Source organism: Brachyistius frenatus, unplaced genomic scaffold, assembly GCF_029030835.1.
Source record: "Brachyistius frenatus isolate BFR_SWC_R1_liver_20210118 unplaced genomic scaffold, ASM2903083v1 Contig_9, whole genome shotgun sequence".
Classification (NCBI taxonomy): Eukaryota; Metazoa; Chordata; class Actinopteri; family Embiotocidae; genus Brachyistius; species Brachyistius frenatus.
Genome location: NW_027210608.1, coordinates 2,284,088 through 2,428,266, shown reverse-complemented (window position 1 = coordinate 2,428,266; position 144,179 = coordinate 2,284,088). Strand labels below are relative to the sequence as shown.

Genomic DNA, 144,179 nt, shown 5'->3' with positions numbered 1-144,179 from the left:
GCACCGCACAAAGCGAGTTGTCAAATCCTTTTTGTATGCTGCTTTATCAGTCAAAATTTTATTTTTCCAATGTGAAATACTTGCAAAACCAAAGTCTTTTCTGATCTGCACTTTTTCATGCTAATGTAACTCGCTAACATGCTAAATTATTGCAGGCTTATGCAACCGACAGTAACATTTTTCTAATGTTTTGTAACATGTCCAATATCATATCTCCTAAACGTCAAAATATTAACTGTAAGAATGTGTTAGTGGTCTGAACTCTGATGTCGGTAGTTCTCCATGAAGACTGGATCTGTGGGCTAAAACACAATGAATGGAGCTACATATAGGATGAACGTCACTCCTTAACCCTCCCGTTGTCCTCGGGTCAAAATGACCCGCAGCTGTGTTCAACCAAGTTCTATTTTATTTTCATATGTTTTGGGATCATTGGTGACAAGGAGGCTGTGAGGGTTTCTTTAAAGAATGATGACCAATGATCCCAAAAAATATAAAAATATAGAAATAAAATAGAACTTGGTTGAACACAGCTGCGGGTCATTTTGACCCGAGGACAACACGAGGGTTAAATATGATATTATGGCCATTTTGTGCCTGAATACATGTTTTATAGGTGAAAATATGGCCTTGTGAGGACATACTATCTCGACCAAGTCACTCATTTGAATGCGACCTCAGAAGGGGTTTGAGTTTGGTGTTTATATATATATGTTCTTTTTTGTTATTTATTTAATTAGGCAGTCTCATTGACATTAAGATCTCTTTTCCAAGAAAAATGTGAGAACAAAACACATTCAAAAGAACACAATCAGCCAAAGAGACGAGACACAACACAACAACATGATAAACAAGGAATGAATAAAAAAACAATTACAGGAATCATAAAAAACAAATGATAATATGGCTTTTAAATCCCTGAGGGGAATGTAGCAGCTCTGCCAACATGAGTGAGTACATGAGGGATATCTCAGGTTAAGTAGTTACTGGATCATGTATTTGACAGACTTAACTGAGAAGACATGTGAGGTAGTTTGGAAGCTTCTCCTACAACAAAGAGGCTGGTATGTGTGTTCATCCTCTTACTTTATTTTGTTCTACACATCAGTCTGGGCAGCAAACTCCCTGCATTAACAGGTAAAGAAACACACTGACACGACCTGAGTTAAGAAATGCATACAATCATGTAAATTTCTTTAAAGTTAGGAGGTTTTGTATCATTAAGAGAGCGAAGAGTCTCCTCACTGTAGGTTGAAACTATCCTCTTCTGATTCCTTCTTCTTATTCTCACTCCAACCTTGAACCTGACAGCAGCGTCCTCCACCTTTGTTTTAATATCCTCCACTCTACATCCCACCCGTACTCACCTGCACGATCATTTTATAGACACAAGTCAGACGTGAGCTGCGGTCCTTTTCTTTCTTTCGCTCGATCACACAGGTGAAGATGATCATGCTGCTGGTCCTGTTTAATGTGTTTCTGGGTAAAAACAAAAATTGTATGTCCTGAGTGGCTGAAATGTAAATGTAAATATAATGAGGTTTAATGAAGCCTAATGAACCTGTATTATCCATTTAGAGCAGAGGTGTGATGGTTTCACACTGATGAGAACTGATGAGTCTGAAGGCGTCACTTCACACCTCAGCTGTGAGAACCAGGATCGCTAGAGAACACAGTCAGTGCTCACCTCTCTGTGTCCCCATGTCCCCTCTGTGTTCCCCAGAAAGGAATCGGTTTTAAAGAAGAAGAAAGAACAGAACGAGTGATGTCATTTTCAGATTGAGTCATTTGTTGCTTTACAGCATGATTTTAAACCTATTAGGATACTTAAACTTGAACATATTGAACACCGATGTTCTTCTGTTTTTCATTTTTTGATTTTAACAGAACTTGAATTTTAAATAGTCGTTGTAAAATAAGTAACTTAAATGTACATACAAATGCCATGTTTTAGCTGCTTTACTTTTCATTTCCTGTTAGCAAGTCAAATTAAAACACCTTAGAGGAGGATTATTTAGCATTTTAGTGAAAAAAAACCCAACTTTTAAACTTTGCCTTCTCGACTTAAAAATGCATTTTTTAATAACTGAAAACCATTTCCAAATGCTTCCAGGCTTTGCAGGTGTTCAGTTCTTGGTTGAAAAATCGACATGTTCACTGAGTCGGTGCTTTTCACTGTGTTTTCCCCACTCGGTCTGATTGCTTGCAGCTCCTTTTCTGAGCTGTGAGGCAATTTGTCTTTCCTGTTAGTTATCATGTTTGGTTTGTCTTTGTTGGACTCTATGAAATCATCTATTAAACATGTGGTTGATTCTATGTTTTCGAGCTGGCTTTATTCTAATACAAATAATTAAATAAATACTCCATAAAACAAACAGAAGATAGACATAACTGGCTAAAATGCAGGTTTGTCTGGTGTTGATACAGTGTGTCGTTTAGCTCAGGGCCTATTTGAGTTCTTTTGACTACAAAGCAGAAGCTCCAGAGGCCCTAAACTAGGCAAATAGGATGAACAGTGAGAGGTGGTGACTTATATATTTATTTATATATGATAAATATGACTCACTACACGACACAGACTGATGGAGAGGTGTGCGTGCTGTGTCAGGCTGAGGGCAGGCTGAACTGGGGTTGAACCTGCAGCCCGACCCGGCCAGTCACCCAGACCGAGGTGAGGATGTGAGAGCCTGGCTGGGAGTTTGGCACCTCTGGGTGGACGCCCACCCACTGCCGGCCCAGAGGCTGGGCTGCCTGCCACCTGTCTGGGCCTCGCGAGTCCATCAACCCCGCCGCGACCTCCGGTGTGCTCCCTCTGTTTGATTAGATTGGACGTCATTTAAAACATCCATGTGATGAATAAAAGAAAGATTATAAATAAGATATGCAATAATTGACCATGAAGTAAGAAGGAAAGTGGAATCAATGTGATGTATGTGAATATGAGAAAATAATTGTAATAAAACAATGTGTTTATAATTATTTATATCTTTGGATATCTTGGATCACTTTAGATTCTCTATTAAGAACTCATTTCAGCATCAACAGTTCGAGAAAAAAACCTTGTACGCAACACTTCAGTGAGGCTGCTTGAGAAGAATCAAGTGCTCCCGTATGATTTTGAAATTTTTTTATGGCTTTATGAAATTTTGTCCTCGTCTAGATGAACTCAAGTTCAACACATGGTGTTCACAAATTCCATATCTTTGTGAAGCTACCAACTATTTTGGTGGCAGAAAAAAAATAATTGTTCTCTTAAATGAAGTTTTGTTTTGGATTTCCCTCAAAGTCATCAGCTTGATGACAAAATGAACTGTTCCACAATCTATCACTGGATGCTTATAAGATTGTTGGATTCACAAAGGAGAGTTATAAAAAAAAATATTTTTTTACTCCACACATTCCTCTTCTGTCTCACAACTTGGTGACTACATTACCCACAATGCAGTGCAACCACAGACAGATTATCAGCCATAATGAAAAAAAAAAAGACAGATTGCAACGGGGGGAGAGTATCCAGGCAGCCGTAGGAGTTAAAAAAGCCCCCACAAAACGTAGTTGTAGGAACGAAAAGGTTCTAAATTCCCGGTGCATATACACACACAAAAGGGGAAACCCCGCCCACCGTTCTAGATGAAATAGTCTCTCTGGTCTGAAAGCGCCTTAACAAGACCTCATTGGAACTAAAATGAAGGTAAAATAGTTTATAACAGTCTGTTGCAAAACAGAGGTAGTATAATAAAAACCTAAAGTGGCAATTATTTGTTAAAAACAGATACCCTGAGTTTTGAAACAGAAAACCCTGCTGTCATGCTCAAAATGATAATTAATACAGAGTAACAATAAGTCATAATTCAGTCTGAGTTTTTAAACCGTTCTGATGCATCTAAGTTTAGTTGCTTCAGTAAAACAGAGGTACACATTGTAACAAAGAAAAATGGTTTATTCTCAATTGATGTTTGATAAAACACCTTCAGGAGCTCAGCTTGTGTGACACCTTCAGCAATATGAGAAGATGACGATGACGACTTTGAAGGAATTTTTCCATTAAATCTGATTCTGATTGAATACAAAGTTGTTACCATGACAGTAGACACGTCTTCATATATGTATGTTGCTGCAAACATGGATGCTTCACACACATCTTAAACCCAGCAGCACAGAAAGATCAATACAATCAGAAAAGTTTCAAGGTGAACACCCAAGATTAGTGTCAGCAATTCAATATCTGACCAAATGGGGAATTGTCACAATCTCCTGTTCTGTTCCTGAGTTATTGTGTTGGATAACAACCCGAAAAGTGTTTTTGTTGAACATTTTAATGTCACAGTAAAGTTAACCGTTTAGATATAAAATGTCATCACTTCATGATTTTATCCGATTGGACATTTGTGTTTTTTGAGGTCACAGTGACCTTCGACCTTTGACCACCAAAATGTAAAGAATTCATCCTTGAGTCTTTGCCAAATGTGAAGAAACTCTTCTTGATATCACAGTCATGAGTATGAGACAGAAGGACGTACAGACAGACAGACAACCTGAGACCACAACTGTCACCGATGTAGGGATAATAAAAGCAGATAAAAAAAACATTGATTCCAGGTTTTCTGAAAGTCTTTCCCATGTTCGGGCTTTGGTCCGAACAATATGACAACCCTGACTTTCAAACCTGTAGTCTTTAGCTCCAACTCACACTGACTCGATTCAGTGTGTTAGACTTCATGTAGCTCCCCGTGGAGCCACAAAATGCTGCTTCACCTCTGCTGCAGTGCGCCCTGTAAAGTCCTTCACACAGACTCTGGTGTGTAAAACTGGTGGAGTTGGAACCTTTTGAAATTATTATTTTATCCATCCAGGAAGACCTCATGTCTGTTGAGTGTCCATGAAGTTCTGACAGTGAAAGACCTGAAAAAAAAAAATCACCTTGATTTCACTGAGGATGAGAAAAACCCTCACAGAGACGAACACAGAACTACACAGTAATATGTTGGAATATGTTGCTTTGGTTCATATTCTGGTCTGACTTCAAGACCTGCCGCCCCTTCTAGTTATTATGTTGAGACTAAAGAGCTGACGGGTCAACTAAGAGGTCACATTATTAGAGGGGTGTCATTGATAACCAACAAGAGTGCAGAGTAAGCACTTAAGTTGGTTATTGTTGTTGCCAGATTTTAGTCTCAGTCAGTCTTGCACTTCTTTTCAAGCAACCACAGTCTCGGTCGAATAAATCTAAAACACAATAAAAAGTTGTGAAATGCAGAATCACTCCAGTCTTATTTACCTCAGATGTGTGTGGTAATATTAACTGCTGTCAGCTGCAGTGTGTGTGTATGTGTGTGTGTGTGTGTGTGTGTGTGTGAGTTTGTGGGTGAGGTGGTGAGTGAGGGGGACACATTCTGCACCTTAGGTGTGAAACATCGCTGGATGTGGAGAGGTCAGCCAGAGGTGGACAGTAAATTTCATCTAATTGTTAAGAGAGTGACGTTCACAGAACATCAGAGTTCAACTAAACAACAGAACAAGCAACAAATTGGACCTTTACTGTTTTCTCAAAGCAGGAAACTGTTGATGGTTGAACTGATGGGAATACGGACAAATTTGTTATTGTTGTGGCCCCTGTTTGAAAAGCTCTCCGACATGAATGTGAGCAACAGTGATCGGCCAAATCTCACTGAGATTTAAGTCAAATTTTAAAAATAGTTCCAGAGAAAACATTTCACTGCAGCCATCAGACATCCTGATCAACCTGGTGGACAGATCACCGGAGACCCTTTCACACCTCAGCCAGAGTAAACACAAACTCCTACTACCGGCACTTGCTCACACTTGTGTGCTGCCATGTTTTTACAAGCCCCACCCCCCCCTCCCCCACTACCACCACCACCGTCACACAGCTGCCCCTGACATGGGAACAGTTATGTTCAGCTCCCACGGACTATTGTCACGCCTGAGAGGGGACGTGATGTTTTTAGAAAACAGCTTGAGCTCACAACTGAAATATAATTGCATTTTATTTAAATTTTTACATCGCAGAACAAATACAAAATCTCAAGGTTCTCCTGTCTCTGTGTCAGAAATGATTGTCCTAAAGTACATTTTCTCTGTCCACTAATTCAACATATCTGAAACATTTCCTGCCAGTATTAATTACTCCATCACAGTAAATATTCCCAGTGCACCTTCCTCTTCATCTGTTGAGTCAGATGTTTTCTGCTTAATCGGCCCTGACATCTTTATATATCATGAGGACCACCGTAAAAATTCACGATATCCTCACTGATTTTATTTCATATATTACGGTAATCTGATAAATTGTCAGATCACACAAAAGTTCAACATTTTTGGAAAATGCGTTCATCGCTCTCTCGCCAAGAACAAGATGAGACTGATACCACATAAGCCAAGAAATAGTCCGGCACATAACACCCCTGTGATTATTACACCACATTTGTGGCACGGATTAATGTAATGAGATGTAACATTGGAGTTGAAGTACTTGGACCGGCATGAAACCCGAAATTAATTGAGCCATTGAATTGTGGCTAATTTAGCATCTGTCTATGGTACACAATGGTTGTAAACTGGCTGTTTAGCGTGATGCTGATTAATGTGCAATGTCCCGAAATAAATGGATAAATAAATGATTAACAGCTGAATCAGAGGATATCTAGAGGTGCAAACTGGAATACATTACAACACTACAACTCCCAAGATGCATTTATGCAAGAAACATCTGATTCCTGAGCTTAGAGTTGAGAGCAGAAGATGCCAGTGTCATTGTAGATTTAAAGCTCGGGGAGTTTTACATACCAATGAACATCTGTTATATTCAAAACCCTGCCAAACAAATTCCCACAGTGCTGATTAAGCCTTTCACTAACAGGTAAATCTATCCACAGTATGTTGAGTTTTAAACTCTGGTGTCTGGTGAGCCATTCCCGCTCTGGATAAATGAATACTGAGCATGGTTTATGGGCACAGCATGCACACGAGGGACATACGCTGGGCGAGCTGGCTAACTTCCAGTTCATAACCCTATGCTAACTTGAATGAGGATCAAATTATTCAATTATGTTGCTTTTCTAGACTTTCTAAATGTTGTCGGACAGGATGAAGTGAATTCTGATGGTCATTCGAGTCATTTTTTGAGTGTCGTGACACTCAAAACAATTTATCCACCAATTTACAGCTGCAACAGCGACCGAGTCTACAATGGAGCCTGTGAGGACGTTGGTTGTTGACAGTGTTTCTGTAATTACTCTCGCTGGCAGAAGGGGGAGACAAATTCTGTGGTGCCACATGTAGCCTGGCTCCGCTCACCCACGGCTTAAGTCTTCGCTGTGATTAAAGTCTGGAAACCCTGTTCGCGTTAAAGTCTGTTTAGTCACTGTGAAGGGCGGACGAATCAGTGAGCAGTACGGTGGTGATGATTGTGAGGTAGTTCCAACAACGGTGGTAAAGTTTCGGTGTTCAACGTATGATATAAGATGGTCACCGCTGATTGGTTAAAGGCTGCTTTGAAAGTTTGAAAGTTAACACGAGGTCTACATCCATCATGATGCAATGACTGGAAACAATAAATCTGGCTCTAGTAACACCAGGCTACCACATTTCAGCAACAACAACAATGAATTGATTTACCTAGTGTCCTGTGTCGCACCTCTAATTGGCTTCCTCCCAATGGTGACATTGTCCAAAGCTCATGGGTAGTATTGTAGTATTTAGACCTGTCTGCCATGCCAAAATGACAAACAAAACATGATTTCTCTTACCCTTTATGATTATAACATTATGTTAAGTAACACTGAGGATATCTTTCAAGAAGAAACTAAAATGAGAGAAGAGACAGGAGACAAAAACACTGTAGGATGCAGGTGTCCCTCCCACTTCCAACTTTGCTAACTTTGTACACAGGTGCTATCGGGCTGCGAGTTATATATCTGTACTTAATTTACAGACAATAACAATGGTATTCATTTCCCAAAATGCTTATGTAACTTGTTTCATTTGTTCATTTCACATTCTGCATCTTTAATCAAGAAACTGGATCACGATCGCTCAGCTTTATTCAAGTCATGATGCAGCTAATATGTTACAACTAATATACACAGGTCTATATGTACAACAACAAATACAGTATTGGTAGTCAGACTGTTGTGTCTCAGTAAATTCACAGATGTGTGGATAACAGCCACTCACACACACACACACAGCTCAGTCATGCCAAAAAAAGTAACATGCTCCTTAGAAATCTTGACACATGTTGTCAGAAATGCAGCAAGCAGTTCTTCATCAGAACGTTAAAATGAGAACATCATATCAAAACATCTAATCTCACAGTTTCTTATCATTCTCTCTTTTTAGAAAAAGACGAAAAAACAAATTCAACAACAGTTCCTTACACTTTTGTCATGGCAAGATGTGACAGATAAAACTCTACGTTATCACCACCTACAACACACAGCTCTACAGTTGAAGGACAGACACGACGACCCGCAGTCGAGGACAAGACGACAAACAGTGAGGAGAATCCAGTCGGGTTGGATTTGGATCAGCTGGGAGAAATGAACAAGAGTGGATTCAATAAAAAATATCTCCTATATTTAATGAAATGGTCAGGCCGGGTTTATATCTAGAGAGAAGAAATCGAGCAACGACTACAGAAGACTACGGACACCACAGGACAGTGCAGAATAAATAAAGACTGGGTGAACGAAAGAGGTGTTCCTCCGAATAACAACACCAGCAGTGATATTGCTGCTGAGCCTCGGCGGTGAATACAACAGGACTCCAACCCCGTTCAAGTTATCATTAGAAGTCCTCGCTCTTTCTTTCTCCAAGAGGGAATGAAATCAAAGCACAACATGGTAACATGAACTACATCACCGTTCAAGTACAGACACAGTTTCATCTCACATTAAATCTTTACACAAACCTCAAACAAAACAAAATGTTGCTACGCTGTGTGTGAGCGGAGGACGGGGCGACACAGGATGACAAAGACTACTTTCATATGATGTGACAGGAATGCAGGGCAGCCTGAGGAGCTGATAGGGCGGAAACAGAAAGCTGCCGCAGGTTCGTGTAGGCAACCAGACAGGTTTTCAACATTTTTAATCATAACAATGACAGACTCATAAACACAATGCTAGCACAACGTGGCCTTTCTTCCCTGTCTTCCATATTTCAGTTTAGGCTGAATCTTTCCCCCGAAGCTACGCTGTGCCTGGGGCCCGGAGGCTGCAGGAGTTTGGCTTTTCAAGAGAGGATTTTCTCCCGGGTTTCGGGCAGCTTGAGAGCCACCAGCCCTCCGCAGACGAGGGCGGCAAAGGCCAGGAAGATGGGGATGATCTTGGTGATGCCGATGAAGGCTGCGAAGATGAAGCTGGCGATGATGGCCGCAAACTTACAGATCCCGTTCAGGATCCCAAACGCTGTCCCTCTGCAGAGTCAGAAAGACAGACAAGCATTAGATGCATAATTTGACTGAATGATGAACTGGATATGTGCTGAACTGTGAGTATACTATTGTGGTGCAAGAAAGCTGAGTTAGACCGTGACTTAAATGGCAGAGTTTAAATTGGCATGTAGCTTTTAATAGAAGTGGTAGCTGACCATTCACTGAATCCCCCCCCCCCGTTGCTATGCTTGTCAGGCTTTCCATTGTGGCTTCTGTTTACAATTTCAACGTTTATCAGTAACTTTTATAAGAGCAATTGTTTCTCCCTGATGGTGGATGCTTTCGTCCCGAATGTAACCAACAAAACAACATATGGCTGAAGAAATACAGGGCTCGGCTGGGCATGCTAAGGCCAGCGGCGGACATAGATAAACACAGTGTCATTCCTTATTCACATTTTGCTTGTTTTTGTTTTAAAAAACCTTTTAAATGAAGTGAATGTGTAAGTTCAATAAGACAGATCTGTTCCCTCACGTTACACATTCATTCCTCTTTGGGTGAACATTTGATTTTCCTGCAGCTCTGTTCTCTTTGTCACTTCCACTTTCCCACAATGTCAAATCACTCATTCGTATAATCATGTCGTCACTATAATTGCCGGGCCTGTTGTGCCTAGTTACACTCGTGTAAGATATGTCTGGACCTTTGCTGTTTGGGTGAGGGCTTTAGTGAATGGCATGTTGAACCAAACCTTTTCAGAGAGGAGTTGAACTAAGTATGGAGCTCACACTGCACCTACTAATGGGCTGGAGTTGGCGTGTACCTTTTCGAGGAGGGGTAGAGCTCCACAGAAATGACCTCGAGTCCGTTCCACGCTGCCACGCTGACGGCATAGAAGAGACACTGCCAACATATTACAGCACCTTGACTGAAACTTAACAGCAGCAGGAAAGTGCAGGCCGACGACGCCAGCAAGGAACCACCTACAACGAAGGGCAAACAGATGATGACACACTGAAATATGTTAGGCAAGATTTACACACACACACACACACACACACACACACACACACACACACACACACACACACACACACACACACACACACACACACACACACACACACACACACACACACACACACACACACACACACACACAAAACATCTGTCGTGGGTGACGACACTGATCTCACCTATTATTCGGATTCTTCCTATCTTGTCCATGAACAAAGCTGAGATTATGTTGCCAGGCAACACAGCCAAACTGCCCAGGAAGCTGACCATATAGATCACGATGTCGTTCTCCTCCTGGAAGTTCAGATGGCAGCCTTTCTTAGGATGGAGGAAGGTGGTGTTCTCCATTCGACACTCTTTGAACTTCTCATGCCAGAGGTCTGGTGAGAGAGGGCAAAAGGGTTGTAAGAGGAGGTGAGGCTCGCAGATTTGGGTGAAATATGTTATTTTTAGCAGCAAAAAAAAAGCAGCCTGGCATTACAGTACCTGTGTTGTAGAAGATGGTGTTTTTGAGGGTGCAATTCTCAAAGAAGGTGTTGGTTGATTTGACGTCTTCGAAGTAGCAGTTCTCAAACAGGGAATCCTCAAATTTGACAGACTTAATCTCAATGTTTGCGAACCTGAAAGAAAGGAAAGAAATGACATGAAGCAGTAGCACAAACAAACACACAGTAACCGAGGAGCGGTGCTGAGGAAACCCACTTGTCATGGATGTACTCTCCCTCGCGGTGGATCTGGTTGACCAGAGAGAAGTTAAAGTGGAAGCGCTCCACACGTTCCCGGTGGAAGATTCGGACCTTGGACTCGTACTCCTCGTACTGCATGTACTTGATCATATCAGGGAACCACACTCCCAGCCCGTGGTAGCTGATGCACACAGAAACACACAAAACCTGAGCACATGAAAACCAAATCTCAACGCGCATCTGGAGGCAAAATGTCATGGCGCTACCTGAAGGCCAAGCAGAACCAGATAATAACCAGGAAGAGGCCTTGTAGTCGGAGCTCTGGAGCGGACAGAGACATTATGTTGGCCATCACCTGAAGGAAGGAGGGACAGACAGACAGAGGACGCTTGACGTGTAACGACTGCAGGAAGAGCAAAGTCAAACTTTCTACTCTACACATTTGGATGTATTTCATTCTCGTGGAAGAGGGATTGTCGGACCTGCTGCAGCATGGTCGTGTGTCGGACAGTCCAGCGCTGGAAGGCCGTTCCAGTGTCACTCTGGATCTCTATGAACTCGTCCTCCTGAGTTTGTGGAGTCTTGATGTTGGTCACCTACACGGAGAGAGAGCAGTATTCAATATCACCACCTTCATCTTCACATTTATCTTCATTATTATTGTTTCTCATCGAGTGAATTCCCTTATCATATAATTTCTTTATTAATTTTTTATTTGTTTTAACTTCGTACATAAATACAGATGAATAAATGAATCCAATTTTTTTTAGCAGTTCAAAGGGAACACCCTGCTACCCCAACAATTATTTACATCTTGTTAGCTAGTATACTGTACCCTTTGATATTTAACCAGTTTTGCTTTGGATATTATTTATCTTGGCAATCATATTTGCAAAGGCAGTAGCCTATATGATGAGTTGAAGCCACTCTTTACACTCTTGTCAACGTGGGCTCTTCCAGTTACACAGAACAGAGGTTCCCACACTTTTCAAACCACCACTACCCAACTGTGGGCTCCTCTTCATCACTGAAAGGTTCATCTGTCCTGTCAGGTCCAGAGTTCTCATTTGCCTCGAGACTGATGACTCGGACCTTGTAGCCATTTAAATGTACTCTTATTCTACTTGCTTTAGACCGGAGAGTCCAAATCCGACTGTCCTCAGCTGATATGAACATTACGCTAACACTGTCTGACTTCATGTGACGTCACCCTACTTGGCTGAGCACAGGAAACATTTAAATGATTCTGATATCTTACGTCCCTGCACTTTGATGTGTACAATAACTGTTGTCTGTCATAGAATTAAATGAAATGACACTTCTTTTTTTTTTTTTTTTACATGCAGTGCAGTTGTTACCCTTTCAGCAAGGCTCTTACACACCACCAGGGGGAGCCTCGCCTCCCGCCAGTGATACATGCGCCACAGTTTGAGAATCACTGAAATTGAATAAGCCTGGCTGAGACACTAAAACCTGTATCTGCATGTCCACACCCTACTTTATGAAGCACTGCTGCACACACACTGAGATGATTGTGATGATTCTGCTGGAGGTTATTTTATTCGGACAAGCAGTTCAAACTGCACTCTATCTTTATCAGGACATGTGAGTAACATTTGTACCAGTATTTAAACAGCCTGTCGCTGTTTGGTCTGTTTGGTGTACAATGTATATTGTATAGATAATATCTGTAAGTTTTATGACATAACCTCTGGTATTATGCTTTCTAATTTAAGTTTTAGGGTTGGCTAAAATGTTGTGCTTCCTCATTTTAAGCCCCTTCTCACTCAGTTTATTTCACTTCATGAGTTCTGTCTCTTTAAGTGCAATGAAAGAGCTTTTCAAATCATTTACACAAACTATAAAGTGCATACAATTTGCTATTCTTAACACTTAAAGGCGCGAATAAATCACCTGCACAAAAAGCTAACAATCAGATCTGACAGCCTGTGGCTACTTTTATTTTGTTAATAACCTGATAAATTAGAAGTTAAGCAACGTTGTTGTGAATGAAGACTCACCGTGAAGACTCTCTCGGGCTCGCCTTTGGCTTTCCAGTTGGTGTCATGAACCCGCCGCAGGATCATCCACGCCTCATCGTGTCGGGCATTCTGAAAAAAACACACATATACACACATATTAATGCATATTTATGTAACCAAGCGTGCTCTGTGAGAACTCTCAGGGTTTTTTGGTGTGTCTTGTTAAAATTACACAGTGAACAGTGTAGTGCGCTATGTATAGAAGCGACTCTTTTAATTATGGGTTTGACCACTGAAGGTTTCCCACATACACTGCAGCCACACACGCAGCTGAGGGACGACGTTCCCATTAGGTCTGCCTCTTATCAGCAGGGGTGATGTGTGATAAGGTGGGGGAGTGCTGCAGCAGTAACATACAAACACAATACCACATGTGGTTAAAGCTCTGACAATGTCCTGGATGAGAAACAGGGGTGGGTGGTGTCCTGCTGATGCCTTAGCAGCCCTTCGCTACCTTTGCACAGCAGTGGGATGTTGCTGTGGTGGCCGATGACTCGGCATTCTCAGCCAATCACAGCTTAATGTTTAATACCGTGAACTGACAATGAATATTAGGATACTGCACTTATTGGTCCGGGGTTTCAAACTGGCTCCACTGACCTCCAGCAGGAAACGTGGGCTCTCCGGCATGAAGACGACTCCGACGAGTGCAGCCAGCACGGGGAAGAGGCACACCAGAATAAACAGCCTCCAACTTTGCATCTGGAACTCGGTACCGATGGCGAAGCCCCAGCCTGGAAACCACCCAGTAAAAAACATGTTTATAAGTGCAACAAAATGCATCTTTACGCAAAACATCTTTTGGCACGAGTTATCTGCATTGAAATCATTAAAAATTCAATCACATGCAGGCAACTGTTGGACTGTTTTTCAAACCTGATGCTGGAAAAATGTTTGGTTGTTTTAATGTTAATTATTAATCAATTTAGACTATAACTGCTGTGATTACTTTCCAATATGACTCATAAGCATCAAGATGAGCTATTAAAGTCATTTAGCCCAATCTTGCAGACTGAGAGGGAAACGGCCCAGTTATTTGTTGTTTGTGAAACAAACAACAATTAACTGTACAATTTTTTTTTTACCATAGTGAGGAATGATCCCCCAGGCAGTGAACGAGGCATACAGGCCTCCCAGCATCCAGAACATGCAGAGCCAGCTCAGATGTTCTCCACGTTTATCCATCTGCAGGAACTCGGTAAAGTAGGTGTACACAATCGGGATGGAGCCGCCGATTCTGGAGCAGGAAGCACAAAACACATCAACCTGTTTCCTCACCAAACACAACTATTTGGAGACATCTATCTCTGTCGCCGCTGGAATTTCAGCTTTACTGACTTTATCTACCTCTGGAGAAGCAATTGAAAACCCAAGCAAGTTGATACCCAGATTTTGGAAAATCAAACACAAAATTCCATATACAGATTTATTTCAGAGGTAGAAAACTTAGACTTAAATGTATTTTGATATGGAATGACGAGAACATTTTTGATGGCTAGTGAAGTATTTAATGGATTGTGTTAAGTGCTCAGTGTTCAGTGTGATGCCGTCTGACCAGACCAGAGAGTTAAGTCTAGGATTTGGTTCAAATTTGCAGGAAGTGACTGAGAAGTGATTCATATGATGAGAGTGATTGATTTACAGCTGCAGCCTGGTGCTTGGGAAGTTTCAACCCTGGTAATGATCATGAACTACAGCATAACGACACCATCACTGGCAATATTTCACCTTTTATGTTGATGCTACGTCCTTTTCGCAAATATTTTACATAATTCTTGTGACATTTTACTTTTTAAATGGTTTAAATGGTGGAGAAAAAAAAACTACTGCACATACAGCTGATAAACATCACATCAGTATGTTTAACATCAGCACAGGCACGACTGGCATTTCAGAAGATTTCTCTCTTTTTCATGATGACGACAAATCTTCCCATATAGGCCCGCGTGTGCAGTCTGTCTGCTCTTTGCATTCTGTGAAGCCAGCAAAATGTGTTCACTTCCTCTCTGCAGATGTGAGCGTTGATGACTAACATGAGGCGCGTTATCAGCGTGAATCAGCAACAACCCACCGTTTTATTTTGGTGACCTTGCATTTTCTTTGGCTTAGCAAAAAGCTCAAACATCGATATTGCAGGTCTGGCTACAGTCAGGCTGCAAGCATTATCAAAAGAACTGTGTTTTGGAAGGATGCAAAATCAATCAGTGCACAGCAATAGCCGCACTGCAAGGTGCTGGCGACAGCAGGAAGCCAGCAATAAAACTGGAATGAAAAACAAGCAAAGAGCATTGTTCACTTGTTTTAATTAGTGTAATAAAGAAATGCTCGGTTGAAGTAAATAAACGGGGATCTCCTTGTGTGCAGCGTGCAGTTAGAGTGTCTTTGAGGTGGTATTAACAGTGTGGTGCCAGCATGCTGCAGACAGTGGTTCAGTGGGTCTAACAAAACTTTTTTTTAGCATTTTCTCATGAAACTGAAGCTCATGGATCAGCTTTAGTTTGACAGCTTAATGGTAGAGAACGTGCTGTCAAACATGATCACAGTAAGAGACACAAATGATGAGCTTGTTTTTTCGAATTGGATAAAGCCCAGCAGTGAGGTTGCAGGTTGCAACCAGCTGAACACACCTCACCTCGCCCTCCTCTTTCAAGTTTGTAAGAAAATCTATGGTAACCATGATGAACGTGAAAGGCCCTCTCTGGAGCCAATGTTTTGGTTTGTCCCTTTTGGGCTACTGTAGAAACTCGGCTGTGCAACATGGTGCACTCGATGGAAGAAGACTCGCTCCCTCTGTACAGATGAGGTTCTCAATTTAAAGTAACGAAAACTCATTGATTCTCAGTTTTTGGTATTATATATTCAATTCCTGCCAGTAGATCTAACTAAATTCTACACACTGAAACTTTAAAGCTAACAGTAGCTATAAAACTGAAGATAAGCCCTTAGTTACTGTCTATGTGTGTACCAATATAGGGAATATAACCCCCTTTGTAGTGTACTAATCATCTGTCTGGGATCAGTCTTATTTTAAGATGATTGCGAATACTGCACCCTTAAGAATGAAAAGACTGTAAAATGTATATGTGCAATATTAATAAGGAAAACAAACAAACAATATAGTTTCTTCACACTATCCTCCAGACTGATCCTGCTAAAAGACCACAGTTTATTTTAATGGAAGTGCTGCCCGTTACTTATCTTATTTAAATGTCAGGTCTTATTTTGAATCCTGCTTCCACCAAATTGGATTATTTATGAAAAAGATCAGTCATAAAAAAAAGCAAAAAAAAAAAGCCTTTGTTGAAGCATTGCAAGTGCAAATGGGAATAAAAGTGCGTCTCACCCAAAGCCGGAGCAGAACCTGAAGAAGAGGAAGAAGCCGTAGCCCTGAGCGAAGCAGGACAGGAAGGAGAAGACCAGGTCGATGGTCAGGACGTAGATCAGACACTTCCTCCTCCCCATTTTATCACACAGACCGCCCCACACCAGCGCACCTGCCATCATGGCCACGTACACCAGCAGACCTGCAAACACACACAGTGACTCACTACTTGACCTGCTAAACCGACAATGAAATCTTTACAGATCTCTGCATACAAATACATGCACACAATTAGTTGATGGTCTTCATCCACAAGGGGGCTCTCTTCACCCTCGTATGAACACAGCAGAACAGGTCTTCAGCACGCTTTCTACTGTTTCAGTGTGATGCAGCTCCGATCGACTGATCAGAAAGAAAATTCACCTGAACTGATAATAGCTGTCCCTGCAAGCTGTCAGAAAAATAAAGGTCACAACAATTTGGAGGCATCCGCAGCGGATAGCTTTGCTTCCACCACACTCCCTTAAAACCTGCTTTCAGCTTTGTTCATGTATTAAGTGTGGCTCCAGTTGTCTTTGCTGTTATCTGTGACATTTTATTGTTACATTGAGCACATGCTTTATCAATGCGGATTTCACCCTGAATCACAGCGGTGTGGAGTCTGTGCAGGTGGTCCGGTCTGCCATTTCTTCTGGCTGTTAGCTAACTCTCTGGGGAGAGTGATAGGCTCTCCTGTGTTGTCTGTGTCCGGGCTCCAACCTACAACCTCAGCCGTCCTCTCCATCTTGTTGTTTAAACCTTTCAACGAGTACTCTTCTGCCTGCTCTGTGTTTTTACTACACAGCCCTAATTACAGAAGGACTAAGCAGCTTAACGGCACGTGCAGCCATAGTGTGCACCTTCCCCGTGGATTACGAGACCGTCCAAATGCTCTGGCGCTCTACACACCAAGTTGCACATCCCATTCAACAAGTGACCGCTCGGGGCAACGGGAGACGAAGCGACCATGTTACCTAATATCTCGGCCACAATTTTGCTCGAGGCGATGTGTAGGTCTTAGATATGTGCACGGGCAAGCTGAAAGGATGGCCTCGTGATCAGAAGGCCTGTCCTTCAGGTAAAGTCCCAGGATCCTTTGCCGCAGCAACAAGCCTGCAAAAGCGTCCTTGAGCACAATGAAGACACAGAATCCCTCAATGGGATGGCAGATTTGATCTTTTGCTTGCTGTATTACAAGTGAAAGCACTGTAATGCATCGCATTTGGGAGAAGAGTGAAGGCATCTACTAAAAACTGCAACAGCAAAGCAAGCCAAATATACAATATGCAGTATACTGACTGAACAAATGCTAACCATGTTTACAAAACTAGAACAGATCTCAGGATTTTCAGTATGAAAAGTTTTATGTCACTTCCATGTCATTGAGTTCATTTACAGATATAAGAAAATAAGCTTGTTTAAACAGCGGGTCATATTTTAGAAAACATATGTTGCATGAATTTGAATCACCGGATAAAATGGTTTGATAGCAGGAAAAAAACCTTTAAGTAAGGATCAGCCACATTTCCCTCCAGTTTCAGCTCCTTTAGAAAGACTGAAACAGAAATAACTGACTTTGTAGCCAGTGGATGAAACTTGCTTCAGTTGCTGGTATGGAGCCGGTTGTAACAACTGGTCTTAAGTTCAAACTTAGCTCCATCACGACAGAAGAGTTTACTCTGTCGAAATCTAATGCATCACTAAATTATTACAAAATCACCATAATTAGTTCTCGTGAAATTGTTAATCCTATTAAAGGCGTAACTCTTGTATAGCTAAATGAACAAATGACAAAACTCATGTAGGCTTGCTAATATGTGGTTTCTTTATATTTAAGAACCTATCATTTGACAAAAAAAAATCTGTTAGGTAATGATGTAAGTTGTAATATTTTAAATTACATTCTTATAAAATAGCAAAATATACGTCAAATGACGACAATTAGGCAAAAAAGCTAATATTTGCCACAAAACTACATGAATGCTATAACTCTGAAACAGTATATTTCAATGTATGTACCTGTAAATACAATAAAGGCATTAATTAAGTTTGGTTACTTTTGGAACAATTTTTAATGCCACAGCTGCATCTTGTTAGCATAGCTGTTTGCTTTTGTTTGAAAAGTGCTACACATTATTTCTATCACCCGATTTACACATTACTAATGTCTTACTAACAAAATATGTATTAACTAAAACTTTGCTTAAGTTTTAATGGTGCAACCTGATTTAGAAAAAGTTAGGAGGAGTTACTTGTCATGCCACAGTGTTGGAAGTAAATATAAAAAAAACACTGGATAATTTGCATGGACATTGGTGCTGCTATTTCTTAACAGACTGCAAACAAATCTCCAGAACCATGTAAAAAGTCAAATTCCACACATCTCAGATGTTTTTGAATGATTAACATGAGAGTTGCAAAACAAAAACACCAAAGCAATGAATGGAAAGCACCAAAAGCCATTCTGTATTTCCATTTTAATAGCAGGAGGCAGCATAAAAAAAACAAAAAACAACATCTCATAATTTATGCATGACCTTTTTAATTGTGATTCTGGTTTTATTCCAGAAATGTTTTAGCTGCAATGAAAGTTCAGCAGCGTGCTTTTCCTTGGGATGGTTGGAAGTTGAATCCCTGAAATCATATATAGTGTGGTATTGTGTCTCATATTAACCCCTTATATCCTAACTCTGAGGACTAAACAATATAACCAACATTAAAGATACGTGTGCAGAGTCTCTTTTCTTTAACTAAAGTTGGGAGTCTAGCTGCTATCCAAGAATTAAATACATTTCTGCTCCCATGTGTCTGGTGAACAGAGCATGAGCATGAATCAAATCGGATCATTCTGCAGATCTACTTCATATTCTCAGCCAATGATCAGGGCTCTCCTCCCGCTCTGCACAAACAGACGCTGTGATTTCATTTTCGCCAGGCCTTCCGCCTGCTACCACAGCCTGTCAGAGGCCTGAAGCGTATCTGACAGCTCTGCACCGGGCGCTGCGGGCCGCCGGGGTCTCTGACTGCTGCAACATGCTCCGTATTAGCCTGGGAACACACACCGAATACAATCACCACCAGGTTCCTCATCAATCTCTCACAATGCTCCATCCCAGGAGCCTGTTGGTAGGATGAAAGGAGCGATGTGCAGTCTGCCACATCGCCTGGCTACTTACGAGGTGTTGGAAATAAGGTGAGAGGCTTTAATTTGCAGTTTAGTTGTCTCCGCAGAAAGTGAGGAACAGACGTTTTCAAGGTACATTTCCCCGTAAACTGGCTCTGCGTCGCACACAAATTTCAGTTTTATTTCTTGGTGTTTACTTTAGTGGTAAATATTTGGGAACGAGTGAAGCTAACAGGCAACTGAAATAAAGAATACACAACCCTTATTGCACACTATTCAACAGACAAACTATATTTCTGTGTCTACTAAACATAATTAAACAATTGGGATGCATGGTGGCATCCTCAAGTCAACTTCCTGAAACATGTAGCGCCACTGCCAAGGCTCAGTGAAGCTAATCTGGTTGCTTATAATGGAGCTATACTCTGTTAGGACACACATTATGTTCTTCATTTTTGCATTTGCCTGGAAGGATCCAAGCCTTTTCTCCCTAATTTTTCCCAGTGGCTAAGGGATATTTGTGTCTGACGCAGTGATCTGCAGCCATGTGCCATCAAGAGCCAAACATATGCAGGGTTGTGTCCCAGCCAAGCACAACAGCAGATCATTTCACTGATGAGTTCCTCCTCTCTGGGTAAAGGCTGGAACTCTTCGACAGATGACTGTAATTAGTTAGTCTAGTCGGTTTCCAAAAGGCTTCATATCTGTTTGGGAGAAATGTGCTTGCTAAATCAATCAGTCTGTCGGTCAGTTCCAATATTTTGTCGAGAATGAAATATTTCAACAACCGTTTAGGAAATTATCATGAAATCTTGTACATGTATTCATGTTATGAAGATAATTAATTACAGTGACTTTGGTTGTCCTCTGACATTTCTTGTAGCATCATTACGACATTGAAATTTCTGGCTTTTCGTTAGATGTCTCAGCAATTATTGGATGGATTGCCATCAAATTGAATTTATAATTCATTTGGATGAATTATAATAATAATTATAATTATCCCCTGACCTCTTATTATCGGGTCAAAGTTTTAATTGGGCTGTAATTTATCTGCTAATTAGCAAATCCCAGCTAAGCTACATTTGTGAACATGGTAAACGTTATACTCGCTTAATATCAGCATATTAGCATTGCTATTTTAACATGCTGATGTTAGCTTTTAGTTCAAAGCACCAAGGTGCCAAAGTCCAGTTTCATGGAGCTGCGAGCATGACTTTAAACTCTCCGGGCTCAATCTTATAGCATCGAATTTTACCATTTAAAATTTGAATTTTACTGTTAGTTTACAGGTTAATTTTTGAGACAATATTATGCACCTACATCAGCGTGTGCACAATGTGCGTACACTATGTCTGAAGGTTCAAAATAAAAAGATTACAGTGAGACAGATAATTACTGTGTACGTTGGTCTGCTCAATCTGCGCACAAGTAGATCTGTTTCCTCTGAAGACAATCGTTCTTTCCTACGATTTGGAAAATCTGCCCCTCTCATAGCAATACGCCAAGGTGCACGTATAACTGGCTCTTGAAGGCAATGGGAGATGATAGCCTACTTTGATTGGTTTCATGTTACGCCCAAAACACACCCATGATTAATTAAGAAACCAAGCACAACCCCTTTGGATCATGCGTCTTATTGCGCGCTGAGATCATTTGCCATTAAACGAGCAAAAGTAGATTTGGCCACGCCCTAAATGCCCCTTGTCCCATGCATTTTAGACAGTGTGGTTAGATCATTAAAGTGTGGCCCTTCATCTTGTTCAACAATTTTTTCAGTATTTTATCCATATTCTCTTCTAGTGATAAGATGGTTATTTTGTTTTGGAATGAAAAGCAAAGTCTGTGGATGTTTTCAATAGAGACACTCAGCAGAAACCACTTAACACGGGTGACTTCAATTTTCCCACCTACTACGACTTTGCTGTCACTTACCCAGCAATCCTTTGTCGGAGTTGGATATGCACATGTCCTTCTCAGCACTGGGCAGGACGAAGCCCACCACGAAGCCGTCCACGCCGTCGGCCATCAGCGCCAGGCCCAGCACGAAGAAGAGCATCCATTGGAAGCGTCCGTGGCCGCAGTCCTCCATGATGGACTCGTACTGCTCTGGTAGGTTGTCCTCCTCCTCTTCCTGCTGGGCAGCCATACGGGCTTTCCTCTTAGCTTCAATCCGAGCTGCCCGTCGTGCCTCCTTGACTTCATCGGGGTGGGGGATGCCCTGATACTCCCCCTCATACATCTGTTCATCATCATCTGCCCCTTCAGTGGCGTCGCTGCGGGCATCCTCGTCTTGTGGAGGATAGTCTGTTTGGTACGGGTAGCCATCGTTACCTCCTCCCTCCTGGGTGTAGGTGTATTCCCCACCCTCCGTCACCTGCTGGTTCACATTGTTGTGATAGGGGTCAGACATGGTTCCTGCCGCGTGTAAGGGGAGCAGGACTGACTTTGCCTTGTCGCCGTTGTATGCCGAGGAAGCTCAAGTTGTCAGCTATAATGGCATAATCCTCTGAAGGAGCCTTGAGTTGCTCTCAGTGTCGCTGCAATCTCCTGGATCCCAAGTGTCAACAGAAAATCTGCAGGTCTTCTAAGACTCCACGTCTCAAGTTTAAGGCCTCAACAGCGTCTTCGATGTGCACAGTGCTGCATGCTGGACCTAAAACACAATTAACACCACACACCACAAATAGCCTGTCAGTTTAACAGCAAGGAACAGTGCACTTGTAGAGCAGAGACATTGCTAAGCGACGGTGCCCTTTGGGACAGCTTATGACCTGACAAGTTGAGTTACAATTACAGTCTCAAAGGGCTTCATGACAGTCCTTTTATAAAAACATTAACAGCACATCAAAGTCCGAGAAAAACTCTGAAAAATATACAAGTATGCAATTTTCCCACCATAGGTCATGTAATTATGTAAGGGCAGACTTCCCTTTATTATTTTTGATTTCACGCCCTCAGTTTATGCAAACTGTTGTCTCTCCCATCAGTTTAACCCATCTGGTGTTACTCATTACTATTTGTGAAATGTTTTCCCTTCTAAAATCAGATCTGGTTATTATTGTTGAAGGATGAAAAGTGTCTTTTGGCAGGAAAAGAGACGCTCGGGAATGCCTCTCTCCCATGTAGGCTGCTTGTCCTTCCACACAAGCAGATAATCTCATCGTCTCCCCGTTCAAATGCTCTGACGCCATTTTGATCCATCACATAGCACTGCTGCAAGGATACATTCAGATCTGTCCTGATTTGTACGGGGACCAGAGGCACCCAACGTAATGACACAAATTACATTGAATTTTCAGATTTTTGTTGCTGTATCGTTTATTGATTGAACAATCAAGCAGCTGTCAACCTGAGGCTGGATGCTCTGTCATTTAGAGATTGCAAATGATGACCTTTGGTAGAAATGTTTTGTGTCAGACAACCAAGCAGCTTAGTTGAATGCCAAATACAGCACACAGTGAATGGGAAGTTGAGTAATTATACAGTCACAGGGGTTAAACTGTAAAATAACCTTAATATAACCTTCATATGATTAATCTGGTCAAACGCTATGGTCAGATTACATTCACATTGCAGGACAAAACATCCCTCACTGTCTTACCTTGACATTGTTGAAGCACCTTGACAGTACTTTAAAGATACCTGCCTTTACGTCAGATGTTATAGCATAAAAGCTACAAATTGTTAGTTCTGAAAGTGGTCGCTGTAGCAGCAGTTCACATTCATAATGTGCTGTTACACAACAAAATCCCTCTAAACTCTTACTAGCATCAGATAACATTAGCCACTATGAGCTACTGGGCATGCCAGATGTTTTCTAATGACTAACATTTTGTTTAATTGCTTTAGAACAATTTTAGTTTTGGAAGGATGGAAATGTTATTTCTTCTTTCAAAAGTGACACTTTTGAAAAACACACATTTTTTCAGCCTGACAAACTGATAGCCACAATTTCAAAACACGGTTGTAAATATGTTGTAGGAGATTAATTATGCTGGCCTATCCGATTCCTTAAATTATTGGTAAATATCTAACATTTAACATCAATATTTCAACAAACACTATTTCATTTCTATCAATTCTTATGAATCTTAAAGTAAGAAGTCTGATTTAGTGATGACATTTATAGAAATAAACAAAGAGAATAAATTTAGAAAGATAGCCTTGCTTGTTAGCAGCTTCAGAGCACTTCTTTTTATTTGTGCCCACATTAATCAATTTCATGCAATTTTATTTGGACCTTTTTCATCAACATTTAATGTAAAAAAACAACAACTGTGTTAATGTTGCCTGTCAATAGCTTGAATTTCACAATAATATGAAGAAATGTTTTTCAGATTTTGTTTAATTCACATTCCCCTCCCGAATCTGATTATTTTAGGGGTGTCACTTTTGTCGGGGTATTATTACCCATTCGGCTACACGGGTGCTGCTTAGTCCAGAAACAGTTGCGGCTTTATTGTCCCACAATGCTCGATTTGGTTCGCTCTGTTCTGGTTTGGTGACAGGATGACGAACACTGTAATTTCATCCAGATTAAGACTGCAGATTTTTTTTTTTTTTTCATTTTGCCCTTGTTGCCTCGCATTATTGTTTCATCACGAAAGTCGTGGAGGTGACCGACAGCAGAGGTGGATTACGGAGTCTGGATTGAAAGCACTGAAATGGATTTGCTGCCCTCGGATGTGGACTTTTGAAAGTCCGTGTTAAAATGTGTGCACCAATCAGTGTTGTTGCTGAGAGTAATGAGAGGAGCTGCAGTACCCTGATGTGATCACAATCCTTTATATTTTCTTCTTCTTTCAGTTGTGTGAATAATACATGAACAATTCAGGGGAGAATGTGTGAGGATGGATGCTCAGTCTGGTTGAGGGAAGTGATATTGCTTTCATCATCCCGCTGCAGCTCCTTTACTCACACAGCTGGCGCTTACATAACAGTTAGCCTGCCTGTACTCAGTCTTCTCCCCTCCGTCTCCCTCCCTCTCCCTTCGCTTCCAACTTATTGATCTGTGTTTGCATTCACAGCCACAACACACACACACACACACACACACACACACACACACACACACACACACACACACACACACACACACACACACACACACACACACACACACACACACACACACACACACAAATTCAGATGTCAAATGGGCATCTATGCCTTTGCAGATTTTTGAATAGGTCACGATGTGTCTTCCTCTGAGAGTGTCCCGTCGTCGAAAAGTCAGAGAGCCCCTTTGAAATCATGGAAATCAATGTGAGTGTGAAGTTTAACAGGAAGCCGAGAGGTCACCGCGTAATTTACAGAAAGCTATTTCAATTTCACAAGTGACCTTTTACCATTTAGATAATTTACTAGTTTGAATGAGCCTAACTCTGTCGTCTCCACTTCATCAGTTTTTGTAGCTCGTTCTACAGAGAGCAATGGAAGCATAGACTCGTGTGGAGTTACATATTAATGCTGTGATAATGGACTTTGTAGGAATAGCTGTACACACACACACACACACAGGCAGTAGATAGACCATTAGAGCTGCCTAGTGGTCCACAGTTGACGATCTTTTCCAGCTACATTTCTCATATTTAATTCAAGCTATCAGTACAAGCATGGTGCTCTGCTGCTGGCCACAGAGCAGCTCCATACACCTCCTCTGAGGGCCTTGCTCAAGGGCTCCTTTTAGGGTTTATTGAAGCTTTTTTTTCACCCATATTTAAACACTCAACCAGTCTAACCTCCCCCTCTTGGATGTACGTTGTAACTACAGTTGGGAACTGTCGAAAAATTTACAAAATCATGAATCACCTCGCAGGTTATTTTATGAATTATCTCCCAGGGTCAGGCTTCCTTTAATTAATTTTACTCCCCTCAGATGCGTAAGTTGTTATTTTTGCATTTTACTATCTGTCTTTATTATTTTTTGGATGAGATGTTTTTATCAGCACCTCAGGGGGACTCCATACCGCCTGCAGCTTGTACCATTTGTCTCTTTATCTCAGTTTGCTTTCACCATGTTTAAATTTTTTTTTATTTTAGCAATCTGTGCACATTAACTAACGTTGGGACTCAAACAAGACAGCTGATTTCAAGAAAAAGGCCTCACTACAACAGCTGTTTGATCTGAACCTGACAGCTTATATGATTCACCATAGGAGAAATAGAAACGTGTTTTTTTTGCTTAAAAATGACCAAAAAAATGCAAAAGATGTCATTGGCATTACGCTGATTTAATCAAATATTTCTTGTCCAGATACAAAAATGGCTGACCTGCTCTACCAGTTTGCACACCCAGGATTCGACTAAACAACAAGGCGAGGGGTGTGATTGCAATTGAGAGGTAATACATAATTATGCACTGTTTCCTTTGGAAAAAAAATTAATTAATTGGACTGCATCTGCTGTGTGGGTGTCTAATGAATACTCCACTGTCAAAGCGGTGAGTTCATTTTAATCTCAGGTCTTCAGTGACCTCCAGAGGTCAAAGGACAAGCCTGCATGATTTCTGGGCAAGACCTGTCTGCTAACCTGTCAAATGCATAAATTAGTAACCAGATTCTGTGTCCTCTCCTAACACAGGATCCTCATGATGGAGAGATTCTTGTTACAGGTGATGGAAGACATTCAACCTGGTCTGTCAGTGTCCTCTGTCGTTTAAAAGTGAAAGAATTTGACAAATAGTAAAACGTGTGGCACAATATCTATCTTATATTTCTTTTTTTAAGAGGAGCTAGTTGACAAAATGAAAATGTATTCAAAGACTGGAGCTTATATATTGGGATTTTTGTAAATTATTATATATGAAATGATTGTTGGCTATAAAAACTGATGCTGTATTTCGATGTTGTTGGAACAAATACAATTTTTAAAACAAATTATAGTACCGCTGGTGTCTTCTCCATCTCAATTATCTCACTACATCACGATTTGATCTGACAAAATAACAAATTAAACAATGCAGCACACATTGTAAATAACAAAAGTTCTCTTACCAGAGTTGGCATTCCCGAAATATAAAAATGTCTTCTGAACAGCAAAAACATAAATAATAAAAAAAAAGCTAAAGTCCCCGCAGCATTTTCAAATGTCCAAAGCCTACATGTCAGTTTATCCTAAGGTCGTGCTGCAGACAAACCTGAGGGATTAGGATCCAAGCTCACGACCCCCCCTCCCCCCCCACACCACACCACACCACACACACACACACACACACACACACACACACACACACACACACACACACACACACACACACACACACACACACACACACCACCCCTCCTTCACCAGAGCTCAGCCCCACAGGAAACCTCCCGGAACTAGCCTCCCACCCCACCCAACCCCCCCCCGGCCTGGGACCTGATGGTACAGTCCTAAAGGTTTAAATTGCAACAGGCTGCACTGACACTGGCTGCATACTGTGTAGTCACTCTGCAGGATTTTTTTTTTTTTTTTGTAACCGTCTCTATAAACGATCGTCCACAAAGAAGTCAAAGGTTATTGTCAGCTGTCAGAGGAGCAGCCCTCAGATTCAGATTCTGCATTTTCTTTTCTTCTGTTTGGGGCTCAAGGACACTTCAGCAGGGCAGATGCTTGTTGTCATGGAAACCTGAATGTGGGCCTTCAGCAGTCTGCAATCACTGTGAAGAAAACTCCAAGAGTGTGCACATTTGAGATTCTATCTAAACACTACAGCAAGTGGGTTTCAGCACCAGTGTCATGTCTGGATAATAGCTGCCTATAGTTACCCTCTCCCATAAACTGAAGGGCGCATTGCATGAATAGCTGTGTGCCAAAGTGTCCTTGAGTGAGACATTGACTCGCTACAGTGGCTGCTCATCCATCCCGAGTTGCTCCGGATAAGCATATCAGCAAAAATTGGCTGAAACATTCCTCTTCCCTCGAAGCAGGACGGAAGGCGTTCTTCGGGTGTGGATGAGTGCGGAGGTGATTATGGATGCGTCTGAGTGGCACCTAGTGCGGGAGATGGATAATCATAGCTCTCCTGCACCACACATCATTCCTGTGGTTTACATACAGAAAATATACAGACGATGACAGAAGAAGTGTCTGAGGCTACAGCGAGAGTAGCCTTTATGGTTGGATGGCGTGGTGGATTGATGCCAGGCTTTCCTCAAATGACAGTATATTATATTATATAAAAAGCTTTTAATATACAGATGGATTACTCGGGCCTCAGGAGGCCTTCACCAGTTTGTGTCTGCAGTCTCTGTGGGTCACAACATCTTTATGGAGTTTGTTTTTACTGGCAGTGGATACACTGCCCTCTGACAACCCGGCGTCAACCACCAACCTCCCTCAGCCCTCAGACTTTAACACTTTTGGACTTTGTCACATAACCTACACCAAATAACCTCCTTCTTAGACCCTGGTCATACGTACGTGCACTTTTCCCACCAAAGCGAAGCAAAAACATAAACCTAACACGGTATCCTCTAGTGGACTGATGGGTCTATCACACACTTTGTGCTGCCTCTAATGTGAAAGCTAAAGACGTGATACCTCCAAATGTGGTTGAAAAAGACACTGAAACTCCAGAATTTCTGCTGCTACATTTCTTTCTGCTACATTTTGTCAAAAGGAGTTCTTGAGTGTACATTTTTAGAATTTAATGATAATATTAACTGACATTTAGGCCGTAGAATTTCAAAAAACTCAAGGAGCCACGTAGTGTTAGTTGTGTCTGACAAACAGTTCAAAACTGAAAGAAATTTGATTTGTTACAAAGACAAGCTATCTTCTGTCAATTAAATGACTGATAAGCAAAATATTTTTAGTCCTACATGAAACTACCAAATAATACTTGGTCTGTACACAGGTTAGCTAAAATTGGCTCCTCTGCATCAAGCTAAAATATGAATATCTTGCTTACAGTGCATCCGGAAAGTATTCACAGCGCTTCACTTTTTACACATTTTGTTATGTTACAGTCTTATTCCAAAATATATTAAATTCATTTTTTTCCTCAAAATTCTACACACAATATCCCATAATGACAAAGTGAAAAAAGTTTGTTTAAAATTTGTGCAAATCTATTAAAAATAAAGAACGAAAATATAACACGTTGCTCAATCTGTCGTTAAAGCACCTTTGGCAGAAATTACAGCCTCAAGTCTTTTTGAATATGATGCTACAACCTTGGCTCCTATTCTTGGGCAGTTTCTCCCGTTCTTCTTTGCAGGACCTCTCAAGCTCCATCAGGTTGGATGGGGAGCATCGCTGCACAGACATTTTCAGATCTCTCCAGAGATGTTCAATCAGGTTCAAGTCTGGGCTCTGCCTGGGCCTCTCAAGGACATTCACAGAGTTGTCCCGAAGACATTCCTTTGTTATCTTGGCTATGTGCTTCGGGTCGTTGTCCTGTTTTCATCAAGGATGTCTCTGTACATTGCTGCATTCATCTTTCCCTCCATCCCGACTAGTCTCCCAGTTCCTGCCACTGAAAAACATCCCCACAGCATGATGCTGCCACCACCATGCTTCACCGTAGAGATGGTATTGGCCAGGTGATGAGCGGTGCCTGGTTTCCTCCAAACATGACGCTTGGCATTCAGGCCAAAGAGTTCAATCTTTGTTTCATCAGACCAGAGAATTTAGTTTCTTCTGGTCTGAGAGTCCTTCAGGTGCCTTTTGGTAAACTCCAGGCGGGCTGTCATGAGCCTTTTACTGAGGAGTGTCTTCCGTCTGGCCACTCTACCATACAGGCCTGCTTGGTGGAGTGCTGCAGAGATGGTTGTCCTTCTGGAAGGTTCTCCTCTCTTCACAGAGCAACGTTGGATCTCTGTCAGAGTGACCATCGGGTTCTTGGTCACCTCCCTGACTAAGGCCCTTCTCCCCCGGTCGCTCAGTTTGGCCGGGCGGCCGACTCTAGGAAGAGTCCTGGTGGTTCAAACTTCTTCCATTTACGGATGATGGAGGCCACTGTGCTCATTGGGACCTTCAATGCTGCAGACATTTTTCTGTACCCTTCCCCAGATCTGTGCCTCGATAAAATCCTGTCTCAGAGGTCTACAGACAATTCTTTGGACTTCATGGCTTGGTTTGTGTTCTGACATGCACTGTCAAAAATGTTTTTCACGTTATCATTATGGGGTATCGTGTGTAGAACTTTGAGGGAAAAAAATGAATTTAATCCATTTTGGAATAAGGCTGTAACATAACAAAATGTGGAAAAAGTGAAGCGCTGTGAATACTTTCCGGATGCACTGTACATATGAATGCATCCTTAATATTACAATAATAGAATATATGACAGTATGATACTGACAGGAGCCTTCATGCTGCAGACTAAATACTTTTCTTTTAATTAACTCACATTTTTTATTTTGAAATACACTTTTCAGTGCAGAATGTTTTGCACTGTGGTCATTCCACCATGCAATACAATACATTGAATGCATAAAATTGCAGCATTGAAAATGCTTTTGACCTTCTGCATTCTCCTCTGTAAACCCGTGACCTGCTGCCACAGTTGCATGTTCACATATCTCCTGGTTAGGAGGTTTGATCATCTAGGCTAGTGTGGCACGTCTCAGCCAAAAATATGTGTGTTGAATCTGAAACACATTGTAAAGTGCTTTGGATGAAAATACTATAAATGCACTCTTTTACAAATCCTTTTCAGGGGTAAAATTAACCAGCAATTCAAATGAAAATAAGATTTGAGGAAAGTTTTACAAAATAAACATCATTTGATGTAATACAAGTGTTGATTTGTCGTTTCCCTAATCACCATGTGAGCCTTCAGACTCGTCTATCCAACGTGCTGTTAGACATCACTCTGTAAGACATACCTGCTTAGAATGCAAGAAAAGACATTAATATAAAGTGTTCTGTGAGTCAATACGTTGCATTTACAGCTGGTACCTTCACTTTCCAATGATGAATGTAAAAATTTCACTCAAAAAAATCTACAATTTATAGAAGATTATATAGTGTCATTGTTGTCCAAAGCCATAATGTGCACTACTTGTATGGCATGTGCAATTAGTAACATTTGAATTAATCACTAGTTAATATGTCACATTGTGGGATATTTTAAGCCTGACTTAAACAGCAAAATATGATAACTGTTATTAAATGGACAAAATTACACTCATGCGTCTGCATTATATTGCAAACAGTGAAACATTTGTACCACTCAAACGTTCTCCATTCATTCCAGCAGCCAGTCTGCCAACTCTCCCACCCCCACCAGAGGACATGGTACGGCCTGCTATGGGACATCATTATTGAGAGTAGATGTCTTGCATAGAGGCAAAGCTCTCTAATCCGAAGGCCAGATAATTCGAGTGCAAAGAGGATTAGCTCCACCCCAGCAGAGCCATTGGCTAAATTTAGCCCCCATCCTCTCTGTTTTCACCAGTCTACATTTAACCCCTCCTCCAAGCCCCGCCCCAAGCATGCGGGGACATTGTCCACCAATCACATGCTGTGGTCCATCATTATGCCATCGTGACATATTTTGACCCGTGCAGCCAAATAATCCAGAATCTCGGCTCAGTATTGCAGCCCTGCCTCCTGATGGTGTTAATGATAAAGGTTGCACGCCTCAATGGGAGGCCCCATTCTGCTGCAGTCATGTAGATGCAAGTTATCCTGAGAGGGAACATTAGTGTTTGGTTTCCCACTCTTCTTCATGATGTCTCTGTCCTCCATTTGCAGAGCTTTGTCCTCTGGTGAACACACTGGGATTACAGTTGATGGTGCCTGCTGTGGGCTAGCCTCAGGAGGAGGGGCGGTCCCTGCAATGCATCTCAGAGACGTCTCACGCACACATCCAGGAAATGAATAGCTTCCAGGGGAGGATTCTGGGAAAGAGTGATAAACCCACTCCCTGCGTCTCCTTTATTCTCAGTCTTACTTGAACCCACTGTCTACTGCTTCATTATCTTCCTCCTGTGTATTCAATGATGACTCCTGAGTCATACCACTATTTGTTTCCCCTGACCTTTGACCTCCTTGAAATTAGCTGCTTGCTGACGATCAGGGATTTAAGGCTTATTTTACAGATATTTTTCAGTGAAATGCTAACTAAATAGTATGATTTATTTTTGACTATACGCTGAAGGAAATTCATCACTTTATCTTGCTCTGTTGTCTAACATGAACGCTTGGCAACTTTTGCAGCTGTTTGTTTTCACTCATATTTATCTACAATATTGTTTATATAAGCCCCTCAGGGTTTCTTCATCACCCACTCATGTGTCAGTTCTTTTCACTTCTGCAGCTTCCTCTTGTTAAGTGCCTCATCTTCTATGCGTGGGCGCAAAATAACTTTAAGATAACAAGGCAATGAAGAATACAGCAAACATAAACCCTGCTGGTGCAATTACTGCTACAATAGCTTCATGCCGTTTTCCCGCCGCTGAATGGGTCAGTGTTAGGTGGCGAGGATGTTCCACATCATGGTGGATCTCAGGGTTACAGGAAGTCCATCCTTTTGTTGAGGCTCGTATTCCCTCGCTAATGTTTGTCATACAAAGATGAAAATCTCCTTTGGGAAATTAAATCTAATTCTGATTGTCTTCTCGTCTGTAGAAATGTTAATACACAAGTAAACCTTGCTTTAAGAAGAACACAACCATTTGACTGTCTTTACAGAGAAGTACTCTGATGAAATCTAAGTCAACTCCTCTATGTTTATTCCCCCATTTGTGCTTCTTCTGAATTGCCTTCACGCCTCCTGTTTGCTCCTAATTAAAGAGGAGAGGTCTGAGGGCGATAATCTGCAGGGCTTTAGTGAGTGGAGGTGGGATGTGGAGGTGGGATGTGGAGGGTGGGTGGGAGGCAGCGTGGTGTCCGACCTCCGCAAATCCCTCACATCTGATTGGAGGACGCCAGCTTGGCTTAAGTCACCTGATCTGCTCTCTGGCGTGCGTCCAGGACTGCATGTGTAGACACATATGAGGACTTGGACAAAGACAAACAGGATGGTAAACGCTGATATAAAGATGAGGCAAACAGTGTGCTGACAAAATTCATTCACAGTTTTACGGCACTGACAATTATTTAAACACTTCGATTGTCAGGTCTGCAAATGCAAATGTTATTTTTGCCACGTAGAATGACTGGTGGAAAACACACACACACACACACACACACACACACACACACACACACACACACACACACACACACACACACACACACACACACACACACACACACACACACACACACACACACACACACACACACACACACACACACACACACACACACACACACACACACAGAGTTTGTTGGACAGTGATTTGTACAGTGGTGTTTTTAGTCTCCATAAAGACAGTAAATCCCAGTTGATGGGATCAACTGGACTTACTGACCGCAGCACCGCGGACACTGACATCCTGTGGACACGCCGGGGACTGAAATTATTCGTAAAATGCTTTTAATTACAAAAACATTCTTGATTTGTGTCACCGAGATCTGGATTGTGACCTTTCACTGACCACGGCGGTAAAAAGCTTCATGTCAGGCTGCACTGGAAATACAATTTGTTGTCGATCTAGGTCTTTTCATGGCATTTATGCATCATCAAAAATAAATAACACCACCAGTTTTATCATTCAACAGGAGCACACACAAAGACAAAGGGATGACAGTGTTGCATGTCACCCAATCCAGTTAGCTGAATGACAGCAGCATGTCTGGTGCACTGCTGTCTGTGCAATTACGCCGTACTATCATGATAATTCTGAGGTATGTCGTGATGCTCCGAGCATTTTACACACTGAGATGAAGAAAATGAGGAGCTGATGGAAAAAAAATCCCACATCCGGAGTCAATTTAAAGTTGACAGCTACAGACAATTGCTTTGAAATATCCTGAGAATTGTTGTACCTGTACGGTTAGCATGTAAAAGGCTCTGCTATAACAAATGGTAGGTGGCAGCTGAGTGAACTGGGCTGCCAAGAAAACAGACAGCTTCAGGCCAGAGGAAGCTTTTAGAGATCTTTTTGATCTCTATAGTGTCTGAACTTTTTATGCTGAACATGACCTACTTTGCCATAGTAACAATGATCAGAAACTTCAAAGCACGACAGTCAGGGCTTCTTGTGATTTTTTTTTTGATTTTTTTTTTTTGATTTACACAGAGATTTTTTGTTTTAGCTCGTAGGTTTTCATTAAATTTGAAACTGCACAAATTAATACTTTATATTAACTGTGGATTAAACAACTTTAATGTGACAGGAATCAGAAATAATGTAATATGATGTGACGCTTTCCTCGGGTCAACAGAGTGTTTTACGGTCCATTAGCTAAGTTTTTTGGTTTCACGGGCTGCAACTTCACTCTTCAGTCCTTCCACTCACATCGACCATCAGCCAAAATGCTCTGCTAACCCACTGCATGCTACCTGCCCAGCATTAATATCAAACTGACAAAGTTAACTCAGTGCACCTTATTGCATTTAGAGGTTAAAGGGCCAGATATGTTCTTTAGCTGTTAGTGGTGTCAGCAAGTATTCCACTTGCTTTGTTCACGTTGTCCAGAAACACGACTCCAAATAAATGCTTACGTTGCAACCACAAAAAGCGTATAGATTTCAAAAGTTTGTGTCTTCAGCTTGTTGTGCTGCCCCTAAGTGGCTGAAAAATCAACCGCTGCTGCTTTAAAGCAAGCTGGTGTAAGGGGTCATATATACTGTCATATATACAGCACGATGTTACAATATCAGATGGTTATATTAAATGGGGCCAAAGTACTTCCTTTTTTCAGACTGCTCTGAACACTGTTCACAACAAGCTGACGTCATCTCGTCACAGATTTTTCTTATATGGTCATCTGCTCCGAACATAGCACGCCAACAAAGTACAGAGACAACGCAGGGAGATACTTGTCATTTGGTGACAGCAGAATAACATTTTACTCGCTGTCAACATGTACAAAGAAATATTTAGAAAAAAGTGTTACCTCAAAGAGACAGAAGCTAAAACAGCTTGTTTCAAACTCAAAATGAACTAAAGGGTCGCATAAAGGGCTTGTATAAAATAAATAATCATTTTTTGAACTATGAATCATGTACAGTTACTCTAATGGATCCCAGAATATTAAACAAGATCCATAAATGAGGATAATAGGTCACCTTTCACCAACATTTCTAAACCAAGGTGGTTGCAAAATCTCTAAAACGTTAAATGATAAATATTCAAAAGCCCCCATTCTGCTGTTTGATATGGTTTGAATTCCTCTACCAATCAAAGCTCAGGTGTATAATTCCCAATCAAACAGCAGTGTTTTAACCCTCTTGTTGTCCTTGGGTCAAAATGACCCGCAGCTGTGTTCAACCAAGTTCTATTTTATTTTTATATTTTTTGGGGGGATCTTTGGTGACAAGGAGGCTGTGAAGAAACCTCCACAGCCTCCTATAAAAATAAAAATAAAAAATGTGAAAACAAAATAAAATAGAACTTGGTTGAACACAGCTGCGGGTCATTTTGACCCTCGGACAACAGGAGGGCTAAGTAACAGCAGACCGGCCTAATTATTTTATACAGACAACTTAGCTTACTGACAAATCATACATAATTTTGGTATTGAAGTCTAAACACTTTTAAGCACACCCCCACCCCCCAATAGCTTTTTGGACAGCAGAAGTATCCCAGTGCAGGTTTACCTGAAGAAAACAACAAACGCCTGGCAGCCCGCTCTGAGTGAGAAGCCATGTGGACGGTGCTGCTGAGTGTGAGGAGCCTTCCACTGAACTGAGAGTGTATTCTGAAGGCACTTCAGCTAAATGATATGCCTCTCCCTCCTTCTCTCTCTCCCACCTCCTCCCTCCTCTTGCAACTAGTGTATTTTTGTCTCTGTCAAAAAAAAACCAACCAAAAAACAGCCAGAGTAAACACTTAAACAAAGTGTTTACTCTGGCTGTTTTTTTTCCAGCACTATCTCTTCCATCCTCTTCCGTTCAAGTCTTCCAACTTACAAAACCTCCTTTTATCAACACACAAAGGCAGCTATGTACTTCTTTGTGTCATGCTTGTTACTCCATCTCACTCATGTTTTAGCCCTGCTTCATTACACCCCCCCCCCCCCACACACACACACACACATCTCTCCACTCCTCCTCCAGACTGCAATAGTGTGTCTAAGTGCAGCTCAGCATGGCGGTGAATAGAGACCATTTTCAATACAACCTGTCTTTTATCTTAAATGGCAGCTTAGTACTGTGATTTATCAGTGATGCTTTTGTTACAGCGGCTAACCTGTGCTGAGGACAGAGTGAAACAGACTGCTGAGTAAGGAGCTCAAAGAAATATTTGTCTGACTCTGACAGGTCAGTCTCTCCTCAACAGGTGACCACCCATCAACCTCGACTCTCACTTCCTACTCGGCTCATAAAGTTACCAGAATAAAGTAAGTGGAATTTTATTAGGATGTGGCGTCATCAAAGATTCCCCACCCGAGGGACGACTGTGAAATTAATAACAGAGACTTCATCCGGAACTGTGGGCTCACATAGCAAGCCTCACTGAATATGTTTTTTTTCTTCATAACCACATAATAAAAGCTCTGTTCAATCCATGCCACTCAAACGATCCGGAGGAGAGGCTTGATTTTAAACATATCTTTATGTATTATCCCTTTGATGTTATTTACAAGCTATAAATGATATTTGTCGATGCCTTAAGGAAAAATAATGGAATGTATAAACAATGTACATTTATTTCGCCAGCTATAGCTAGGGAATGAAAGCTGCCCTGCTTTGCGCACACTCCCTTACATATTGAAAAATTATTTGATCAATTATTCCAAACAGTGCATTCTTTATAGGTGTATGTACAATAAAAACACAACGTTTTCCTGTTGGCACTTGAAGTAAAACAGTGTCCTACTTGTGCCTACTTTAAAAAAAATATTTTATGGGTCTGTATGATGACATTGTCAAACCACATCCATGTACCATTCAAAATACCTAAACATTTAGATTACATTGTGGCCTTTTGCACCAGCAGAGGGCAGTTTAATCCACACCTCGGTTTAGAATGTGTACGCAATCGTGATGAGACAGCAATGAAAGCATCTTTACGGGGCATCACTTACCTAATATTTCCACCCCTGGACACAACAAGTATCTGTGATTTACATTTTAAAGTCTCTACTTCTGATCACTTGGTCAGATCGGATGATAAAATACCAACATAGAAGAAGGAAGGCAAGAAAGACAGCTAATACAGATTTAATCAATGAGTCAGTTGTGATCAGTGTCCTTTGTTATACCGTATGGCATGAAACCAGGATAACATTAGGATATTCCTAATGATACAGTGTCCTGAAGAGGAGATTTAGGGACCGAGTGCACAAGTTCATGCAATTTATTACCTGTGTGTGTGTGATTTATGGTTGCTCTTTGACAATGGTCTGAAGCACTTATCAGTTACAGTGGTGCAGAAATGTGCAGAGTTTGTGGAAACTGTTCTGTGGCTGCACTAAAGTGATGCCAGAAAGAGTTTGGATTTGCAAGGAGTCTGGCCAGCACATAAAGATCACTGTAGTGCACTGGAGCTACAACTGAACAAAATGTGCAACAACTTTGAATTAAATGTTTGACCACTTCATTTAATCCTTATTATTACTGGAAAGTCACATATTTGTCAAAGTTACAGCAATGTGTAGCTAGATATTTGTGACTTTTAAATTTTGCCTTCAAAATAAAAGTGACGAACAATTTAAATGTGAGTTTAGCCAGTTGGTAGGAGATGTGGTTTGCTATAAATGAGTTGTACGCGCACACAAACGCACACACGAAGACACGCGTACACGTTACTTTGACACACGTTGTTGTCTTGGAGCAATTGTAGGACTTTACACAGCTATGATGCAAAAACAACACGATGACTAAATGGGGAAAACAAAAATAAGTTCAAAGAAAGTTAGAACAAAGTTGGTTTGAAAACATATTCATACACTGTTAAGAAATATTGTGTATCAATCAGCGTCATGATTTCTCTGCAAGTTATTTTAGGTTATTTAATTGTGAAAAGCACACGCAGGATGTTGATAAAGCCCTGTCGGCTTCTTCCTGACCCCGGGGAGCGACCGCCACACTTTGACGTGGTGCCGGACAGTCACAATTTCACCTCATGTCGCCCATAAAGATTTCTACAAAATCACTAAAGTTCCTTCGCCCTGCTTCATCACTGCGCATTTTTACTTCCTGCAGCGTGAAACCCAACTCCTAACAGTCCCGGCGCGGACTCCTCCCTCCGGTGTCCTGGGAAACACTAACAACTGGCAGAAAGTCGCTCCTGCTGCGCCTCAACGAGGACACTTTGGAAAGAAAACTCCGCGCCGCTCATCCGTCTCACTTCACAACTTGCAAACTTTTATAAAAGAGGACATTGCGGCCCAGCTCTCCAACACCGAAAGTTCAGGATTATTATGCGTCTGAAAGCCGCCACTTCTTCACGCTGAGCTTCAAACTGCTGGAGGTAAGTGGAGTCAATTGCAACGCAGCCCGTTATTAGCTGCGATATGAATGGAGCCCGGCGTCGCTTTGCGTCGCTCGCTGGTGTTTTCCGGTGAGGGGAGCTGTTGAATGGCTGCTGGGCGCTGAGGGGGGTTAACTTGTTGCTCGGGAGCCGTGCCATCCTCGTTCAGAGGGTCCCTCTCACGTTTCTGTGGGTTCCAAGACAAGCGAGGAAAGAAAACGTAAAGTGATGTTGTTCAAAAGAGGTCAGATGAGATAAAAGGGCACGTATTACTAATGTCAGCAGGCTAACACCACATATTGTTCTTTTAAATGTGATGTACAAAACAAATAAGTAAATATATGGTTAAATACTTATGATATGCAAAAAGGTCTAAACATATTTTAACATGTAGCAGTAATTAAGTCATTCTGGGAAAAATAGCGTCATAACAATTCACATGTGACATTAAACTACTTTTTACAACTGTAATGAGAAATGTAATAATGAACACTTGCTTTTCTCAGCCTCAGCTCTTGTTATCGGAATAATTGCATCTACTATACCCCAATTCAATTCAATTCAATTCAAAGAGATTCAAAATCTCGCATTGAATCCAATAAGATTATTATAAAGTCACTGTTTAGACTTCAAATCCCTTCAGGGCTTTTTTTTTTTTTTCCCATGAAGTAAATCCAGCTGCAAGAGTTGGTTCCACTTCCTGCTATATTTTGAATGCTAGTGGGAAGGTCCTGCACACATGTAAGCGAAAACAGTATCCCACTAATTAATTTACACCCGCTTGACCTCACCCACTCAAACATGTTCAGGGGACCAGGCGTATGAACATGGCGGCCCTTCTGGCTTCCCATGTTGTAACACACCCAGAGGGGTTTTCTCTGAAGTCGCACAACTTCTTCACTTTCCAGGGTCACTTGGACTTTATCCCACTCTGCCAGAGCCTGAGTACGAACCGCTGCAGTGGAGCTGATCAGTGGTCTCGTTCAAACCGAGTCAGCCGATGTCCTTAAGTAGAGGCACACACTAAACATTTTTACATATCTCCAGTGTCTTTCAGGATTATCCCCAGCCTTAAAAATCAACACTAATCTGACAAGTGATTCTACGCTTTCTTAATACCCGCACTAACACCCACAATAATAATACCGGATCCTTGGATCCCACGCTAATGTGTCATCTTAAATGATGTGGGGTTTAAGGTGTTTTTTTTATTACGTTTTTTTTTTGTAAATTTTTTTTTTAAAGAAAACAAACAGAAATAGCAGAAATTGGAAATGCATTTGGAAAGAAAATGTGACACAATTGTTGTTATCAGTTCTCCAATTTAGTGCCATGACCCTTCGTAATCACAGGGTTTTGCTCCTCAAATATTTTGTTACATCACCGCATAGTTTCCCCTGAGTCATCGTTGACTCAGTAGAACTTGCTCTGGTGTGTGTCAGGCAGCCCAGTCATACACCTCTTCTGTATCTGCATGTGGTCTCTTTTCACTGTGGGATTGGCCTGTAAATCTGAGTCGGTGCCTGTGAATGTAGGCCAAGTATTCACCATCCCCGTATCATATTCCACAGAGGAGGTGACAGTGTAAGAGAAGGAAATGGACCCTGTGGGACTCCCTTCAAGAAACGTTTTACACAGTAGGTGTGTCAAATTTATGGTATCACTTCAGATAGTTTGATGGCTACATTTGAACTTTTATATGTCAAAGGAAAGTTTGTCAAAGATGACTTTGTTCCAAATTGGTGGAGAGATGTGGGGTTTTAGTGCCTTGCTTATCAGCTTAGGTTTTACACAGACCCCGCCTGCTTACAGTTAGTACAGTAAATTCAGGGATTTTAACCAGCAACAACCCAGCTTGGGAAGATTCCTCTGCCACATTGTGATTCTACTTTTAGGGTACCTGCGTGTTTGAATCATTTCAACGACTGTGTTGAAAACATTGAAGTTACAGACTAAGAGAAGTTTTATGTGTGTTTGTACACACAGCTGTGAAAGTGTTGGCCAAAGAAGTTTTCATTCGTAGTAGTACGCAGTTTCAGTACATCTAAATACCCCATGTTTTGGTTATGAGGTTTTGGGAGGTAAAATGCACATGTGAAGCGTAAAAGGATTAGTTCCACATTTTTAGGACATGTGCATATTCACTTTTTTTGCCAAGGATTAAATGTAAAGATCTGCATTACTCCGACACATCATAGTGTACGTGTCCAGTAAATAAAAAGGCTGGGAGCCAGTCCGCTTAGGTTAACTGACAGCGAGGGAAACAGGCTCTGGTCAAGTTCGCAAGACAACCAGTGACTCCAAGAAATAGTCATTATCCACCATTAAATCACAGCTTGTTGTTTTTACATGTTGGGTTTTGAATGGATGAAGCATACAAGATATATTGTGTTAACTTTAAAGGTGCTGGTTTGGTTTACCTTTTGACAAAGGCTAGCCGGCTAACTTGTTTCCTCCTGCTCCCTTTTGTATGATAAGTGAAGCTAACTTCCTGGCAGAGGTTTTCAAATTCAAATCTTCCTCTGGACAATAAAGCAAATTCGTGTATTTTCGAAAAATGTTGAACAAGTCTGAGAGTTGAAATACTAAATATCAACTTTTAATATGTAATCCAGAATGTTCTGTTGATGGTTCAGTGTGTAGGATTTCAGGGGATGATGAAAGAAATGGAAAACTGAATTCATAAAACACTCTGTGCTGACTCTTGATCGTATATATCACATCCCTACATCAACGCTAACAACCCTGTCCTTTTAAGTAGGAGATGAAATGTGCACTCCTCCTGCTAACAGGCACTGCATGTAAAATATGTAGATAATAAAAAAACAAAAACAATGACCAAGTAGGAAATAACAACAACTCAATTAAAATAGACAAAAAAGGAACAACTTCTTTCCCACATTGGAAGCACACAAAAAAAAAAGACCAAATCAACAACATCAGAGAGGGAAAACGCTTCGCTTCTTAAAGGCTCCCGGTGGAGGATGAAGCCGTGCAGAGGAGGGAACCAAACGTGACGTTTGAGACTCGAGCCGGAGGGAATCCAGTCTTTACACACTTGGGTTGTGGTTTCTGTTCAATGCAATCTGCAGCCTCACTGCTTGATGCCCAGAATCCTCCACTGAGAGTAGGAGTCACTGGATATGCCATTCTTTTTCATCGCAGTCTTTTGATATGAATACCTCTGAAACATTGTATTCCATCCCAGAATGAGATATCGGTGCCTTCTCTCTGTTCAACTGATGCTGTGAACCAGAGGGACAGAACATTAATGCCACAGTAGACCGAGCTGCAGCTGAGTTGTTGCCAACACTCCATAAAAAAAAAAACAGTAAACAACCACCCGCAATTATGTTTTTATTCTCAGGACTGGAGCTATCAGGAGAGGACTACACTGTTTCCACGACACAAAAGCTTATTAGTGTTCTCTCCGTGTCTCTCCCAGCAACGTTTAGGCTCACTTGTGAGACCATCCAAGTCAGAAATATGTATTTAGCTCCAGTGTAAGAGACAAATGAAAGAGGAGATGGCCTCTCTTTTTGAGTACAGTAAATTTCCATGAGGATTCTGCTGGCTCCAAGTGGAACCCAGACAATTTCTCATCTTCACAAACCCCTTAATTTAATGATGATGGAGGATGCACGCAGTGTCGGCCTTGTAATTACGCTGTATTTCCTATAGAATGGAAGCATTAGAGGAGGTCTTTCAGGTACTAGTTCATCGTGTAGCGCTGGCTCAGGAATAGGTTTTCAGTACGCCTGGGAGGGCGACTGCTGAATTCCCCGCTGATTTTCACAATGAAGCCTTGACTTAGTTTTTGTTAAGACTGGAATCGCTGGAATCCTCTCAGCACGCTAAACAGCAGCCGCACTCATTGTTCCAAAACAGCAGCTCATCCAAACTTTGTGCCCTGCAGTCGTGTTGCTTTTCTCCTACAGACTGTTAATTGTTAATGTGCCTGTGGTGATGCAAAGATTTACCACCGTAGCCACGACCGGCTTTCCAGAAACATTGGACACGTTGCTTCCATGAAGTTTGGATTAAAATGAAGTACAATGCTGTGGTACCAGCATGTGCAGCAGGACTGGGGCATCTTGTAAACAGCAGCAGTTTCTGCATGTGCATGTATGCTGCACACATTATTATAATTTGTAGTGATTACATTTTACCCTCATAAATGGTCAGAATAGCATTTTCTTTCTGTTGCAACAGAATGTAAATACTAGGACTGTTCGTATGGACAGGAATAAACCTTTTTGTGCCGACCCATCAGGAACCAAACGCAAAACAAACAGAAGACAGGGGGAGGAGAGGAGAGGGGGCTCGGATACAACTATACAAATAGAAACGTGCAAAACTGGGTTGTCAAGATGGATGGGGTGCAAACCAGCAGGGGTGTTTACTGTTGGATTTACTTCCATCGGGTAGAAATCTTCTGTCCACATTTTCAGATCTGATTTCAGTATGCAGGTGGTGTTTGTGAGTCTTACCTGTGGCTGTGATTCAACCGCCCGCAACGTGGATGCAGGGTGCAAGTAATGCCAGGTATAAAGACGGCCGGTGAGCCTGAGACGCAGATGAAGGTTTTTTTTTCTGGACCAAAAAGTAGAAAGCTCAGGTGTCTCTGCTTTCGACTTGCTGCCTGGGCTGCATGTGTCACTTAAAACTTTGAATCTGTTTTGATGTGTTAACATAAATCCCATTTTCTGACTCGCCTAACGTCTCAATGCCGCTGCTGAGAAAAATGTGCACATTTAATTTTCTAAATGCTGTTTTGGAAACTTTATTCTTCCACAACTTAACAATCGCGGATAGATGAAATAAGAAAGAGATGCATCGAACGGACTCCAGATGAATTGAAAGCAGGCATGTTGCTATTCACAACCAGCATTTTAGATTGATTCCAGAAACTGATTAAATAAGTCAAACAACATTGTGGATAACAAGACGCCCCCCCTTGCATCTTCTTTTAAACTGTTACCATCTGGGCCACAAAACTGATTCAAATTTGACTTTGTTCCACAAGCCAATAAGTGTCCAAACAAATAATGCACATGAATTAAGCAGGATGTCCAGCTGGTCGGGCCATCCGCAGTAGTATATCTACTGGTATGTCTATTGCTGACTCTTTATAGGTATGTGTATGAGGATGATAAATAGGATGTTGTGATGAAATGTGATCATGGTTCAAACCAATTTTGCCACGTGCAAAAAATGTATTATCAATCTGTTTATGTCCGACAACCTGGAACTATTGAGGTTTTATTTACCCTTTTGTTTGAAAAAAATACTTAATTAATTGACATAATTAAACAATTATAAAAATCATAACCAATTCATTTTCTGTCAGTGAACTTACTGAGTAATAAACTCTTTGTTGAAGCTTTACTGATGATGCTGATGATGTAGAACTTGAATGAGAAATCTAAATGAAGGACTTTAATTTTTCAAGTATGGATTTTATTTTTTGTCCATCACTGGATTTAGCATACAATATCGTTTTTGTCCGGTACTATACCACAATGTATAGAAATCGTCCCACTTTTTCTCCCGCTGATTATTGTGCCTTGAGTGACTGATAAAGAAATAGGGAGTGCATACCTGCACACGCTCCACTTTACTGGCCTGCTCAGAGGATCATGTTGAGGAGAGTGGTAGTTACAGCAGACACCTGACCTGTGGCCTGCAGGCTCCGCCTCTCCCCTCTGACATCAGCGCTGTGATCAGCCTACTGTCTGTGTTAGCACAAAGCCATATTTAGCTCAGTGTAATCAGTGTGGCAGGAGCTCACACGCCTGCTGAGGATACCTGCCTAGTATAAACACACCTGCTCTCTGATGGACCTAAAATGAATTTAATGTGCACCTGAAGGGGTGTGCTCGCAGCCGTCGCCATCAGATACACCGTGGGTAAGGTTTCCATTGCTGCCTTCATGTGTGGCTTAGTTAGCTGAGACAAACACTTTTAATGTCGCTCCTTTGTCAGACGTAACAAAGTTGAAAGAGGAATTAAATGCACAATTTTCAGGTTGCAGGTGGTGATGTTGGCTAAACAAAAGCGTCATCAAGTATGACTGAATTTCCTTGTTTTTGTTTTGATGCTGTTCCTCTGGGAAAAGTCTGTCTGTGATTCACCTAGCAACATCCGCCTCAGTGATAACACTTACTGGTTTTAATAACAACACACGTGACGTCTCTGAAGTATAGCTTTAATTGGGCTCTCCTTATGCGAAATGACATGTTTTATCTCTGTGTACACACACACACACACACACACACACACACACACACACACACACACACACACACACGTCTTTGAAAGCTATTCGTTTGTTAAAGCTGTGAATTGATGCCTTTATTGCATACAAAACTACTGATTTGACTATTTTGAAGGATGCATTTCAGAAAGGATGGAATATGGAGGCTTAGGTGTTTTGATTCACAAATAATCTTTAATAACAAAAATGTTCATTCAAAATAATCAACAACAACACATTATTTTCATTCCTTTACGCTTTGTTCACAGTTTTTGAGGTGGTACATGTTTTTCTGTTTTTGGTCACATGGTGTGTATTAAGAGGCTGTGATTGGTCGCATTTTACAAATGTGCTTGATTGTAGGGAGAGCTGGGACTTGGAAGAAAGAGTTGGGAAATAATCAAAGCAGAGGCTTGAGATATACAGACTTTTGTTCACCAGTATGGGTGAAACTCCAAAAATGGGAAGTCCTACATGTCCCATTGTGAAACTCAACAGTCTCTTTCGTGGGTAAGGAATTAGTGGGGGAGGTTAGCGACTTGTGCACATCACTGGCAGCTCAGTTTCCAAAACAAACATGCGGTTTTAGTTTCTGTTCATTTCAGAAACATATCTGAAGAAACAGAGAGTGGGCAGACAGCTGTGTGTCACCTGCTTGCTGTTGAGCACATTTACGTGACCCAATAGAGGTCAGGAGTGCATCACTGGGTAAACACACACAAACAACATGCATATTTGTGGGCAATTAAGAGTTTCTGACTGACTAAAGTAGAAGGAGCTGATTCAAATCCAGAACCTTCCTACTATGCTGCTGCATCGTTGCTTCTTGAATGTTTTCAATTAGCTGTTGTTTGTTCGTTGAAATCAGTTTGTGCAACACTTTGTGCAACACCTACCAATGCACATCAGCCACTCTTGCACTGAGAGTAATATTAATCTGATCAGGCCTGCAGTGAAGCTGGTGCTGCTCAGGATTCTCTTAGCTGAACCTCTTACCTCATACATGGAATAGACAGATACTTCCCTTTTCTGATGTTCTGCTATCTTTCAGTGTCTTTTTTGTTGTTGCTGCTGCTCCTCACCCCCTATTCTGTGTTCTTTTCAATGTCAGCATGTTGGGGTGGCATCAAACCTGGGGAGGAGAGCTGATCAAGGCGGAGGCCCTGATTACAGGCTGGCCCCCAGTGTGCCTCACAATAAGATAATGCTATCTGGGCCCACAGGTATTTGGTTTCAGTGGAGAGGGTAATAACTGTCACCAAACACTGAGGAGACCTTTCATCCCCCGGCCTTGTGTTGTCAGCCAGCATTTGTGTGCAGCCTCCGCACAGAGGCAGCTTTTGTGTGGCGGGGTGAGGTCACGTCACCACGACGGCCTCATGTCTGTCCGTAGAGACAATAGGCAGGTTTGATTAAATCAAACAGCCGTGACTATCTAAATGGTAGTCAACATGGTGTGTCCCGGTTACTGTGGCGGCGTTGTTGAGGAGGTGACGTAGCCCGGACTAATTTAGCCGTGCCCCCAGAAGAGCGGAGCTGGTTGTCAACCGTAAAAAGAATCCGACGAGGTTTTAAACAAAGCGGACGCCCTTTGTCTCTCCAATTCTTTGTTGTTGGTGTTACGTGTGAGCGCATGAGAGGTCAAACAAACATCTGAGTTAAACTTCAAACCCAGTTGAGCCACACAAAAAGCCTTAATCCTCGCTCAGTGTGGCACGTTTGAAGGCTTTGATTGCAACTGTGACATATTTATTCAGGAAAGTAGCCTCTAATGTACCAATGAATTCTTAATGAATTTCAGTAATAAGACCATCTAGTTTTTAGATGTCTTGAGTTCTGAGTCAGACATTGTTTATGTTTGGAATTAATACAAATCTTTTATATGGAAGGCGAAGGCAAGTTACATGGAGTCGTTCAGCTTAAAAAGGTCCAGTTTCATTATGTCTTTATGTCTTTTCAAATGTAGAATTTGATTTAATATCCATTCCGACCTCCAGCACTAACAAAAAGTGATGAGAAGTGAGGATGAAAAACACTTTAAGCCTGTCTTTCACAGGGTTTTAAACCAGTCTGTGAAGCTCTCTCCCGGGCACCCTTATCTGCCATTTGGTAGAGGTTTTTATCCAAAGCTCCTTACTGTACCATGAGGCCTTGTGTCTAAAGCAAGAGTGCCCCAAGTGGGCTCTGAAAGCCTAAATCTAAGCGAGTGTTTGAAACTTCCTGGTGTCCTTGCTCACAGTTTGAAAAGCAGCAGAATCCCATGTGGATGAAAGTGATGTTTTCTACATTTACCATACACTATACTATATAAGGTTGAAATACAAAAAAGAGGCAGAAAGGACAAGGTATCCAGGCCAGGATGTCCTCGTCTCATTTATATTAGAGGGGTACTCCTGCGTAGGTGAAGCACACACTAAGTGCTGCCCGTCCCTGAGACTTGAGTCTTGTCTTTGCTGTCATCATGGAGCCCCGGTGTTGGATGTCACCTCAGGTCTATATTGGGCCTCCGTCCCTCTTTGCAGGTGTCTCCATGTCCTTGAGAGCAGCTCTCCGCACAGCTCAATTCAAAAAGCTTCATGAAGGAGCAGCCGCAGGTAACTGTTGTCCCCATAACACGGATCCACATTGACATTCTTCAAGTTAATTAATGGCCAATGGGAGGTTTTTGACCTAGAAACAGTGCAGGATGACGCTTTGAGGCTGCTAAACACTGATGTAAAGTTCTACATTGCCTGTTGTGTACATTGAGTTCAAATGATGTGATCTATTTTTGTATAATTTATCCAGAAAAAGGTTTGTCGTGTCCTGTAGTCTTTTCCAACAGCAGATGAAGATTCAAAGCTCGGAGTTGGCCAATACAATCACTTTATTTGTCTTGCTTCAATGGCAGTTGTTGAGATGAAGCTTATTTTGTGTACTTTATCTCTAGATAGATAGATAGACAGATAGATAAATAGATAGATAGATGGGTGGTTTTCATTGGCATGCTGCTCTTCTCCTGGCCTGATGGATAGCAACGTTGGTTTTAAAATGTCTTTTGATTTTTAAACCACATTGTGTCAGTGAGTTAACGCACACTCTATGGCAAAGATGAAGCATACTGACATGACTCGATCCGAGACAATACACTCAGCAGGTACCGTGACTGTACTTACTGTTGAACATGGTCATTGTGAAATTCACTTTGCAGTACTGATGCCAGTATGTGGATATGATCAGTAGACAACCATTCACAGAGCTAAAGTGTAATTATAACTCTGGGACAATGTTATTCAGTAAATTGGCACGTAGATCACGGCCATTGGATAGATTTAGGTATTCACCTTTGGATCATGCTTGAAACCACAATTTTTTTGTTTCCTGGAGTTTTTTACTTTTGAAATACTTTTAACTGGTTTCCTAGCAACTGCCAGAGCCTTGACTGGTTGTTTAAAATAAAATGGCTTTTGGACGGGAGGAAGTCTCTGAGTGAGTGACGGACAAGATTGTGTTAATGCCATCATAAGCTTTGACAGTCACGACTGATCTTCCACTGTTTACTGTTCCTACCACCAATTCAATGCTCACTTGCATGTTCTAATGCGACCAGATCTGTAGTGATCTGGAGGATTTTGATGAAAGTTAGCCTGTAAGATGATAACATGCAACACATGGAATAACTGGTTCATTTAGATTCTTACTTGAAGAAGAGGTGGAATTTAATTCGTAGAAATTAAAGGCAAGTTTGAAAAACAGTTCAATATTTCCATGAATTTGGATTGTAGTTTGATTTGTGTGGTTACGGTTTGTTATGTCAGGTTTTTGAGCATGAATGTTAAAAAGTCATCTCATCCCAATAAGTAGACACTGTAACTCTGTTTCTGTGTCTTATATTGAAACCAAACTAGTGTTGACTGGACATTAACCTTCTTTTAATGCTTTTCTACCACAGACTGTAGATAAACTTGGATGTAATCTTTGGATCTGAAAAGTAAAACCAATGCAGAAGTGCCTTTAAGTTTACTACCACTGAGTACTACTCGGGGCTGGCTCCAAAAAAAACTCCGGCTCCAATAGAGTCCCATTCAAAAAGCATCAACTTTTCTCATCAAATACAAAGTCAGTACTTTTTTTTTTCCAAGCCATTATGGTGTCATTTGCTAAATTCAATACTTCTGATCATTGTTCTGGTGGTCCCGCTTCATATTATTAGATATGAGGCCTCAAAGAGAGTATGGTTAAGGGCGTACCTGGTTTGATTGACACACTTGGGGTGCAATCAGCTTGCCAGTACACTGTAGGTGGGTGGGCAAAGTGTGTTTAGGTTCTCAGTAAGATCCACCCCTTTCTCATCCTCAGCTCATCCAAATAGGGTCACTTCTGGCTCCAAAAAAACAAGATGGCGATGGCCAAAATGCCAGACTTGAGGCTTTAAACCGGCAGTTCCAAACCAATGGGTGACATCACAGAGCATTATTATATTATTACCAAGAATGAGGATCTCTTTCCACAAACATAGAGAAAAGTAACGCATATGTAAGATAATTGTAAGCGAATGAGCACTCGTAGTGTGTCTCGTGCATATGCTTGTGTTGAGGAAATCCTCAGCTGATCATTGGGAAGGAAGTAGGAGACAGTCCGATTAATGAGTTGTGAAGCTAATCCTGTTCATCCTCCCATTCACGCTGCAGTCACATGGCTATAATGGCTTATTTTGATAGTCAGGGGACCTTTGGAAGCCATAACAGGTCCATTTACAGCCCTGACTTGGCATATCACCACTCCCATCCAAGCATCCAGGACTTTTGTCTCATGATTTATTGGTCCATTTGTGACGGCTGTGCACTTGAACATGGCTGATGTCCTGCTTCTGGAAGAAAATTCTGTTTTAGTAGCAGTTCAAAGACAGTTTCTGCCATAACGGAGACTCTTAAGGAGCTCAGCTGAAGGCTTGCTGCACCCGGTGTTTTAGGTGGAGTTAATGGGTTGTGTAATCTCTATAAGCAGGTGTTGGGTGGCCGTAGGTTGAGCTTAGGGGATGGCATTTCTCAAGGTTCTTCTGTTACCAGAGAATTGGGTTTGGACTCGATGTTCTCCATTTATTTCCTTTTCCTGAATATTTACCATTCTTTTATTTAAAAAAAAAAAAAAAATCAGATTGCAAAGATACAAATGCATGTCTGATGGTAGTATTTGGTGCTGTTTTATGGTCTGATAATGGATTTCAGTTTTTCTCAGGTCCATTTGTGTCTAAGGAAGCCAAAAATCTAATGTAATGTTCACTTCGGTTTAGTTTCACACAAGAGAAGGGTGTAATTGTATGTTTTTTGTGTTCTGTGAGAAAATACAGGCAGAAAGATTAGTTTCTAATGTTTCTCCAGCTTTAGCCTTGGAAAGACCATTACTTAACGTGGAAACTGTAATTTGATCCAGAAGTCCAGGTATTAACCACACCACAGAATATCTTGTTGCAGTAAATTGCCTGGAACTTGTTTACCCGTGAGCAGTACTACGTGTTACAGAAATCAATGTATTCAGTGTAAACCTTTTTGTAATTTCCTACAGCAGGGATTGGATTTAGAAAGGACCCACAGATGTAGCTATTTTAGAAATCCCCTGTGTGCTCACTGAATGATTGTTGCTGCCCAAGAGGAACCGCTAGAACAGATAAACTGTCACACCCTCTATACTGTATGCCCACGAGGTCAGCAGAAGAAAATAAGTCAATGGCGGCCTGGTAAACGGATATCAAACATGCATTCAGGGATATTTTTATATTGTATTGATATGATCAAGTGACTCCCTGTCTGCCCTGTGAAAGAGTCTCTTGTAGTCATGAACACACAGAAAATTGAAAAAAAATTATTTTAGTTTAATTAGATTTACTGTTATTTGCTGAATTCCTTTCATCAATAAAACAGCAGGCAGATAGTTTCAGCCAACAAAACCCAGACACATCAGATGTGTCCTCGAGGTGAAGCATTTAAAACAGCAAAATAATAGCCAAAATACGCTGGAAGCTGATCTCAGGAGTTTGTCGATGATAAACAGCTGCTCAAAGAGGCAACTTAACTCGAAGCAATTATTTGCTAGCATGTTAGTCTTAACTAGCCTGGTGTTTCCAGACCCAAATTCACTGCATGAATTTATGGGTCTGGCGACGCTCCATAAGGAATTGTTTCCTGTCGTTCCAACCTCGGGTTCATTTTAAAACCATCTGGGGCAGTCGTTAACCAATCGGCATTGAGCTCCATATGCACCGAAGAAATGCCATTACACCTAACCTCCGACACTGGTCATTGATTGGTCCAGCCTTCAGAATGACTGAGTACACATTAATGTCAACGGGGTTCCCAAGTATACTTGATTAGCCACATTATGTGGATTGGTCTGTTTCTGTGAGTTTGTGTTGGGAATCTTTCTGCCTCCTAGTTGTAAATAAAACTCATCATTATTGAAAGAGTACAAACAGCATGCCTGACCTGATGCATCAGTCGGTCCTCCCGTCTTTGATTCCACTAAAGACATAAAGACGAAGGCTGTATGTTTTTGTGCTTATATGAAGTATTTTGTCAAATGTCAACCAAGTGTTTCCTCCGCAAGCTGAAAAACCTCTGGAAAATATCCAACTTACATCACAATGAGACCCTTGCTTATATCTGTTAGCTTGATAACACAGGTGGCAGGACACATTTACTGCTTTAAATTGGTTAACTATCTTTGCTTGACAGTCACACCCAAGGGAAAGTTCTTGAGTTATGGTGTAATGTTACTGCCTCCTCCATGTACCCAAAGCAACCAGTGGAGTAAGTACATCCTGACATGATGCATTAAAACTGAGCCAACTTCCGTTTATGTGTAATATCAATTCTTGCATCATATCAAGAACAAAACTCAGAAAAAGAAGTAGCCAAAGTATGGAAGAAGGTGGACAGTCGCACGGTCACCCAGCGGTTAGAGTAGGTGGCTTGTTCTGAAAAGGTCAAAGGTCGTGTACGGTAATAGGTTTCTTGCTCTTTAACTTCGATACCTCATCTCCACCTGCACACTCAGTGTAAATCACACCTTCAACTGAATATTTGTCAGCTAAACTGTGAGCTGTTTTACTCACTCTCTGACCAGATGAACTGTCATACCACGCGTTCTCAATGCAGAGATAACACTGCAATTTTTAAACAATTTTGAAATTACATTTTACAGCACAAAACATGTTCATTCTGCTACCCACCACAATTTAAGCGATGCCACAGTAATATGCAAATTTAAATTGGTTTAAATGCACAAACAGAACATAAATTCTCCATTTTAAAACTTCTATCAGAACCTCTATCCAAATTTCAATCGGTTGCAGAGGGCCAGTTTAAACCTTTTCATTTCATAAACCGATCAAAAGAAAAGTTTGCACCATGTAAACGATGAAATGGATTACCTTCTCGCTGCAATCTTTCTGTGCAGGCACTCCATCTTGATGTAAATGTTCGTGGACGTCGGTGTCTCTTCCTCTTCTACAAATTGGCAACTTTCAAGCTGAACTAGACCCCAACTGAGAATTTATTTTTGACAAACTCTTATAGATCTGAACAATACTGGAGGCCGAGCAAGCATTGTTATCAAGCTGTTGCATGATTGAATTCAACACAGAAATGACAACTGGTGAAAAGATGATAGATAGCCATCTTTAGCAGTATCTTTTTCACTATGCCTCTGATTGGCTCTGATCCTGATATTCTTACCTCCTAACCATCCCACCAACCTAACAACAGAGGCAGCGAGTACAAGCAGTTCGGAGGTCCTGCAGAATGTGGGTGGGAAAAAGTAAACGTAATGTAATTATTGCTTTTGTCATGTCACACAATTTTTCCGATTAAATGCAATGGTGCATGTAAACAAAAGATTAGATACTCGATCACATCCAATGTAAACAGTTCACCCAAGATCTTTAATCAGAAAGAAATATAGTGTGCAACTAACTGCAGCTAGTGTCTCTTGAAATGGCATCAAATGTTATAATCCCCAAACTCGGTCTCAAGAATGAAACAACAATCAGTTGTGTGACTGATGAAACTGTAAGATGTCAGAAAAATGTAAAAGATAGATTACAAAAAAATCAACAAGCTTCTTTTCTGTTTTCTTAGTTTGTAAAATCAGCGTGTCACAAGAGCCTTTCCCGTCCCTTAACGACTGAAGAAGTGGCCATCTCAGCGGCAGACGAGGCTGTTATGTGCAGCTGCCAGGTGTGAATGTGACGAGAATGAGAAGCAGGACGGAGCTGATAAAGGGCACAGAAACCTTCCTTGGATCAATCAATGTTATCAATCTGTCCTCAACAGTGGGAAGTGTGAAAGTTGCACAGCACCCAATTTATACCAAATATTACCTTATTGTGCAATGTCTGAGGTAATCTACTGGTCACTAAGAAGTCAAATGACAAAGGCCCAGCAATTGCAGCTGTCGACAAAGCTGTCAGTCTGTTAAATCCTCTCTGAGTAAGACTCTGAGCCATTCCGTCTCATATAATGTGGAGCTTTCATAATAGTAGTGGCACTAGTAGATGAGAAATGTCCAAAATATCAGCGTATAAAAGAACCAGCGGGCCTGTAGCGGACATTATGTGAGAGTCTTATCAGTCAAAGTTGTGCTTGTGGTGAGGAAGCTGGTCTCTGGCCCAGGGCACTTAAGGCAAGAGGATTAGACTCTAGAGTATTATTAGAGCTACTGATTATCCCCTTACCTGATCCGCCTAATTCTAGCTCGACCCTATTTATTTAGCAGAAAAGTGGAAAAATGTTTGCATTGGGCCGTAGAAAGTGAATTGGCCTCGCTGCGCTTCAGCGCTCTGTCGAGTCCAACATTGACTCTTTTGGAGTTCTCTGCTGAACTCATTAAGGTCCTGGCCTTTTGTGGCCGCCTCCCCCGCTGTGGGGTTCATGTGATTAATGAACTGCTGACCACTGAGGCCAGCAGCAAGGACTTGTTTTAGTGCCAGGGAACAGCAAACAAAAGAAAATTGTCTCTGCAAATAACCGAGAGAATACAGGCTCTCAAAGCCGACCGTCCCTTGACTCAATGAAGAATGCCAGCGGGACAATATGTCTTCAAGAAAGTTCAACAGAAAGGTTTCCAATCCATTCGTCCTTAAGTCTATAGCTGTAATACATTTGTTTGGATGTAATTACACACCCACTGCTTCTGACCTTGTGGCCAAAAAACAGCTTTGAGTCCTGCATCCCAGACTGGGAGTGGGGAACCAAACGTGAACATGAGCCGGTAAATCCTGCCAACTGATCTTCCTGGCACATAAACCCATGTCAAAGAGACAGTGTTTTACTTTTTGTGGTTTACTTTACTTACTTTGTTTGCTTGGTCAAGAACTACTAGTTGATTGGAGGTGGCAGGAACCTTACAGCTCACAAAAAGCATGTCATCATTGCCTCTGCTGTCTGAGCAAACAAATACAAGTAGACAACTGCCAGCTTTGTTTGGATGATGAGTGTGTGTCTGTCCGTGTGTGTGTGTGTGTGTGTGTGTGTGTGTGTGTGTGTGTGTGTGTGTGTGTGTGTGTGTGTGTGTGTGTGTGTGTGTGTGTGTGTGTGTGTGTGTTCGTTCCCACGTGTGATTCAGTTTGTATCTGATCTGTACTCATGCACTATTAACTTCCCGCAGAGTGTTGGGGCTACTGCCAAGCTCAAGCTTAACTGCTACGTTGTTGACCACAATGTTCTGATGCTGTTAGAGCTGATACACAAACTTTTTGTGGTAAACGATACCTCTTGTCCAGAACAATATTTTTGTCACCTTTTATTTAAGCAAAAATCCACAGCAGCTTACTTCAGTTAGTCAACAACAGATGTTTTAGAGGACACAGCATTCACTGTGCCTCATAGATTACTGAGTGCTAATGGTTTATCCACAGTTTGAAGACATATAGATAGCAGTCCGTACGGTTTATTGATTCATCTGCTGATTATATTCTCAATGTATGCATTATTCATTTTGTTCATAAACAGTCAAAATTAGTGAAAATGTCTGACATTCTTGACAGCCCAATGAGGAAAACTTAATTTGAGAAACTGGAGCCAGTACATGTTTGGGAATTTTGCTTGAGGAGCAACTAAAACAATTATTGTATTATTTTAAACAAAATTTTTTCATGAATTGATTAAGTGATTAATTTACTGATCTTTGCTGCTCTGGTAGTAAGTGAAAATCAACAAACCTGATACACTAATTGATATTTGTGTTCACTTGTTGCTTGGAGTGTGCCATATTGTATTGTTTAAGATAATCGTTCATTATAAAAGGATGAAAAAAATAATCCTATCATTATAAGGGTAATATTGCAACTTGCTGACGTAATGATGTCATACTGTTTCGCTGTGTAATAATATAATGTACGTTGCATACATAACTTCCACACAGCAACAGCATGAATGGCTGAAAGCAGCTCTATTTTTCTCACTCTGGGTTACTGTTGAATTTTACAAACTAAAGAACTAAGAGATGATTTTTGTTTGGTTTTTAATGAATATTCGAAGGCAAACCGTTCCGTTTATGCTGACATGTGAAAAACTGTATGTTTTTTTAAAAATTTTAATAACATATTTTTCAGTATTTAGTTATATCAACAAAAATATAATTGTTACAGAAATAGCCTGAAATATTGTATTATTATTTTAGGGCCATATCACCCACTCCTACTTGGGGCAGTGCAACAAGCCTTAAAGACATTATGGCGCATTCATGAGCAACTAGGAAGTGGGAAAGTTCTGACCTCAGAGTAGCAAATTATACCTTGAATGCCTGTCCATCTCAGAATATCCCACAAAGGAAGTCGATGATCTTTGAGAGGTTTGACGTTACGAGACACGGCAGCGTTTGTGGTGGAAGGAAGAAATGTGCTTGCTTAGAAAATAAGGTGAAATAGTCAGACTTGGTGAGCCTAAACTTCCTAGTTTGCTATCTGTGTTAAATAGCCTTACATAAAGGTTTGAAAAAAATGTAGTGCACACGTAATATTGATCTCCTGAGCTCCATTTGGTCCCTGTGTTGGTTTTTCTGGATGATGATGAGGTTGTTCATCACTTTTCTGTATTGTGACAGCAGAAATGGAGCAGATTTCCTGAGTCTTGTGGGTTCCCAAATGGAAACTTTACAAATTCAAAGCTACCAAGGCTTCCTGAATGCACTCATTTTCTCAATTCATAAAACTGTAATGGCTAACGTGTTGGCAAACAATTGCTTACTTACACATCCAGTGAAGATGGAAGAATATTAACATTCACATGAAGTTGTATTTCTGGCAACCTGATGAATAATTATTAATATATTAATCTATCCACAGCAGAGGAAGACAGCTAAATGATCAACTATATGTCCTTAAGTTAACTGCTGTCTTTGTCTGGGCAGGTAGTGCACAGTTAGAGTTCCAGAGCATTTTTTTTTGTTTGGCTTAAACTGCTCTAAAATGGGACGGAAGTCGCTCATACTGATGGACGGACAGAGGTTATTACCAGCTGCAGCTATGGGCCATTTTCACTGAATTAGCTCTGATTTAGCTGACCAACCCTCCCTTAGATACCCAGCACCAAACAACAAACAAAGATAGCAACCAAAAGTAAACACACTGGAGCATTTAGTAGTTAAGGAGTCAGCTATAACTTTCAGGAGGTGGTGGAGAACAAAGCAGATCTAAAAGTAGAGTTAATATTAGACGTAGAGTAGATGTCAATAAAGTATAATGTTGCTCTGTTCATTCCATGTTTGCGTATATGTTAGCTGACAGGTGCTAATAGGTTATATTGTGTTTAGAGCTTGTTGCACTGCCCCAAGTGGCCAAAAAGTCTTAAATGCTGCTTTAAGATATTACATTGTTTTGCATAACGATATGCATTCACACACTGCAAAGCTATAACCTGTAATTTGTTCTTCTCTTTACAGTGTCCAGGGACATGAAACTCAATCCACAGCAAGCTCCGTTGTATGTAAGTACCACCAATCACAGTGGAACCTGTAGGGAAGCTGCTTCTACACGACACACCGTACGTTCATCCACACAGGTGTGACCACTTTTCTCTGGGTTGTGTAGGTGTGGTGCAGAGTGTGCCTGGATGTTGGTCTGTTGAACCTGTCGGGGCGGGACAACCTTGACCTTTATCAACATCATTAGTTTGATGACCTCATGTAATTCCTGGAACAGCTCTGCCTGACTTCAACCAGGGAACAAGTCTAAATGAACTCGAATAACTGAAAACAACTGTGTGGGTGTTTAGGACCAGATAGTGGAGAGCACAACTTCAGACTGCATGCTGTTTAATTTAATAAACATTTAGAAGAGTTTGCACTGTGCACTACTTACTGTCCTCTGTTGTGTATTTAGTAATCATGTTTTTCATGTTGACAGACTGGCAATAACAAAAATAGACCCACGTAATTGATTAGGAAATGACTATCATGGGACACAAGCAAGACTTCTCATAAGACAACATAAAAATGTTCCTCACTGCATTATTATTATTCATTACACTTCAGTGTGGCGTCTTCAGCCAGGGTAAAACCGATACCATTTTGGCAGTACCATAGCTTGGTGTTGTGGAGCTTCGGAGTCAATGCATGTAGCTACCATAGCTACCCCTCAATGCACAACCATAATGAGGATTGTATTTTTTGATCATTATTACCAAACAAAGCTAAAGATTTTGATTCAAAACCATCCATGTTTAACCACATGGATGGATTTCAGGGTTCTTGGATGTGTGGGCAACAGGGTGAGCGTGGCGTCCCTGAGATTCTTTGCCTGCTGACGTTTTTCATTTGTTGGGGGTCTCTCTTGTGTCTTATTTCAGGGTGTCTTCTCAACTGATGGTAATGCCTCCTGGGTGGGTGGTCCTCTCACCAGTGCAGCCACATGAGGTGGTTCAGGTGGAGGAGGTGCAGCTCATTGCTGAGGTCCTCTCAGATTGCTGAACTACCCACCGTGTCAACCGCAGAGGTTATCGCTGTAATTGTAATTCTCTGGCTGCATTCTTTATGACAAACCCAAAGCTTGTTACTCTGGGGTCAACTTGGAAATGGAAAGCTTTCCATTGTAGCTCGTATTCCTGATCGTCTGCACCCGTTGCCCCAAATGTGCATTCAGTTTCATGATCCTTTTACCTGTATTTTAATTCCCCCTTCAGTTGGAAAGCCATTTTTCTTCCACAAATACACCATGTCCCTTTCTTATAATGACCATATACAGCTCATTTATAACTCTGAGTTGCTGTTAGACCTCAAACCTCGCTGGGCTTTTTTCAGTCTAATATTTTGACGTTTGAATTGAAATATAATTTCACATTACTTAAAATGATCCTGAAATGTCGTCAGGGCTCTTCTATTATTTGATACATAGTTAGTGAGGTGTGTGTGTGTGTGTGTGTGTGTGTGTGTGTGTGTGTGTGTGTGTGTGTGTGTGTGTGTGTGTGTGTGTGTGTGTGTGTGTGTGTGTGTGTGTGTTTGGGGACGTTTCTGAGTGAGTGTCTTAGTGGTTGTACTGGTCCCCTACCACTAGCAGGTGTGGAAGGCACACAGGAAATGAGATAAGTCAGAGAAGTTCAAGTGTGTGTGTGTCTGTGTCTTAAGGCTGAACTGGCTCACACATTAACCACCCGGACAACCTTATCTGTGATTTACAGTCAGACTCCTCGGTGGAACCAGGCGGGCAGTCAGGCCTCATTAAACATCAGATTTTAGACACTTATCACAGCAGTTCACAGTGAGATAGCTCATCGGGGTTAAGTAGTCAGCCTATAATTGTATCTTTAAAAAAACAAAAACAGTTAATGGACACCATCCACAGCGAGTACAAATGGCAGCCCCAGTTTGTAAGTGTGAATTTTTTAATCAGTGACTGCAGAAACAACCAGTTTTAAGGAGGCCGAAGGTCAAGGCCTCAGTGTTCTTGCAATATCACTTTGGCCAAAGAAGGATTTTTAACAAGCAAGTGATTGGTAAAGACATTGAATGTATTTTCGAGGGCAATGGGAGAGGGTCATTTGATTTGTTGTGCAGAGGGTAACTTGTGGAAGCGCTTTACGAAATGAGTTTTCCTCCAATAACAGCAAGAGACTCTGTTGTTCTGGCTTCGAGTAAACATGCTATTTTCATTCTTGGCATTTAGCAGACAATGTTTTCCTGGGCGGCTTGCAATTCCATGAGCAGGTAGGGGCTCGGTCTGTAACACAGAACGCATGACTGTGGGCATGGCAACAGTTCAATAGCTGAACCTGTGAACACTCTGCTAGGTGATGGTCTCCAAGGATGCTCCACAGGTCAGCAGCCTTTGTAAATTGGGGATATGTGTAGCTTAATTTGCTCTGCCAATATTACATATTTGTGCAATGTCTGAACAAGAGCTCTTTTAAATATTGGGAACAAAAGCAGAAACATTACTGGGTAAGATGGGTAAAAGTTTGCAGTATTCTGCTTCTGACATTGACCTTGGCTTTACTCTTGAGGTAAAATATGTGAATGACAGCAGGGATGAATCACATTGTCAAGCATTGTCAAGTCTAGTCATGAACCTTTAACTTTATGTCAGGCCAGCTTCTGGCATGTTGTCTATAGGACAACATATATGATCATTTATTGTTATTATCACGATTTCCATGCAACAGGAATTTGGGGAGGAAGTTAAAGGTGGTTTGATGGACACCGGACTTTCACTGGAAAAGCTGATGTTTTAGGTTATGAGAGAGCAGTTTCTGACATAATGTAAAGTATTTAACTTACGTAACCTACCTCAAATAATTGACATGATCTACGTAACGTTACTTGCGTAAAATTATTTTGAACCTTTGACTGTATTTAAAAGTGGACGTAGCCTCGGGGCCTGATAAATGATGCAGAAGTGCCTCCGGCTCCCATTCATCTTCTCATCAAATTTTAAGACAATAAAAGTTTTCAACAATTTATTTCGGTTTTGCGAGCTAGAGTCGCTCCTTCTTAATATTTTTCTGGCGGTCCATCTGAAAATAATCCTGTGATTAACGTAGAAAATCGGCTTCCAAAAGCCATGTTTCTGGGAGGACTTGTCTGTTTGATTGACAGGCCTGTGATGCAATCAGGTTATGGCTATAAGTGGGTGGGACGTAGTATCGGCGGGTTTCCAATCAGACCGAGTCAGATCCACCGCTCGCTCCTCCCCAGCTCGTCCAAATTAGGTCACTTTGGCTACAAACCACTCTGAACTAGCAAGATGGCGCCGGACAAAATCCCAATTTGAGGCATCGTAACGGCCGTTCACAAACCAACGGGTGACGTCACTTTTGGTTGCTGCTTGATTTGAACCCAATGCATGATCTTTTCCTAACCCTAATCAAGTAGCGTTTAAGTTTAACCCTAACCACGTTACAAAAAAAGCGACACTGACACGGTATCCTCTAGTGGACGATGGTGTATTACATGCTTTGGTGTGATACGGGGTTGCAGAGGTTGGTGTGTTGCATCTAAGTAAAATATTATGAGAAAAGTCTAGAATTTAAGTGCCATGTGATGTCTTGGCAATTAGTTTGGGTGATGAAATGGAGCAAATCTGCAGCTTGTGTTTCCTATAGTAAGAAACCTAGCCAGGGGGGCTGGACAATAATGTAAAAGAAGTTCTGAAGTCATCATTAAAAGCAGCATTTCATAACAGTATGTGTGACTGCTTCAGACCAGCCGCTACCTTACCTGGGTGGATGAAACCAGTAACAGCAGCAGCATGTGTGGAAAAGGCTACACTGACACAAGCATGTTCAAAAAGAGGGGGTTGGCTTCATAGCCTCCTGCTGGGCTTTTGATGTTTCTTAAAAGCTGCCTGTTCCCCATTGAAGCTCCGTGATTAGCAGGTCAATACCTCAGCAGGTCACTTTGTTAAGTACTTAGAGCCAGCAGAGAGCACAGTCATATGGTGTGGCAGGAAGACAGCACATGTCGCACCGCTTTAAAACCGACACTTTGCTCGTCTGAATTAAGTTGGACACACGAGAACCTCTGAGACTTTTCTGCACTTGAGTTATTGTTGTTATTGAATTTAATGTCAGCAGTGTTCGTTGCCGTGTCTGTGCTTGTTTGCATGTTTTGCAGAGGTCGCTGTGTGCAGCTGTGTCTCCTGCGGTCTCCAGCACATGTTTCACATCTCTGTTTCTCTTCCCCTCCTGCCAACACACATTTGCCTCCAAAAGGACCGACAATGATCTTCTTCAGTTGATTTTCTATTCGACTCTAGATTCTTCTTCCCAAATTAGTTTCAATTCAAACACCCCTGTCATGTAGGGGTGTTTTTTATTTAATCTGTTTTCAGGTGTTTTTAAACATTTTTTTTTTTTAAGTCCAGTGTTTATAGATAGATATATGAACAAAATGACAAAACTGCTGGGTTCTTGCGAGAAATCTGAGCAGCTATTGTGTCACAATGAGGTGATTTGCCTTCAGCAAGCAGCGGAGAGAAAAAAAAACATTATTCCCTTTTGCTTCTCTTTTGTTCGTAGTTAAAATGTGGAATTTATTTCACACTAATACGTTTTCATTTTCACATGGAGCACAAACGCACAAATCCGCCGAGGTACCAACCCATTCAGCAGCACCAAACCCTAATTTCTAATCTGGGCTCGGGATGAGATGAGTTTTTAATGGAGAAAATGTCATGCCTGCTGGCTTCCACCCATCTACAACTCATTTACTTCAGTGGCTCTGCTGTGCTTGTTAAAGACGATACTCTCCGTGCATAGCAAAGCCTGCATCAGTCAATGTATTCAGTCCTCGCTCTCAGAGGCTTACTGCAGGCTGTTTCTCTGCCAGTGGCCTCTGGGCTATGTGGTTCCTCCCCCCTTCACATTGTTCTGCTGCAGCAGTGATTTGCCAAACAGAGACCTGCCGATCCCGAGGCTGCTGGTTAGCCTCGCTGATGTCTACCTGCTGATCTCCGCTGTGAGGAACAAGGCCCCGAGGCTACCACTTTATAAGAGAAGGAGGAAGCACCTTTAACCCTGTTAAGCTCCGGCAACCACGTCAGTCTGCTCGGGGTTGGACCAGGCCGGTGAAAGGATTGCCACACTGGTCAGATTAAGTGGGATGAAATGTCCCATTATCCCTCCTCTGTGTCAACAAGCTGCAGTCCCTCAGTGGAAAACAGCTAATTTTGAACAATATCCCTATTTTTTGTAGCCTCTCCTCCTCCTCCTCAGTCTGTCCTCAGATGACACCACATCACTCCCCACAATGCTCAGCCACAATTTAGCCAATTGTCACTTTAGAAATATAGCGGACTGCACATAATTGTATTTTGAGTGTTTGCACATTGGCAGGACACATATTTTCAAGTAAGCACTATATAGCAGACAAAATACACGAACAGTGGAGATTTTACAGCTGAAATCTCAAAGCCCCGTCGAGGTTACTGTTGCTCCACCTGCATGGTGTACAGTGATAACAGTGACATGTCCATATGTCAAAATCTGGATGCTAACTAAGACAACATGAGCTCAACCAGTTGAAAATGCTGCGATACCGTACTAAAGGCCCGAGGCAAAACGTCTGTATCCTCACCAGCTGATGATCCATGTAGAATATAACATATGTTTTTTTTTACTGCAGTCAGGATCTATTTTGTCCTCGCAATACAAGTGTATGAAAGGACGAGGCCGTTACTATGTTATAACATACAGTAACCCTGCTTGGTTACATATTTGTGTTTTGTGCCGACCTTTTGTCTCCCCCTTCTGCCAGTTAAAGTAATCACAAAGACCCTGTCAACACGTGCTTGTGTCATTTGCTCCGTTGTAGCCGTCTCCGTTGCTGCTTTTGCGGCTGTAAAACGATGAATTAATGGTACATTAATGAAATGAATGATTCCTCAAATCCAGTAAACTGTTCGACTGTGCTAAGAACTCTGGTAGCATCATGGTGTATGCAGTAGTTGTGGCCAGGTTGTTTTTTGTCGTGCACTATTGTAGAAGGTATGATAGCTAGCAAGCTAAGCTACAGATACAGACACAGCACATTATAGCAGACAAACACACCGTTTAATACATTAAAAAAAAAAAAAAAAAAAAAATTGTCTGTGATTGTGATTATTATTATTTCATTATTTTCATTTGACATGGATATCAAAGGTTTGGGTTTGTTGTTTTGTTTCATCGTTCTCTCCTCTGTGGTCGGACTCTGACTGAGCTCGCACACTGAGTCAGCAGAAAGTCCAGCTGCTCCTCTGTGTTTCATCATTGTCTGCTGCCTCCTTTCTTGTTTGTTAATGATGTGATGTGGAACTTGTATATTAATGCTTATATTATTTATATATATGTATTCACGTTTTATTTGCCGTAAACAACTGTGGTGCAGAGAAGACTGGCGGCCTCCACACACCATCGTTCACTGCTGAGATGTGTTTTCCAGTTTGTAACTAGATCCAGTTGTGAAGGAGGGTATTTGACACCCGGCATCTCAACCTGTCTTAAATGCACCTAACATGACCAACTGTGATCACTGTCTGGATAGCATTCGATTGTATCTGTGGCTAAACAGGTTCATTTACACATTTATACTGTTAGAGAAAATGTTGTTAAATTTGGTTTACTACTTTTTGCATTGTTTGTGGACTTCAGAAAGCTTATTTGTTAGAGATCAGGGTTTGTCATGCTGTACACACATTTTCTAGTCTGCATTTCTGTTTTGACAAGTATCTGTAGGTGAATGTATTTCTTGTTAAATCACACCTGAATGCAATCTAACCTATATAGTTAGAGCCAGCTACCAAATAAATAAATAAATAGTAATAAATAAATATGTATTTATGTAAAACAAAATAAATAGTAATATATATGACAAGCATCTGTGGATGGATGTATTTCTTGTTAAATCACACCTGCATGCAATTTAACCTATATAGTTAGAGCTAGCTACCAAATAAATAAATAGTAATATATATATACATATATATTTATTTATTTACTTTTAGAACAAAATGGTGTATTGCACCAGCCACTGTCGGGGAGTAACTAGTTACATGTATTTGAATTACAACATGAATATAATTGTAATCAGTGACAGTTACGTAGTACAAAGTTAGAGATGAATTACAGCTACTATTGAAAATGTTGGTGATTACAAAGGTGTTACTTCTGAATATTTTCTTTTCAGTAAAAAGCTTACGTAGAATATAATTTTTCCATCTTTTCTCTAATCAAGAATGTCTTCTGTTTACATCTATAGAGGCTCCATTCATTCAGCAGGATGCACTCAAATTGAGTCTTGTTTTTGATTGGTTCGCTTTGAATTCACACAGCGTGTCATCTGTCAATCAAAATCAGTGACCGAGCCCTGTTGATGGCTCTATCATCACTTAGCATGGAGTTGACCTGAATGTAGACTTGGTTTGAGGTTCTGGGAACATTTTCTTTTTGTTTTTTTTTACTGCAGTCACTTGTGTTCTACATACTTGTGATTTGTTTTCGTAGTTTGTGCTTTAAAATCAAAACTTTCTCACCTTCAATCAAGTTATACGGAAGAACTCTGAATAACAGTTTGACAGTGTTGAGTTCTGTCGGGAGGTTTACACTGACTAGTGTTCATTTATTTTTTAGGACTTTATCTCTAGCCAGTTTAAAACTTATGTTAGAAAAGTAATCAAAAGTATCCTTCCCAACACTGACCACAGCACACAAGTCAGATTTACTATAATCAGTCATTTCCTCCATTTGAATGTGATTCATTAATAGTAGATTCACATTCATTTTGGTACGATTCTAAATATCTGTTTTTTTCTCTTTGTTAATCTCACTTTCTATCTGTTCCTTTTTTTCTGCCCTCCTTCCCCCCTCTGTCCGCCCACCTCTGCAGGGTCTTTGTGTTATCACGGTGCAGCTCGCTGCAGAAGAGCTGGCTGCCGATGACGAGGGCGTGGACTACTTCCTGCTGTTTGCTGGCAGCACACAGAGGCACCTGACCAGCACCCTACGGAGCAGTCATGACACCTTGCAGGCGCTGTGTCCCGGTAAGACATCCCCACCCACAGTGCCTTGCAGCTTTCCTCTCACCTCAAATGAACCTGTGGGAGAGCAGCTCCACCTAAAGCATTTAAGATGTGTTCAATTTAATTGTGCTGTTGTGTTTGTCCATGATGACTGACGGTACAGTACTTGTTGCAGATATCTTTAAATAAAAGATTTTATATACTCAGTTGCCTCTTTAGCACCTCTACAATCTATTGTAATTCATTATATTGTTAGTATTTACTTACATGAGGGAGACCAAATATAAGAGACACCTCAATATAATGCGTTCCAATTACCCCACCGCTAACGATGACCACTAATGCTAAACCTTTATCATCATAAAGTAGACTTTATGTCTGTGTATGCTGCAGGTCAGTGAAATACTGGACAAGATAGAGTCAAAATACAGTCAATAAGTGCTCCAAAAGAAGTATACTTCTCTCGCTATTGTGTGCTGTAAGCAAAATTAATATGAAAATATGTTGACGCATGCCAGAATAGTTTGGACTTTTTCAAAACAATAATTGAATTTAAGAGGAGGGCGGTGTTGTTCCTCCCCAACATCACTCAGAAAGCATCGGGAGAAACTCACGAGTTTTAGTTCCTGTGGAAGAAAGTTAAAAGTAAAAAAAAAACTATTAATCATCCACTACCACTGTCCTCATTTTAAAACTATTTGTTGTGTTTTGCAGAGAGAGAAATCCCCTCACTTTAGCTTCTCTGGAGTCTGGCTCATTCATCACTGCTCCTGGAGCTTAGCCCACTTCTACTCGCAAAATTGAACATATTTAGCCGCCGCTGTTTCTCGGAGATACTTCCCTCTGAGGTGAATGAATGAGCAGCAACAGGCAGCGCCGAGATGAAGGGTCAAAGGTTACTGAGTATCAAACGTGGATGTTAGAAAAATGCAGGATATAATACCATCTTCAGAAACATATTGTAAACTCATTATTTTCCTCAAGTGTCTACCAGACAGGAAAAAACGGCAGAACATGATAAACTGTGTTACTTTGTTAAGCGCTCGACTGCATTGCAGTCGTCTGAGATGGGGTTGGGGTGGGGAGGTGGGATGAGGTGTTACTCTGCTAACAGATTAGCTCTGCTTCACTGCGTCCTCCATCAGCCCGCTCTGAGCTCCAAAGTACCGAGCTTGTGACTGACCAGAAGGTCAGACAGAATTCCCTGGTGTCCTGGGAAAATGGCTGCAGGCTCACTCCATCACTGCTTTGGCTCGGATCGAGACGCCCCCGAGCTCGGCATTGGAGCCATTTCTGGAGTTGCTCGGTGGCCGTCTGATTGCGTTTCTGGAGACATGCAAAACTGACACGCAGTTCCATGGCGGGAGGCTTGGTAAATGAATGGGTCTGACCCGATAGGAGTTTTGTCGCAGATGCGGAGGACGCCACGGGCGCTCAGCTCTGCTTGATTTCTGTGTGGAAAGAAGAATGAGTACACAACGTTTGACTCGGCATTTAGGAAGGAAGTAAATTAATGCAGAATGCCATGTAATGCCCATTAAATTAGAAGCAGAGCGTCTGTCAGCGCTGCGTGTGTTTACAAAGCGGCAGCCTTCAGTCCCCGCTCGGAGTAATTTGACACCGGCCATGTGTGCCGACTAGAGTCCGCTTTGTTCATTCTTTCTGTTGTGACAGCTGAAAAGTCATTTGCATAAACTTTCATTTAACTGATAACATGTTGTGCTGTTAATTTGTAGCTGGTCGTGTTTGATTTGTGACTGAGTGGGTATTAGTCAGATAAATTGAACACATGTTTCATTAATTGAAATAATATTCTGATTTATTTGTATTAATTAGCGGTGCAAGTCTGCCATCTATTGTAGATGACTACTGCACATTGTACTGTGTACACCAACTTAGTTCATCAATTGATAATCAAATATTTGACTTTATAATTAGATTAATCGAATAAACCCACTTTATGGTACTTAACTAAAATGTCAACTTCACCTTCCGGCCCTCAGTTTCTGTATGTTTTTGTAGAAAAAGCTCACGTGTTGCTAAGAACATGAACGTCTGACTCCTTAGTAACTCTGTTCATGTGTCCCAGGAAGCCATGACAGTGTGACAAGGAATCTGCATGCACGACACACGGTCCCTGAAATTGAAGCAGTCTGCTATTTAATGAAATTATTCATCGAGTTAATCATAAATTTAAAATTTCCACCTGGTATTTTCCTGCTGAGACTTGTCAAATTGTCAGCTGGTGAAAACAGGTTTATGAATCAGATTAGTTTGGGTGCAAAAAACCTGTGAAATTTTCAAATGCAGCAAATGGGCTCTACTTTGTCATTATCTACTTTGGTTTTGAGATCTTTTGCCTCCTAATGATTATTTTTTTATGTTATCGGGTTGTCTGTCCATGTCTGTCAATGAACGTGAAGTCTTGGCAGTGACTTGTCTGAATTCTCCAAATTTGGCTGAAACATTCACTGAGACTCAAGTATGAACTGATTAGGTTTTGGGAGTCAAAGTTCAAGGTCACCGTCAACCCATGTCCATCCCCCAAGGATGAACTGATCACTATATGGTCACTGTGACTTCACAAAATACTTTAGTGGGCATATTTTTCACAAATGCCCAATAGGACAAAAGTGATTGCATTTTATATCCAAAAGGTCAAAGGTCAACTTCACAGTGACCTCAAAAACACATTTCTTTCCACTGTTCAACACCATAACTCAGGAACAGACGGGAAGATTGTGACCATATTTCACATTTGGTCGGATGCTGAATTGATGACACTAATCTTGGGTGTCCACCTTGAAACTGTGCTGATTTTATAGATCTTATGTGCTGTCGCGGGGAAAATGTGGGTGAAGCATCCACCTTTTAGAATTTGTAGCTTCTTTGCAGCAACATCCATATTTTAAACATTGTCTACTGTCATTGCTGCAACTTTGTGTTCAATCAAAATCTCTGGACAAATTCCTTCAAAGTCCTCACCACATGTATGAGTGTGGACAGACGTGGTTGTAAACTGGAAGTAGACTAGTTGGTGTACAACCGTGAAGCTGTCATTCTAGTTTTCACATTTAATATCAGTTCTTTTATTTGCCATTGTTGTTAAACGTTCTCACCTTACTCGCTGCATCTAGCTACCAACTGTTAATGCTTATACATCACATAGCAAACTGCTTGCTACTAATGCGCACACAGGCTGATAATACAGAATATAACCTGCTTATCACTGTGAAAAATGCTGTAAACGGTTTAGTCCTCTACACGTCACCTCCTTTGTCTCCTTCTACTCTCTTCTCACCCTTTCTGATTGTGTCCCTCCTTGTTTTGTCTTGTAGCTCATGACTGCTGTGAGGCGGTGCTGGTCACCTTGTGTTCAGTCACACGAGGCATCCCCGAGGACCTCGAGGACCCAGAGTACCATCTGGGTCGCGTGGCTCCATTGGCCGAGCACCGATTCAGCTTTGTGCAGGATTTGGCTTTTGACATGGCCCAGTTCCTGGTGAGCAGCAAGACGACTCATTTCCATTTTCCAGACTGACACTTGTCACGGACCAGGAGAAAAGTGGTTACCAATGGTTACAAGGACTATAACAATGTGGGCAGAGTGACAATGAAACAAAAGACTGCAGTGTTATTGTTTCTTCCCTGACAGGGCTAATGCCTGACAGTCTTTGGTATTCAATTCATGAATTCTTTTCACCACAATTTATCAACCTAGAGCAATTTAATATTGAGTTTTCTTTGCCGAGGAGGAGGACAAGATAAAATAACTTTTTTGCACTTAAAATTAAAGCCTCTAATGGAACATTTTTCACTTTTCAAATCTGAGCTTGATTTGTTTTTTGTGAACACGGCGCATCCCCAAATTGAGCCGAGTGGTGATACACGCATGTGGATGTGATTTCCCATGTTGAAATCTTTCATCATTCATAGGCATTTGGTTAATGCTCTTAGGCTGAGCATCTTAAAATGAGTTATTTCATTTGACTGAGCCTCGGTTCCTCCTCTGTAAAACATGACTCATCTCTGCAATTGCCCTCGACACAGGTGAGCACAGCGGGCCGGGCCGACGGCCTGGACGGGGCGCTGCTGCTGGACGAGTGTCAGATCCCCCTGCAGGAGTGTGAGCGTCTGGACGAGAACCTGGCGCTGGCCCTCCACCACCTCGTCCTGCCTCCCAGATGGAGCCTACTGGGGAACAAACTAACCAGCAGAACTGGTGAGAGTCGGAGGGCAGCGGACTGTTTGTAACGTGTAATTTCCTGACAGTGAAATGCAAGCGAGTCAGACATTAAGTCTCTGCACCGATGCAGAAACATACGCACAAATTACAGCTGCATAGCACACAATGACACACATGGCACTTCTGTTTGTCTTGAAGTCAAACAGATATCAATAAAACTTTAAGACTGATCACGGAAAGCATTGTGTTGCAGCATTTTCAAAACAGCTCCCCTTGACTAAAGAGAGACACGATAATTAGTGCAGAGAAGGGCATGTAAGTAACATACAGTTTCCTGTTTCTGTGTGTGTACTGTATGTGAGTGCTTTGCAGTGTGTCGGTGGAAGTGATCCCAGTTCTTGTTCTACCTTCGTACACAAATCTGGCGGTTGGATACATTTAACACATTTTACAGTACGACAGTGGGGGCGCTGATGTTTGGGTTAATGGCCACACCCACACTGGAAGACGACCTGTCTGTGTGAATGTTGAAGTTATCAAGTTTCTCGTCTGAAACTGGTTATGAAACATCTTTTGGGGAAGACATGACATTAAAGTACGGCTTCAGTTCGACCTATACAGTCTCTAAAAATGAATTAGCGAACTAATCTTTCCATTAAGTACTTTGTATGTTTTATATCACTAAACTCTTAGTTCTCTCTTCAAATTGGAAACACGTGATTCAGTGAAAGTGGATTTTTGATCAGCTAATAAAGTACCAGGCAGCGGCTCACTTCTGCACACGGATTGGCTTTTATTTTTTTAAGTGGTTTCTGTTTGGTCTTTTGCCGGCACACCATTTTGGATGTGATCAAAACATGAGCAGAGGCTTGTGGCATCGACCCCCCTTCCCCGAACATGTCAGTTTGTTGAAAGGGTGCTTATGCATGTAGCTGCTGTAGGCTATGCAATAGCTGACATGCATCCCCTCAGAAATGTAAACACAAGACAAGGCTACAGCTGTGACAGAGAGATCCTACAGAGGCCGGATGATACTGGCTGATATGTGTTTAGAAAAACCTAAAGATCCACCATTTTTTTTTTTTGTGTGGCGGTTTGGAAAAAACATTTACAGATTTGACACCCAACCTGTTTAGACCATGTGGCAACCCATCGTCACCCACTGGTTAGTAAACTGCCATTTCGAAGCCTTGAGTATGTCATTTTTGCTGTCGCCATCATGGTTTATTGAAGCCAGAAGTGATCTTATTCGGAGGCACTGGGGAGGAGCAAAGGGTGAATCTCACCGAAAATCGAATGACACTCTGGCCGCCCACCTATGCTGGAAACCTGACTGCACCTCAGCCTGTCAATCAAACCAGTCAATCGACTGAATGAAAAAAAAAAAAAAAAAATTGTATTTCATGAGAGAAGTTGATGGTTTTGAATGACAATCTATTGGAGCCAGAAGTTTTTTGGAGCCAGCCCCTCGTGGTTCTCAGTGGTATTACACTTTGAGGCACTTCCACATTGGCTTCACTTTTCAGACCCGGAGACCACATCCAATTTTACATACAGTTTGGTCCGGACAGCATGTATTAAGTACCGAGAGACCCAAACCCGGCCCTGATTACAATTGTGGATATCAAATCCAAGAACTGTAGTCAAACTCCAGCTCAGATTGGAGGAGCAGCTAAAATGAAAATGTTGGAGGTACCAAAGAAATGTATCGGCATCAGCAACAAAACTGTAACCATCATTTTTACTCGACACGTGAATGAACATACATTTTCTCTACTTGACATTGAGGCCAGGCGCATCTTTTTTCCATGACAGTAACATGATGATGTCAGTGTGGTCTGTGTATATTTACAGGCTCTAAAACCCCTCTCCGTGTGGACTTACAGTGTATCTAAGTCTGGTATTAGTCTGGACAAACAGAGCCGAGTGTCTCTGTGCTGCAGCTCAGGCAGACAGAAGTTTGGGTTGTGAGAAACAGCTACGTCGGTGCAAACAAATGAACACTTTTATTAAAATCAAAGCGCCGATTTTCTCCAGCCATTGACTCTGATGACTTTAATCAGTTAAAGGAAACCAAATGAGCTGATGTGGATGATAAACTCAGCGAGGTAATTGCTCTCTGTGAAACAGCGTAAACAAGACTTTTGGGAGCAGTCAGAGCGTTGTCTCTGCCTCCGGCTATTGCTAAGATAATAGCTTGTGGTTTAACTTGGATTTGGATATTAGACCAAACCAGCAGAACCAGCAGGATTTTAGACATAACTTACAAAAAAATGAGCTGACAACACTGAAGTAGAGTATAGTGGGGATTGAAAGCCTCATGGAAATGTTTTATTCATTATTGGTTTTGAGTCTGAAAAGAGAAGTCATCAAATCAAATTTCCAGCAACGACCTCCCTTCTGATTAGATAAGATCCACTTGTTACAGTGAAAAATAGCCTTTTATCAAGATGGACACACACACACACACACACACACACACACACACACACACACACACACACACACACACACACACACACACACACACACACACACACACACACACACACACACACACACACACACACACACACACACACACACACACACACACACACACACACACACACACAGGCTCCTTTGCATCGAAGTCAGTTGTCATGATGTTGATGTGGAAGGCGCCTTCCAGCTGTGGTGAGTGATGTGCGCTCTAATAAGCTGTGCTTCACAATATGTCAGCGCTTCAATACAAGACGCTGAGCTGCAGTGAACTGCGGGGAGGGAAGACGAGTGCAACTGCGCTCTCCATTTATCAGATCTGTCAGATGATGGATAGCAGCGGAGGTATAGGTGGAGGTGACGGCGGTTTATCTCAGCCATCCTTCACGCCGTGCGCCCGCAGCAGTCACTGAGCTCACCATAGCCGGCCATTTATCGTCGTCTGGGAAATTCTCTTCTCCTGGAAAAACTATGCATGCAATTAAAAATGGCTGACAATTCCCAAATGATTCACCTGTTTCGGACAGGTGACTACATTCAGCGTGAACTGATCTGGAGTCTATGGGTTGTTGGTCAGTAACATTTCAGTAGGTGACTTAATGATTTGCAGCCTTAAGAAAAACAAACGATAAAAACCACTCAAGTCTACTATTGTCAACTAGCAGAAGCATTTATATAATTTATTGGTTGTTTATTTATATAATTCATAAATACAACTGAGAGTCTTAAGCCAGACTCGCACCTCTGTGAGGCAAACAAAAAGTTCAGAGATAGCAATATCTTTCACGAGTCAGTACTCCAAGTTCATTCGCTTTATCAACATTAACACCTGACTTACATGCGTTTCTGTGACCACTCGTATGAAAAGTATTCCTTCCCCTTGTGTGATGCTCATCACTGCTGCGCTCCATTAATGCACAACAGGAAGGTGTGTTAACATGCTGATCCTTCTATAGATGAAATGGTTACCATGTTAGCCATCTTAGTTTAGCATTTTATAACGTAAACATTTGCTAGTTATGACTAGACATAAAGCTCAGCTAAGGTTGATGGGAATGTTATTTTATCTTTTGACTCATGTATTGCACACAAATTACATTTTCGACCTGATGATGGCGCTAGATGAAAACCAGATAATAATGTCATGGCAAGCTTTTCAATAGTTGTCAACAGATTTCTCTCAATTCCACATGGTGATTATGGAGAAAGAGTCAGGGATTAATCCTCTGTGATTCACAGCAATCCATCCAATAGTTTTTTTTAGATGTTTCAGTCTAGATCAGTGTGGTGGACCAACTGACAGACTGATATTGCCATCCTAAGAGCTGCACCAATAAAAAAAAAAACTTTCAAAAAACAACAAAAAAAAAACAAAAAACAATTTTTATTTGCTCCTTAAATGTGAGGATTTGCAGCTTTCTTTGTTTTATGCCATTTTAGATTGAATATCTTTGGGTTTTGAATGTTGGACAAAGGTAGCAAATTGTCACTTTGGCTTCAAGAATTGTTAGGTTTTTTGGGTTTTGTTTCCTGACTAACAATCATGCTGAATAATTTGACTAGAAGAAACAAGAATAACACATAAATAGCAAATGTAACTAGCAACCAGCTAGCTCAGGTCTCTACCCAGAGGCAGTGAAGCTGCTCTGTTGGCTCACAGTGCCCAAACATTCTGTTAAACCACTTTGAGTCGGTGCTTCGAGTACCACAGCAGGTAGCTCTAACTGCGTGTACATCCCAGCTGACTTTCGTAGCATGAAAATTACATGGCTGTTATGGCAGCCAGTTTTGAGGAGCCACCAACAAACCCAGCAGCAAAGTGTTTCCTGCTGCTGTTTGGCACCTCGCATTCCAGTCCGGCCAAGTGGAGCATTAAATTTGACCAATTAGCTTGAGGTTCATCAGGGCGGGCTGGTTCAGACTGGCCCGTGGTAAATGGACTGAAACCTTTCATCAGCAGACACCATCAGCATTATAAATGTCTCCTAATGATTATTGTGGAGCTGTTCTGCTGCAGTTTTCACTTGTTTTTTCTTCACTCTTCATAAACTGATCATATCCTGATGTTGAAATCTGCACAGGGCAGAGTTAGATAGTCCGAAAAGAAATCAAAAGAGGATTTGCAATGTAGAATTGCTTGTCTGTGTCTTAATGAAAAAAAAAAAACATTTTTCCCGTTTGCTCAAGTTAATATATGGTTTTGTTTATGGGCACTGCAGCTAGAAAATCCTCTGCTCATAGGCAGTGACAAATGAAAGCTAGAGAATAAATATCGAGTTAGATTCTGCCGCTATAAATAATTACAGTCCAGCTGGTTTCATAAACATCCTATGTGCAGTTTACTGACTCTGCATTACGAGACATCTGGGCACTGAGGCCCATATTGAACCAGCAAGTTTGCAATGTTGTCTTGTGTTTTAATTTGTCAGGTTTTACTTATTAATTTTTTTTTTATTTCTCCAATGTTCTGTATATCCTGCTTTTCATTGTGAATTTATCATTTATTGCCCTCCAGGATTTGATTTCCTTCTCATTTAAACAAGGCATTATTATATCAGCCAGCCCTATTTAAATGAACAATAAATGGTGCGGTAAAAGAGATTAATATTAGCAGAAAAGTTAGGGAGAGTCCTGTAGACCCAGAGATGTTTTCATAATATTTTTTAGCAAACACAGAGGGATATTTAATTACACAGATTCAGCTTGAGATGAGGAGATCTCTGGAATAGCCAACAGGCACTCAGCCTGGCTTTAACGCTGGAGGGAGCCTTGCGGGCAACCTGTTGCTTTGGCAGGGAGATGGAGGTGTGTGTGTGTGTGTGTGTGTGTGTGTGTGTGTGTGTGTGTGTGTGTGTGTGTGTGTGTGTGTGTGTGTGTGTCCATGAATCTCAGTTATTGTCTTTGTGAATGTGTGAAGGGGGAGGGTTTCTGTGTTTGATGGCGTTATTAGGAGTTGGGCTGATATATCGGGCCAATAATGGACTTAATTTAAAAACGGGAGTGTGAAGCACTTGTTTGCAGCTCACCTCTGCTGAATGAAGTGGTGCAGTTTGATTTAGTCAGTGGCATTATTATTGTTGCTCTCATTTCTTTGTTTTATTATCACATGCTGCTGCTTTGGAGCCTTTTCCACACTCACTGAACATCAAAAACTTCATTTATTCTGTAATTTCATGCACAAAAAAGAGGCCGGTTTAAAGTTAGTTAAAATACCATCATTGATCATCTGTTGAGGACAGAGACAAGCTGTGGTTTGATCAGTCTGTAAATGTGTAAAGGTCTTTTGTTTGTTTGGTCACTGTGGATCCTGTAATGGTTTAATTAGGCAGCACTGTGGTGTTGCCAAGCTGCCGCCAAGTGATGGTATGTCGGCTAGTACACCACAAATTGGCTGCCTGGGCTACTGCACTCTTCTGTCGTTCTCTCTTTTTTTGTTCCCTCAGTATTTATTTCGGTATCTGTTCTTCGTCTCTTCCTCAGACCTGAACCCTCAGGAAACTCTGCTGCATTTCTCAGCACGTCGAGGTCTCCAACGGGTTACGCACTTCCTGCTGCAGCAGCCAGGAGCCCGAGAAGCCCTGCGATTGGCCAACAGACAAGGCCACACCCCGTCCGCTGTTGCGGATTTACGAGGACACAGATGCATCCATGAGCTCCTTATAACGTGAGTCATTTGTACAGTTAAAGGAAAGTTGTTTTCAAGTTTTGTGTAATTCAAGTCAAAGTTATTTAAAATGCTCTTTCTCAGACAGTTTGTCCATGATATCCTCACATGGCATCAGTGATATTAGCTCTGAGTTTCAGCACCTATGAAGCCTGTTTTAACTACATAGCACATTTAAATCCTGCAAAAGTTCTGCACAACATTGAAAACAACAATTGACTTGAAACATGTAATCCATTAAACACCAGATGAGCAGTAAAACTAAATGGAAAACAACATTAAGCCAAAACAACACATGATCAATAAATAATGCTCAAGATAAAATAGAAATACAATTAAATACGGCTTAATCTCAAAATGTCATTAAAAGTAGAAGTTTTGACTCATAATGTGAACACTGGTAGTGAAGCTGTTGATGTGGGAGGCTGTTCCAAAGTGTCAGAGCTGCCACTGAGAAAATGAACATTGCCCTCTTCCCTGTGCAAACAGTCGTATGTCAATATATCAGAGGAGTGGTTCCTCCTTCTTCTATAGCAATGTTATTTGTCTGTTGTCTTCAGCAGAACAATAGAAGTATTCAAAGAACATCACCACGAAGCCTCGCACTCTCAGTTGCAGTCGGATAGCTGAGGGCAAATTGAAAAGTTGTGGGCTGCCAGTATTGTTCCCAGGGAATCCAGAGTGATGGGAAACTATTCTGCAACACAAAGCCTCGGTTCAGTGTCCGCTGACCTGTTGTTACACCTTTCCAAACACACCGCAGCGCTGTCTCTGCAGACTTTAATGGCAAGGCTATATATGTGTTTTGTTAGGAGTTGTCAGATATTATCCCTAATAATGCCTCTTTTCTGAATGACTAGTGAGGTCAAATCCTTTATAGTGAAACATTAAATGGCAGAGGCAAAAAAACAGTTTTTTTAGCAAATGGTCTGACACACAACTCAAAGAGGAAATGGACTCCTTTTATGTCTTCATAGCACTCTGCTCATTTGTTGCTGAACAGTTTTCATTTAACTCAAAATGAAGATGCCACAAGCTGAAAGACAACCAGCACTTAGCGAGCTTCCCTGTTGCCAAGCGCGCGCTGAAGCTGCTTTACAACCTCCATCGCTCTCTTTATGTGTCGGTAATTACATTTCCCTCATGAAAAGTGAAGTCACTCGCAGCCTGGCTGGTGACCTCAGCCACCGGGCCTCGCAGCTAGAGCAACCCACCCACGATTACGCAAACAGTGTTTCCCCTGTACAGCACTATCTTTATGGGGAATAAAACACAGCACATACCTTCAACACTTGACACAAAAGAGGGAGAGAAGGTTTCTTGGAAAGCTTATCAACTAGAAGTGGTACTTAGGTTTGGTGTGTCTTACTACTGGGAAGGAAAGTATCATTTCTGTTGGACTGCCCACAGCGTCTGGAACTTCTTAACATTTTCTAGCTACTTAACTACTTGGCAGAATCTTTATAGGTTGCTTATAAACATGCTAGAATACACTAACATTGCAACCTCAGTATTTGACTGCTGTTTTTTTTTTTTTTTTTTTCTGATCTGGTGTTTTAAAATTAAGCAAAGCTTTGTGGATTTTTGAAGAAAAAGTTGTGGACCCGCTGACATCACTGTTAAAAACCTCTTGAAAGCAGTTCTGTGCTGCGTTAGCCAATCACGCCGCACACCCTTCGGGATGATCTAAGTGTTTATTCTTCGACAGGGCTGAGACGAACGCAGAGACGGACAAAGGGACGGAGACGTTCCTGCCGGATTCCACGGACGCTCGGGTATTTTGCCACCTTCCCAGGCTGAACACGCACTCTCTGACGCTGAGCATCCACCCTGGCCGCGACACGCCGACCCTTCAGGAGAGCGTGGGGCAGCTGCTGCACATGATATGCCATCTTCATGCCAAGGTGAGTCATTCCACCTTGCCCTCTTTCGCACGGTAGGTATCTCTGCTCGTGTTGGCTTCGTCCAGGAGCTCAGCTGCTGCTCAACATTGTTGGATTGTTTGTCTTTTCACTGCCCTGGTTTTTTTTAACCTTCAAGCTTTGTTTGTATAACCAGTGGAACACCTTATGCAATCACACAGTTGGCTCTTGATAAGAAGCAGAGAACAGCTCTTTTGGGTTCTCTGAAGGGAAAGCCAACTCTTATCCTCCTCTTTTTCTGTATTCTGCAGGGAGTTTCTGTACTGGAGCTGCAGTTTGATTCTCTGCACACCGCTGCTGAATGTTGTGAAGGTGTACAAACGGAGGTAACCTGTCTGGAGCGACTCCAGCAACCTGCTACGGCGTCAGAGTGCCCGGATACAACAACTGAAGGGAGACGGGTAGAAAACTGCCCAGTGGAAAGCAGCGACACTGTTGACTGTGGGCACAGTGAGACTGGGAATGCAGAGAAAGACCGGAGTTCGCCTGTGAGTACTCCAACATCAGAAGTACACCCCCAGGAGCATGGCCTCGGCCCCCCAGAGGACAGGGTGTGTCCCAGTTCAAACTCTGGGAGAGATTACTGCCGAACGGAGGAGGAGGAGGGAAGGGAGCAGCCTGGTGTTTCCACCCGGAGTTTGAGTCCGTGTGATAGGGGTGAAGGAGCACAGAGTGAGGCTGAAGGGGAAAGCGTCAATGTGGGAATCCTCCCAGCAGCGGGCTGTGGTAAACAGGCAGAGGAAACTGATAGAGGAGAGGCTGTGATCCGGGAAGGACAGGAGGCCGAGGAGGGAGAAGACAGATTTGAGCAGGAAGCCGAGGACAGCGCAGCCAGGAGGAGGGAGGAGGAGGAGGAAGAGGAGGAGAAGGAGGAGGAGAAGGACGAGGAGAAGGAGGAGGAGGAGGAGGAGGAGGAGACCAACTCAGAGTCAACAGACCTAATAACGGCCAGCGGGGACACGAAAGCTTCAGTCATGGGCCAGTCTCCGTCATCCGAGGTTTCAGACACTTCCGACTCTGAAATTAAGGACTGCTCTCGGAAAGGAGATGATGTCGGGAAAGAAGAAATGAAACTTGGCCAGGAGCTCTGTGACGGACTCTGTTCAGACGACGAGAAGGTAGACATTGAAGGGTTAACAAACCCCGTATCAACCCCAAGGGACCTCCCCAACCCATCGCTGATAGACTGCGGTGATGTAATCGAGGAGCCTGAATCTGCTGTTCCACCTCTCTTGATAGAAGGCCTCCATGAGGGGGAACCTCCTCCAGACATAAACAGCCCCGAACAAAACCAGGAAACAGCTGGTAGGGATTACGCTGCAGAGCAGCAGAGGGGCTCGGCTCCAGAAACTGGTTGTCATTCTGGGAATTCTACTGGAGCAGTGAGCGGTGAAGACGGAGCTGAACCTTCTGGAGACGGTATTGAAAGCACCAGTTTGCCTATGGATGAACCTGACAATGCAGCTGATAATCTGACTAATGGCAGCTCCGCGGTCGATACACAGACTGATTCGTGTAACTGTGAGCTATCACCTGAAAAGATGCCCTCTGAAAGCCTCGCTGACGGTGATCCCGGCACGGCACAGGGCCTCTCCAGTGATGACGATTGCAGTTTCAGATCAGTTGGAAGCTCTATGACTGAAATATTCCACAACACTCAGGAAAGTGGCACAATGGAGGATCGGGACTCTCTTCAAACCGAGTTAGCAGAACTGACCTCAACAGAATTAGAGTTTGAGGATGCAGATGATCTAAAACCCGTTGAAACTATGGACGCAGGGCTCTCCTTGGAGCCTGACGCTGTCAGTGCAGACTGCGACCAGGATGGCACTGAGCCCGGATCACAACTGTCACCCGGCCTCCAGACAATGGAGGCTTTGAACCCTGAGGGAACAGAGAAACTCGGCCCAGAACCTTCCACAGAGGATCTGTCGTTAGACCCAGAGAGCGAGGACGCCCCAACAGGGAAGGTCGATGAAAGTGAAACAGGAGAACCCAACAGTGCGGACCTGAATGTAGAGATTGAACAGTCTGCATCCGAGTTGGCCAGTAGCGGTCTATGTGATCCATCTGTCGCAGAAGAGAGCAAAGACACACACCCAGTTGAGGAAGAGGATGTTCAGCGGATAGAAGCCAGTGATAAATCTGAGAGTGGAGACCTTCAGTTAGACCTACAGCAGGTTAATTCAGAGATGACAGCAAGCGAGAGGTCACCTGATGCGTCCCCATCCCAGGATGTCATTTCAAACAGTGCAGATGGAAATTCTCTGGAAGTAGAACCGCCTTCTCCAAACAGCGAAGCCGCCGCAGAACCTCACAGTGAAGATTCGACAACTGAAACTCCAAAAACTCCTGACGCGGTGGACGGAGCCTCGGAGAGCTGCGGCAGTGCGAATCAAGGTGGGTAAACACGGATTAATCCCGGTCGCTGATCAGGTGTACTCCACTTTCACACACTCGTACATCACCGGGCAATATGTTTGTCAAAGTCTTATTCCTAAGAAAATATGCTGCATCAGATTCAGTCCTCCTCTGGTGATTAATGGCAACAGCTCTGCAAAGTTAAATGCCATGTAGCTCGCCGTAATTGGGCTCGCAGAGGTTTTTAGCTTTTGTGTGACATCTTGTTGTGATATATTGCTGTTGTCACGACATGTTTTGCTCACTATTTATGCTTTTTTGGGGGCTAACTGTCCTTTAATGAGGATTTTAGCATTGAGTCATTAGTAGGCTGTAATTATTCTATTTCTAAAAATATGTCATTTCAAAACACTTTGCCGAAAGTTTGACATTGGCAGTTATTTTGCCACGTCACTTCATGCTGAAAAACTGGGATGCGTTGTGACATGTTATGTAAATACTGAGCCTGTTTGTATCTCTGATACCTTAGGCCACGATTAGTCTGATGCTCTTCATATTCATATGTTCAGTGTTGGTCTATCTTACATGCACTCATGCACATTCTGGCTCCAGTATAAGTCAGCAGTCACATTGCCAGTGCATGTGACCAAAGTCTCAGATGCAGCGCTAGAAGGCTGGGTTCTGTAGAACAAACACACTCAAGGCAGCTGATGAGAGCACGAAGCAGGAAGTGAGACCTGCTCTTGAAGTGAACCTCAAGCACTCCTCTGTTGGCAATTTTCACTCATCAGAAATAATTGTGCTGGACCCAAGTCCAATAAAGAGAGGTCAAGGGCGAGGTTACTGCTGTGCGTCACATGGAGAGCGGGGTGTCATTATGAATCAGGGGATGTATTTACAGCACGACAGAGGAGGAGCATCAGGTAACATCATGGAAGATCACAGACGAGCTTTGTGCTGTTTCAAAGTTTGACTAAAAAGCCGTGAATATTTCATCTGATTCTCCGTGAGGCTTTAAAAACAAAACAGTCAGTTCTTCTTTTTTCATGGAGCGACTTTTCCACTTCCTCTAACATCCATCAAGTCATGTTGACTTACATAATTATACCAAGACAGAAATCCCCTCTAATCCACCTCATAATTATATAGTACCAAAAAACTTAGACCATTATGTCTCTGTTTTTAATCATCAAAGAGTGATTAACTCTTTTACATTCACATGGTGATTGTCCCTGTGGGAAATTTGCCTTTCAGGAAACTTTTAATCGTAAATAAAAACAGACACAAGCTGCTACTTCACTGTTGTATAGAGGCTGTAACTCATCAATGTATCTGCAGATCACAAGTTCTGCCATTGGACTGATTGCCTTGTGTTGTGCGTGCTGTCTCCAGAGGTGGATGTCTTCCGGTCTGAAGACGCTGGCAGTGAAGCAGGGGAGGAAGAAAATGGCCCAACAGAGGGAACGGATGTCCCCACGGTACGTTTTAAGTCTCTACTGTAGCTGTCAGCTGTCGCGCTGTGCCTTGTTGTCGATGTGGGTTTGATTAACATGAGCCGAAGATGAGTCACTGTTCAATGCTCTGAAACAGCCAAAGTGACTTTTGGCAGGAAGATGTTCTGAACAAACATGCAGCCAAGGTCAATACTGGTTGCAGACTAATAAATATGCATAATAATTGGATTATACTGACAGTGGAGGTTGTCACACACGTACAGTAAGTATAGATGTTGAACAATCATTGTCGCTGTCTGTTAGTGCAGTCAAAGAATGGGCTCAAGAACAGATTTTAGCATCCTGAGAGTCTGAATACAGCAAACTGACAAGTTTCTGCACTATATCAGCACGACCTGGTGACACCAGAGTTTGTTGTAGCCATGCATCTGTAGATTCAAGGAAAAGTTAAGTTTGCCCTTTTTGTCTGCACGACAGAATATTATCTCATAAGAAATGTGAATGAAAAGATACATGCAGTCCATGTGCAAGAAAACTCCACCAGGCTCCTTTTGTTACCAGCTTGTTTTAGTGTAAGTGTGGCGACAGTATTCACAGCTTATTATTGCAGGAACGTTCTTTTCTGTTATTTGATCTGTGACCGTGGTTAGCATTTTTTTTATTAAAACTCAAATCTTCTTTTAAAAGGAGATTGCACAGCAGGGATTGCAAAAATATCTCCAGTAAAGAAAAGTACGCCAAACGTTTGAGGGAAGAAGGAAAGGCAGGATTTTCTTACAAGCAGCTTGACGTGCCAACTAGATATTTGCAGAGTTTCAGGAAAAAAGCTTTCTGGAGCATTATTCCCTTTGAATAAAGTCTTGCAGCTTTGTCAGTTTTTTTTATATATTTTTGGTGGGTTCAGTGATTCAGCAAGGAATATAAATCACCTGCTGAAGTGTGTTTAAGGAAGACCTATACATATGACTAGTTCTCCCTGCCTCCTGTGTGCTGTGGGAGACTTGTGACACAGTTCATTTACTCTATCAGCTCAGCCACTGAGCACATGGATGCGATCTTCAGTAGATGAGGCTTTGCGCTGAAATGTTGCTGACTAACAGAATTCCTCCGCAGCCATAGACTGGAGTGGCTCTGCTTATTCCTGGGTTGCGGTTTAGGTCACTGGCTTGTTTTGAATGCCAGATGTTTGACTGCAGGAGGATGTGGAGCACACACAGCGTGCAGGGTGGCGGGGTCGCCAGCAGAGGGAGATGTAACCTCAAAGGCATCGCTGGAGCGTGTCTTCTTGACCAGTTTAACGACCTGCTATTTGATCCTGATGAAATATAATGATGATGATGATGACGGGCAGGAAATTTGGAGTCATGCTAGTGTTGAACAAACTGCAGTAAGAGTTGAGGTGAAGAATGGACCGTTCACGAGCCCGAGAACTTCTCTTTAGCGTTTTAGTTTATACTGTTACAATTGTAGTAATATTTAGATGCAAGGTGTGTGATGCATTTATAGCAATAATAATGAATTGAGCAACCAAAATAATCAGCCAGAACGATTGAAGTAATATGAAGCCTAAAATACGTAATAATACATGAAATAATGTACAAATTGAAATGAAAAAAAAACTAATGAAAAGTGTACATAAAGTATACATAGTGGATTAAACTTCTGACGGGATAAGAGACTCTAAATGACAGCAGCAACGACTAGCTGCGTGAACTGAGAGGTTACTGAAGTAATTAAAATCAGAAAGAGGGTGTCGAGACAGCAGATCATTTAGTCCTGGATGATTCAGCATGCGAGACTTTGTTTACATTTCATATTTTAGTTCCAGTTTAGTCAGTGCTGGACGAAGTATTCATGTCCTTTACTTAAGTAAAAGTACAAATTATACCTGTTAAAACACTCCACTTCAAGTAAAAGTCCTGCATTTTAGGTACATTCAAAGGTGAAAGTACACACTATGCAGGAAATGCTCCCTGTCAGTGTTTTACTGTTATATGTGATGTTGCATTAATGTGCATTTTAGTGTTGTAGTTATTTAATGTGGTGCTTATTTCAATGACTTTGGCCACTTTTGGTTAGTTGAATCTCCAGTAATCAAGCACATCAATGATTTTAAAATTGTTTATTTAGCTTGAAAAGTAGAATAATTTTCTCAGCCCACGAAGAAAAATCAAACCTTTTAGTTTATCAGAAAAATTCAAATTCAAAATCACAAATTTTGGAGATGCATAGTTTTTATTGGACAGAAAAAGCATGTAAAACTGTAACTGACAAATGTAGTGGAGTAAAAAGTACAAGAATTGTGGTCTGTTTGGTTTAACGTTGTCTCCTTGAATATTGAAACACCTGGTGCTCTGTGAAGGTCAGAGTTTGGATGTGTGGGGGGACCTTAAATGGTTTGTGGCTGCTATTGGCTGTTCTCATATCAGGGACAGCCCACAAACTCCAGGGACTGCCACACGTTTACATGGATCTAAATACCAATCAGAAGGTGCTCACCCTCAGTGTGCTGTCCCAAACTGGTGGGGACACAACTTTATCACTTGTATTTGCAATTTATCCTATTTCAAATCGCAGCTAAAATTATTGTTTTGCATTGTTTATTTTAATAAAGCAGCATTACCGACATGTGACTATAAGAAATCAAGGGACAAAGAATTGGTAAAATATTCATGGGTTATTTGCCCAGCTGCTGTCCTGAGGAGTTGTAGAGGAGCAGCACATTTCCATTTCCTTGCTCAGGTGCATTTGTATCTTTGACTGCCAGGGAGAGCCATTCATACTGACAGTATAAGGTTCTTTTCATTTCTTTTGCTCAATTACTTTTTTTGAGGCTGCATAGCTGTGAGGGTATGCTAACATTTTACCATCTGCACAAAACCTGTGTGCTTTCCTTTTCCTCCCTGTTGTTTGTATGTGTGCTCTTCTTCAAGCATATCAAGGCCCTCGGTGCTTCCTGTATGGATCACTGCTGAACCACAGGAACCTGAGCATCTTGGAGAAAAAAAATATTGTCTTTGAGCTTTTTTTGGGGGGAGAATAAGATTAATCAATAAATTAAAATTCAGTGAGGAATAATTCGTGATTTTGAAGATTCACCAACATTGCATCATTTATGATATTATCTTATCAGTTTAGATTTTGCGCGCACGCACGCACGCACACACACACACACACACACACACACACACACACACACACACACACACACACACACACAAAGATAGATAGATAGATAGATAGATAGATAGATAGATAGATAGATAGATAGATAGATAGATAGATAGATAGATAGATAGATAGATAGTAAAATCTTATAATCTACGGATTTTGTGATATTTTATTCATTTCATCCACACCACTTAGGCCTGGACATAATAAACTGTACATCACACGGGGGCAGAAATCTGTTGTGCGATGTGTCACCTGAAAAGGGTGCAGTCACACCCAGCAGGCTCCACAGGTGGCCTCACGTACACGCTGGTCCAGCAGGTGGTGCTGAATCTCAGCAGCATCAATTGTGATGATTGAATCACATTAACTGAAGTAATAATGCCCCACTGTCATCTGTCATACTATAACAATGTAGTAGTTTGGATGGCTGATTCACAGGGTGAGAGAGGCATTCACAGTCTCACTGAGAGGGAGAGGGAGAGGGCGAGAGGGAGGGAGGGAAAGAGGGAGAGGGAGGGAGAGGGCGAGGGAGGAAGGGAGGGAAAGAGGGAGAGAGGGAGGGAGAGGGCGAGAGGGAGGGAAAGAGGGAGAGGGAGAGAGAGTGGGAGGGAGGGGAAGAGAGGGAGGGAGGGAGGGAGGAAGAGAGAGGGAGAGAGAGAGAGAGAGAGAGAGAGAGAGAGAGAGAGAGAGCAGGAAAGTCAGGCAGAGTCAAGAGAAGTTGAGAGACGGCTGAGGAAAAGAAAAGGGCGGGAGGGAGGGAGGGAGGGAGTTGAGCTGGAGTCTGGTGGAAGGCTGCTTCTGTGGCCAGATGTGAAGCTTAGCAGACAGCTTCAGCTCTCCTCAACAGTGTTTCTCCTGGATTTTGTAACCTTCTGTTCAGTAAAGCCGCTCTGGATATTTATAGGAAAATGTACGAGCGACACAAGCGGAGGTACAGTCTCTGTGCCAAAGGAGAAAGAGCTGTAGATGTGGTTTTGATTAAGGTAGGCTACCAATCCGCACTTTCAAACTCAAAAGTTGTTTGGTATGATATGACCACTGCTGCAGCAGTAATGACAGTCTTTGTAGCAGCAGCTTTGAAAACAGACCTGTTAAGTCCTCCAGACAGATAAAATAGAATGGAAAAAAACATAAAAGCAAGGTAGGACTTATGAAAGCAGGACTTAATTCATGAAAGTAATCCATAAAAGTCAGGTCAAAGATAATTAGTGATATTATTACATGAAATTGGGTCCATTAAAGGGAGATTTCATGAAGTGATTCAGCAGCTTAAGTTCCTCAGACAGGTTGGTTTTTAAGGCCTGATCACACTTGCTCTTAAATAGCTCTTCAGAAAAAAAGATATTTCTTAAGCAAAGCATAATAAATGTGACAAAGTGCTCCGACAGGCTTCGGCAAACCTGTACTCGTCTGCTGGAGATGTTGTGACGGCTTTCGTTGTGTTGCACCCTGGGAGATGATTGCATGCTTGTTGCTAGTGGCCCTCCAGACACAGAGTACTGATTATTTCGGGGTGGAGTGCGGTTTCTGGATGTACGCTGCATTGGGTACGCTGTTATGTGACACCAAGACGGATGCCTGCACTCCATCCATCGCTGTGGAATAATTGGGTATGAAACTTAATGATGCTCAGACAGTTGAAAAGTCTTTGCGGGGTTATTTGGTCAGCACGACAGGCACTTGTCTGACAAACTGTAGGACTCAAACAGAATATAAAATCCTTGTCATTCTGTAATTCCTCTCTCTCAGAGGTCCTGGTGCTGTTACCATAAAGGTTCTGTGTCAAACCATCTCAAGTGCAATCTTTCTAACTGGGATATTTACAGCACCCAAACATTGTGCTATTTAAAGCCCAAATGGCACTTTCCCTTCACCACACATACACCTTCACCACAAGAAGCCTTCATGACATTTTTCCACTGTAGAGTTTTCTTCTGGCCTGTTGTCCTGTTGACTGCTGATCAACAAGTTCGGGTCTAATTTAAGTAATTATCAATTATCATTCATCTCAATTCAATACAGACAAATTTCCATCCATAGGCACATAGTTGGATCAAAATGATCTGTAATCTGCACAACTGGACTGTTACATGTAAGTCTGATTGCAATATAATGTCCTCCAGTCGTTTTAAATACAAGTGTTATGGCAAAGTTAGTCTGTCAGGAGGGCACTCCCCCTTTTGGACAGAATAGAAATATCTCAAGATAAACCCTTTAATACCTTTGCGCTAAAACCACGTCAAAATCTCACTTTGTTCAATGTGAAAGTGACCAAATATTGGTAACTGAAAGGCTATTTCAACCAATCAAAGCTGTATTTGCTATCAAATAAAGTCAAAAATCATCACTGGAACTACGTAAATAGGAGTTGTTGGACAATGATAGTTAAATAATCAGCTTCCCAATTTAAAATGTGAACAACAAAGAAGACAGAACTAAATTAATCTCCACTGAATGTAGCCTATATTAGCTGGTAGCTATAAACAAAACAAGGAATAATTCAAACTAAGCCAATGAATCAAAGCAACAATACAGTATTTCTTATAACATAAACTAATAAGCGCTCCCTGATGTCTGAACTGTTAATTATCATGCATAAACTAAACTATGAACAACATAGCAGCGGTGATGTTGACTGTTGCACTGTCTACTGCTTGTGACATCCAGAAGGAGGGCAAGAGCTGGAGAATATCTATGAAGAGGAGTGCTGTGGTAAATGTAACACCTCTCTTTAGTCTATTGTCACTTTCTAAACTCGTTCTGAACGTCAGCTCCGCTTTTCACCTGAGGGGGTGAAATAGCAAGTGTCCGTGTGTGTGTGAGTGTGAGTGTGAGAGAGCGTGTGTGTGAGTGTGAGTGAGAAAGAGAGACAGAGGTGAGCGGAGAAAGGGAGAGAGATATGATGGTGTGGGAAAAAGGCAGAGCCGGGCTAACGGTTTCCTCTGGCCCCGGATGGAAACAGGCACTCGGCCAAATGACTTCATTCCATTTCACATCCCAGCATCTCTGCTGGCCTGGAGTCACACAACACATCATCAGTCCACTTACAGAGTACAGTAACTGTGAATAAGCCTTTATACTAACTATCCTTACAGTATATACATGTGTATAAACACTTGGTTTGGCAGATAGATGGCAAACATCAACTCCAAACAGGCACAACAATTATCTCTCCAAATCTTTTTCTTCCTTCTTTCGGCACTCGCTTCTCTTGACCGGTTTGCTAATAATGTTCATGTCTTTATAAAGTTTATTTTGAAAGAACGCATTCTCAATAGATAGTCCTTCAGTCAGAGTCATCATTTCCAAGGAGCATCAGAGAATAGCCTCATCCGCAGGTCTGCTGCTAGCCGACCTCAGGGATCAAACTGTGTTCACTTGCCTGGCTGGAAACAGTCATTCAGTCGGCCATGGCTGCCGGCCTGTTTAGAAACAAGGCAGCAGTCCAAGTCCTAAACACACACACACACACACACACACACACACACACACACACACACACACACACACACACACACACACACACACACACACACACACACACACACACACACCAGCCCGCCTTTTCATTTTTAAACCAGATGTGTTTTTACTGGGTACAGTTTAGAGTCCCCCGACAATCCAGCTATGCACTGAGCTGTTCATATTTTTCACTGCCAGCTTTCAGACGGGGATCGGTTCCTCGCTGTCTGACTGTTTTGCAGGCTTGGACACTTGTTTGATAAAATGTGTGACTCGCTTCCCGGTTAAATGAGAGGCTGCCTTTTGGCTCTTGGTTTGTATTGAACAAAACACACCAACCTCCTCACCTACTACACGTCCAACCCCGCTCGCTTCTGTTATGAAAAAATAAGTCTGTTTTTGATGTGCCTCTGCCTGTTTACCTCCCTGTTTGTTTCTCCGAATGTTTACGGTCACTACATTTTACGGTAGTTAATTGTTTACCTTGAGTAGAAGCTTTTCTGGATGAAGGAATCCAAAAACGCTTGAAACATTTGCAAATCACTGACTTTTGGTGACAGCGTCAGAGGTGCTCTGTAACAGGCATCATTAAACTGAATGAGAAGTTATGAGTTGAAAGGAAAAGTTGAACCGGAGAGGCTTCTGTTTGATTCAAATTGAACGGTATTTTTTTTTATTGTTTTAAGTTCATGCTTTTTGCACTAACACACTCCCTAACTGAAGGAAACACGTGACTAATAAATACGCTGTATAACATGCATTAACAGCAGGTATTCCCACATACCTGTACTGTGCTGTGTGTTTTCTTCCTCTGAGAAGTATCCACTTCCTGCCTCAGAGTTCACTTTATTCTATAATCAGTGGCAAAGCACACAAAAGTAGTTCTGGTGGGTAAACAGTCCCGTAAAAGCCGTAAAGCTGCTGCTGCTTTCTTTATTTCAACTTGAATCTGTCTTTTATTCTGAATACTTTGTTTCTGTTTCTCAAGTTCTGTTGTCACCGCTCTGCTCGGTGGTCATCCCATGTAGCCTTTTAATTTGGTGCAATCACTGGCAGTCATTTACTTCTGACCCGAACATACATTTATGCATGTGTTTGTCTGTGTGTGTGTGTGTGTGTGTGTGTGTGTGTGTGTGTGTGTGTGTGTGTGTGTGTGTGTGTGTGTGTGTGTGTGTGTGTGTGTGTGTGTGTGTGTGTGTGTGCGCTGGCGCCCTCTGTGACCAGCTAATCTTTCCTCGTCAGAGTGTTTGTTCTCTCTCGGCGGGCTCTGTTTGATATCTGAACACAGCTGTGTGAAAAGAAAAAGCCTGCGTGTTCTGTGTATGCATCTGTGTGTCTGTGTGTGTGTGTGTGTGTGTGTGTGTGTGTGTGTGTGTGTGTGTGTGTGTGTGTGTGTGTGTGTGTGTGTGTGTGGGTTGGATTTTGATGTGTGCGGGTTGGATTTTGATGTGTGCATGTGAGACTTGATGAGGTAGAAAAAAAGGAGAATAAGTAAGTGTTTGTAATGTGGGTTAGTGCATGCAGCTCTGTTGGCTGATGTACGTGCCTGTACGTGGTGCCAGTTGGTACGTGAGTAGTTGTCAGTGTGTTTTGAAGGAATGCAGAAAGATCACAGTGGGTACTTTTAAATGCTCACACGCTCACCGCTCCCAGGCCTGGACAACAGAGCTCAGTGTTTCTCTGGGTCTCAATGGGCTCGTCAGCTGAGTGCACTGGGACAGCAGAGGTTAGTTTTTTTAGCTGAACCACCTTGCCTCTAAGCGTTCGGGGGAGTTGACCTTGCTGGTTGGATGGGACTCACTTATCCTCCTCGCTGTTATGTCTTTGAGTTTTTGTATTTAACCTCTTGACTTGTCTCTTCTTTGTTTCGGTCTCTGCTCTCTGTCTTCTCAATAGCTGCTGTGTATTAAGTATAGTTTAGTTTTGACATCTGATCCTCTCTCTTTGTTGCGGTCTCTGTTTTTATGATATGGAATCTGGCATTAAGACCAAAAATTGCATTGTGGATATCTTGGCATGGTGACACTCCATTGAGATGTATTTCCATTTGTTGCATCCTGTGCGTAGACATCCGGTTCATTATGAAACAACTGGAGCAGCCTTCAACCAATCAGCATTGACCGCCATATGACATACAGTATATTGTGCGCCAAAACTCACCACGGTGTAAACAAAACATGTTGGTTAATGATCAATGTTCAGGTTCAATTCCTCAATATTTACTTGCTTTTCGTGTTTCTTGGCATCGATGTCATCTAACTCTGAGCATGTAAGTGTTTACATTGAGATTAAAAGGCTGCAGACACCAGTGATGACTTACTTTAGCTAATTTGATCCCTGACCTCATTCAGTTAGATGATACGTATTATATCCTCGGTAAACTCTTCACCTCACAGTGAGGATAGTCGTCTTCATTCAAGTGCTTCTCAGCAGCACAGAAACGAGGTCAGTTGTAATAATGAACCAGAGGACGACAGCATTCACACAGTTTGTGCCTTTGCAGCATACAGTGAGCAGGTTTGGTGGCCTGTGGTGAGACAGCAGCTTTTGTCTCATTGCACCAATTTCTCCTTCAGATGAAAGGTTGTGGCCTTTTTGATTAGGCACCTGTTTCTACTGTGTCTGGATGTTCCTTTGTACAAGTCTTACACAGCCAAGTTTAAAGGAGTGGTGCTAAAGCCTGTTGACCTAAGCCAGGCTTAACATGAGCTTACCAGGGTTGGGAGGTAAATGGGGAGAATTAAAGAGGGGCGGAAACACGCTAGAGAAAGGATGGAACAAACCATTAATGAAGGGCAAATCAAAAGGATCTTAAAGGAGGTACCATCTACAGTAAACTCCATGACAGTCAGCTCTCTTGATCTTAAAGCAGCCATGCTTTCAGGCAGTAAGGCTTTGTACTCAGTTTCAAGGAGCTAGGGTTTGGCAATCAGGCTTCATTAATAGATTATTAATCACTTTTTTTTTTGTAATAGATACACATTCAAAGTCAGAGCTCATCATCTTTATCTACATGTCATAGATAGAGTTCACTAAAACACAATGAGCTTCTGTGAGTCTGTGTGAGCTTCACATTCAGAGCTGTCAGTCAAATCTGCACCGCTTTGGCCAAACTGTCTAAGCTTTTGTGTTGCCTGCAGAGAGGGTGGGGGGCCTGTGGCTTTTGTAGCTAAAACCAAGCTCACACACACACACACACACACACACACACACACACACACACACACACACACACACACACACACACACACACACACACACACACACACACACACACACACACACACACACACACACACACACACACACACACACACACAGCTGTTCTATCGACATTCAGACCACAGAGGAAGCAGAGCCGCAGTGTTGGGTGCTCACAGCCAACCACAGATCTCTGACAGGCAGTGTGTGTGTGTATGTGTGTGTGTGTGTCAGTGTGACTGAGACTTGTAAAAGCTGAAAACAAACCAAAGTTAGATCTTTCCACAACAGTTCCCCCGGGGCGAGATAGAGCCTGAGCATAGCTCCACTAAAACCCATGAATACTCTTAATGCTGCTGTTATAAAGGGTGTCTTATTGTTGCCTCCCATTCTGTGTATCAGGGAAGACTTCCTAACAGACACGGCAGTCTGCATCATTATTTCTTTGTGGGTGACGATCACATGTTGCTGAGGCTGACTCAGTGTCTTCCTGTTTTCTCTGTAGATCCACCGAGACAGAGAGACGTCGTTCCATCAGCCCTGCAACACTCAACACTCAGGTAAGACTTTCTGTCAGCTGCTAGAGCTCTAAACTATCTGCTCAGAATCAAGGAAGTGGATGTTTTTCAGTTGTTATTATTAATTATTATGCTTGTCTGAAGTGACGGCAAACTGATGTTTGTCCTGGTGACTTTTCAGTCTGGCTGAAGTATCACCAACACAAAGCAAGCCTACTTGCATTGTTTGAGGACTAGCATTGGCACTTTTCTTGTTGGATCTAAATCTGTGAAAACAGCTGAAGAGCTTCTGTCTGCCAGTTCTATCGTACCATAAAGAGGAAATTTAGTCCATCAAGCTTCATTTAGGTGGTCAGAAAGACCAAGACAAGACTGACAGACAATAATACTTTTAGATCCCATAATTGTATATTTGCTGATATTGAATATCTGTTACTATTTGTTGAGTTTTAAACCAAACAATTTCATGTATTCAAAAGTGTGCAAAGGTGACAGCTATAATCAGCTGTAGAACTTGTGAACCATATGATTAACCAGCAGTCAGGGTTGAGTGGTAAACCTGCTAATAACCGTGTCACCCATGACACCTGTCTCAGCTGCATTAATGCTGTAATGTTGAAACCTGGACTTTTAACAGTAGTTGTCTTCTGATACTTGTTGGAGATGCTCAGAGACTATTTTTGGAAAAGGTTACATCATAAAAACGGGTCTATAAGTGCAAATTAACTTTGGGTACACACTTGGTTTAAGTTTGTTTTTTTGAACATTAATGTTGTACACATATACACACATATATTAAACAGACTGCAGCCAATGTATCCCAGTACCGCTCAAAAATATCTGGATGTATCAATAATGCTAAACAATTGTGGAGTGTACAGTATGTAATAGTAAACGTCTTGGGTTGTCTGTGGAACCTTTGACCATTATTGACACTGTCACGCAAAGTTTTGATGGTCCTGACGCAGTGTGTATTGTTTGTATGTCACAACGCTGTGGCTACACGCCACAAGTATGGCAATGATGTGATAAATAGTTCAACCAACTCCACTGGTTGGTGGTATTCCAGTTGACCCTTTTTATATTCCAGCTGACTTGCAGCATTTGAAGTGACTCTGTCCATGTAAGAGAGCTAATAACGCTTAGTTTAAGTGGTGTCACAGAGAAACAACAGGATGGACAGTAGGAGTCTGGTGGTTGGAGATGTAACGTGAGCTCAGCAGCAGTGGTTGCAGTAGTTTACCTAACAGCAACAGTCATGGTGAAACATGTCCAGACGTTGTCTCAGCTTTTTATATATTTTTCATGAACATGTTGTCATCATGCCAGTTTAAATTGTAGTTCATTCTCCTCAGTTCTCTTCTCTCTGTTCCTGTTCTGTTTTTTTTAAATGTCTTTCAATGGTTAACGAGACAAAGACTCTACAACCAGACTAGCAGCTTTTTGAGGCTGTATAGCATTGCTTTCAGCCAAAGGCTGATGTAAGGATGCTTACAATAAAAATGTTAAAATGTTGATCTTAAACAGCATGTACAGTGGTCGCTGTGTTAGAGTGTCAGCATAGCATTTTCTAACAAGCATTACACAAAGTACAGCTGAGACTTACATGTCAAAAGTTTAGTCATAAAGTATGTATAAGTATTTGGCCATAAACCAAGATATTGGCCAAAGTCATGTTGACTGTATCCTCTTGGCACTCTGTCTAATATTTGTAGTTATTTCAGTCGGGACCCATAGACTTTACATAAAGATGGATGAAGCTTTGTGGTGTAAAAAGTGAAAACAATACGGATGTGCCTTAAAGTGCAATACCTCTGAGGACCATTAGGGCCTGCCTCCAAAAAATCTCTCTCTCTAATAGACTCCCATTCCAAAAGTGCCAACTTCTCTCTTGAAATACAAAGTCAATACATTTTGTCCACAAGTCATCATGGTGTCATTCACTAAATTTACTCCTGATTAGTTTTCTGCTGGTCCATTCTTAAAATAGTTCCATAGTTAATTATATATTAAGCCTCAAAAAGAGATATATGTAGGGGCATGTGTGGTTTGATTGACAGGCCTGGGGTGCAGTCAGGTTTCCGCTGAAGTTAGGTGGGCGTAGTGTCCTGCGGTTGTCAGTCAGATCAAGTCAGATTCACCCCTCGCTTCTTCCCAAGTCGTCCAAATATGGTCACTTCAGGCTCCAAAAACATGAAGATTGGGACGGCCAAAATGCTGAAGTTGATACCTCAAAACGGCAGTTGACAATCCATTGTGTCACGGTAGGTTGGTGCTACCACAGCAGTAGACTGACTAATATTTCCATCTCTACAACCACAGTGTAATTGAAGCTAAAAGTAATAACACCTCTCTTGTCAGTGCAGCAAGTGGTTGATTGGTGCCATGTGAATATATTTCTGTCAGTTTATGGGCAGAAATATCAATCTGAAAAAAAGCATTGCTCTGACTAAGCACAGCCTCAGAGTGAATAAAATGGCTGTAGACTTTGATTGAGTCTTATTATGAGAGGAATAGTGTTTCAGTGAACCGGAGCTGATTTCACTCTCAGCTCAAAACTTCAAAAGATCCTTGGTTAGAAACGGTAGAAAGTTGGGGTTGCTGACCTTCTTTTGTCAGGGTCAAAGGTCAGTGTAAAAGGACTGACCCAGGAAGACTGAATGCCAAAACCTTCCAGTTCAAGGTCAAGGATGCGACCTCAGTGACATTTGTTTAACCATATTCTGTGGGAATATTCCTCTTTCTTTCTTTACACAGTCTGTCAACATCAAAGATAAATCCCACTATGTAGAACAGTAAGTGAAATATTGTGCAAAGTTAGGATCTATAAAGCTTATCCACTACAGTGGAGACAACATCGAGGTGACTCATGAGCAAATGATTCAGTTTGATGACTAAAAACAAACATTTAAACTGACTTGCTTGCCAAAGGGGAATAAAAAAAAGAAACAACTGAAGCTTCTTCACGTGTGTGCAGAACATGTTGTCTATTGATTGTGGTTGTGGACGGACCTGGACCCCATAATACTCGCTCATGGTTTGCTGGAAGGCCACAGTTTGATAGCTTGCCTGGCTGCCTGTGGATTGCTATGTTGAGTCATGCTGCTGCTTTACAGTGCCACTTGTAATGTTGCGTGGTATTACGTTTATTAGAGGTGAAGCAGTTTCCTGTTGATCTCAGGTCAGTTCAGTAGTATGAGACATGCTGGGCGTGTCGTATACAATTCAATGAAAAGTAAAAACAAAGATATAGGAGTTAAAGGTGGTTTTACATGAATCATGTTGAAAGTTTAAATTACTGTTTGGTGTAGTGTGTGTACTCTCTAAATTGTGTCCAGACAGATTTTTATCTCAGTGACAAATGGTAGGCTTTATGTTAGCATAAATATATAGACTTCTCATCCTGCATTTAATCAGTGCATTTTTTTTTTAAACATTTTTTATTACAATAGTTGTTTGACTCTGTGTGTTACCAAGCTTGTTGAACTGCAGATGGTAAATTGACAGCTGATTATAAACTCAATCAGTTCACTGACAGCAGACAAACAACGCTGGTGCAGTAGCCGGAGTGGCTTCTCAGTTTTGTAGGATGACTGACTGAAATGTCCTTAAATGTGCAAAGAAAATTGTATTAAAAAAAAAAAAAAAAAGTCATGCCAGTTTCACAAAGCATCTCGAACAAATATAACATGATATGTAGTAAAGAATACAGGAAATCAAGAGGACAAATGAATAGGCTTTTATCTGTAAGTACCGATAAGATCTGCACATAAGGAAAACGCTCAGAGTATCTTATCTTGGCTAACAGTAAAAATGGGCAGAGGAGAGTATTTTCAGACAGCGAGGCCCAACAGATCCTTTATCTCAGGCATTATTTCTCACCACATTGATTGCTTCGGACCGGATGATTTGTTTGGAGAATATCTACTCTGCCATTTCTCTTCTGCTGTATTCATCGAACAACGTGCATTTCTCAACCCGAGTCCTGCTCGGCTTCCTTTTTCTTAGATTCCTGTCAGACATGTTGAACTGAACTGGAAACCCCAACAGCAAGCAATATTTAGAAATGTGTGATTGAGTGTAATGTCCACAGGTGTGTGAGCCCATTACCATTCAACCAGCAACCCGCAATCACCCGCTGACTCCTCAGAGAGCTCTCCACCTGTTCCCTGTGCGTGTGTGCGTCTGTGTGCGTCTGTCTGTGTGTGTGTGTGTGTGTGTGGGGGGGGTCTGTTGGAAACAGAGGGAGGAGGACAGCTGTCAAAGCTCACAGTCCCGTGCTAGTTTTGGTGAACAGGTGCGAGGCGGTGGAGTTGGAGAGAAACCCCCGGCATCCGCTTGTGTCACCACCAGTCAGCACTCCTCCAACACACTCTCACACAATATTCTGTTTGTTCACAGTGGACTCTGAGAAATATGAGGAATAAAGGTTAAAATGTTTTTGCATCAACTTCCAAAACCGCCTCGGTCGAGGTCTGATGCGGCAGTTGGGGTCAAAGGTTGGTGTAGATTACATTTTTGGAGAATAATTAAACTTCTGACCTTTTACTGCTGCAGAAATAGTTCTATATTTTCCTTAAAATATGTTAACAGAAATAATCCTGTTCCTGTGGCCACTCGCTCTGCTGCTGGATTTTTAAAGCTATACAGTGTTGGGTGAAAATATGGAGACACCAGTTTCCTAAAGAAGATTTACAGTAAATTGTTAACACTTCTGATTACAAAATACAGATTGACAATTCAGGATAAGTTTATATTCTTTCAAGCCCTCCAATTTGAAATTCTGATATTAAATTAGGGCTGCAGAATTCAGGATAACATTAAAATAGCAATTTTACTGCTTAGAGTTCAGATCACAATTTATTTTAAGTATAAACATCTATTACTCTCATTTACCAGATACAGAATAAAATGCAACCAAAATTCTGATGGTGCCTGATTTAGGACCGGTACATCAACTTTGCACAGCAAAAAAGGAACGCTCTTGTTTTTAGTTTTAACGCAGCAGCTTCATGAATCTGAAACTGAACATAATCAACAATCCACTTCAGTCTTTTTACTTCACCCACTCACACAACCTTTGAACGAGTATTTTTCTGTGTTTTATCGATCGCTGGTGTGTCTCTCGCTGGCCCTCGCTGGGTTTATTTTCCTTAATGCCAGTTTCTGCCACTCTGCATCACTTCATGTAAGCTCATGTTGTCATTTGAGGGAAGGAGCGTTTGTTTTGATGCAGCTGATTTCCCAAATGAAAATGCAGCAGAATCTTTTCGTCCTTTCGTAAGTATTTAGACAGTTTTGGCTGCAGAAGAGAAATACCTGAATGTTCTTTTACATTGTCTTTGTGAGATGTGTGCCAGTTTAGGACTGAGTGCGCTCTTCTTGATGCGCCACCCCTTCCAAGCACATGCGTGTTCCTACGATTGCAGGCGTGTGTGACAATGGCCTGTGGTTATGCTAGTGCAGGAAGTGTCTTCATTGTGTCCCCCATTTGGTTTGCTTGTTCGTGTCAGTCACACAACGCCCCCCATCATGGCCCCTTCCTCTCAGCAGCTGACTGGAGCTGCATTTGGTAGCTTCGTGTTTCTTCAGGCTTCAGGAGAGCAGTCGCATTCAGAGTTTGCAGCTTTACCTTCTTAAATTCACCATCATAAATGTAGTTTTTACTACTTTCTGCCATGAATGTATTAGTGTCTTATTCTACTCATTTAGCTCCACAGAGTTCATGTTCTTGTACAGTTTGAAAGCAACTTCCTCTGCAAAATGTCCCCGAGAGACAAAGAATAACTTCCGCTTTTTTAGGGCAGAAATAGACATAAAAAAATAACAGCTAGCTTGGTGAATGATCTCATCTAGCTGTTCTTGGCAGTTGGCTAAAGTCAGCCTGCTGGTGTACATGTGTGGCTGGGTACAGTCTTCCTCTTGGAGTGGGATATTATCGGTGCACGTCCTTACATGTACAAAATGTGCAGCCCCAGAACCGTGTTGTGTAATTATATCATGTGCTGACTTTGGAGGGGATTGTTTTGTTATTCAGTGAGGGGTCATGAGAAGTGGTGGGTGTGATCTCATGGTGGGCTGCTGTTGGATACCTGCTGTGTTTCCAGAGTGCTGATACTCACTGAGAAGAAGGAAAAGGGGTTTAGAGCTGTTTTAAGATTTTTACCGTGATACATGTGCTGGCTGTGGCTCAGATGGTGACTTACCTAAGTACACGTTAAGTATTCTTGGTTTCTTGCTTGTATATTATATGCATATTATATGTATATTATATATATAGATATATACTGTACCGTATGTATATATATATATATATATATATGTTGACTGTGTTTATTGGTTTGTTGTATATAATATAGACATTTAATGTACTGTATATATACTGTATGTACTGTGCATTTTATATTTTATATTTATATTTTTTATTTTATTGCTTTTCTATTATATTATTCTATTCTATTATTATTTTATTCTATTGTTTCTATTATTGCTCCTGTATGTATGCTGTTGTGGCGAAAAAATTTCCCCTCGGGGATTAATAAAGTATATACCTACCTACCTACCTACCTACACACCAGTGTGGCTGATGTTTTCAGACGCTGGGCTTTAAACTGCCTCCTGGATGTCTGTAATTTCAGCTCATCAAACAACTGCTAACTGAAGTGAAAATCACTTTTGACTTTAAACAAAATCCTGCAGAAAGTCTTCATCAGGGTCCGGTTGGCTTGAAGGTGATTAATGTGGCTCTTTCACTGAAGCTGTTTGCTGTATATCAGTAGCATTTTCACCTGTCATGTTCTCGAAGGGAGATTTTACCTCCAGTTCTGTCCTCTGACTTTTTAAAACACACAAACAGCAGTTGTTTGGCTTTGCAGCTGAGCACAGGCGGCTTTAGTGAGGCCATTGATCCGCCGGGCTTTTCACACCTTCTCAGATTCCCAGAAGTCTTTTCACTGATTTCCTAACAGACCTGCTTATGTTTTAGACGAGAGAATGAAAGCGTATTATGTTGGAAACAGTTTAACAGCTCTTGTTGAGAAAATATTACTACAGAATGTAACTTTAATCACATCGCACCTGAGTGTTTTCCTGATTAATATGTCAAGATTTATTCGGCTGGCTTCATATTATTTTCTCATATTGCTCAAGTTAAACTATTTTCTATTGTTCTCTCTATTTGTCTCTGCTATATTTCAGTGTTGACACTTAGTTGTTGTGTGTTTCAGGATCCTCACAGTCTTCAGCGTTTCCCAGTTTGCCCAGCAGAACCAGCAGCTGTCCCTCCTCAGCTCACAGAGACTCGGGCAGCGACATCGAGGGCTTCCTCACCGCAGAGCCGGGGTTTGACAGCATCTTCAGAAAGGTCGGACCTCCATTTACTTATACTCAGATCAGTGATGCCTTTAAATTCTAACATTGTCTGCAGGTTGCTGGTTCGAATCTCTGTACCTGGTGGGGAAATCAAGAACAGAGAAAAAAATACAGGAAAAAAAAAAGTGAAATACTTAAACAAAAAACATGCAGTATATGACAGTGTGTTGCAGGATAAGTGTGAATCAATCAATCAACCAATCAATCAAGTGAAAATAGTGATCGATCGATCAAACTTTATTTATACAGCACTTTTTGTACATGTTGGTGCAGTTCAAACTGCCTCAGATGATTGACAAGCCAATAATAAGACAGACAGTTGTAAATAAATTTGAGTACAATTTAAAACCCAGATAAAAACTAATTAAAAGGAAAGAAAGGCAATTTAAAAAACACTTTTAGACCAATGCACACAAGACAGTAGAGATGATAGAAATGTAGAAGATAGATTAAAATGACAATAATAGTGAGAAAATAGTGAGAAACTAAAGTAGAAACTAAAAACAAGAATAAAAATGAGGACAATTAAATGTCTTCCTTGTGAACCAAATTGTTAACGAACCAAACTGCAAGAAGATCAATAAATAAGTATAAAAATGTCTAGCCTTCACTTTTATTTAGCAGCAAACTCAACGTTCACCGAATCCTGTTCTGGCTGCGGTCCAAACATCCACCTCACTCCTGTTCAACGGCTAGAAAATATTTTTTCTTTAGCTATTTATCTATAGTAGCTATTTTTTTTAGACTGTGCTGTTTTACTTTTTTGTTTTTATTTATCAGCACCCTGAGGCTGAGATCCCAACCATCTACTAAGCATCATTTTAAGCCAGCAGCTCTGCTCTGCTGCAGGGAAAGTGTAAGCCACGGTCCCGGCTGTCACTCTGCTGCTGCTGAAAGTCTGTTTGAAGCCAGGCACCCTTCTCTGATTGAAGCTGAAATACGCATATCTCTCGGCTTCTGCTGTGTCGAGCACTTGAAACATGCTCATGGTAATGTGAACTGTGTGTACTTTTTGTTGTAGACAACAATGGACAGAGTCAGCGTGCAGAATATCGGCTGCCTGGGAGTACTCGGAGCGATGCTGAGGGTTAGGGCACTGTAGGCAGACAGCGATGGGCAAACTGTGCCGTGAAGTCCGCGTAGCCTCCGATTCCAAACAAAGACCGCAGGAGCTAAATTGTGAGAGAGGATTAACGTCTTTGCTGCTCCCTGAAGGGAAGCTGTCTTTCTTCTGCGAGAAACAATACTATAAATGTAGAATAATAGGTGGAGAAAGTATTTCATAACATGAAAGGTCACGGCATCGATCGCAGTGACACGTGGGTTGGACATGTGTCACGTGTCCATGCGCAAAACACTGTAACTTATTGTATGTCAGGACATGAGCATCATCTAAAAGCTAAAATATAAATTGCAGTTTACAAATTCAGCTGAATACTTCTCCCAGCTAAAGCTAACAATCACTGCAGTCACGTGCACCCTCTGTCCTGAACTCACACACATGCACACACGCACTATGTAAGTTGTCTCTCGCTCCCAGAGGAAGTCGTGTCGGCAGCATAAATCAGATCTTTCATTCCCGGCTCTCCAACAGAAGCGTCTCTATGCTCAGCGCTCACACTGCAGCTGGCAGCACAATAGACCCAGTTAAAGCTCACACCTCCAAATTAGCTCTAAATGGACTCTCCCAAACCTGTGTGTGTGTGTGTGTGTGTGTGTGTGTGTGTGTGTGTGTGTGTGTGTGTGTGTGTGTGTGTGTGTGTGTGTGTGTGTGTGTGTAGTTGTACCCTGACTATTTATTTTCCTGCTGTTATGCATTATTTATATTACAGAGCTGTCACATAGGTAAGACTTGTCAAATAGTCCCTGCCACATTTTTGGCCTCGTCCAACATACATTTAGCATGTTGCTTGTTCATTTGCAAAGATCTATTTCAGTATATATCTATATACACACTGTGTATTAGTGACGTCTGTCTGTGGCTGTGGAAGTCCTGTGACAATGACAAATAGGCTGAAGAGACTGCGTATAACTTACAAACATTTTCCTGGGAAAGGTTTGTTTTCACAAGGCTGTTATCATTTATTGGTGTTTGTTATAATGTCAGCATTGCTATAATGTGGCTCTGGTTCATTATCCCTAAGTCCTGCCATTTGGTCCTCATTATATTCCATTCCTGTGGGTTAAATAGCTCTTCCAGCCTTCTCTTAATTCATCGCATGCTTTAGTGAGGAAATGCTGATAGATATGCAACGTGATGGCCTATGTAATTAGGCAATTAACAATGATTTGAAGGACATCTGTTCTGTTGTGTAATATATCATTCATTTCATTGCATTGTGTAATATTCTCTTCTGTTATACTCTATACTTCAGCTGTGTGTGATTAAAATGGAGACATAGATTTGAAGTATTCCCCTGTTATTGTAGCTGATGACCAAAACATTATTTCCCCTGGTTCAGGGATAAAGGCTTCACTTCCTGTGTTGCTCTGCGAGCAGAACAAGACTTTTAACACAACAGTCTCCAGTCGAGCGCTACTTGCTTAAATCTGGGGTGAAAACAATACTTAAGGAGAAAGTAGCTACTTTTGCAGCTCTGCTCAGTGAAATAATAAATCAGTATTTCATTTGCATTTGGCATTGAATGAACTGTTTTGAAATAAAAGCTGTGGTTGTAGCTTCTGATAAACTATACATTTTACTTTGAAAGTTCCCTGAAGATGCTGTTTTAAAATGATATTAAGACATACTTCTTTTTTTTTTTTTTTTTTTTTTTTTGCAGAGTGATGAAGCAGTGACAGGGGGAGACAGCACCAGCGAGGTTTCTGTCTCCTGCTCCTCTACGGACGACACCGCCAGTGTCGGCCCGTCCAGCTCCAGTCCGGAGGGCAACCAGGGCCTGCACAGCAGCTGGAGCACTGAAGAGGGCTTCCACACTGGGGCTGCCATCTCTGTAGGACTGGATGGTGGTGTCGGAGGAGCAGGAGAAGCGGAAGAAGAGGCCAAAGACCGAGTGGCCGAGGTGCCACGGCGTTCCTGCCTCCTCCGGAACAGCATCCGCTCCCTGTCGCCTCTCCGCCGCCACAGCTGGGGTCCTGGGAAGAACAACGGAGGAGACGCAGAGATGAACCAGAGGAGGTGAGAGCGGGAAGGGGGCTAGATTATATCAGGCTTTTAAAGATGGAGAATCTGTAAGTACTTTGTGTCTGGAGTCAAACTGCTTGTGAGATGGGGATGCTGCTCTTTGGTCCTGAACACCGGCTGCTGTTGCGAGTCTGGTGTTAGTCAGTAGATGTCAGCAGACCTGATGTGTGCATTAAAGAGATCGTTGATGTCACTGCCTCTGTGCCATGTTGAGTGTTTCCTGCTCCTGCTGTGAGCAGCTGTGTTGCCATTTGTCTGGTATTGGTGGGGAGCTGCCAAAATTAAACACACAGATACATACACACACAAGGACACACTTCACACCCCGAACAAAAACACGTCCTCACATTTCCACTAAATTATTAATCAGGAACAGAGTGCACTCGTGTGTGTTTGTGTATTGTCCATGTGTTTATTCTGTGTCGGTGCCTTATATGCAGCACTCGTGCCTATAATATGATATGATATTTTTTTAAATTTTAATATAAAGCCACAGAGTGGGAGTACAAACATGAAAACAACTGCTTTAGGCATTTATCGGCTACTCTTTCAGGTAAAAACAGGCCACCAAGGTTTCATATGTTGTCTTGCTAATGATGACAGAGAGGAGAATCATTTTTTTGTCCGTAGGCGCACTTTATAAACCAACATGAAGCACCCACTGTAGAGCAAACAAACAAAGCAAACAAAACGTAGAGAGCCTACAGATCTTGTACATATGAAGGAAAATGAATGCAGTAGGAGTTAATCAGTGAGACAAACACGTCATTGGCATGTCCGCTCAGACTGGCCCTGAAATATCGACAATTTTTTTTCACATTTTAGAGGAATAATGAAGCTTTCTTGCCAAGACTTACTGCACATTAACAGTGAAGCATTTGATCCATTCTGTCCACACTGACTAAGTCCCCTGTTCATGAATTTTATTGAGTTCGATAAATCAGTTTGATTTCAACAGCTGTCTGTGAAGATTGAGAGTGACGGAGAAAAAAAAACAGACTTAAAGTGTACAATATGAAACACGGGACCTACGGCAGTGACGGGCGTCTCAAATGCATTACCCAGCGTCAGTGTGGAAGTCGGCCTGTTTCATGCGAGACGGGAAAAATACCATTCATTCATTGATTATGTTGAAGTTCCATCCTCTAAAATCCCACCTCATGTCACCCATCATCCGCCACTTCCTGTCTCTCTCTCCGTCACCTCCAGTTCCACTCGTAGCCCTGCTGAGGGGAAGCCGGCCTTTCACAGGAGAAGGTACTAATAGATCACATTCACCAGCTCGTGTATCGTCACCGTGTACTTGTTCCTTGATGACGTGCTCCAGCAAATTTATGTAGCTGTAACCTTTGTGGATTTCCCGCTTTTAAATGTATGCTTGCTGAACTGCTGCTGTATTCTGCTCCATCCCTGCAGGTGAACGGCAAAGAAAAATGTTGCTCTCTTTTCACCCCTGCTGGAATGTGCACGAAATACTGTGGCAAATAGATGGTTGAAGCGCCAGTGTTTTGTATTGCTGTGGTAATAACAAGCAGCCGCACAGACAGAGAGGAGTTTAGCTCTGAAAGCTCAGCTGTACTGGCCGGAGATTAAGAATAGAGGAATTTATTTTTGGTCGAATAGATTTCTGTTGGGAATTTTTCAAGACTGTAGAGGATTCAGAGGAGTTTTCAATTCAATCCTGGAGAAGATTGTAGACCACAGCAGTAAAAACTGATTGGCTTTGTTGACTGTGTGAAACGCTTTGACCTCAGTGATGCTGTAAAATCAGCTTGAATTACAACTAGAGCCAAATGGTTTTAGATTTCTGAGGCAGATTCATTGTTGATATTATAGCGGTGAAAATCTGACTTAAAACTGTTTTTTTGTTGTTGTTTTAGTTTAGTTTTTAAAGATAATCCCTTAAAGTTATTGATTAAAAATCCACTTCTCTTCTGAGCGGGTCATTTCACTGTACCGTTAACGTATCCTCTGGTGGACCAACGGTTTTTAAACGACCTAAAAGATACATGTTGAACATTTCTGTGCTCCAAATTCACTTCTCTGCTGACATATTCTGATAACTATCTGTCTTTGTGCTTACGAGCTGATAATGGCTAATAACATCATCTCTGCTTTATGTCTGTCAGGCTTCAATTAAGACTTGTGTCTTATTGTTGTTTTGCTGAAACCATCTGGTGACATCTGTCACATTCATGAAAGCAGCAGCTACCACAGCAGTGCTTTCAGCTCATCGTGCCTTAGCTATACTGCCCTTTGTTGCATTTCTGGGAAATAATTTGATTTCTTGTCTTCTACTAACATTACCACAATGCTGCAGCAGGAAATAAATGTAACCCCGTTTACAGTGTGTATGTTTCATGATGTGAAATGCGTGTATAAATGTTCAGACTGTACAGTTCTTTAGAACAGTGTCATTGTCCTCAGACATCACTGTTCTTCCCCACATCATCCTGTGTGCTTCACTGTCACTCACACACTTTCTTGTAGGGCTGGGCCATATATCGATATAAAAAACTGCTATCATGATATAAGACCAGATACCGTCTCAGATTGTGGACATCATAATAACACGATATGGCATCGGTGTTTCCTGGTTTTAAAGGCTTCATTACACTAAAATATGTTTATTGTTTCAGACTGCCGGCCCAAATAAGATTTTTATCAGATCCAGATTGATTTTCGAAAGTCTAAACAGCAAAAAAAAAAACACATGAAATGCGATTTTTCAATCTGGATCCAAAACACATTTGTAGGTTGGTTTGAAATGCGATTCTAATCAGATTTCCACAGATATCTTTCAGTCCGGACGCTTTGCTGGCTGAGATCGAATTTCTAGCATCACTTGCAATCCGACATACGTCGACACTGTCATTTTTAGAGAGACAGAGTGAGCAAAATCTATGCTACCACTTGCGGAGCTATCAGGAAGTGTAGATTTAGAGGACAACGATAACAACACTCCACGGACAGAAGCCGAAATGAACTGTCAGCTGCCACTTCCGTGTCGGCAGCTTCCGTGTTGGAAAGCAGTGTCACCAGCAAACCATGCAGATAAGTTGGTGATGGTGCTGCTAACTTGCAAATATCAGTGCAAACAGTCTGTCCTGAAGATATGATTTGAGAAAAAAAACTCAGATTTGCCTGCAGTCTGAACAAAGCTTGAGTCATTTAATCCACATTACTGATGATGATTTTTATGATGTAAATATTGTGTGTGTATTTTGCACCAATAGTCATCCCTACAATATCGCCACCATATTGACATCGAGGTATTTGGTCAAATATGATATTAGATTTTGTCCACATGGCCCAGCCTTACTTCCTCGTTCATATCCTCTTTTTCCCCATAATCCCCTCATGTCACTCTCTGTTAGCATCAGCCGGTGCCCTCCTGAGGCTCCCCACAGCCGCGGTGTGGAGGTAGTTAGTTTCCTCAGGTAGTGTGTGTGTGTGATATTCTCTCTTTTGCTGCCAGCACAAGACCTTCTTTGAATATGGCATATTTACATGCTGCTTGATTTGCATTTGCCGTTGTTGTGGGTGTGTGTGTTTGTGAGAGTGTGTGTGAGTGACCTGCCCAGTCAGTCAACAGCCTCCTACAGCAGAGCTGTAGTAGCTGCTGGTGTTATTCACGTTTCAGTACGGAGGACCTTCTGGCGCTGCAGAATAGTATGTAATAATACTGCTAGGAAGGAGGCTTTGATATCACAGATGTAGTCATCTGCATTCACAGCCCTGAGGATAGGTGAGTTGCTCCACACTGGTCACTGATAATCACTGAGTCATGATTCTTTTTAGTCCAGTTATAGTTAGCGAAGCTTGAATTTGTTGGCCCGATGATTTGCTGGATAATGGAGTGCCGTACAAACCCGAGGGCTGGAGATAGGAGGGATTTACTGCCGGAGCTTTAACTATCACCCGGCCTGTCCTGAAGCGGATAGAGCCGCAGCCTGGTAGCATTGCTCATCCTGAAATGTAGCTGTAGTTTTCCTCTCCATAATCATTGTATTGGATTTTTCAAGGCCTCTTATTTCCAGTCATAGATCGATGTAATTGGGTTTGTAAATCACAGCTGCGCAGCTCTCTATGCTGATGCTGATGTTGGAAGTCATTTGCAGCTGCTTCAGCTGTAAATCTGCTCCACAGCCCAGTGATAACTCAGCTGACTAAACACTGTGCAGGACCAGCTGTGTGTGTGTATGTGTGTGTGTGTATGTCTGTCAACAGGTGTGTGTGTGTGCATGCCTCTGTGTGTGTGTGTGTGTGTGTGTTTGTGTGAGTGTGTGTGTGTGTGTGTGTGTGTGTGTGTGTGTGTGTGTGTGTGTGTGTGTGTGTGTGTGTGTGTGTGTTTGTGTGTGCGCGCGTTTGCCGCAGCAGTAGTTGAAAAAGTGGTGATGAATTGTCCAGAGAGAGCAGTGTAGAGTGTTTGTGTACACCACACTCATTGCTCCTTCTCTGAGGTCACCTTTGCCTTCTGTTTGTCCTCACAGCTACAGCTTGGAGGGGCTCAGTGGGGTCCAAGAAGAGCTGAGGGGCCCCATCGCCCAGGGGCCCCGCATCCTGGAGCCTTCGAGTATGCCCCGGCATGACAGCGACGACAGGGGCTCCCTGGTTTCTCTAACAGAGGAGCAGGAGGAGCGGGGGGAGCATAGTAGGCTACATGACCTGGTCAGCTGACACACACACTCACACTCACACACAAACACACATCCAGTTTGTCCTTTAGATGTCAAATCTTCATAGTGTCACGCAGACGACCCCGAGGGAGCCTCAAAAACATCCTCAGCCAAATTTACGAGAGGAGAAAATGGATTTGTAAAGCTTGTACATAAACAAGACTTGGAAACAGTCAGGGGAAATTTCAGACTTGTCAGTTTGGGGATTAGTGAGAATTAATAAACATCACTTTCCTCAGGCGGCTTTTCTTTGCTCTCATTGAATTTAAAACAAATTGTGAACATAGCATCACAAATCAAACATCTAGTTTCCCTTTTTAGTTCATCCTTCCTGTTTCCAGTTTAGCGCCTGCTAACATTTTTTGCCATATTATCTCTGTTTGGCTGAGTGTCCTTTTGATCCGACCGCGTGTCTCTCGCTGCAGAAATCAAGGCGGTATCGGCCGCTGCGAAACAGCTGTCCTCCTATGACCCTGCCGCTCACCAAGTCTGTATCCATGCTCGCCATCAGCCACAGAGACAACGATGGTGAGTGACAAGTTAGGAGGCTGCTTCGCTGGTTTCGCCTCAGCATCACATGAAAATGACTAATCCAGTCAAATCATTGCTTGTAACATTCATCCTCTCTGCCCATTTTACCAACTGATTTCTTTTGTGGGATTTAATTCCAAGTAGAGCATCTTATACAGTGTCTGTGCATCCTGAATAATTTACCTAACATGTCTCTATTCCTAAATTCATAAGGGACCACAGGGACATTTCAGGGGGTAATGAAAAAAATAGACTTCATTATGTTTCCAAAATATCAGTCCCAACGCTGATGGAGAAATAAATAGAAGAGATGGGAAAAGGTGCCCCATAAAGAGAGTAGCAGGGGAGTTAAATACTGCAACTAAACTGCTGGTTTGCAAGATTTATTGATCTCTTTATCAGTTATTATTTATCAGCATTGTTATCAGTAGAAGTATTCATGTCCTTTACTTAAGTAAAAGTACAAGCACCACACTGTGAATATACTACACTACGAGTAAAAGTCATGGATTCAAAACCTTACTTAAATAAAAGTGTGTTAGTATAATCAGCAAAATGTACTTAAAGTATGAGGAGTAAAAGTCCACACTGTGCAGTAAGGGCCTCCTGTCAGTGTTTAATACTGTAGTTATTTAAGGTCAAGCTCATTTTAAATGCTTTATAACACATTGGCAAATCATATTTTATGAGATCATCATGTTTGTAGCTTCGTTGTCCTGTAAGAACCACAAATCTCCTAAAAGTCAACAAGCTTTAGAAAAACACTTGTTTTCAACTTGTTGACATTTTCCAGCAAAGCCAAGAGTGTTTTTCAACTGTTTATTAAACTCAAGAAGGAGGTGAGTTTTCTCCATCCATGAAGGAACATCTAATCGTTCAGGCTATCCGAAACATTCAAATCTTAAATATCACCAAACTCTGGACTGGATGAAACATTTTATTCTGAGAAGGTAATTATAAGACAAATGTAGTGAAGTAAGAAGTACATTGTTTGGAGTAGTAAAGTAAAGTACAAACACTTTGAATTTGTACTTAATTACTTGAGTAAATGTACTTAGTTACCTTCCACCACTGGTCATCGGGTGTTACCATGACATCACTTCCTGCCATCCCCATCCTCACTGTTATTAGGCTCTTATAAAGTTACCTAACGTGAATATATGATCGGTGCCTGTTGTGGTTCTTTCCCCCCCTGCTCCCCCAGCGGTGGCACGCGTGAGACGTAAGAGGCGAATTTCTTTCTCTTTCAACCTCTCCCCCATCCTCACCAAATCTAAGTCTCAGTTCATTTACGCGGACTCCTCATCTAGCGATGATGAGGATAACTTGAGTAAGTACCGTGAAGCTGTAAACTTTAGCTGCAGTAGAAAATAGATGGTGATGTCAGAGTCAGAACATTAGCTGTTCCCGTTAGAGCCCTGGAGGTGCCCCAAAGGACTGGAACCCATTCGCTGTGTGGATCTGAGTGCGCTGATGGCTTATCCTGCTCCGAGTGGTCACAAGCAGTGCAGCCAGTTTGTTAAATCGAGGCCATTAAAGTCGTAGACACGTCCCAAATGTAACGAAGTAATAAACGGATTGATGTGCCCACCTGTGGCTGGATGTAAGGCCTGAGTCTCCTCTGACTGGAGGTTTAAAAGAGCTTTCGAGAGTCACTCAAACTGTAGCAAGGTTGGCTGACAGACATTATACATTTCCAGTTCAGTCTTTTGGTTTCTACAGTATTGTATTTTGTAGAACTGATGCTTCTGCAGGCAGAAAGATTCATTTCAACGCAAACACTATTAAATGCTAAAGGCCCAAACGCTCAGCTACAACAGACTTGTCATAAGGAAATCACTAATTGCTGCTGATATTAAGCTAGTTGCAGTGTGAATGTGCAATTATAGAGTACACTTGTAAACCACCTTTCACCCAGGCAGCAGGCGCTGTGCTAATAATTCCTGTTGACGACGCTAAATAAGACCTCGGCTTCTCCTATCCCCTCAGCTGCCCAGTATTTAGCTGACCTTTTTATAAATGAGCTTTTCTTTAGTCACTCTGCAAAAGAAAACTGAAACACAATCAGCAGATAAAGAAGAGTCATCACAAACACTGCAAGTGAACCGAGGAAGTCCCTTTCTTTTCCCTCCACATAAATTTGAGCCTGTCACCTTTAGTCAAAGACACGCAGGCGTCCCTTCCCTTTTTCTTATCGCTGAGATATTTCCATTAGTGTTCTCTATCTCCTTGACTGCACTGCTGGCAATGCAGTCTGGCCAAAACTGTACCCTCATTATCCTGTTTTGGGGTTTCACTTTCTGATGCAGAGCAGGCGAGCGATGCTTTGCATATTTTCGTCTGAATATTGGCCAGAAGTGATCGTTTAAAAGGAAGCGGATTGTTCCCTGGAAAAGATGCTTGCCTTACATTTGACTCTGCCGTTACCTAGCAGTGTATGCTTTGATCAGATGCTTTAATTTGTCTACACTTAGATTATGTGTCGTCACGCTGACAAAAGGTCAGAGATTAATTGGAAAACATTCTTCCAGTTAGTGGAGCCAGGAAATCTAAGTTTGGAATAATAGATGGCAGAGCCTGAGTAGAAGAATCGGGCTGAATAGACACAGAATATATGAAATGTAGTTCGGTAATGAGACCACAATTTCCTGTAAAAACAATGTCTATATTGTCTTTAAGTTTGTGTTGTTACACTTTCATGCAGCCAGAGATTATTTGGAGTCATTATCCGTCCATCAGCCAGTACTGCCTCCATCTTTTAGCCTTGTTACTGCCGTCTCCTCTCAGCCAGATCATTTGGTTGCCGGCCTTCACGAAGCTCTGCGAGGCTAACTAAAGGTTAAACAACTCGCTCAAAGGGCATTAAAAGTAGCCAGGACTGAAGAGAATAATTTTCTCAGCAGAAGGTCAGTGAGGTCATTCACTTACTGTATATTCAGGGAAAGTAGGACGCCCTGGTGGTTAGTGTGGTCAACCTCGACACAGGCTTTCACCGCCTGACAGGAGGAGCATTTTCACCTGAAACAATAAGTGAGTTAAAAAATTCGACTTTTACCAGATTCTGTCCTTCTGTTCACTTCCTCTCTCTTTTCTCTTCAGGTATGAGGTCGTTCTCCAGCACCTCTGGGTCACTCGCTTACAGGTCAGTCCGACTCTGCACATACACATTACCTGAAAATTGTTCTTTAGGCTTTAACTGCTGCCTGGACCTTAATAGTCCAATAAAGAACAGAGCGGAGAAGCAGTCGAATGGAACCGTGAAAGCTTCGCAGTGCTGTAAAGAGACATTTCCAAATGTGGGATCTGGTTTGCTATGTGTTTGAGAATAAAATAACGTGTGTGTGTGTGTGTGTGTGTGTGTGTGTGTGTGTGTGTGTGTGTGTGTGTGTGTGTGTGTGTGTGTGTGTGTGTGTGTGTGTGTGTGTGTGTGTGTGTGTGTGTGTGTTGCAGTATATCAGAGGAAGAGCCTGGGCCTCTGCGGAGCGACAATGAGGGGAAGAGCGTGACAAAAGTCAGCCGGACCTTCAGCTACCTCAAGAACAAGATGTACAAAAAGACAAGGGTGAGGCTGTGTGGAATTCTCAGGAATATTATGACCAAGAACATTTACTTTACTTGACACTCTACTATTTATTTATACTTTTCTGCGGAGCCCAAACCTTTTGTTGCCTCCTTCTTAAACATTTATCCCTTTAAGAAGGAGGATGACTGAGCTGCTGCTCAGCTTCACCCTGCTTCTATTGGTCCTCTGAGCAGCTCCAGTCCAACAGCTGGGGGTTACGAGTCTTACTTCAGGGCAAGCCAGTGCTCCTTGTAATTTCCTCCGTTCACATCTCCCCAGTACGATTGTATTTAAGCTCATAACAATTTCTGGTCGCAGACCTCTATCTTTTTTTTTTTTTTTTTTTTTAATGATGTGGTCATCTTTCTTTTTCATACACCCTAAGGCCATGTCAGGTGATTTACCTAATATACCTCTTTCTCTGTGAGAATATAGTAGTCATGGCTAAGTACACAGTAAGTGATGTGACTCTGTTATCTGTTTGGTAAAATGATATTAGTGAAAAAACATTACCACATATACCATGATTGGGTTTACCTGAAACAACTTAAACAGTGTTGTAACATGCAACAAATCACAGAACTGCATTTAAAAATCATAACATTCAGCTTTCTCAAATTTAAGAAATCACATACTGCATTTTAACAGCCATTGATATGATTTAGGAATACAGTTGTCGATATCTCAACTTTAACAGGGTATCAGAAGGTCCTTAAGCGTAAGATAAGATAAGGAAATACTTTATTAATCCCGTACTGAGGAAACACACACACAAGCTACACAAAATAAATAAATACACCTTTGATCTATACAGTGAAATGTTAGTATAAATATTTCCGAATAAGAAAAACTGATTATTATTGCATGTAGGTGATAAAAAAAAGAAGATATTGTTAATTGTAAATTAAAAGAGTAAAAAGTGTGTATTCAGTTTCCTCAGAAATTGCCTTATAAGGTATTCAAAAGTCCTAAAGTTGATTTACAGACAGTTCAGGCTGTGTTCAGTCATACGATGTTTTTATATCCAGTTGTAGGCTGTGAGGAGACATCACACACCTATAGACTGTGTGTTGGTTGTGACAGGAGGTCTTTATTTGTGCAGTTTCAGTCAGCACCATCAGACCTTCAGCAAACTGTCCCTCATTCTAACTATCAGGAAGCTTTTCAACTTATAATGTGCAAATGTTGATCTCAGTAAAACCAGAAATGATCATGAATGATTCAGGACTTTTTACTGATGAGTCATCTGTCCATGTTCTGTTTCGTCTCTGGATCGCATTCATTAAGTTAATTTCATCATAAGGAACTGGTGTTACATACTGCTTGGAAGTGCTGAAAAAATATGATGTAATAGTTAATCATTCTTGTCCATATCGTGCCTGCTGATCTTCCATCATCCACCACTGATACAATCATGAGAAGAGTATTAAAAGGCGCTCTTAGTGGTAAAAAAAAAGTGACCCTATTTGGGAAATGAAGTGAAGTGGCCATGTTTAGTGAGTGAAACGTCTGTGTGCTTTCTGGAAACATGCAGCCCTTGCTAAGAGACACTGAGAGGTTAACAGGAAGTAAAACAGGAAGTCAGAGTTGGCTGTGTTTTTCTAATTTCCTCTGTAACCTCAGTCATCGCTTTGCTTTTAAAGTGGCAGGGTTCTGGAGGAGCTGTGGCCGATTGCTCCCTTCGCAGAGGTCAAAATTATTGACCACCAGTGATAGTTTGAAGTTTAAAAGATCTAATTTGGGCTCTAATAGTCCTTATAGTGACTGGATTACATCCACAAGGTACAACTGTGTTCAGTTCCAATACAAGTGGCCACCTTAGCAACCAGAAACACTCACATTAAAACTAACTTATTTTCTGAATAAATAACAAAAACAAACCAGCATGAATAATTTGCCTATCGTTTTGGGATTGTTAAAAGTTATTTTTTGTATTTGTTCTGGATGCACCGCACAGATCCACTTTCTGCACAACATCGAAAGTCTGAATGTTCTGGAAGAGGATCTAGTTTGTGCAGTGCTGTCACAGCGTCTGTACCAGACTGAAGGGTCATTGCAGAAATAGACACCTCCCGTAGCGCGCCAGCCACTTCCTCATTGCAGCTTTCCTGATGGAGCCTCGGCGCTAGTCGTAGCTTCAGCCGCTCAGCCACAAGCCAGGGATGTTATACAGGAGGTTCACGGGGAGCCACGGCTTCTCACTGAGACGGAAAGGTGGGCAGGAGGTAGGCCAGCACTCTGCTCTGCTTTCCCAGGCAAATTGTAGCAAAAAGAGACTGTCACAATATCATGTTTAAAGAGGCCATGTTGTTCCCTTTGGGGTTGATGTCTTTTTCCAGTGAAGTCATCGCCTGTTAGACTTCAGTAGAATGTGTTTTTGTTCTGATCTCTGGTTTAGATGTCACAGTTGACGACTTCTCCTGTTGTGAATGAAAGAATCGTGCTCAGAATCATCTTGTCTCTTTGAGTTGAACTGTTTTTATAATTTTTTAGATATTTTTAGAAAGAAAGAATGGTTCTTCTGCTGTGACAGATCCTTTATCTGGCCTCCAATTCATAGAAATGTGTTCATGTGTTTGACCATTGGTTAGACAGTTGTTGTTGCAGGAAGTGAGAACGATCGCTGTGTGCTGTAATGGCTCTAAAACACAGTGGTCCAGTCAGCTTTCTGGTATCTTGAAGCAGCTGAACAAAATGAGCTGCAGTGTGTCAGAGCTTTGTGGTCCCCTTAAAACCAAAGGGCCCCAGGGCCAGCCATTAAAATGAGCTGGAAAACTCCATTTTCCCATTTCCTCTGGGTTTGGGTGGAGGTTCTGTGATGTAAGTCCAAGAGAATAAGAGCTCTGTTCTTTTCTGCATCACTTTATGGGATTGTGATTCAGCTCGGTGTACGGAGATGACCGGCTGCTGAGGATGACCTCGTCCATTAATGCACAGGCAGCAGAAAGGCCGCCCTGTTATGGAAAGGTCAAAGATGCGATTCCCAGACAGTGCGTCTCCGTCAGTAGTCATTCATCCTGCGGAAGTGTCTCGCCCTGCTCATACATCATGAGAAGCTTTCAATAAGAGCATTACATTAGTCCAGAAAACAGAATAATATAAATAGTCGCTGTTGTGCTGCTTCCAATCATCTAAAACATTATAAACATTCACCATAAATCCTGTAAAAGTACCAAATAATCAGAGCAGGAAGTGCCACTCTTTTTAACTGAGACAAAGCAGAAAGAAATCTGTCTGAAACAAAAACACTCCACATTTAAAACAGTCCCTTAATGAGACACTTTGTTGTCAGCATAAATAATGCATCACTTAATATGCAAAACCCCCTGCTGTGTAGTACATCAGTGTAATAATGTCGCTCTGCAGGGGTCAGATTGGAAATTAACATAACTAACCGGCCAAATGGAGACGCGGTTTGTCGGTGATGTCTGGTATGTTCGTCTTCCTCTGCACCTAAACAGGCTCATTCTTTTCTAGACTTCTAATTGGATGGTTAGAAAAAGAAAGTTCAAGTAATTATTGCAGTGAAGTTTATAGATGGGTTCTAACTATTGTTGTTCCACTTGTACAGGAGAAGGATCGAGATAAGAAGGAAAAAGAAAAGGAGGGCAAGGAGAAGGACAAAAAGACTGTGAATGGCCATGTTTTCACAGCAGTCAGCCTCAACCAGTCCGCCCAGTGCTCCCAGTGCAATAAGGCTTTCACCTGCAAGGACGCTTTCTATTGCACCAGTAAGTTGCCAATTTCTTTTTCGCTTCTTGCAGTGATGTTCCCCCCCCCCCCCCGGTTTTTGTCCTTTTTTCTGTTTGCTACTGTTGTATTAAGTCAAATTACAGCCTATTAAGCGCTGTGAGCTGTTTCATTAGAAGAATTCATTTTATTCTAATTTAATTTCTGATCTGAAAACATCCGAAGTTGTGAGCGCTATCAGAAACACACAACATCAAACATACAAGGAGGAGGGAAAAAGGAGAAATAGTTGAAAAGAAAATGTCCTCAGTGTGTGTACATCCGCAGCCGTAAGTCATGTGACTTCCCATAAAGGCTCAGTGAGTCCTGCTGCACATAAATAGTCACGTATATAGTTAAAAACTCTGATTTATATAAAAGTATCATTCATTTCCTTAGTTTGTCAGTCAATCCTAAGTGAAAATAGAGGCATATTAATGCCGTTGCTGATGTAAACAACGCTTGAATACCATGTATTTTTGCTTTGTGTAGCGAGGACACCTGTCACTATACTTTGTATCCTTCATTTTTGTCTGTCAGCCATATGGCTACAGCATTTGTGTACTTGTCTGAACCAGCTTTGTGATCTATATGAAGTAGTGAAACTCCTAAAAGGGCTTCTAATGCAACCCAGCCAGCCTTTCAGTGCTGACGACTGAACAGTTTTTGCATTGTTTTTCACTGGAGCAGCAGCAGCTCTAAAGAGGATGTAGTTTATTGCCCAAGCCTTTGGCACAACCTCAAAAAAGGCCTAAAAAGGAGAAACCAGCTGAGCGACGGATCGCAGCGCTCCTCTCCACGGTCACAATCTGCCTCAGATACTCCAGGCTGGCAAAAACAGCTCTTATTGTGTTCAGTCAGTCTGGTTCGGATTGTTTCGGGCCGTGTTTGTACTCGCAGATGTCTGGCTGGTGTCCATTCAGCAGACAAATACAGTGATCCTTTGTTTCAGATTAGCTGGAATTATCTAGACGTCCACAAAGAGCAGTAAAATACCCAATAAAACCAGGACGAGAAGGAGGGGAAAATCACTGCAGGAGTTTAAGATGCTTTTACGGTGCAGGTCGTAATTAGACAATGAGATATATCACATTTATCCAAATGCTTTTTTACAGTAACACAAGCACAATTTAACCCTTAACACTGACAGTGTTGCTGCCTCTCTATACTTGTTGAGTAACACAGCGTTATTTCCTCAGCAGTGTGTTGACATAATCCCAACAGTGGCGATGTCGTATGCATGTTAGCACAGATGACTCGGCCTGATAGTGGGTTTGTGGGTTTCACTTGTGCAACATGTCTGCTAAATGTACCTCTGTCTACCAGAAGCATGCCGGTATGAAAATTAGTGGAAACTTCTTGTGGAGTTTTACTTTGACACAATTCAGACACAGTTCCTCCTCCTGCTGGTACTTCCTGATCCACCAATGCAGTTTTGTTTCGCATGTATGCATAGACACATGAAAGGGATACTTACATACTAAAGGGAAGCAGGAGTCCTTGGTTGACTAGGAGGGATCAGATTGCAGAGCAGATCTTATTTTAGCCATCGTCAATGATGACTTTTGTTCCTAAATAGTGATTTGGGAATGTTTACGCAGTTGAAACTTTCCCATGCAATGCAGTGTTTATGTGCGTGTCATTCCACAGTCTCTCCCCCCCACCCCCACCTTCGTCCACATGCAGTATTACCCCTCGATTGCATCACATGCTCTGCTCCGATCTGGCTTTCATTAGTGGGCTGGTGGAGTTTCCTGGCTGGCCATGAAAACCAGTCCCAATTTCTCGCCCCCACCTTTCCATTCACCCTCAGTGGCCCCACGGCCACCGTCGCCGCCAGGTTCACAGTATTCACTGCTCGCTTTTCTTTCCAGACTGTAATGCTTCCGTCCACAAGGGCTGCAGGGATGGCCTGCCTGTTTGTGCCAAGGTGAAGATGAAGGTAAAACTTGCCTTGCGCCTCCCTCCATTGCTGATTCTGAAGTACTCTGTTGTCCTGCAGCCAATATTGATTTTCTTTTATTCTCTGTGTCTCTGTTTAGTTGCCCAAACAGCAGTTTGCAGTACCAGATTCAAGCTCTTTTCCTACAGTCACAATGAGGAACAAATGTGAGTGAAAGATCCCATATGTAATCGTCACAGACAATAATTACCTACAGATTTATTGCCTAAGCCCTTTGACCCTCTTATGAGAGGATATGGAGATTTCTTTGTTTGCATTTCTTTTGTTTTAATACTTATTCGCATCAAAGTAGTGTAATTTCTGTATATACACTGTGAAAACATGGTGTTCCTTTGAGGCTGTTTTTAGATCCATGGATCAAAGTGGTCCTCATGAGAAGATTCATCAGTACACAGGATATGATCATACTATGTCTTGTGGTATAAAAAAGGAAACGGATAAGATTTGGAAGAGCAATCTCCAATTTGAGTAATTTTCAAGTTCTGTCGATTAAAATCCTCTTGCCTAGACTCAAAGCTTTTCAAAACACATTGGTCAACTGTTTTGTCAAGAAGCTAAACAAAAGTATTTTTCTTTCTTCTTGAATGGTTGTTATTGTATAAATGCAGAATTGAACTCTGTGAAAAATCAAAGTGTAGCAAAGACTCACACAAACAACTGAGTCGGTATGAAGGAGTTCCTCAGGGATCTTTTCAGGATCCACTGTGGTTCTTGAAAGGTTTGGAGGTTACTGCTGTGATATAAACTATAATATAAATGGTTTCCGTTTCAGCTGGTGGTACGAGAGAACGCCCCTGGTCAGCCATCTTGTCCCCCGAAGACCACTCTTCCCTAATGATACCATCATCACGAAGACACACCAGCATCATGGCTTTCCATGGAAACAACCTCTCCAAGAGTCTGTCAATAAGCAACATTGCTGGGTGAGCTGCTGTGTCTGTGTGTGTGTGTGTGTGTGTGTGGGGGGGGGGGGGGAGGGGGGTGGAGGAGTGGTATAAGGAGCCTCAGGCATTCACATTTCAATTCAAATGGTATAAAATGTATTTTCTATTTAGCCTTTGTGTGGAAGTCATTTTTAAGTGTGTTGTGTTTTTTATTTTATTTGCTTTTTTTTTTTAAAATTTTTAAATTTTTTAACACTTAATTTGATGACTGTATCTACAGTTTAAACATTAATTTGTGTCTGTGGTGGTGAACTGTTATGAAAACAACGTCATTAATGTAACCTTTATTATTGTTTCTCCTTTTAGTCCTGTGTTCGATGAGATGCCCATTAAAGGCCTGCGGTATCTCTCTCAGTCTACTGACTCCCTCAACAGAACCAACCAGGTCACAGAGTCCATGGAATCACTCACTGATGAAGGTCAATACACACACACACACACACACACACACACACACACACACACACACACACACACACACACACACACACACACACACACACACACACACACACACACACACACACACACACACACACACACACACACACACAGATATACCTTTTTTAACCTAAAACTCTAAACAAGCTCTGTTTGAGTGGATAATGACTATTTTTGACATGACATGATACAATCTGTCAGTATAAATGAAAGGTACTGTTGTAAATGCAACCTGTGTTGGTGGTTCAGGAACAGAGATGATGGACGGGCAGCTGATGGGGGAGTTTGAAGCAGAGGCCAAAGAACTGGAAGCTGACTCGTGGAGTTTAGGAGTGGAGCAGCAGTACCTGCCGCAGCTGGAGAAGGAGCTGGTGAAGAGACAAGATGTTATCTACGGTACATACAATCACCACACGACACACTTAACGCAAAGATTTTGATTTAACATGTTACGCTTTTGAACTGCTGTTAACGGGAAACTTAAGGAAGATATTAGGTTTCTAAGTGCAGTTTCCCGATTTTTTATCAAACGTAGTCTCAGCTTGGTTTCTTTCTCCTTTTTTGTCAACTAGAAAGTAAGCTATTTAAAACATCTGGTCAGAGTGGACTATTTATGGTAATTTAAAGCAGAAAAATTAGTTTAAGCACAAGTTCAAGCAGTAAAACAAAAATCCAGTCACGGTCGTGTCACCTGAGACTGTATCTGAATTGATAATTCCAAGCGTGTTGGAATTCGCTTTAATGGTAGACCTATTTTCCTCAGCTGGCTTAATGACTCTCTCTTGAGTTTGTTTCGGTTGCATGTCAATGGTCTATTGAGGCTATTTGAATATTTAAATATGCATTGAGATAAGTTCTGTTTGCTGCTCAGGTCCCTGAGCTGCTTCAAGCTTTTAGATTTGAAACCACTTGTGGCAGATTTGATTGACATGATTCTCATGTTTATATAAACTATGCTATGCAGCGACATGCAAAATCCTTTCATGAACTCTATGAAAGTCTTTACAGACCCCTGAAATAGAATATGTCGATGCTTTAGTGTGTGAAAGGCACAGAAACTGCTGATTTTGTCATTCTTTTGATGAGTATTTCTTCCCTTTGTGTCTTGCAGAGCTGATGCAGACGGAGATGCATCACATCCGGACGTTGCGCATCATGTCGGAGGTGTACAGCAAAGGCCTGCAGAAGGAGCTGCAGCTGGAACTGCAAATGGTGGAGAAGCTGCTCCCCGCTCTGGATGAGCTGCTGGAGCTCCACACACAACACCTCCTGCGCCTCCTGGAGAGGAAGAAGGAGAGCCCACTGGTGGGGGGAATCTCGGAGGGAGGCTTCATCATCAACAGGATAGGAGACATCCTGGTCAACCAGGTCAGAGGAGGGAGGGGCTGGAGTGGTCTGAAAATGTCTTTTTTTTTTTTTTTTTTACAGGTGATTTTACCCAAGTTAGTTATGTAGAAAGCTTGAAAGTAACATATACGAGGGTCAATTAAAAAGTTTAGAGACTGCTTCTAATGCACGTGAACAATAAGTAGGTAGGTAGGTAGGTAGGTAGGTAGGTAGGTAGGTAGGTATATACTTTATTAATCCCCGAGGGGAAATTTTTTCGCCACAGCAGCATACATACAGGAGCAATAATAGAAACAATAGAATAAAATAATAATAGAATAGAATAATATAATAGAAAAGCAATAAAATAAAAAATATAAATATAAAATATAAAATGCACAGTACATACAGTATATATACAGTACATTAAATATCTATATATATTATATACAACAAACCAATAAACACAGTCAACATATATATATATATATATATATATATATACATACGGCACCCTGCCATGCATAGAGCAGGGAGAGACTATAACCTTTTCTGGTTTTGGACAGTGTCGTTCTGCCCCTCTTGAAACATGAATGTCACTTAAAACACATTGCCTGGCTCATTGCAAGGGTGTCTGTTGCAGATTTCCTGATTTTGCCACAATTTGATTTGCGCCTTCTGCTTGTATATTTTATGTAAAAAAGGCATTAGTCTGAAACAACAACAAAAATTTAAGAAACGCTTTACAATGACTAGACTTTTTGTTTCTGTGTTTCAGGACCGTTGTTAAAGGTCACTGTCCTTAACTCTGGGTAATGTTATGGTTTGAGTCGTTAACTAATGCTAATCTTTTTGTACACTGCATTCAAACAACTCTAAGGTCAACTTACACATTATTTGATTGGAATATTGTACTGCCCACAAATCCCAACCTTTTCTCTCAGCTCACAGTTAAAGTTCTGCAACTTAGAAATTGGACCCCTATCCCAAACAATCCGACAGTGTTTGTTCTGTGCATTCATACTGTGTCTGTTAAATCTTGCTCTAGTTCTCAGGATACAACGGTGAAAATATGAAGAGAGTTTACGGGCGATTCTGCAGCCATCACAACGAAGCTGTCAACTTCTACAAGGACCTCCTGACCAAAGACAAGCGCTTCAAAGCCTTCATCAAAGTAAGTATTATATATTCATCAAGTATCTGTCATGCAGCACTACTACTTCTTGGAGACGTCTCTTTTCATGCTGATTTTTGCTGAGTATATACTTTACTTTGGGATGTCTGGCTTTCCAGACATGATTGTTTTTCGCTGAATAGAGTTCTAACAAACATTGTCTTCTCTTGTATAGAGTGCTTGCTGTTGTGTTAACCAAAGACCTTGTTCTTGTTCTCTGTTACTTTTCTCTTGTTTTTATTCTTTTACATCTGCACTTCATTTCAGTCGGTGCACGTATTGGAGACATTCGTGTAAAAGCCTTATTACACTTTCATTATAGAGACGTCACTGCTCACTGTCATGAACATAATCTCAGTGCACACCTTCTCCAGTATTACTGCTCGATTGTTCTTCAGCAAATTAGTTTTTAAAGCTTCTCACCGGTTATATGAAACCCTGCCACCTGTTGTACGGGTCCGTTTCACGAAAAAGCACCTCTTGTTTGTTCCCACAGAAAAAGATGAGTAGCAGCATTGTGCGGAGGCTGGGTATCCCAGAATGCATCCTGCTTGTGACCCAGAGGATAACGAAGTACCCTGTGCTGATTCAGAGAATGCTGCAGCACACTAAAGGTTAGTTTAGTTTCATGGTGGCTTTCTTATCACAAGTCAGCCATGTTTTTACTGTGTTTACACAACTATTAGAATTTAAGGGAATCGAAGGTGAAGGTCAGTTTAAACTGGGAAGATCCTGGATAACCATGGAGATATTATTACAGGTTAAGCTTCTGCCTTAGAGTACATGAGTAAAATATACTGCGCACTATTTTATATATTGCACTATTTCTTCCTCTATGCAGAGCAGAAAAGTGAATTTAAAGTCACAGATTTGACGTCAACGAAGAAAAACATCGTATTAAGTCGTGAATTATAGTTTTATCTTTTGCGCGGTGAACTAATTAAACTTGCATCCCAAGGATTTACCCATAAACAAGTGACAGAAGACAAGACAGAATAAGGCCAGTCACTGCATTAGTATCAAGAAAATGATGGTGGCTTAAAGATCGTTAGAGAAACACAGTGATCTGCAGCTCAAAACAAATCTAAACATTTTTATAAGATGCCTCTCTTTTAAGAAAGTAAAGTTTTAGGAGATGTTGAGATGCTTAGTTAAATGTCAAATCCATAAAACGTGTTTCCACATTTTAACCTAAATTATTGTCAGACTTAAATCACTTGGAGTTCATTTATGATCATAAACTATTTCCACAGTTGTAGAAAAAAAAGAATTCTCTAAATCAAACAATTGTATTTTTATTTATAGTATTTATAATGTATACTTGTCACATTATCTTGAGAATACATGAAATCATCTAAACCTGCTAAAATGCAGGTACTCCTACCAATATTCTTACCTGTCTGAGCTCAGTTCTTTAACCAGCAGCGACATGACACTTGTTTCAGGAAACATCCTGGAAAGTCACATTTCTCACACGTGATTTCCCTTACTAGAAAAATGAGACGTGTTAGATAGGTGTTTTTAGGATAATAGATCAAGCATACTTCGAGGAAGTGAAATATTTCACACTATATTTACATCAGATTGAAAGCAGCTCCCGTCAGCTGGCCTCCCACTGTGTACATTCTCTCTAATCCTTCCCCAAAGCCTGTTTATAGTTCTATGTGGAATCAGGGAGTTTTGACTTAAATCTCCAAGGTGCTTTAAGAAGACTCTCTCCTGCCAACTGTGATGTATACCGTGAGGAAATAACGCTCGGTCGAAGATACTGTGGTATTTTGGTGCTCAGGAGCGCTGAACTACAACCACAGGAAGAAATATTCCTCTTTATTGAGTTCAAAACGCCATTGAGAGTACAAGTGTTTATCAGAGACATATTGGCTCTGGGGTTGTGCTCAGGGTGCACACATACAGGCCACTTGTGATTTTACTGTAATTATTGCAGTCCAATCCTGACCTTTGACCTCCATGTTATAATTTTTTTTTTATCTCAGTGTTTTCCAGTAAATAAAAGTTAATTTAGAGTCACTTAAGAATGACTCAACACCCTTCAAGCTGATGAAAGCTTTTACGTTTACAGTTTATGTTGGATAACCAGATGAGTCACATTGTAAACAAAAACAATGATAGTTAAAGTTGCCCAACAGGCTGAGAAAAAAAAAGCACCTTCCTGTATAAAGATAAACTATATTGGCAAAAAATATCTAAGGAATAGTTTCACTAGTTCCACATTTGGAAAATATGCTTATTAGCTCTCTTACTGAGAGCTAGATGATCACTCTGATATCGGTCCATGATGGTGTAAAGGCTACAGACAGAAGCCAGCGAGCTTAGCTTAGTTTGGCTTACCTTACTTTAGTATAAAGACTGAAAGCAGGGAGAAGGCTTGAATCCATCCAAAGATATGTTATAGAGTCATATGTCACAGAGTGGTATCAATCTTATCATAAATGCAAAATGTTGTTTTAAAAAGTAAAGTTTCAATGACTTAGAGGAGCAGTTTGACTTAAAGACAGCAGGTGATAATAGTAAACAGATTCACATAAATACACACTATGAAACAGGTGGATGCCAATATTACTGTTGTCGTTGTCACTTCTCACCAAAACCGTCAGGGGAAACAGCAAATCCAAAAAGAAGCCAGAAAGCAGATGACATCATCTCACAACTAACTAGTCAAATTGAATTTTGTTGAAGAGTCTAATAGGTAATGCAACAAAAGAGCTGCTGTTTGCTTCATCACCTACAGAGAGGTCAAACCTCCACCAAGACGACTTGTCCTTTCTGCATGACTCTAAACTGCTCGTCACACCCACATTCAGCTCTCTGAAGATCTCTATGATCCTGATGGAATATTTTCTCAGTCAGCCTCTTAATGTGAACCTAGGGGTCCTTATTGAGTCATAACTCACTGATGTTATATGGGAATATGTAATGTCAGTATAAAATCATTGCAGAATCTGCTTTGCATTTTGATTACACTGGTTAACCAAGATTATGTCCCATGCTTAAAAAAAACGCCTGTTTCTTATGTGTTTTTGCTAATTCCAAATATATTTTCAGAATTTCTCTATCAGTCATAGTTATTTTTATTCCTCATATAAACATGGAAAATTGTAAAGAAAATGAAGGCCCTCAATGTTGGCAGACTTGCTGGACACTAAAGAGGGATGTTCCTGAGGCCAGTTATACTATAAAAATAAGCATACACTTAGGTAAGTTACGTAATTACAACAGCCTTATTTAAGAATAAGTAATATGCACTCTGTCATTTTAAAACCATTCCTGATAGATTATTAGAAAAATTCAAAGATTCAAATTCAGCATAAAAATGACTCTAAAATCTTTCTGTTTTGGTTTGTGGGACAAAAAAAAGGTACAATTTTGTTGCCCAGTGTTATAAAATAAGACGTTTAATGCAACAACAGCACACTTCTGATATAAAACTGCACTTGTGTTCATCACATTGTCAATATTTGTTTGGCCACACTCTCCAGAAAGTTGCAACAGTTCATTGTGTTATTTGAACACATTTTATTTTCCTAACAAACATTACTTTCTATTTTTCTGAAAAGGTCCATTCATTACAATTTGGTGGGATTTTAGGATGTAGAGTGTTTAAGAAGGCACACTGATGATTGGATTTTTTTTTTTTTTTAATTTATTATGGTTGCTAGAGAGCATTGGGTCAGAATACAAACTAAACAAACCATAAAACCTATCAGAGTGTGGCCAAACAAATATTGACAACGTGATGAACACAAGTGCAGTTTTGTCACAGCTTCATCTCTGTTGTATTGAATAATATATATATATATATATGATTGTTTAGGAGGGAGTAAGGGGGGAAAAAAGCATCAAAATAAAAGAAACAATAGTCTTTAGCTGACTTTATAAAAATATGTGTATCCAACTCCACCAAGTAAAACTTTACCAAAGCTTTCAACACTCTCTGCGAATGAGTGGAATTATTCAGCCACAGTCAAATGCCAAAATGGGGACTGAAATGTCGATCATCTGCTGCTGGACTTCAACACATTTCCAGCTGCACCACCCAGCCCATCAGGGTCATGTGTGTTAGATTGGAGTAGATGGACTCGGCCAGACCTAATGGACCCGTATTTCTGCCTCAGCTGGTTTCAAATCTTATTCCATCTGTAATCCAGTCGAAGATAAAATGTTTGGAAGGAAACCTGAGACTTCTTTTGAATGTCTCTCCGGTGCCTCTCTAACCTCTCGTCACTTGTCACCACGCAGAGAGCGAGGAAGACTACGACGACCTGACGGACGCGGTCCGGCTCGTGAAGGAGGTGATCGCGTCGGTCGACAGCAAGGTGAACGAGCACGAGAAGAGACGTCGGCTGAGGGAGTTCCACATCCGCACAGACAGCAAGTCCATCATGATGATGAAGAGTGGTCAGATTTTCGCCAGGGAGGATCTGCTGAGGAGGAGGCTGATCCATGACGGCGCGCTGCAGCTGAAGAACATCCAGGGAAGACTAAAGGGTGAGGAGATGTTTAGTTTTATTTGGAAATATGTGAACGTATTTCAACTGTTCCAACTACAACTGCCGTTGTCTCATCTGTTGGTCTTCCAGATGTCCATGCTCTGCTCCTATCAGATGTCTTCGTCTTCCTCCAAGAAAAAGACCAGAAATATGTCTTTGCCATGCTGGTAGGTTCATCTCTCTCTGTCCCTCCCTCCTTCTCTTCATGTCTTTCTCAACTCTCTTTCTCTCCCTCCAGTAATAAATATATCATAGGAGCTGCCAGAGATGGTTTTCCCATCCCACTGTTGATTCTCTCAGCACTAGCTGCCCTGCGTAGCTTTCCCATTGTGCAAGCCTCTAGCTAGCACGCTAGTAGCACCTACTAAAGCCGATCTGGCTCCCGACCCAGCTGTGATAAATCTTATCGGTCAGAGTTATTTCGTCCATGTTTACAGGACTCTGTTTCCCTGCATGGCACGCTCTCTCTGTGTCACACATTCACATTCAGGGGAATGAAAACAGAGGCCGGCCTGTGGCATAATAATCACATCCATCAGTTATATATATATATATATATATATAAACAAAGGCTTGGCATGTGTGAGTTGAGGCTGTTGACATTGAAAAGGAGAATGACATGTGGTGCTAAATAGACAGCAGCCATGTGAGCAGGGTGTGTGCTTTGTACGGGGAGAATAGGCTTCATTTCTGGGGCCCACCAAGAGATATACTCTTGCGAGTAGCAGAAAGGTCAGAGGTCACCATCACCTTGACAGGAAATACATTCTCATAAAGCCGACATGACACTGCATGATAGGAAGGAAATAAAAAGATGAGGAGAGTTTATGATGAATAGGTTTGGATATCTTCAAGTCTCCACTCTCATATTACGACGATGATGCCAATTTATTTTAAATCACAGCAGCGTCACAAAAGAATCATCTAAATTAGCACCAAAATACACACGTTTGACATTATATTCACAAAACTCATAATCAAGGCCCTTCAACGTACATTTGATCTGTCATATTTAATTTTACGCATTCACTGGTACACAAAAAGAGTGCTTCAGTCTAACCTTGTTTAATCATGGCTCTGTGTTTCTCTAGTTTGAAGGTAATATCTGTACTCACTGTTCGGGACATGGTTGATATCACAGACAGTTTTATTGGCCAGCCTTGTTACTATGATAGGCGATTCTTGAGGGATTTGTCTACAATCTTTGAACAGATTCTTATTCTATGGATCAGTTTTTGACTTTAAAGTGCTGATGTGAGACTATTTGGTCTCGGTAATAATTCCTCCGTTTCGTATAAATTCAGTCTTTCTGTTTTGGCAAATCCTCTCTAATCTGCATTCGAGTGATGGTAAAAAAAAAAAAAAAAAAAAAAAAGGATTTTGTTTTCACTTACTGGACAAACATTATAAAACATCTTAACCTATTCTTTAAACCTCAGACAACTGGTTGCAGGAAAAATGTTGGGATGTGGTCACAACAAGAGTTTTACTGCATGGAGCAGAAATGAAGCAGCGGTTTGTGGTGTTGGTGTACTAAAATGTTCTTTACGGCGTTGGCAGCCTTGAGGATGCAAGGTTAGCTGAGGCTCTGCAATAAGCTGACTGCCATGAAGTTGATAACATTAACCACCATCTCAATTTGTCTTTTCTCCTTATTCCACATAATTTTTCCCTTTTTATCACCAACACCATCTATAATCCCTCTTTTTGCAACTGACCTTCCTTCTATCTCTCCCTTTGTCTTTGCTGCACTTGTTTCTGTCTTTTCTTTCCTCCTCCCATAATTATTCTTCTGCTCTTCCTCCCCCCTCCTTTTCTTCTGTGCTTCTTCCTGCCGTTCCCATCCTCTCCCACATCTTCGCCATTTGTCTTCCCTCCTTCCCCTTCTCTTCCCTCTCGACCCTCCCACTGTGATCTTTTTTTTTCTTTCTCATTCTCCTCCCATGTTGCCTCCATGACACCGTCCCCTCCCTCCTCACCCCTCTCTCTCCCTGCAGGACCAGCGCTCCACGGTCATCTCCCTCCAGAAGCTGATTGTCAGGGAGGTGGCTAACGAAGAGCGCGGCCTCTTCCTCATCACTGCGGGCATCGAGAAGCCGGAGATGATGGAGGTTCTGGCCAGCTCGAAGGACGAGCGCAACACATGGATGCATCTCATCCAGGAAGCCATGCAGTCCATGTGAGTAGTATTTCGACTTTAAAGCATTTAGATATAAAAAAATTTAAAAAAATTTAAAAAAAAACTCTGATATTGAAATATTTTCAAGCTTGTTTTTTTTTTTTTTTTGGCAGAAAAGCATTTAAAGATTTTGTTCTCAAACTTTTACCTCAGTATGTCAGTCCAAATGTCAACCCTGACCTTTTCTTCTCCATTTACTCTGACCTGTAACCTCTACTACAGAACAAACTCTGCCTTCACAGGGCTTTACTTTCAGGGCTGGCCTCTTAGTGTTCACCCTCACTATATCCTGTGTTGTAAACCAGGAATTAGACCTAGCCCAGCTCTCTAGATAGTGATAAACGGTAAGTTGTGACAGAGCACTGTGCTGTCAGGAGGATTAGCACTACTCTACCTGGGGATGGGATGTACTCAGGGACAGTCTAATGCTGGATTGGCTTCAAGGGCAGCTCACTATAAGCAGAGGATTATTCGAATTCAGCCAGCGGGAAGGAGAGAGATTTAGTACTCTGTCTCGCTCCCTCCCGGTCTGACTTCTGTCAAAATACAAAATTGAGATCAAGCTATTGGCAGGAAGGTGAGATAAAAATAAAAGTTATTGCTGTGGCTCTCTTCTCTCCCAAAAACATCATATAAGTCAAACCTTTGGCACTCACAGTTGTCTGCTGTCCTCTGGTATCGATGGTGCCCATACCGATTAGTTTAAGATTTATTTTCATTGATCCTTTCTTTTTTAAGGAGTTTAGAAGTCTAGATGTTGTCAAAAGGTAGTGGAAATTATTCAATATTTTCCAGATTCAAAGCTGGAATTTTCAAATTGATCTCGTACTATATTAAACCCCAGATATTTGATCTACAAACATAAAAACCATAGTAAAACAGTAAAGATTCCCATTTTGAAAAGCTGAAACCAGCTTCATAAACAATGAATTATCAAAATTCCAAGACTAATTGATTAATAAGTTAAGCTTTGTAGATTTAAACATAACTTTTTATTATTAATAATTATTATAATTACAATAATAATTATTTTGTTTGCACATCTTTATTTGTGTATATAATTTAGTGGCTGTAGTGCATCATGTCTGTTTGTTCTTCCTTTGATTGGATAGAGAGAAGGACGAGGATGAAGGGATCCCCAGCGAGACAGAAGATGACAAGAGACAATTGGAGACCAAAGCCAAAGAGATGAGAGGTGAAAAGACACGTTTATTGTGTTTTGTGTGTGAGAGAGAGAGCACACAATGTTTTCCTCACTGTGTGTTTGTTTCTGCCGGTCAGATCTGTTGAGGCAGAAGGATACAGAGATCCTATCCCTGCTGGAGGAGAAGGTGCAGCTCTTCAGGGGGATGTGGGAGGGCGTGAACCCCAGCGAGGAGGCCAGCAGGCAGGTTGAACCTTTCTTCAGGTCAGCCTGCAGCCTGGAGCCACCCAGGGGGGCGTCCATTATGAAAGATGCCCTGCAGGAAGGTAAGACAGGGAAACAGAGGGTTTATAGTCTGTGTGCTCTACATGCATCTTTCATTGAGTATTCTTAGCACTAAAGAAGAATGGGCTGGGATGAATACAGTAAGAGGGAGGCGCCTTCTCTGTTTTCATCCACATATTTTATGGCTAATTAAGATATATTTAACATGAATGTGTGAGGTTTTCATTAATTAACAAACGTCATTCTTGTCACATATCCTGTTCCCACCATGCACTGCATGACGTTCCTCCTGTGGTTGTGGATACATTGCTGGTGCATGGCATGTCGTCATGCTTTCATTCTTGCAAGGAAGCATTCAACTACATAACAATATGTCAGTTTAGCTCGTTCACTTCTGACCCTGAACGCCTCTCAACCCTGCTGTAAACAGAACCTACATCATTGCTGTTTACATTTTGTCAAACTGTCACCATTGAACGTACGCCAAATCAGCTACTAGTACTTTCTGTTTGCAAAGAACTCACAAAGATATACAGACAACTGAAAGAGAATGGGGAGAATAGCGAGGAATAGTATAATATTTGTTTACATCAACATTTACAGATAACAGTAACAGTGCAACAAACCAGTCTGTTATTTTTTCATGTATATTCATCTCTGCTTACCACTGGTAGCACTTTACTTTCTCTGACTGGTCCATATAGTATTTTTTGTCATGGAGGATCACTTACATTATCTATCAAATGTGTATTAAATCAAACCACCACCATCAAAAGTGCAGATTTTTACGTAATATTTTTTTTTCCACATTAAACATTTTGACAAGTCACAGTAGAACAAAACACTCGTTGCAAACAACATTAATGATGCTCCGTTCCATATTAAGCGTCCCAGAGAGCCGTCGTGCCTGATAGCAGGAAACAAGGCTACTGGAAGGTCCACACTGTTCAGAGGATGCAGATTATAAATTACACTCGTGATTTATATTGTGTAACAAGTGAAAATGTCTGCTGTGGAAAAGGCCTGTCGTTTGTAAAGGAACTGCTGTTTTACCGGCGTGTGTTTTAGAGTCTGCATGTTAATTGGTTAATGCAAATTTTGAGACATCAATTTCAAATGCAACAGGTGGTTTGTATGTTAAGAAAACCTGTTTATTCATTAAAATTTATCAGATGAGAGCATACCCAAAAGTAATTGGCTTCGTAGCAGAGCTTCAGAGAGCAGAGGTTTGAAGAGAGAGACAGTGTTTATGTTTTGGGATGATTTATATATATATATATATATATATATATATATATATATATATATATATATATATTTTTTTATTTTTTTTTTTTTAAGTGTATAGAACACATTAAAGGAGTCAGGGTGTGTTTTGAGATGTTATTGCAGCTCCGTTTGTTGCTCCTGCAGCCCCGTTCATCAAATGCGTATGAGAAGAGAGCAGCATGAGCGGAGACGTGAACTGAGAGAGATACTGTATATTGTGACAAAGAGAATGAAATGTGGAGGAAGATGTCAGAGCACAGCACGTTCTCTACCCATTAAGATGACTTCACGTTTAAACAAGCGGGTCTGGAAATGTTCTGGAAGACCGAGAAATAAAACCGCCACATATTTATCCGCGTAACGAGCATTTCAAGGTTGTGTGTGACGGAAAGTATTCAGACGGCGTTGCATTTTAAATTATACCCACTCACAACAAACAGCTAACTGGTTTTTCCTTGTGAAGGTCAGAGCTGTGAGCTACGTAAGGAAGTCTCAGAAACTACGCACAGATGCAGCTAGCGCCTCCTGATTTCTAAGTACTGCTGCAGGCAAACAATGTTCCAACAAAAAGATGGAGTTAAAAATACCAGGGATTTGTTTTGTTGTTTACAGGTATGGCAACTATGTACCGATCAAATGCAGGATGGATGTGTGAAGTGGGAACTTCTGTAATGATTTTCACTTTTAAAACTAGCAGCAAAGGTTTGGCTGCATGACCACAGAATATATCCTCCGAATATCTCCTCCTCCTCCTAAAGCCTGGAGCTGTAATTATCCTTATTTGATATGAGAATTGTCAGCAGTAATGTAATTTCTCCTCTTGAGGTCATTGTGTTTTGCATCCAAAACACCTTTGATTCTTCAGATTTTTTTTTCCCCCTGAAAGGTCACAGTGCTGCATCTATACACTGCTGAGAGCAATACATATGTCTATCCAGGGTTTATATAAATTTCAGTTTGCAAACAAACTTAAACTTTTCCTAAAGGGGCTCTGTGGTTCAAACAGGTTGTCAATAGTTGCTTAGCAACCGGAGCCTGTCGCAGGTTAAAAGCAAACGTGCCTGCTAGGATTCATGGCTGCAGAGCTGAACTGTAACACACTTAGCTGGGATAATTCACTTACTGACCTGCACATTGATGTTTGCCTCTGTCTGTGTCTGTGTCTGTGTGTGTGTGTGTGTGTGTGTGTGTGTGTGTGTGTGTGTGTGTGTGTGTGTGTGTGTGTGTGTGTGTGTGTGTGTGTGTGTGTGTGTGTGTGTGTGTGTGTCTGTGTGTGTGTGTGTGTGTGTGTGTGTGTGTGTGTGTCTGTGTGTGTCTGTGTGACAGTGGAGACGTTACAGGCTCTGGTGAATGGCAGCCTGGGGGGGGCGGTGGCCAGCGTCCAGGAGGGAGGAGGCGTCGGGCCGGTGTGTTTGCCTCGCCGGGCCGAGACCTTCGGAGGCTTCGACAGTCACCAGATGCACAGCAGTAAGAGTAAGTCTGCTGCTGTGGATCTTTATTGATGTCACTTTTTTTCCCCCCCAGAGAGACATTGAAATGCACTGAACCCTCACCTGCTCGCCACGATAAGTCAGTGCAAATGTGTGCTGACGCTGCTGAAAGCCCAGCACAGTTTTAAAAGTAAAATATATCATTTTATTTTTTATCCTAAAACAGATTTTTTTTTTTTTTTTGGTGATCACATAACAGCAGGCGCCACACCTAGAACTTCCCATAATCCCCCGTTCACTGGAGTTAGATAAAACATTTTAGACTGGAGGCTTGGACGGCACAGCAGGAGCCTCCTGAGGGAAACGTGGCCTGGGGCGATACCTCTGAACTGGTGGTTTACAGGCTGATGGTGCAGCAGATATCGAGCCACAAGACATCCAGATCTCTACATGGCAAGCAGTACCTGATGCAGAACTTTTTTTAACAACATTTTAGCCATTATTTTATGCAAAAAGCAAGCATGATAGTAAATATGAACACTAGAGAACGTCACGCCATTAGAGCAGTTAGATGAATTGTGTTGATTTGTGAGCGTTACGAGGATCAATTAAATTGCATTTGTGTTTTAGACCAGAGAAAGGTTTAGAGGCAGTGAGGGGATTTGTGTGAGTGGGGATTAAAGAAAATGCAAAGGAAAACAAAATGCAAATAAAAGCAGTATAACTAAAATAATACAAAAAAGAGGTTCTGTATAATTTCCAGATGAGGTATCAGATTTTAACATGAGCACAAGCAGAATACAAAAAAAAGTAGGTCAGCAGTTCTTCATCGTGTGCCGCAGTAACTAAAATATGTTCCCATTCGTCAGCTGGCATCGGAGAACCTCATCTCGTTTTACTGACGTGGCAACGAGTCAGCTGGTTGTAACCTTCACAGACTGTTGATGATGTCATCAATTGGTTAATGCTCACAAACTGTATTTTTCCATTAGTCGTCATTTGAACAATGAGATGCTCTTTTCAGCATCTAAAGAAATACTTGCCACCACTGAAGACCACTCAGTAACGAAAGCATGAATTGTATTAAAGAGTTACCTTCTTCTACCTTCATCTTGAGCTGCGCTTGTTTTGGGTAAAAAAAACAAAAACAAAAACAGGATTGATTTTTGTCAGTGGTTGGATGTTGCCCTGACAATGACCAGCTGGAGGTTGGAGTTGATAGACATCTTTATTGATCACTGTGCGTACATTCACTCAACTAAAAATAACTTAAACATCACATTTTTATTTATATAGTTGTTTTAGCTTGATTTTCTAGAACCTATTTTGAGGTTTATAACTGTTATTATGTCATCTCTCAAACGTGATCGCCTTTCTCTTGACACATTTTATCTTGAAGGAGTGCTTTCAGCATGTAAGATAATGTTTATTGTTCCCCGTTTTCACATTGTAACACCTGTTCTTGAACGTGTATTCTCTGCTGACTGGTTTCGTCTGTTTCTCCCGCGGCTTCCCTTCATGTCAGGCGGAGACAGAGACGAGAGCGAGGATGTGACAGGAGATCTACGCAGGACGGAGTCCGACAGTGTTTTAAAGAAGGTCGGCATCTCGGCGGCCAATTATTCTCGACTCAGAAGCGTCTCCGCCCCCACGCCTCAGAGAGCCTCGTGGCATGTGTGGGGGTGTTTTTGTCCTCCAACATTACAGATACCATTAAGATGAATTTAGCTGCTGCACTCCCTCTAGTGAATTAGCCTCTTGACTCTTCCTGACAGGTCCCGTTGCTAATGGCGACCATCAGTTGTGCAAAAATTCAATGGTGGATTGAACCATTATTAAATGAATGGACCGCCTTTAGGCACTGCTATCAGAGCAGTAGCCTTTGCAGTCAGTTACCCTGCATGTATCCAGCAGCTGAACTGCACCTAATTGTTTCTTGAACGTTTTAGTGGAGCCAAGTTACTGTAACATGCTGCTTAACAAAAGCATTTTCTTTTCTCTGAACCAACTAGTTGTTCCTGTAAATCCCGCTCTCAACAAAACAAAAAGGAAGCATTTGATTTTCTTAACATTTCATACTGGGGCGGAGCCAAAGTTCAAAGAGACTTGAGCGGGAGCAGAAGTCAGAGTGATCATTAAAAATACAATTCGGAGTCCAATCAAGCATTCAGTTTTTTTTTTTTTATTGTATTCACATTCATTTGTGGCTTTCTTTGTAAACACAAAACACGTTTTTAGAGATGATTAACCGTCTCAGTTAAAAAAACAAAGCTGCAAGACGGCTGTATTATTGCATCAGTCATTTAACATCAAAGTCAGATACAATTAGATTTTGCAGCACACCAATATTACATTTAATTACATTTATGCGGCAACATACACAGTATACAGACCAACGTACACATAGACACACTGGCAGATGTGTGCATGTGGGTGTATCGCTGTTCTCAGTGTGTGTTCATGTGTGTGTACAGGGAGGAAACACCAACCTGCTGCTGCTGCTGAAGAGGAACAGTGAGGTAACGCTGACTTCCTGCCTCTAATGCACTTACAGCTGCTGTTTACATGGAAACTGTCTAAACTCTGTGGCATCATTATCTCAGCATTCAGCAGCTCATTAGCTGGACCAATGGATGATGCATTCGAAGCATGACGCGTTAGTAGCGTTATTTAAAACACTTCACCAAGTGAGGAAAACTAGAATTGGATTAAACTGCCACAAAAAAAAAAAAAAAAAAAAAACGCGCGAGGCAAACAAAGCTATTAAAGCAAGAATTCATATAATAAAAGCAAGAACCAGCTGTGAGATGAAGTTAAAAAACGAATTAGAATCCCAGGCAGTTGAAGGACAATAGTAGAATGAAAATAAAGTTCAATAATCACATTAATGCCACAGAAATAGTCTAAAGAAAACCTTGTGGATTGTTAATACAAGACTACATCCATGCAAGCAGCTGTGAAGCTGTATTCACACAAAGCAGTGGTTTTAACGAAATGCTAACTTTAGTAGACCAGCATGCTCTCAGTGACGCTGACTTTGGTGTTTAACAAACAATGTTTACCACTTTGACCACCTAAGTTTAGCATGCTAACTATTAAATTAAAATGTTGACCACATGATGATGCTACATGAAAAGTTAAAATAAATGATCCTCTGGGGACAATGATAATCAATCCAAGTTACGTATTCGCTTCTCTGGAAGCCTGTTATTTATGGTTAGGACGTTTCAACCGTTGAGACGTAGATATGAGAAGAAGGTCTTGTAGGTCTCAAAAAGTTTGCTCATACTGTTTCCTTAATTCGACTTGTGAAGTTCTGCTACTGTACGATCTATATTTGTTGTACAGACAAGTTTCTTTTCTGTATTTCTGTGCAACCCTCTCCAGATGTGCTGCTTTGTAGATGTTATTTTGTGCAGTTCCCATTAACATTATTTGGATGATTTTTGGGTCCTAATAACCATCCTAACAGACACAAAAGGTCAGCGGCCTTCTCTCTTTGTCAGTGTTCGAAAGGAGAAAAGGTCACATTGCTGTAAACTGAAGTCAGTGTATTGTTGGATTTTTCTAAAAGTCCACTGGTAAACTTGCATCACATGGAGCCGCATTAAATAATTGAGTCCACGCAGCTGGAGAAGATTTGTCTCCCGTATATAACAAAGACAGAGCAGGATGTTTTGTGGCGATACGATACTCAGCGGTCTCTCTCTTTTCCAACAGCAGGTCCTGCACAGTGTCTCGAACCTGCACCTCCTGCTCAGCACTCTGCAGGTACGACGGCCGCCGTGCGCTGCAGCCACGTGCTCCGGATTCAGAAAGGACACGTCACTGTAACGTGCTGTAAAAAGCTACGTGATGCTTTCTGCTGTCAATGTGAACATCTTTTTGTTCGTGCGCGTGAAACGAGAGGGAAAACATCTGAACCGAGATCATTTTGATGCAGCGTGATACAGACGGAGATAATGATAATCATTTCTGGGGAACGTAGTCAAACGCCACAGTATTCCAGGAGGGGAGTGTCTGACCTCACCTCGGCGTTTCTCTCTGTCCCAGGCGGTGGTGGTCCAGCAGGACAGTTTCATCGAGGACCAGCGTCAGGCCCTGAGCGAGCGCTCCTCCTCCTGCGCGTCTCTGTCGCGGCCGTCGTCGCGGCCCAGCTCGCTGATCGAGCAGGAGAAGCAGCGCAGCCTGGAGAAGCAGCGGCAGGAGCTGGCCTCCCTGCAGAGACAACAGGCAGCTCATGCCGAGGAGAAGAGGAGGAGGGAGAAGCAGTGGGAGCTCAGGGAGCAGCGGCTCAGCGAAAGGGAGGCGCTGGTGCACCTACAGGTAACTACGCGTCATCTTCTAGTTCTGCTCGTTGTTTATACGTTTCAAGGCGGCTGGAGTTCTTTATGTCACCTTTTCTTTCAGTAGTGGGATGGTTTCGTACTGCAGTGCTTTTTCTTAAACTTTCATTTATTCTAGATCTGCGACAGTGTCAGGAACATAAAAGAAGCAACGCTTTGGAAATGCAGTGTGTTTCTTCATTCTTACGGCCCTGTAGATTTGTCACCGTTCAATTCTGACGTCGTCAATGTATAATGTCCATTTTCTCCACTTTTCATCCAGTTTTTCCTTTTGTACTTTAAGCACCAGTCAGTTTTTAATTGTTTTCCCTCTACTACTGTCACCCATTGATCCTCTGTTAGTCCTTATTTTAGCTTCTTTTTTTTTTAACCTGCTACTAAAACTATTTTCACCAAATATATGTCACTTCCTGTTACTCTTTCTTCTGGGAAATCACAAAGATAAAGTACCTCGCAGCTCAAAGGGATTTTATATCGCAGTATTTGCTGTAACACTTCACATACTATTCCCCAAACCCTGTGCAGTGTTCTACCTCATGAATGACAGTGGAGTTATTGTGCGAGAGATTCGGGGTTTCCTGCGGTGCTTCGTCGTGGCGTCAGGCTGATTTCCAAAAACCTTTCAAATTCTGCAGTTGTCTTTAGTTTGACGGTTCCATTGTCAAATTATAACTGAGGCAGCTGCATTGTAGTCATGGTAAGAAGATTTAGCGTCATGATTAGCTTTAATCTAGCACTCAAATCCAGCTAACTCACTTTTTGATTTACATTTTTTTTTCTTCCAATAATCACGTTCAATAAACACAATGGTAGTTTTTAAAAGTAATTCTTATTCAATAACATTTCAAATATTGACTGATAATTAATCTGAGAGAAAAGTACAATATTGACCTCTAAATGTAGTGGAGTATAAAGTAGCAGAAATATAAATGTTTACTTTAGTAGAAACTACATTATTTACAGAAAAGCTGTACAATCCAGACTTCTGGCTTTCTTTGACCAGTTTTTCTTCCCCTGACAAGTTCAACTTTGGGAGGATGCATTTTGAAAAGTTGATGTGTGAGGTGGACGGAGGTGGACACACGTGATCTAATGTGGCCTTGAATGAGTCACAACAATCAATCGGTCATCCGTTAGCTTTCATTCATTCAGGTCAGAGCTTTCTGCTGGTCTGAAGACCTGAAAACATTCTCACACCTCCAACTTGTATCGTTTCAATAAATCAATCAATGCGCCTCCCAACCACTGCAGGAGGAGGAGATGCTGAAGCAGCACAAGGAGCTGGAGGTGGAGAAGCAGGAGCTGCAGAACAGGAAGGAGGAGTACCAGAAGGACCTGGAGAGGCTGAGGGACGCCCAGAGGAAGCTGGAGCGCGACAGGGAGGCGGTGCAGCGGCAGCTGGACAGGATGGAGGAGCTGAGGGTGGCTGAGGTGAGCGGGGATCCTTTAAAAACAAACAAAAAAAAATCCTAATAACAATGATGACCTGATCTGCTGATCCATGCAGGAAAACAGCCTCTTCTGTCGCCCCCTCGGCTGGCGGGGGGAACACTCAGAGAGCTGGGAGGGATTCAGTGTTTTGCTCAATGACACTTGAGCAGCGTTGATGTTTATGGATGCTTTCAGCGCAGCCTTGAACCCGGGTCCTCTTTAAAGTGAATTTTAAAAAGCTCCTGGCTACATACTAATTAGTAAATGGTGCTGCATCACAATTCAAACAGTTATTTTTCCAGGCTTTTATGCTAAAATGTGAAAATGCAGATAAACATTTGCTCATTTTCCACCATTGAACTCTTCTGAAAACAGTCCTGCTCATCGTTTATTAACATTAAAACGCTCCAATATGCACCTTTCATACATATTCACTCGCATCTGTCTAACCTGCTGCCTTTTACTTCCAGAGGACTCCCTCTACCACGTCTGATGAGTCCCAGTTACCCAGCAGCTCCCACTCTCTGGAGCTGGACCCTCTGGAGCTCTCCTCCTCCTCCTCCTCTTCCTCCCTGCCCAGGCTGCAGCCCCAGCGGTCCAAGCCCAAAGGGAAAAGCCTCAATCCCTTCAGCTCGTCCTCCTCCGCTAACCTGAAGGGCAGCGAAGCCAACAACCAGATCTCAAAGAGCCTTCTGCAGCTGGCCAAGAACAAGAACAAAGAAGGGAAGGAGAAGAAGAAGAAGAAGGGCAAAGGGGGAAGCGCACAGACAGCAGGTAGAGAACAGCGAACGTTCATCTGAATTATTCAGGTCTTACAGTGAGTCATCGGGTTGGAGTCGAGTGCTTTTCAGATCACAGACACTTCAGATCAGACTCACGATGTTTGCTATCATTGAAAAGAAAATGTGCTCGGACGGATAATGGAAGGAGAAGAATAAATAGGTCAGGTGTGCAGCTGTTTCCAGTTTGAGTGCAAAGTTTCAAGGTTTACCGTTGTGTTCCCCGCTGCAGTGCATGCTGGGTAGATCATCTACCTCCCAGCCCCATAACCAGCACTGTTTGATGAGTGGCAAAAGGTCTATGTCTATGCTATGAGAACTCTGTAAACCTTTCAACTTATATTTTATTTCAGTCAAAGTCAGTATTTCATTTTCAAGAACCCGTTGTATTAAATCTTTAAGGTAGGTTAGGTTCACAGTTGGTTCCTCATGTGCTTTCAGAGGGAGTCAAGGGGGATCAAATCCAGTGTTCAGTGTGAAAACATCCTCCAAAGCCGATAACATGGAGCTTCAGCGAGTCTCAGTTACACGAATTAGAAGAGGAATCTTTCAAAGTTTGACCATTTTTAATAGAATATTCCCTCTTTTTGTTTCCATCTCACAGCAGCTCAGTGTGAAAACACTGTCTCGGGTAGCAGAGTGAGTTTTATACTAAAAAGGCTGTTATTTTAGGATTTCAAGAACGAGAGCCGCTCAAGACGCAGACCAGCTTCTGGCAAATGTTGGAATACAGTTTGGCTTAAAACGAGGACTGTAGGTTTTTAAGAGCATCGGATCTCTTGACGTCCAGCATGAACAGGAGGAACGATGACGATGAGACATAGATACATTTAACTGGTAGGGCTGCCATGATCTTGACGTTTCAATTGATGGTTAATAGTCATTAGTTGATTGATTATTTTTTTTTTCAATGTCTTTTTCAGTTTGTTTAACTTTGACCGGCACCTTTTTGCTGCAAACTTTCCTACCAAGTTCTCAGACTCTCCGTTTTCATTTCACTTCAAACCAGAACGTGCCCACTGTAATGTTATTTAACGCTCCTGGTAATGAGGAGGTCGAAGTTAAGCACCATAAGATAAACACTTGGTGGCGCTCATTCGTCTCTAATGCAGAATAAAGGGGCACACTGAGGGGGAACCTTCTTATTAAAAGAGCGCTAGACAAACCACAGACGGTGGAAAATGACAAACAGTGATTGAAATCTGACATTTCTGTTAGTTTCAAGCAGCAGTTTCTACGCAGATGAATGAAAACAATTTCAAACATCATGCAAAATGAAAAGTCAGCTGATTATATAATGAATTGTGACAGGAGTAGTAACGAGACTAACTTTAGTGTGTGAAAGATGTGGACACGTTTTGCTGAATGACACTGAACTCCATGTTCCTCTGATCAGTTGAGCCCCTCCTCCACCGGCGGTACCGGCTCGGCTCCACTTTATTTCAGTTTTCCACCGTCTGTGTACTGCACACCGGACGTCTTGTCTCTGGTCCCCCATCGATATGTTCCCGCGAGCCCCACCCACCCGAAAACAAGGAAATGGTTGGTGTTCAGAGCAAACCCAACGAGAGACCTGAAGCTCACTGAACTTGATCAGCATTAACTGTGTGCGAAATGTTCTATCGTGGACGAGAAAGGTGATTTTGTTGAGGTGATTTTAAAAATGACGTCATGGTTGGTTTCATGTGGTGTCACTATGGTAACACCGGCACCTTGAGGGCGTAACTGTCTGCAGTGCAAAACCAAACCTGGAAAAGCGCCTGATGCCAAGAGCAGAGTCGGTCGCATCGGCGGAGACGCAGCTGTAAACGGCTCTCATCACAGTCTGTTCACTTTGCCACGGGTGTAGTTTGTTCCCTGAGGGGTGTCTGGAGCTCATCGTGCATTGCATTGTGGGAGAACAGTGTGCACACACTGCAAACTACACACTCGGACCTGCTTAGTATGTCATACGGGGTCTGGCACTAAGGTTTGTTGCCATATTAAATTAGTCTGCAGAGTAAATCATTATTCAGCAGAGGGGGAGCCCAACCCCCCCACACCCCCCACACACACACACCCACCCCCACCTCTCTCTCTCCAGAGCCTGAGTTTATCAAATGAAGTAATAATGTACACTTATTTAGTTTTACATGTCTGACTCAGCCTGTATTTATTCACACATCAGCAGCTCAACAACACAAACCCAGCAGAGCATGCATGAGGAACACACTCCATCTGCAAAGCAGAGAAACAAATGAAAAGTACATTTGCAGGTACGAACCTCTTCTCCTCTCCTCTCTCCTCCCCGCAGACCCCCAGCACCTCCCTGAGCCTCCTCTGGACGGAGAGATCTTCTTCTGCTGAGAGACAAGTGGCTCTCCTCCTCCTCCTCCTCCTCCTCCTCCTCTTCGTCGTCACAAAGCCATCACCCAGAGGAACGTCTCGCCCTGCTCTACCGTACCATCGGGCCGTTTGGCACCTCCAAAAGGCTTTTAGTTCATTTTCCAGACCATAACGTCGAGCCGGTGAACATAACCCCGAAAAGGCGGAAGCATGTCTTCTCTTGTATTGTGAAATCAAACGCCGCTGCTCTCAGTGTTTGGAAAATAGAGTATTAAAGGGTCTGTCATGGTGTAGGCGGCCGTCCGCACCACGTGCGGCACATCGAAATAGTGTCCCTCGGATTAGCTGGCCACTTTTGGGTGTCTTTTCTTTTCCCAAAGAAACGATTTGAATTTCTTTCATTGTGAAGAAAGCAACATTTGTGACAGCTGAGTATCACGGCGAAGGCATTTCACAGCAGATCACCTCTCGAGCTCGACCAAGTACGTCGCTCCGTCCGCACGCTTGTTACAGACGCTTTCCTCCCAACACATCCACAGAAGAAGAAGAAGAAGAAGGGCCTTTTTCCGGTCGACTGATACGAGCCAGACGTCAACGGGCTCCTCACTTCTAATCGCATTCATTGACAGTTAATTGAAGACCGAAGCCACAAATGTCTGTGTCCTGGGAATATTTCTGAAACAAAATCTTTAAAAAAAAAGCCCCGTGCTGTTCCAGTGTTGGTTCCACCATTTCACTTTAACGCGCTTCTGGAAAGAGCCACGATCAAAAGAAAATGTCCACTAATTTAGCATCCGGTTTGTGAGCAAAACGGAACATGAGTGATCCTCGATGACGACTCGATGCCGTCCGTCTTCCTTCCTGACGACGTTTTAATTTATTTGAATTCAGGGTTTCTCCGTTCTGCAGTGAAACTCCACAGTCGTGAAAGGACTGAGGACCTGCGGTATCTCTGTGTGCGTAATGACTCAACTCACATCCTCCCGTGTGTTTTACAGCCGTGGATGGACATCAGCTTGATCCTCGCTGTATCTGCCCGTCAGCGGGCGTTTCACGGGCAGGCCTCGCGTTTCATCTGAGCGCCGCCGAGCCGGGCTTTCCGTCACTTGTTTTTATTTTTGTTTAATTGCATGTAGCTCCGCAGGTAGCGTACTAATGGCTTCTTTCTGTTTTTAAGCGTTTCTTTCTCCCTCTTTCAGCTCTGATAGCAGATAGCTGATGGCGTTAGGAAACGGAGGCTGTTCATTTCGGGACAAAGCAGCTGCTTGGAGAAAATGAGAAAACTAAAAACATGTGTCCCCGTTTAATGACTAAACCGGCTCAGCGGGGCGCCGCCTGGGTCTTTTAGTTCACATTCATCAACACTCATCAGTGTTGTTAAGCACTTTGGTCCTAAAATGTCAATATATTTGTTTTGAATGAGAGTGAGATGTCAATCAAGGAGATCTTCTCTGTGGGAGTTTGTTTTTTTTTGTTTTGTTTTTTTAATCGAGGGCAACAATGATCCAAAGAGAGACGACGTGTTCAAATACATACGTAAAGGGGGCGGGTAGCTTTTGTGAGCCGTTTCCGAGGTGACCAGTCCATATTGTGGGCCACTGAACTACCTGCTGGACAGGTAGGAAGGAAAAACAGGAAGTAAAAAAAAAAAAAAAAAGGATCTTCTCTCCGGGTTAATGACAGAGCAGCGTCACTGAACTGCTTTTCTTTGCTGCCTCTTTTGTCTCGTGTTTGAGTGCTTTGTTTGTTAACTCGCCGTCTGCGTTGAGGATTTGACTTCATGTCCAGGCTGGTTTATTATAGTGTGTCTTGTAAGAGGCTTACGGGGCCTGCCAATTAGTTGCTTCATGTCTTTTGTTTATTGCTTTGGTGTAATCCTGTCAAAGAAACAGAGGAATGAGCTTGTTTTCCCTCTCTCTCTCTGTCTCTGTCTCTCTCTCTGTTGCTTAAGGTGTGTTTTGACCACTAGGGAGCACTGCACCTATAACTAAATATATTCCCTCCCTCACACCACCACCACAACAACAACAACAACAACAACAACAACTAGAAAGTATGAAAGTGTTGTTTTCTTTTCCCCCATATTCTCCCCCGCTGTGAGAAATTGACATATTTTTCTCAGCAGGTCATCGCCGTACAGAGATAATGTGATGAGCGTGGGCTCTCACGCTCTGTGACATTTTCCCCACGGCATTTGTAATTGACTGCAGAAACAAATAAGTTGTCAGAGATTGCAATTGGTTATTCAGTGAGACCGGTTGGCAGCAGCCACGATGTGGTTGGAGGGAGCAGCCGGGCAGAACCGCAGAGCTGTCTCTGTAAGGGACAATCAGCAGGCGCGAGTCGGGGAAATGAACTCCCTCTCCGACGACGACGACGATGATGATGATAAGCCTGTGTGTTCATCAGGTGAACCCTGCGTAGCCTTAAATCTTAATGATCAAATGCACTAGAGTAGAACCCAGCGTCTTCTCAGGAGAGAGAGGAGAGCTTTTATACCTCTGCTTTGAAACGAAGGAAGTGTTTGTACTATACAAGTGGTACACAGTTGTTTCACTTTTAACCATGTAAAAAAGGGCAAATGTGTAAATATGATTTATGTATAAAACAAATCAAATATCAAAAATTAATTGTTTGATTTATGATTTATTGCAGCATTTTGTAAGACTGGTTTATTTATGTTTTATTCTCACCGTCAGGGTGATGGACAGTGTAAAGGCATATTTCTCTCATAATAAAAAAAAAAAAGAAAAACATCATCCGTGTGTTTTTCCAGATGGTTTGTTTCTTACCTCGGTCTTATTGTTCTGATAATCAGATGTTTTTGCGGCACAGTGCTGAGTCATCTGTTTCTCTGCGCTTATGAAGGTATTTTTGTGTGTTTATTGTGGAAGCAAAAATAAAAACTATTTTGAGAGCAAATATCTCTGAAAAATTAAGTTTGTACGTAAAAATCTATGTACTGAGAATAAAATTGAATTGCAAAACAAATTTGCTCTTGAAGTTTTGTTGATTTTGGTCACACAATTGAAAATGTTGCTTAGTAGTTGCGAATCAAACACTTTCATTGCCAATTTGTTTGGAATGCAAATAATATTATTCTCAGTTCAATTATTTTTACTTACAAACTTGATTTTTGGTTGCAGTGTGAGAAACGTCCTTGCTTGCATAATAAAGACACAAAAATACCTCCATATGCGTTCTCGCCTGAAGTCTGTACACACAAATGTGATTCAGTGACATCACAGTCTAGTTCACTGACACTAATATTGGATTCGTGTTTGGGGATAAAGTTCTGAATGAATCAGGAATTGTATTGCCAACTGAACAACAGAAGAGAACATGAGGAATGTGAAAGTGTTTGGTGATCAGACCTGATCGCGATGTCGTCATCATATCTGAAGAGGGTGAGCGTTGAATAGGAGAACCTGGAATGTATTGGTGGTGAAACGTAGGACGCCAAAGATCTAGACGAGATGAGACGTCTCGAGTCTTGGATGTGAAGACTGGATGTGAACGGTGTCGTAAAACCTGTTCAATTTCTGAACTTGTTTGTGCAATTTTGGTACCATTCTCAATGCTCATTACAATCACATTGTCTTACTTTTAAATGGGCCGTGCATACTGGATTTAGTACTTTGTTCTCATAAATAAATCAACAAGCACGTGTTTTTGTTTTAGCAGAAGAAAACCTAACATTCATTAGGGTCTGTTCTTCTGAACAGAAAAACTCCTTTTGAAGTGATTTAAATGACAGAGTACAGGTTTACATGAAAGAGTTCAACATCTCCAGGTCAGCAGTGATTCCAGCTTTCAGACCGTCACATTTCTCTCGTTCAAAAAGATGTCGGTGTTAAACATCTGGACGTGCCACGCACGAGTGCACCAACAAATCCTCAGTTGGTGTTCAAACACATTTTAAGCAGAAGTCAACAAAGACTTCTTTTTAAGAAAACAAAACCTTAAGCGGGTCAATTTTGATGCCCGAAATGTAAAGCAACAGCTTTGTTAAACGCCCCGGGAACGGCCGTCTGGCACAACGAATGAAAACATGTTGGTATTAATATACAGTGAAGGAAATCATTATTTCATCCCTTGCCCACTGACAGTTTGCAGCACAGTAGGTTTGCCCACTGACAAAGAAATGAACGGTCTATAATTATAATGGTGGGTTTATTTTAACAGAGAGACAGAATATCATTTTTTTTTTCTTTTTAAAAAAATCCAGAAAATCACATCATATTAAAGTTATAAATTGATTTGCATTTGATTGTGTGAAATAAGTATTTGATCCTCTACCAACCAGAAAGAATTCTGTCTCCCACAGACCGGTTAGATTAGTCCTCTCGCTTGAGGGAAGTACTCCGAATCTCAACTCATTACCTGTATAAAAGACACCTGTCTCAACTCGTTACCTGTAAAAAAAGACACCTGTCTCAACTTGTTACCTGTATAAAAGATCTGGCCTCGTGGGGTATCGATGATCATGAGAAAGACGAGGGATCAGCCCAGCACTACTCAGGAAGAACTTGTTAATGATCTGAAGACAGCTGGGACCCCAGTCACCAAGACAACCATCGGTAACACACGACACCATAATGGATTAAAATCCTGCAGCGCTGCAAGGTCCCCCTGCTCAAGAAGACACATGTACAGGCCCGTCTGAAGTCGGCCAATGAACACCTGAATGATTCAGAGAAGTTTTGGGAGAAGGTGATGTGGTCAGATGAGACCAAAATCAAACTCTTTGGCATCAGCTCGACTCGCCGTGTTTGGAGGAAGAGAAATGCTGACGATAACCCCGAGAACACCGTCCCCACCGTCAAGCATGGAGGTGGACACATTATGCTTTGGGGGTGTTTCTCTGCTAAGGGGACAGGAC

General features: G+C 41.8%; 2 protein-coding genes across 2 annotated transcripts; one reads left to right on the top strand and one right to left on the bottom strand.

Moving 5' to 3' along the window:
• Positions 1–8,393: 8,393 nt before the first annotated feature.
• sv2ba (synaptic vesicle glycoprotein 2Ba) lies at positions 8,394–22,040 on the bottom strand. The gene is made up of 12 exons (XM_069690257.1): positions 21,563–22,040; positions 16,486–16,666; positions 14,228–14,379; positions 13,743–13,876; positions 13,122–13,211; positions 11,583–11,696; positions 11,367–11,455; positions 11,117–11,281; positions 10,901–11,034; positions 10,594–10,794; positions 10,221–10,380; positions 8,394–9,439 (listed from the first exon to the last, which is right to left on the bottom strand). The coding sequence occupies exons 1-12, from the start codon at positions 22,038–22,040 to the stop codon at positions 9,256–9,258; spliced, it is 2,082 nt and encodes a 693-aa protein (XP_069546358.1). The 3' UTR covers positions 8,394–9,255.
• Positions 22,041–37,742: 15,702 nt separating this feature from the next.
• Positions 37,743–139,848, top strand: LOC138616194 (A-kinase anchor protein 13). The gene is made up of 39 exons (XM_069690333.1): positions 37,743–38,094; positions 56,267–56,310; positions 64,181–64,334; positions 67,652–67,815; positions 68,364–68,535; positions 74,461–74,644; positions 76,353–76,548; positions 76,818–78,966; positions 80,320–80,405; positions 90,724–90,778; positions 97,963–98,099; positions 100,891–101,246; positions 102,462–102,509; positions 105,746–105,923; positions 106,357–106,459; positions 109,562–109,604; positions 109,913–110,024; positions 113,596–113,755; positions 115,628–115,695; positions 115,796–115,862; positions 116,489–116,639; positions 116,967–117,079; positions 117,351–117,497; positions 118,213–118,469; positions 119,476–119,601; positions 120,098–120,215; positions 123,859–124,107; positions 124,200–124,276; positions 126,107–126,288; positions 127,401–127,483; positions 127,570–127,758; positions 130,313–130,459; positions 131,942–132,015; positions 132,891–132,935; positions 134,137–134,187; positions 134,470–134,742; positions 136,014–136,193; positions 136,664–136,967; positions 139,266–139,848. Exons 2-39 carry the CDS (start codon positions 56,278–56,280, stop codon positions 139,316–139,318), a joined length of 7,284 nt encoding a protein of 2,427 aa, XP_069546434.1. The 5' UTR covers positions 37,743–38,094; positions 56,267–56,277; the 3' UTR covers positions 139,319–139,848.
• Positions 139,849–144,179: the final 4,331 nt, after the last annotated feature.

Bases quoted from the DNA above. Each gene is read 5' to 3' on its own strand.
- LOC138616194 (XM_069690333.1), top strand. From the start codon at position 56,278: ATGAAACTCAATCCACAGCAAGCTCCGTTGTAT. The intron at 101,247-102,461 runs GTGAGAGCGGGA...CGTCACCTCCAG, and splicing joins GCAGAGATGAACCAGAGGAG to TTCCACTCGTAGCCCTGCTG. The intron at 120,216-123,858 runs GTTAGTTTAGTT...GTCACCACGCAG, and splicing joins AATGCTGCAGCACACTAAAG to AGAGCGAGGAAGACTACGAC.
- sv2ba (XM_069690257.1), bottom strand. From the start codon at position 22,040: ATGTCTGACCCCTATCACAACAATGTGAACCAGCAGGTGACGGAGGGT. The intron at 13,212-13,742 runs GTCAGTGGAGCC...TGTTTTTTTCAG, and splicing joins GCCCACGTTTCCTGCTGGAG to AATGCCCGACACGATGAGGC. The intron at 10,795-10,900 runs GTACTGTAATGC...CTCTCTCACCAG, and splicing joins CACCATCTTCTACAACACAG to ACCTCTGGCATGAGAAGTTC.